Genomic DNA, 144179 nt, shown 5'->3' with positions numbered 1-144179 from the left:
ATTTGTATTTCTCCTTGAAGAGCTCCTTGACATCCCTTGTAAGTCATATACCTAGCTATTTTATTCTCTTTTTGGCAATTCTGAATGGGAGTTCACTCATGATTTGGCTCTTTGTCTATTACTGGTGTATAGGAATGCTTGGGATTTTTGCACATTGATTTTGTATCCTGAGACTTTGCTGAAGTTTCTTATCAGCTTCAGGATTTTTGGTCTGAGACAATAAGGTTTTCTAAATATTCAATCATGTTATCTGCAAACAGAGATAATTTGACTTTCTCTCTTCCTATTTGAATATCCTTTATTCTTTTCTCTTGCCTGATTGCCCTGGCCAGAACTTCCAATACTATGTTGAATAGGAGTGGGGGGAGAAGCCATCATTGCCTTGGGCTGATTTTCAAAGGGAATGCTTCCAGCTTTTGCCCGTTAAATATGATATTGGCTGTGGATTTGTCATAAATAGCTCTTATTATTTTGAGATACATTGCATCAATACCTAGTTTATTGAGTGTTTTTAGCATAAACAGGTGTTGAATTTTAGGCCTTTTCTGCATCTATTGAGTTAATTATGTGGGTTTTGCTATTGGTTCTGTTTATGTGATGGATTATGTTTATTGATTTGCATATGTTAAACCAGCCTTTCTTCACAGGGATGAAGTCTGTGATCATAGTGGAAAAGCTTTTTAATGTCTTGCTGGATTTGGTTTGACAGCATTTTATTGGGAATTTTTGCATCAATATTCATCAGGGATATTGGCCTGAAATTTTATTTTTTTGTTGCGTCTCTGCCAGGTTTTGGTATTAGAATGATGCTGGCCTCATAAAAAGAGTTACGAAGGAGTCCCTCTTTTTCTATTGCTTGAAATAGTTTTAGAAGAAATGGTACCAGCTCCTCTTTGTGCCTCTGGTAGAATTCAGTGGTGAATCCATTTGGTACTGGGCTTTTTTTGGTTGGTAGCCTATTAATTACTGCCTCAATTTCAGAAATTATTATTGGTCTATTCAGGGCTTTGACTTCTTCCTGGTTTAGTCTTGGGAGGGTGTATGTGTCCCAGAATTTATGCATTTCTTCTAGATTTTCTAGTTTATTTGCATAGAGGTGTTTATACTATTCTCTGATGGTAATTTTTATTTCTGTGGGATCAGTGGTGGTATTCCCTTTACTATTTTTTATTGTGTCTGTTTCATTATTCTCTTTCTTCTTTATTAGTCTGGCTAACAGTCTATCTATTTTGTTAATCTTTTAAAAAATACAGCTCCTGGATTCATTGATTCTCTGAAGGGTTTTTGTGTCTCTGTCTCCTTCAGTTCTGCTCTGACCTTAATTATTTCTTGTCTTCTGCTACCTTTTGAATTTGTTTGCTCTTGCTTCTCTAGTTCTTTTAGTTGTGATGTTAGGGTGTCAATTTTAGATCTTTCCTGCTTTCTCCTATGGGCATTTAATGCTATAAGTTTTCCTATAAACACTGCTTTAGTTGTGTCCCAGATTCTGGTATGTTGCATCTTTGTTCTCATTGGTTTCAGAGAACTTATTTATTTCTGTCTTAATTTTATTATTTTCCCTGTAGTCATTCAGGAGCACATTGTTCAGTTCCTATGTAGTTGAGCGGTTTTGAGTCAGTTTCTTAGTGCTAAGTTCTTTTATTAAAATATATATTTTATTGCACTTTAGGTTCTGGGGTACATGTGAAGAACATGCAGGATTGTTGCATAGGTACATACATAGCAATGTGGTTTGCTGCCTCCATCCCCATCACCTATATCTGGCATTGCTCCCCATATTGTCCCTCACCAACTTCCTACCCCATGCTGTCCCTCCCCTAGTACCCCCCAACAGACCTCAGTGTGTGATGCTTCCCTCCCTATGTCCGTGTGCTCTCATTGTTCAACACCCACCTATGAGTGAGAACATGCGGTGTTTGAGTTTCTGTTCTTGTGTCAGTTGGCTGAGAATGATAGTTTCCAGGTTCATCCATGTTCCTACAAAGGACACAGACTCACTGTTTTTACGGCTGCATAGTATTCCATGGTGTATATGTGCCATATTTTCCTTGTCCAGTCTATCATCAAAGGGCATTTGGGTTGGTTCCAAGTCTTTGCTATTGTAAACAGTGCTGCAATGAACATACATGTGCATGAGTCTTTATAATAGAATGACTTATAATCCTTTCAATTTCTAGGTCCCTGAGGAATCACCACACTGTCTTCCAAAACAGTTGAACTAATTTACACTCCCACCAACAGTGTAAAAGTGTTCCTATTTCTCCACATCCTCTCCAGCGTCTGTTGTCTCCAGATTTTTTCATGATTGCCATTCTAAATGGCGTGAGATGGTATCTCAATGTGGTTTTGATTTACATTTCTCTAATGACCAGTGATCATGAGCATTTTTTCATGTTTGTTGGCCTCATATATGTCTTCTTTTGAAAAGTGTCTGTTCATATCTGTCACCCACTTTAGAATGGGGTTGTTTGTTTTTATCTTGTAGATCTGTTTTAGTTCTTTGTAAATTCTGGATATAAGTCCTTTGTTAGATGGGTAGACTACAAAAATTTTTTCCCATTCTGTTGGTTGCTGATTCACTCTAATGATTTTTTCTTTTGCTGTACAGAAGCTCTGGAGTTTAATTAGATCCCATTTGTCTATTTTGGCTTTTCTTGACAATGCTTTTGGTGTTTTAGTCATGAAGTCCTTACCTATGCCTATGTCCTGAATTGTTTTGCCTAAGTTTTCTTCTAGGGTTTTTATGGTGTTAAGTATTATGTTTAAGTTTTTAATCCGTTTGGAGTTAATTCTAGTGTAAGGTGTAAGGAAGGGGTCCAGTTTCTTCTTTCTGTACATGGCTAGCCAGTTTTCTCAGCACAATTTATTAAACAGGGAATCATTTCCCTATTGCTTGTTTTTGTCTGGTTTGTCAAACATCAGATGGTTGTAGATGTGTGGCATTGCCTCTGAGGCCTCTGTACTATTCCATTGGTTTATATCTCTGTTTTGGTACCAGTACCATGCTGTTTTTATTACTCTAGCCTTGTAGTATAGTTTGAAGTCAGGTAGCGTGATGCCCCCAGCTGTGTTCTTTTTGCTTAGAGTTGTCTTGACTTGTGGGCTCTCTTTTGGTTCCATATGAAGTTTAAGGTGGTTTTTTCCCGTTCTGTGAAGAGGATCATAGGTAGCTTGATGGAGATAGCATTGAATCTATAAATTACATTGGGATGTATGGCCATTTTTACAATATTGATTCTTCCTAACCATGAATATGGAATGTTTCTCCATCTGTTTGTGTCTTCTCTTATTTCATTGAGCAGTGGCTTGTAGTTCTCCTTGAAGAAGTCCTTTATGTTCCTTGTTAGTTGTATTCCTAGGTATTTTATTCTCTTTGTGGCAATTGTGAATGGCAGTTTGTTCTTGATTTGGCTCTCTTTAAGTCTGTTATTGGCATATAGGAATGCTTGTGATTTCTATTATTGGTGTAGAGGAATGCTTGTGATTTTTGCACATTGATTTTGTAACCTGAGACTTTGCTGAAGTTGCTTATCAGTTTCAGGAGATTTTGGGCTGAGGTGATGGGGTCTTCTAAATATACAATCATGTCATCTGCGAATAGAGACAATTTGACTTCCTCCTTTCCTAATTGAATATGCTTTATTTCTTTTTCTTGCCTGATTGCTCTGGCTAGAACTTCCAATACTATATTGAATAAGAGTGGTGAGAGAGGGTGTCCTTGTCTATGCTCAGATTTCAAAGGGAGTGCTTCCAGTTTTTGACTTCCAGTTTTGAATGTGGGTTTGTCATAAATAGCTTTTATTATTTTGAGATACGTTACATCAATACCTAGTTTATTGAGAGTTTTTAGCATAAAGTGCTGTTGAATTTTGTCAAAGGCCTTGTCTGCATCTATTGAGATAATCATGTGGTTTTTGTCTTTGTTCTGTTTACGTGGTGAATTACATTTATGGACTTTTGTGTGTTTAACTGGCCTTGCATCCCTGGGATGAAGCCTACTTGATTGTAATAGATAAGCTTTTTGATGTGCTTTTGCAATTGATTTGCCAGCAATTTGATTGCACTGTGGTCTGAGAAACTTCTTTATGATTTACATTCTTTCTAATTTTCTGAGTATTTTTCTTCCAATTATTTGGTCAATTTCAGAATAAGTGTTAGTGGTGCTGAGAAGACTGTATATTCTGTTAATTTTGGATGGAGAGTTCTGTAGATGTCTATTAGGTCTGCTTGATCCAGAGCTGAGTTCAAATCCTGAATATCCTTGTTAATTTTCTGTCTTGTTGATCTGTCTAATATTGACAGTGGAGTGTTAAAGTCTGCCACTATTATTGTGTGGGAGTCTAAGTCTCTTTTTAGGTCTCTAAAAATGTGTTTTATGAATCTGAGTGATCCCATATTAAGTTAATACATATTTAGGATAGTTAGCTCTTCTGTTGCATTTGTCCTTTTACCATTTTGTAAGGCCTTTCTTTGTCTTTGTTGATCTTTGTTGGTTGAAAGTCTGTTTTATCAGAGACTAGAATTGCAATCCCTCGTATTTTTTTCTTTCCATTATCTTAGTAAATTTTCTTTTATCCCTTTATTTTGAGCCTATGTGTGTCTTTGCACATTCGATGGGTCTCCTGAATATAGCACACCAATGGGTCTTCACTCTTTATCCAGTGTGCCAGTCTGTTTATTTTAATGTGGGCATTTAGCTCATTTACATGTAAGGTTAATGTAGTTCTGTGTGAATTTGATCCTGTCATTATGATGCCACCTTGTTATTTTGTGCATTAGTTGATGCAGTTTCTTCATAGTGTTGATGGTCTTTATGTTTTTTCTGTTTTTGCAGTTGCTGGTACCAGTTTTTCCTTTCAATATTTAGTGCTTCCTTCAGAAGCTCTTGTAAGGCAGGCCTGGTGGTGACAAAATATCTAAGCATTTGCTTGTCTGTAGAGGATTTTATTTCTCCTTCACTTACAAAGTTTAGTTTGGCTGGATATGAAATTCTGGGTTGGAAATTTTTTTTAAAGAATATTAAATAATAGCCCCCACTCTTTTCTGGATTGCAGAATTTCTGTTGGGAGATCTGCTGTGAGTTTGATGGACTTCCCTTTGTGGGTAATCTGACCTTTCTGTCTGGATGCCCTTAATGTATTTTTTCTTCATTTCAACCTTGGTGAATCTGATTATTATGTTCCTGGGGTTGCTCTTCTTGAGTATCTTTGTGGTGCTCTCTGTATTTTGTGAATTTGAATGTTGGCCTGTCTTGCTAGGTTTGGAAGTTCTCCTAGATAATATCCTGAAGAGTGTTTTCCAGCTTGGTTCCATTCTCCCTGTCACTTTCATGTACACCAATCAAACGTAGGTTTGGTCTCTTCACATAGTCTCATATTTCTTAGAGGCTTTATTCATTACTTTTCATTCCTTTTTCTCTACTCTTGTCTTCATGCTTTATTTCATTAAGTTGATATTCAGTCTCTGATACTCTTACTTCTGCTTGAACGATTTGTTTATTGATAGTTGTGTATGCTTCATAAAGTTCCCATGCTGTGTTTTTCAGCTCCATCAGGTCATTTATGTTCTTCTTTAAATTTGCTATTCTATAGTTAGCAGTTTCTGTAACCTTTTTTTGAAGGCTCTTTTCTTCCTTGTGTTGGGTTAGAACAAGCTTCTTTTGCTTGGAGGAGTTTGTTATTACCCACCTTCTGAAACTTACTTCTGTCAGTTTGTCAAACTCATTTCTTGTCCAGTTTTATTTCCTTGTTGGAAAGTAGTGGTGATGCTTTGGAGGAGAAGAGGCATTCTAGGTTTTGGAATTTTCAGCCTTTTGTGCTGGTTTTTTCTCATCTTCATGGATTTGTCTACATTCGGTCTTTGATGTTGGTGACCTCCAGATGGGGTTTTTGAATGGTTATCTTTGTTGTTGTTGTTGATGCTACTGCTTTCTGTTTGTTTTTCTTCTAACAATAAGACCTCTCTTCTGCAGTTCTGCTAGGCATTTGTTGGTGGTGCAATCCAAGACCCTGTTTTCCTGGGTATCACCAGCAGATGCTGCAGAACAGCAAAGTTTACTGCCTGCTCCTTCTTCTGGAAGCTTTGTCCCAATGGGGCACCTGTCAGATGCCAGCTGGAGCTCTCCTGTATGATATATCTGTCGACCCTTGCTGGGAGGTGTCTCTCTGTCAGGAGGCACAGGGGTCAGGGGATTCACTTGAGGAGGCAGTCTGTCCCTTAGCAGAGATTGAGCACTGTGCTAGGAGGTCTGCTGCTCTCTTCAGAGCTAGAGGCAAGAACATTGAAGTCTGCTGAAGCTGTGCCCATAGCCACCCCTTCCCCTAGGTGCTCTGTCCCAGGAAGATGGGAATTTTATCTATAAGCCTCTGAGTGGGGCTGCTGCCTGTCTTTTAGAGATGCCCTGCCCAGAGAGGAGGAATCTAGAGAGGCAGTCTGGCTACAGCAGCTTTGTGGCACTGTGGTGGGCTCTGCCCAGCCCAAACTTCACAAAGGTTTTGTTTACTCTGTGTGGGAAAACTGCCTACTCAAGCCTCAGTAATGGCAGATGTCCCTCTCCTGACCAAGCTCGAGTGTCCCAGGTCAACTTCAGACTGCTATGCAGGCAGCAAAAGCCAGAGGATCTTAGCTTGTTCAGTTCTGAGGATGAGATGCTCTGGGCAAGATCACTCAGCTCTCTGGCCTCAGCCCCCTGTCCAAAGGAGTGAACAGTTCTGTCTTGCTGGTGTTCCAAGTGCCACTGCGGTTTAAAAATAAAATCCTACAGCTAGCTCGGTGCCTGCACAAATGGCCACCCAATTTTGTGCTTGAAACCCAGGGCCCTGGTGGTGTAGGCACCCAAAGGAATCTTCTGGTCTGTGGGTCATGATGACAGTGGGAAATGCATAGCATCTGAGGCCAGAATGCACTGTTCCTCATGACACAGTCCTCATGGCTTTCCTTGGGTAGGGGAGGGAGTTCCCTGACCCCTTGCACTTCTCAGGTGAGGTACACCCTACCCTGCTTCTACTCATCCTCTGTGGACTGCACCCACTGTCTAACCACTCTATGAGAGTCAGGTAACTCACTTGGAAATGCAGAAATCACCCACCTTCTGCATTGATCTCACTGGGAGCCTCAGACTGAAGCTCTTCCTATTTGGACATCTTGCCTGGGAATCAGTAAAATTGATTCTTAGAGCACTTAAGTACCTCCAAAGAACACTCTTTAAAGGAAGACAACAAAATTCAAATACAATATATTTGTGTTCTTCAAGGAAACAGAGCCAATTGTGTGTGTGTGTGTGTGTGTGTGTGTGTGTGTGTGTGGTACACATGGAGACAAAAGAGAGAGAGATTTATTATGTCCAGAAGTGTGAAATCTGTGGAACTCCTTGTCCAGTTTAAGTCTAAAGGCCAGTAGGCTGCTATAGAACCAGGAAGAGCTTATGCCCCAGTTCCAAGGACTATCAGGTAGGAGAATTTTCTCTTACTTGGAAAGGGTTGGGCTTCTGTTCTGCTCAGACCTTTACAAGATTGAATAAGGCCTACTCACACTATGGAGGGCAAACTGCTTTACTCAGTTTACTGATTTAAATTTTAATTTCATCCAAAAACACTCTCATAGAAACACCCAGAATAATGTTTGGCCAAATATCTGGGCACCCAGTGGTCCAGTCAAGTAGACACAAAAAATTAACAACCACATTTAACAATATAATATTTATAATTTTCACATCTAATAAAATATTGCTAGACATAGGAAGAATGAGGAAAATATGACCCACAACCAGTGAAAGAAGCCAATAGAAAAAGAAGCAGAAATAAAAATATTATTAGAAATCGAAAACAAGGACTTTAATATAGTTATTATAAATATACTGAAGGCTTCAAAGTAAGACAAAAATTTAATAAAGAGATGGATGCTATATTAAAAAAACTAAATAGAACATCTGGAGTTGAAAAATACAAGATCTGAAATTTAAAATACCATAGATAGTTTTAACAGTAGATTAAAGATGCAGAAGAATTAAGTGCACTGAAGCAAGATTAATAGAAATCATAAAAAAAGATCAGTACAAAGAGAGGGAGAAAAAAGGCTGAGAAAAAAGTCTAGAACTTCTGTGATGCATGAGATAATACAAAATGTTCTAATATAGTGAAACTGAAGCCCCAGTAAAGGAGGAACAGGACAGATATTTGAAGAATAATGCCTAAAACTCATCCAAACATGATGAATACTATAATCCACAAATTCTAGAATAAACACAGAGTAAACTGTATCAAGGTACAACATAATCAATTGCTGAAAACAATATTAATGAGAAAATCTTAAAAGCAGGAAGGCATGGAGGAAGACACATTAAATAAAAAGGGATATGGATAAGAATCACCACTGACACCTTAACAGAAACAACATAAGCCATCTTTGAAATGCCAAAGGAAAGAAAAATCCTGTTCACAAAGAACGTATATTATGTGAAAATCTCTTTCACAAATGAAGCAAAATATAGATATTTTCTGCAAAACAAAAGCAAAAAAAATATTGTTACAAGGAGACTTGCATATTACAAATGCCTCTCAAAGATAGATTAGATAAAGACAATGTGGTACATATATACCATGGTAAACCATGAAGTCATAAAAAAGTATGAGTTTATATTCTTTGCAGGGACATAGATGAAGCTGGAAACCATCATTCTCAGCAAACTGACGTAAGAATGGAAAACCAAACACTGCATGTTCTCACTCATAAGTGGGAGTTGAACAATGAGAACACATGGACACAGGGAGGGAAACATCGCACACTGGGAGAAGTTGAGGGGTAGAGGGTAAGGGGTGGGATAGCAGGAGTTGGGGGGATTGGGAGGGATAGCATTAGGAGAAATACCTAATGTAGATGATGGGGTGATGGATGCAGAAAACCACCATGGCACATGTATATCTATATAACAAACCTGCACATTCTGCACATGTACCCCAGAACTTAAAGTATAATAATAAATAAAGAAAAGAATACCAATTGCCATAAATTCACAAAAAAAGAGATTTTAAAAGAACTTCTTCATTTTAAAGGAAAATGATATCAGATGGTAATAAACCTACTTAAATAAATGAAGAGCATTGAATGTTAGATATGTAAGAAAATATATTTGTTCTCATTAAAATTTTTTACATGATAATTAAAAAATTAAGACCAATATATTATGATATCATAACAAATGTATCAGTGAAATAAATGAAAATGATAGCACAATGATGGAAGGGACAAATGGAATTTATAATGTTTAAAGTTCTCATACTGTACTTGATATGTTATTTGAAGATTGGCTGTGATTAGTTGATGCATATTTCAAGTACTAGTAAAATCACTTTAAAAAAGGAGATATGCTGGTTAATGGAGGAGACAAAATAGAACATTAACAAATATTTAATCGAAAGAAAAAGAAAAAAGGATAAAGAATGGATTAGAAAACAACAAATAGCAAGCTGCTAGATTCCAACCTAGCCATATTGATAATAAAATTAAATGTAAATTATCTAAATATTCCAGTTAAAATGCAGAGATTATCCAAATAGATGTAAGAAAAATAAGACCCAAATTTATGTTAATTAGAAGAAAATCACTATAAATATGAAAATAAATAGGTTGGAAGCAAAAGATGTACCCTGCAAACACTAAGCAAGAAACAGCTTGACCAGGTGCAGTGGCTCATGCCTGTAATCCTAGCACTTTGGTAGGCTGAGGCAGGTGGATTGCCTGAGCTCAGGAGTTTGAGGCCAGCCTAGGCAACATGGTGAAACCCGATCTTTACTAAAATACAAAAAATTAGCCGGTGTGGCAGCAGGTGCATGTAATTCCAGTTACTCAGGAGGCTGAGACAGGAGAATCACTTGAACTAGGGAGGAGGAGGTTGCAGTGAGCCGAGATCACTCCATTGCACTTCAGCATGAGCAGAGATCATGCCATTGCCCTACAGCCTGGGTGACAGAGCAATACTCTGTCTCAAAAACAAAACAAAACAAAACAAAACAAAACAAAACAAAACAGAAACAAAAAGAGACCGCTGAATTGCCTATATTAGTATTACACAAAATGGCCTTTAGGACAAGGACTATTAAAAATGATGAAGATAGTCTTCCTTAATTCTAAGAGTCAGTTCATCTAGAAGGCAGAACAAACCTAATGTGTATGCACCTAAAAACAGAGATTTAAGACATATTAAGCAAAAACTGGCAGAACTGAAAAAAATAGATGATTCAACAATTATATGTGGAGGTTTTGACACTTCTCAGTAACTGATAGAACAAGAGAGAAAATCAGAAAGGATTTAGAAGACTTGAACATCACCACAACCAATTTGACCTATTTCATTTTTATGGAAGACTATACCCAACAATGATACAACACACATTCCTTTCAAGTGCATAAAGAACTTTAATGTGGCTAGGTGTATACTGGTTCATAAAACAAGTCTTTATAAGCTTTAAAAGACTGAAATTCCATATAGTATATGAGCATAACAGAATTAAATTAGAAATCAATTAAAAATATGTGGAAAATATCCAAATATTCAGAAAGAGAACAAGGTACTTCTAAATAATCCATAGACCAAAGAAGAAATCTCAGAGGAAATCTCAAAATCAGAAAATGTTTTGAACTGAATGACAATGAAAACGTAAAATACCAAAATTTGTAAGATGCAGTTCAAACAGTGCTTACAGAGGAATTAATAACATTAAATACATTAGAAAATAACACAGTGTTTTGGTCATAACTCCTTCTATGCATATAACAAAATATTACATATAACTCATAAATATTTAAAATATTGTATATCAGTAAAAAGAAAATAATAGAGCATTAAATCAATATGTTTCACCTTAAGAAACTAGACAAAGAAGAGAAAATATGCACAACATTTTGCATGTAATTTCCTGTGATCCTGGAATCCTCTAAAACCTGTCATGAACTGCAGGTTATGAATCCCTGATCCCTGATGATTAATCCCAGATTTGTATCCCCATCCCAGATCTCTGTCTTAAGCTCCAGAATTCTAGGTTGAAATGCTTTCAGGATATCTACAGTTAAACAGTTCACAGACACCTAAACACTAAAACTTCCAAAACGTAGTGAACTAACTCCTCCTCCCATTTCCTTTCTTCCTATATCTCTTTTTCCTTGTTTCAACCTAAACCAATGAACTATGTGACCAACTACTTAGCAGCCCATGTTGAAATCCTGGGCATCTTCTCTTTCCTTTACTCACACATATACGAATCCCTAAATCCTGCTATTTTTTCCCCACCTAAAACCCCTCAAAGCCACCTGTTTTTCTTCATCCTATTGCTGTTGTCATCGACTTGGTCACCAATATTTCCTGGGTAAACCTGTTAACAGCTTCCTAACTCATCCCTCCTCTTCCTTGCCTCTGGTTGGTCTTTCTACATATCGACTTTCACAAGGCAGTCAGGATGACATTGCAAGCAGGTTAATACGATCTTGACATGTCTTCATTGATACCTTTCTCTAGCTTTGCTGTGTCCTTGGGTTGATTCCAGAGTCTCTAACATGGCTCTTATGACACTTCATGATTGGGACCCTATTCATCTCGAGCCTTTTCCTCCTTATGTTCTGCTCTTAACTTTGTGTTCACCAATAATGAATTCTTTCTGTTTCTCTCCGTTTCATGCTTTGATCTTTTTTTAGGCCTTCACAGATGCTGTTCCTTTTGTCTGGAATATTTTTCCTGACTCCTTTCCCTTTATACCTTCATACCCATCTGTCTCCCACATTTTATGGAATCATTCTTATTAAACCTGTAGACCTAGTTTAGCTGTGATTTCTCTGTCAGGACTTCCCAGATCTTCCTTCTGCTGCTTCCCTGTCTCCTCCTCCAGTGGGTTAGTGTCCCTGCTGAGAATCTCATTGCATGTTATCATTCTGAATGAGAATTTCTTAATTGTGTGTCTTCCTCCCTTGACTATAAATATGTTTATCCTTTTAGATAAAGTTGTGGTTCCTTATTTTTTGACAACTTGTGGCCACATAAGAGAAGGATTCTGGAATTACTAGTTAGCTGGGAAAATACATGAAATCTATAATGTAAATAAAGTAAAACCGGCAGACAGCTACAGTTACCTTGGGTATTTATTGAAATATGTAATTTGTATACTTGTTATTAAATAGAGCATATCACTGTCATAACTATGCTCCCATAGATTTTTCTCTCTTTTCTTGACAAGAAAGATTTAATTATTTGTTTTGTAAGTTTTGGGCCGCATTGAACAGTTATGAGAAATATTACATTTTACAGTTTTCTCTTATTTTTCCACATATTTGATTATATTTTCCTTTCCTTGAGAGGAATTCTGAGCATAAATTTATGAATATTTACTTGAGAATCTGTGATGTAGTGAGTTCAGCATCCCAACTGAATGCAAAATTGATGAGATTTTGAATATGCTGAGTCACTTTGCCTGCTTTTTATGTTTGCATTGTCAAGTTGTCATTGCCTATTCCCTTTTGCCCTTTTACTATACACATCCAAATGTTCAGTCCTAAAATTATACCATGTCATTACCAAATGTCTGGCACCAGATCCTTATTAGGAGACTAACAGATCTGCGAGAGATTAGAAGGGGTCAGTATGCCCTTTTGGCTTGACTCTCATACACTGTACTCTACTTAGGTAGAAAAACAAAATCATTAAAATAACGTCACACGTGAATACTCATTAAACCATGTTATAAATTTTCAGCTCATTTCACCAGGCCTGGGATTCAGTTTATTTGTTCATCAGGTTATGCAGATAAAAGTGGAAAAGAATTTTGGGGTGTTTAAAGAAATAATCTATAGTTATGTGCTCCTTTTAGCTTTCTTTATAGTGTAGAAGGAGAAAAATCAATAGAAAAGTAAATGTGGTCAAGCGTAACTGAACAATATTGGGGTCAGCCCTGACCACAAATATAACACATTTAGAAGTATTCTAAGCATAGCCAAGCTAATTATTGTGTCAACCCTAACTCTGGAGCTATAAGAAGAAAAAGAAGTATCACACATATGGAAAAAGAATTGGATCCAAACATATTGATGTCTTAAAGGTATTTAATGTTACACAGAAGAAATCACCTAAGAGATTATTACCAACAGATTAAAGCTTTAAATTTAATAGATCTGTTGGCTTCCCCACCCCAACCTCATTTGAGTCAATGGTTAGATTACTGATGTCATTCATTCATTTATTCACTCATCAAACTTTCATTCACCCAGTGTATGACAGGGACTGTACTGCTGGGGTTCCAGAGGTAAATTGCACACAATCCATGACATCAAGTGGGAGAACTTGAGGCAGAGGCTGTGGGTGCTCTGTGTGCATCTATGCTTCCCTCAGAGGAAACTTAGGCCATGCTCCCTGCCCTCCACTTGAAGTGAACCTCTCTCCTTCTCCCACTCCCTGGATCCCTGTGGAAATGGAAGAGGAATACCCAAGGTAACTGTAGCTGCCCCAGTTTGGATGCTTCCTGTTAAAATATTCAGAGGATCCCATGTCTGGCTCTGGGTTATATTACCCAAATAAACACTCTAAGTGAGATGTAAGTTTCCATTGATCTTTTACTTAATTTAGAAAGAAGCTTCATTGGTGCATTACATTTGTTGCTATGTAATGTCAAGGAATACTATCATTATGATTGGTGCCATCTGCAATAAATGCAGAGGAAGAAGCATACAACAGGGCTGAAGATTTAGAGCCTCTCTCCCAGTGGACATGGGCTTATGTTAGGACATGCCTCTAAATTGGTATGACTCACATGCCAACAGGATAGATTTCTCTGTGCCTTTTAAATTTTGTTTTGTTCCTTAAAAGTTTTTTTCTTTTTTTTTCCCCCTGAGGATAGAAATATGTTTTTTCCATTTTTACAGGCAAACCACTTCAATGGAACATGGCTGGCGGCCATATGGACATATATGAATCCAACAATTAATTCAGCAAAGAAAACTGCTTGTGGCAAGTTTTGAATATGCCATTCCAGGTAGTGCTTTGATGATAAATGAGGAGAAGATTGCAAAGAAAATTACAGCAATATTTATAAAAAGGTATGTTTCCTTTAGTCATTTAATGATATTCAAATTATTAGTTGTCATCTATTTAATGTGAAGTCTATGGTACTTGTAGGAGGTACTTAACACTTTTTATGTATAATTTTATGGCAAAAATATGGTGTTAATTTTCAAGGCACTTACAATCTAGTAAACTTTGGAATGAGTGCTTGTATTACCCTTATCTGAAACTCTTAAGTCTAGACTTTTGGCTGGCATGTCTTCCAGAACTGGCTTTATGATGGTATTCCAGAACCAACACTTCCAGCCAAAACCAATATAAGTGTGGAGTGGCTCAAAGACGGAAATTACCAAACCAAACCAAAACAGAAATGACTCAAAACAGAAAAACAAACTCACATTAACGAAACACATTAGAATCTCATAAAGGTTGATTAGGAGTATCTGGGAAACCACTCATTGTTTTTGCTTTATTTCACTAGGTTTTGTCTCAAGGCTGTCCTATAATGATTCCTTCAGCTCTAACATTTGCAGAATCAAAGCTTTAGCTTCCAGTCATCACTCTTCACACAAAGGGAGCACACATGGTGTGTGGTTAGGATCCTTTCCCTTTAGAATTCCTCGGCATCGAGAGTAGATAAAAGGGAAAACAAAAGTATCAGGGTATTATGTGGGCTTCATTTACATTTTACTGAAAGAACTGTTTAACCTTCATCCAGGGAAATGAAATACTCCATAGCCATCCACAGACCTGAGAAGTACACATAAACAACTCTATGGACACTGTGTCGAATATTTTGAATATTTCCTCTGAAGAAATCTATAGCAGCTTATTTTTGTCTAATTTTATCAGCTACTTCCTTTTTTATTTTTAAGCAGTTTTAATGATAGTTTATTTAGGGGTTAAGTAGATCTGAAAGTAAGTAAAAGAATTTTAAAATATTGTAAAAGTGTGTTGATGAGAAAGACTTGGGTTTGAAGTTTGAAAATGAATAGAAAATGTTTGTGTTTCTTCTTGAATATTTTGGAAATTATTTGACTTGTGAATATATTCAAGAGATGATCACAGAGATGAAAATCATACAGCTGTCATGAAAACAAAATCAATCATTGAGCATAAAATGGTAATTTTATCAGCATCACTGGGAAGAAAGGAGATGATAAAACAGGTGTTGATAAAACAAAGTACAGAAAATCATCTTTTTACAGACCAATTTGGAAAAAAGTTTGTAAGAACTACAGATCATGAAGAAAGAAATGCATAATACGTACGTATGTATGTATGTGTGTGTACACGAATATATGCATTTGTGTGCATACTCTAACCAGCTTCAAAGTATACAATAGTTCAACATAGGCTAATAAATATATTTTTTTTAAATTGCATTTTAGGTTTTGGGGTACAAGATTGTTGCATAGGTACACACATAGCAGTGTGGTTTTCTGCCTTCCATCCCCTCGCCTGTTTCTGTCATTTCTCCCCATGCTATCACTTCCAACCTCCCCACCCCACCATCCCTCCCCCATTTTCCCCCAATGGACCGCAGTGTGTAGTGCTCTCCTCCCTGTGTCCATGTGTACTCATTGTTCAACACCCGTCTATGAGTGAGAACATGCAGTGTTTGATTTTCTGCTCTTGTGTCAGTTTGCTGAGAATGATGGTTTCCAGGTTCATCCATGTCCCTACAAAGGACGTGAACTCATCGTTTTTGATGGCTGCATAATATTCCATGGTGTATATGTACCACATTTTCCCTATCCAGTCTATCATCGTTGGGCATTTGGGTTGGTTCCAGGTCTTTGCTATTGTAAACAGTGCTGCAATGAATATTCGTGTGCACGTGTCCTTATAGTAGAATGATTTATAATCCTTTGGATATATACCCAGTAATGGGATTGCTGGGTCAAATGGGATTTCTATTTTTAGGTCCTTGAGGAATCGCCACACTGTCTTCCACAATGGTTGAATTAATTTACATTCCCACCAACAGTGTAAAAGTGTTCCTATTTCTCCACATCCTCTCCAGCATCTGTTGTCTCCAGATTTTTTAATGATCGCCATTCTAACTGGTGTGAGATGGTAACTCAATGTGGTTTTGATTTGCATTTCTCTGATGACCAGTGATGATGAGCATTTTTTCATATGTTTGTTGGCCTCCTGTATGTCTTCTTTTGTAAAGTATCTGTTCATGTCCTTTGCCCATTTTTGAATGGGCTTGTTTGTTTTTTTCTTGTAGATCTGTTTTAGTTCTTCGTAAATTCTGGATATCAGCCCCTTGTCAGATGGGTAGACTGCAAAAATTTTTTCCCATTCTGTTGGTTGCCGATTCACTCTACTGTTTCTTTTGCCATGCAGAAGCTGTGGAGTTTGATTAGGTCCCATGTGTCTATTTTGGCTTTTGTTGCCATTGCTTTTGGCATTTTGGTCATGAAGTCCTTGCCTACCCTATGTCCTGAATGGTTTTGCCTAGATTTTCTTCTAGGGTTTTTATGGTGTTAGGTCTGATGTTTAAGTCTTTAATCCATCTGGAGTTAATTTTGGTGTAAGGTGTCAGGAAGGGGTCCTGTTTCTGCTTTCTGCACATGGCTAGCCAGTTTTCCCAACACCATTTATTAAACAGGGAGTCCTTTCCCCATTGCTTGTTTTTGTCAGGTTTGTCGAAGATCAGATGGTTGTGGGTGTGTTGTATTTCCTGTGAGGCCTCTGTTCTGTTCCATTGGTCTATATCTCTGTTTTGGTACCAGTACCATGCTGTTTTGATTACTGTAGCCTTGTAGTATAGTTTGAAGTCTGGTAGTGTGATGCCTCCTGCTTTGTTCTTTTTGCTTAGAATTGACTTGGCTATGTGGGCTCTCTTTTGGTTCCATATGAATTTTAAGGTGTTTTTTTCCAGTTCTGTGAAGAAGGTCATCGTTAGCTTGATGGGAATAGCTTTGAATCTGTAAATTACTTTGGGCAGTATGGCCATTTTCACGATGTTGATTTTTCCTAACCATGAACATGGAATGTTTCTCCATCTGTTTGTGTCCTCTCTTATTTCGTTGAGCAATGGCTTGTAGTTCTCCTTGAAGAGGTCCTTTACGTTCCTTGTTAGTTGTATTCCTAGGTATTTTATTCTCTTTGTAGCAATTGTGAATGGCAGTTCGTTCTTGATTTGGCTCTCTTGAAGTCTATTACTGGTGTATAGGAATGCTTGTGATTTTTGCACGTTGATTTTGTATCCTGAGACTTTGCTGAAGTTGTTTATCAGTTTCAGGAGACTTTGGGCTGAGATGATGGGATCTTTCAGATATACAATCATGTCATCTGCAAATAGAGACAATTTGATTTCCTCCTTTCCAATTTGAATACCCTTTATTTCTTTTTCTTGCCTGATTGCTCTGGCTAGAACTTCCAGTACTATATTGAATAGGAGTGGTGAGAGAGGGCATCCTTGTCTAGTGCCAGATTTCAAAGGGAATGCTTCCAGTTTTTGCCCATTCAGTATGATATTGGCTCTTGGTTTGTCATAAATAGCTTTTATTGTTTTGAGATACGTTCTGTCAATACCTAGTTTATTGAGGGTTTTTAGCATAAAGGGCTGTTGAATTTTGTCAAAGGCCTTCTCTGCATCAATTGAGATAATCATGTGGTTTTTGTCTTTGGTTCTGTTTATGTTGTGAATTACGTTTATGGACTTGCGTATGTTGAACCAGCCTTGCATCCCCAGGATCAATCCTACTTGATCATGGTGGATGAACTTTTTGATATGCTGTTGCAATCGGTTTGCCAGTATTTTATTGAAGATTTTTGCATCTATGTTCATCACGGATATTGGCCTGAAATTTTCTTTTCTTGTTGAGTCTCTGCCGGGTTTTGGTATCAGGACGATGTTTGTCTCGTAAAATGATTTCGGAAGGATTCCCTCTTTTTGGATTGTCTGGAATAGTTTCAGAAGGAATGGTATCAGCTCCTCTTTGTATGTCTGGTAGAATTCGGCTGTGAACCCATATGGACCTGGGCTTTTTTTGGGTGGTAGGCTCTTTATTGCTGCCTCGACTTCAGACCTTCTTATTGGTCTATTCAGGGTTTCGGCTTGGGAGGATGCAGGTGTGCAGGAATTTATCCATTTCTTCCAGGTTTACTAGTTTATATGCATAGAGTCGTTTGTAATAATCTCTGATGATGGTTTGGATTTCTGTGGAATTTGTGGTGATATCCCCTTTATCATTTTTTTGTTGCATCAATTTGGTTATTCTATCTTTTCTTTTTAATTAATGTGGCTAGTGGTCTGTCTATTTTGTTGATCTTTTCGAAAAACCAGCTCCTGGATTTATTGATTTTTTGAAGAGTTTTTTGTGTCTCTATTTCCTTCAGTTCTGCTCTGATCTTAGTTATTTCCTGTCTTCTGAGAGGTTTTTTTTTTTTTTTTCATCTTGCTTCTCTAGCTCTTTCAATTTTGATGATAGGGTGTCAATTTTAGATCTCTCCTTTCTTCTCATGTGGGCACTCATTCCTATACATTTTATTCTAGAGACTGCGTTAAATGTGTCCCAGAGGTTCTGGTATTTTGTGTCTTCGTTCTCATTGGTTTTGAAGAACATCTTTATTTCTGCCTTCATTTCATTGTTTATCCAGTCATAATTGAAGAGCAAGTTGTTCAGTTTCCATGAAGCTGTGCGGTTCTGAGTTAGTCTCTGCATTCTGAGTTGTAACTCGAATGCACTGTGGTCTGAGAAACTGTTTGTTATGATTTCCATTCTTTTGCATTTGCTGAGGAATGATTTATTGCCAATTATGTGGTCAATTTTAGAGTAGGTGTGATGTGGTGCTGAGAAGAATGTATATTCTGTGCATTTGGGGTGGAGAGTTCTGTAAATGTCTATTAGGTTTGCTTGTTCCAGGTCTGAGTTCAGGTCCTGGATATCCTTGTTGATTTTCTGTCTGGTTGATCTGTCTAATATTGACAATAGGGTGTTAAAGTCTCCCACTATTATTGTGTGGGAGTCTAAGTCTCTTTGTAAGTCATTAAGAACTTGCCTTATGTATCTGGGTGCTCCTGTTTTGGGTGCGTATATATTTAGGATGGTTAGCTCTTCTTATTGTAGTGATCCTTTTACCATTATGTAATGTCCTTCTTTGTCTCTTTTGATCTTTGTTGCTTTAAAGTCTATTTTATCAGAGATGAGAATTGCAACTCCTGCTTTTTTTGCTCTCCATTTGCTTGGTAAATCTTCCTCCATCCCTTTATTTTGAGCCTGTGTGTATCCTTGCATGTAAGATGGGTTTCCTGGATACAGCACACTGATGGGTTTTGGCTTTTTATCCAATTTGCCAGTCTGTGTCTTTTGATTGGGGCATTTAGTCCATTGACATTTAGGGATAGTATTGTTATGTGTGAATTTGATACTGTCATTTTGATGCTACCTGGCTGTTTTGTTGGTTAGTTGATGCAGATTCTTGATTGTGTTGATGCTCTTTTACCATTTGGTGTGTTTTTGGAGTGGCTGGTACTGGTTGTTCCTTTATATGTGTAGAGCATCTTTCAGGAGTTCTTGTAGAGCAGGTTTGGTGGTGATGAAATCTCTGAGTGCTTGCTTGTTCACAAAGGAGTTAATTTTTCCTTCACTTATGAAGCTTAGTTTGGCTGGATAGGAGATTCTGGGTTGAAAGTTCTTTTCTTTAAGGATGTTGAATATTGGCCCCCAATCTCTTCTGGCTTGTAGGGTTTCTGCTGAGAATCTGCTGTGAGTCTAATGGGCTTCCCTTTGTGGGTAACCCGACCTTTCTCTCTGGCTGCCCTTAGCATTTTCTCTTTCATTTCCACCCTGGTGATTCTGACGATTATGTGCCTTGGGGTTGCTCTTCTTGAGGAATATCTTTGTGGTGTTCTCTGTATTTCCTGGATTTGAATATTGGCCTGCCGTGCTAGGTTGGGGAAGTTTTCCTGGATAATATCCTGCAGAGTATTTTCCAGCTTGGATTCATTCTCTTCATCACATTCAGGTACACCTATCAAACGTAGATTAGGTCTTTTCACATAGTCCCACATTTCTTGAAGATTTTGTTCATTCCTTTTTGTTCTTTTTTCTCTGTTCTTGCCTTCTCTTTTTATTTCATTGAGTTGATCTTCGACCTCTGATATCCTTTCTTCTTCTTAGTCAATTTGGCTGTTGAAACTTGTGCATGCTTCACTAATTTCTCGTGTAGTGTTTTTCAGCTCCATCAATTCCCTTATATTCCTCTCTATGCTGTCCATTCTCATTAACATTTTGTCCAATCTTTTTTCAAGGTTTCTGGTTTCTTTGCGTTGGGTTAGAACATGTTCTTTTAGTTCACTGTAGTTTCTTACTACCCACCTTCTGAAGTCTGATTCTGTCATTTCATCACCCTCCTTCTCCATCTGGTCTGGTTCCCTTGCTGGTGAGTTGTGATCCCTTTTAGGAGGAGATGTGTTCTAGTTTCGGGAGTTTTCATCCTTTTTGCACTGGTTTCTTCCCATTTTTGTGGGTTTATCCACCTGTTGTCTTTGTAGTTACCGTCTTTCAGATTGGGTCTCTGAGTGAGCTTTTAGTTCATGGATGCTGAAGTTACTTCCTTTTTTTTTTTTTTTTTTTTTAAGCTTTCCTTCTAACAGTCTGGCCCCTCTGCTGTAGGACTGCTGAGGTCCTCTCCAGGCCCTGCTTGCCTGGGGATCACATGCAGCAGCTGTGGAACAGTTGCTACCAGTTCAGGGTTGCTACCAGTTTCCTCTTCTGCTATCTTTGTCCCAGAAGGATGCTCGTCTACTGTCGGTCCGTTCTCTCCTTTATGAGGTGAGTCTTTGGGTCTATGGGGGTCAGGGAGCTACTTGTGGAGACAGTCTATCTCTTATTGGTGCTTAAGTCCTGAGCTGTGAGCTCCGTTGTTAGTTCAGAGCTGCTGGGCAGGTACGTTTAGGTCTGCTGCAGCTGAACTCATAAAGTACTTTTTGTTCCCAGGTGCTCTGTCCCAGGGAGTTAGGGCTTTATGAGTTTCCATTGCACTACTGCCTTTTTTGATTTTTCTTTCACGTCTGCCCCACCCAGCTAGCAGCACGCCTAGCCACTGCCTGCCCTCAGAGGCTTTGCTGAGCTGCTGTGGGCTCCGCCCAGCTGCCCTGTGCTCTTCCCTGCAGTCCTGTTTATATGGGCATAGTTAGAACTGTCTCGGCAATGGTGGCCTCACCTCTGTTATGGTGGACTCTTTCTGTTGTGGCAGGTTGCCTCAGTGTAGCAGTGGAGAGTGTCAGTAATGGCGGACGCCCCTCCCCCACCGAGCCATACCATCCTGGGTTCAGCTGTGCTTGGTTTGAAGGGCTCAACCCATAGGGTTTCCAATTACTGTTTTTGTTTTCATTATTGTTCGGGGTGGGGGGCTGGGACCAACCGAGCCTGATCACCTGGCTCCCTGACTCAGAGTCTTTTCTTTTCTTTTTTAAGTTGAACAACCCTGCGTTCCAGTCGCTTATTGAAAAGGCGTCCGGATCTCCCGTGCTGCGACTCACTGAGTTGGCTCAAACAGCGGAGCCAGCTCCTGGTGGATTTTTTGCTTAGGAATCTCCTGGGCTGGCTCGCTATTTCAGATGAATGGGCAACTCTGCCATCTCATGGCTCCAATCGCCAGCTAAGAGGGTTCCCAGACCAGTGGCTTTTGTACGGAGAACCTCTGCAACAGGGCGTGGTCAAAGCAGCCACGTGGGCCTAATCAGCCCCGCGGGGGCCAAAACAGCCGCACCGGCTGGGACTGAGGTGCTGGCGACCCCTCTGCCTGTGTATCTCCTGGTCTGCGGGTAATAAAAATTCATCTGGAAATGCGGTATCCACTCACCCTCTGCACTTTCACTGGGAGCTGAAGTCCTGAGCTGTTCTTAGGTGGCCATCTTCCCAGCATTCCCTATCAGCTACTTTCAATACCACTTAAACACTTAGATATTTATTGCATGTATAAGAAAAATATCAATTAGTTGAGTTTCTTAACTGAAACATGTAGTCAGATACCTAAATTATAATTTAATTCAAATTAGTGAGACATTGCAAATATGGTGACAGTTGCAGAACTATCCACAATATCCCAATAGGTCTGACTTCAGGAAGGAGATATGAATTTCCTCTAAAATATTTTACTGAGGAAGTGTTTATATCTTGCTTCAGATGTTGGACCTGTTGGGATATTATTGCGTTTGTATTTTCAGTTTCAGCCATCATCATCCCAATATGCACACTGCACTTCACTTAGATGCAACATAAAGGATTTCTCTCCCATTTCTTTCACCGAATGAGAATAGAATCATTGGATATGACTTTTAAAAATTACTAAAACATATAGAACAAAAGTACTACATATTTCCATATTTAAAGTGTGACAGTGAACTGCAGCCAGTGGAGCTGTGCAACCGTGAGTATAGACAGCAAGGAACTGAAATGTTGCCTGGTGTTGTTTCTTTTGGAAAGCTTTATGTATACACCAGTAATGCAAAGAAGTACAAATCCTGGGAAAGTGTTAAATGATGGACCACCAGCTCTCCAAGGCTGTTGTCCATGAATCTCTTGCCTTTCAAACAGTTTGGTAGGGTATGGATCTTTCAATGTGTAGCAGTCATGACACAATGCAAGAAGCTTATTGAAACATTTGTACTGCTATATTTATCCTGGCATCCAGTTATCCAGTGTTCTAGGGTAGTTACAAGACAGTATAATCTCATATACAATACCAGAATGAACTAACTACACCAAAGGAAAGTAGTTTAGGAATATTTTAGAGAAGAATTAAATATTACCTTCATTCCTTTGCAAAGACCTGTTTTATACTAGTTATTTCATTTTTACTTTGAATTTGGATTCATGCTCAGGGGAAAGTAGATTTTATATTCCAAACACAGTTAATTATTATAGTTACAGTAGGATGATAATCATAATGGGAAGAATTTGCAATATGGAAGAAAATCACCCACCATTATGTAGCCTTAATCAGATCTAAAAGACACCCAAATTTAGGCTCTCTTTTTGATTTGTTGCTTAGAACAAAACCCCTTAATCCCTTTATGGCTACTGTTGGTCATGTATAAAATTGAGAAAGTAATAATCACAACCTGCTTTGGGGGCTCCCAGAAAGATGAATAAAGTGAAAAGTAGAAAAATCAATCTTAGTTATTATTATGTTTGAGAGGCTGGCAGAACAGTATGATCCCAGCGTGCTATCTAATTACAGCCAGATTCTTCAGGAGGCAGTAGCTAATTTTGCACATCTTCTGTAATTACCATGTCTTCATAAGAACTTACGTGGGAACTTACTATAAATCAAAACTTGAAAGGTATGAAGAAACATTATCTTTCACGTATCATCAGAGTGATCTGTCTAAAATGCAGTTTGCCATTTTAATTAGGTGTTAAAAATTCTTCAATGATTTCTCCATCAACGATTTCTGCAGTATTGCATAATGCAGTCTGGATAAACCTTTTTCAGTTTCAGCCACCATCCTCCCAATATGCAGACTGCACTTTACTTACATCAAACTTCTCAGAGCGCCCTGACTGCACCAAGCTCTCCTCAATTTTCTTGCCTTCACTTGTATTTTTCCCTCTGCCTGATATGCCATATCCTCATCACCTCCCCCACCAACATAGTGTGAGCTTTTCAGTTTCAAAATTACACTTATTTCACCTCCTCTATGTACCTGTTTCTGACCTTGCAGTTGCCTGAAAACAATGCTGTATTTGATTAATATGACTCTCTCTCAAATACACTGTGGTCTCTGATTAATACACTGATTAATAGGACTCTCCCAAATATACTCCTTAAGTGTGGTCTCCCTGTATTTTTTCCTACCTTTATATCCCCAGAGCCTAGCTTAGTGTTTGCTGACTGCATAAGTGAATGAAACTCTAATATGAACTGTACAATGTCTTTCTAGAAGCATCTGTAGTTTGGCACTAATAATAAATTGCTCTAATCTTCTAGAGTTTGGAACTAATTGAGACATGGGACCAAGAAACAGGCACGTGAAAATCAAAATGACAGCTTTGTTACAGTTAATGAAGGCTACGCTGGAGGACATGACTTTTGTGGTAATAAGACATTTCCTAATGGAACCCAAGAACGGGGCATAAGACCTTCTCAGTCAAGGCAGTTCTGAACAACCAGAGGCCACCTTGCTATTTAGGTACAGAGTCTTGACCACTAAATTTGTGGCATGAGCAATAGTAGAATGCAGGTGGTCAAATCCTAAAGAGGAGGAGGAAAAGAGCTGATCTAGGCCTATTTTTTGCTCCAAGTCCATCAGTTAGTTAGTTCAACCCTTTTCCCTCAGGAAAGAATTAGCATAGGGGCAGAGAAGCTGGAAGTGTTCTGTGAATGAATGTCTTACTGCAAGGGAATATTAAGTTAGGGGAATGTAAGCTCCCCTAGTTGCCTCCTGTAGCACTTCCAACTGTTCTCTTTTCACATGACCTTTCCCTGGCAATAGCACTGTGTTTTCCCCAGCTAGCCAAGCATAAATGACAGAGCCACTGTTCTAGTTGATAGCTCATCCTCTCTAGTCAGCAACTGGCAGTGATCGTCCAGCCTGTGGTCTCAGCCTTATAACGAATTGTTGTTATCTTACATTTCAGTTTTTAAATACAAAATGAATACCCCATACGTTAAAAATTACAAATGATTCAGATACATAAAAGTAAGCAACAATCTTGCATGTTCTTCACATGTACCCCAAAACCTAAAATGCAATAATAAAAAAAAAAGTAAGCTTCCCTAAAAGTTTCTCTCTTCCAACTAATGACTATTGTTTATGTATGTATCTCCAGACTTTAAGAAGAGCCACTTAAGAATGTTTGGTCATAAACATTTCTGAAATCACAAATACTTCACAATAACTGATAGTCACTTTGAATCTCAATTTATACACTTAACTAATTCATTTTGGCATTTCATAGAATGAATGTTTTACAATCTCCCCCAGCATTCTCAGGATACTCAGGTTGTTTCCAATTTTTCTTTCTTTTCTTTTTCTTTTATTGCATTTTAGGTTTTGGGGTACATATGAAGAACATGCAAGATCGTTGCATAGGTACACACGTGGCAGTGTGATTTGCTGCCTTCTTCCCCATCACCTATATCTGGCATTTCTCCCCACGCTATCTCTCCCCAACTCTCCACCCCACACTGCCCCTCCCCTATTTCCCCCCAACAGACCCCAATGTATAGTGCTCCCTTTCTTGTGTCCATGTGTTCTCATTGTTCAACAGCTGCCTATGAGTGAGAACATGTGGTGTTTGACTTTCTGCTCCTGTGTCAATTTGCTGAGAATGATGGTTTCCAGGTTCATCCATGTCCCTACAAAGGACACGAACTCATCGTTTTTGATGTCTGTGTAATATTCCATGGTGTATATGTGCCACATTTTCCCTGTCCAGTCTATCATTGATGGGCATTTGGGTTGGTTCCAGGTCTTTGCTATTGTAAATGGTGCGGAAATGAACATTCGTGTGCATATGTCCTTATAGTAGAATGATTTATAGTCCTTTGGATATATACCCAGTAATGAGATTGCTGGGTCAAATGGAATTTCTATTTCTAGGTCTTTGAGGAATCGCCACACTGTCTTCCACAATGGTTTGTCTTCCACAAAAACTAATTTACACTCCCACCAACAGTGTAAAACTGTTCCTATTTCTCCACATCCTCTCTAGCATCTGTTGTCTCCAGATTTTTTAATGATCGCCATTCTAACTGGCAATGAGATACTGTGAGATGGTATCTCAATGTAGTTTTGATTTGCATTTCTCTAACGACCAGTGATGATGAGCATTTTTTCATATGTTTGTTGGCCTCATGTATGTCTTCTTTTGTAAAGTGTCTGTTCATATACTTTGCCCACTTTTGAATGGGCTTGTTTGCTTTTTTCTTGTAAATCTGTTTTAGTTATTTGTAAATTCTGGATATCAGCCCTTTGTCAGATGGGTAAACTGCAAAATTTTTTTCTAATTCTGTTGGTTGCCAATTCACTCTAATGACTATTTCTTTTGCAGTGCAGAAGTCGGGGTGGGGAGTTGGGCAGGGGTGATGGCATGGGAAGAAATGCCAGATATAGGTGAGGGGGAGGAAGGCAGCAAATCACACTGCCACATGTGTACCTATGCAACAATCTTGCATGTTCATCATATGTACCCCAAAGCCTAAAACAAAAAAAAAAAGTGCAGGACAAAAAAAAAAAAAAAAAAAAAAAGAATGTTTGGTCATAAACATTTCTGAAATCACAAATACTTGACAATAACTGATAGTCACTTTGAATCTCAATTTATATGCTTAACTAATTCCTTTTGGCATTTCATAGAATGAATGTTTTATAATCTCCCCCAGCATTCTCAGGATACACAGGTTGTTTCCAATTTTTCACTATACAAAGAATAAAGATTCTGGACAACTATCTCTTACTTACTGTAGGAGAAATTCTTATAAGTAAAACTGATTCATACTGATTCATGTAATTCCTACATTATAATTTTGATGGATATTACTGTATTGTGCTTTCAAAGTCTATACTAAAATACATCAATTTCCAATTTCCTGAAACTTATGGATCCTGGATATTATAAAGCTTTCAAGCTTTTGCCAATAGAGTGGGTGAGACATGTCTTGTTTTAATTTCCATTTCCTTATTTACTTATGATATTAAACATGATTTTGTATTGTTACTAGTCATTGGTACTTCTTATTGTGCTAGTTCCTATATTCTGCCCAATTTACTTTGGCAATTTAAGTTGTTATATATTATAGATTTTAAATCTGTATCTGCTAAGTATGTGGCAAATAATTTTTTACAGAAGCAGCTTTCTTTTCACCTTGCTTAATAGTTCATTTTTACTCACAGATTTTAGAGCCAACACTTTCATAGCCTAAATTCATATTTAACATCACTTTACTTTGTGTAGTTTTTTTTTGTTCCGTTAGCCTATTTGGATCTTTGTATTATTTTAATTGTATCATAGCCACCTTTAATAAAATCTCTAATATTTATTGAGTCTCTAATATGTCTCAAATGCCATTTCTTTATTTTTAACAGCTACTTATGCAGTAATCACTATTATTATCACCACTTTACATATCAGGAAACTGAGACCCAAAGAGTTTAAGTAACTTGCTCAGGTTACTGGACTAACCAAGCAGCTGAGCTGGATGGAGCCCCAATGTTCTTGATCCAAAGTCAATGCCAGTAAGCACTATACCATGATCGCTTTCCACAGGTTTATAGAATGCCTTGAAATTCAAGGGGCTCTTACCTATAATCCTAGCACTTTGGGAGGCCAAGGCAGGTGGATCACCTGAAGTCAGGAGTTCGAGACCAGCCAGGCCAACATGGTGAAACCCTGTCCTTACTAAAAATACAAAAATTAGCCTGGCATGGTGGTGTGTGCCTGTGGTCCCAGCTACTCAGGGGTCTGAGGCAGAAGAATCACTTGAACCTGAGAGGTGAAGTTTGCAGTGAGCAGAGAACATGCTACTGTATTCCAAGCGAGACTCTGTCTCAAAAAAAATGCTTTGAAATTCTATAAGCAAGTTGACCCTCAGTGTTCTATCTCACAATTTTTTTAATGCATTTACTTTTGTGAAGAAATTTTATAATTATCTTAGGTTTCAAGATAGCTTTGTTAGGATTTCAGTGACAATTGCTTCAACATTTTAAATTATTTCGAGAAATAAATGTTATTGTTATGAATTGCATCATGTCCCACCACATCTCAAATTTTTATGTTGATTTCCTAACTCCCAGTACCTCAGCATGTGACTGTATTTGAAGACAGGGCCTTTAAAGGAGTAATTAAAATGAGGCAGTTAGGGTGGCTCCAAATCCAAGACCTTAGTCCTTATAAGAAGAGAATATTTAGACAAAGATAGGTGCAGAGGAAAGACCAAGTGAAGACACAGAGAGATGATTGCCATCTACAAACCAAAGGGAGAACCTCGGAGGAAAGTCACCTTGCTGATACCTTGATCTTAGACTTCTGCCTTTACAACTGTGAGAAAATATGTCTGTGTTGTTTAAGCCCCTGAGTCTGTGGTACTTTGTTATGGCAACCCTAGCAAATGAATACAGTCATTGCCATATTTAATGTTTTCTCATCTAGGAGAATGTTGTTGTTTTACTTATGGAGGCTTTTTCTAGGTTCTTGAGTTAGGTTTAAGTGTTTTCTTTAGTATATATTAGTATTACTTGTTAACCTTGTCTCTATTCATTGTTGTTCTTGTAATTTGGATATGCTTTTTCACACACACACACACACACACACACACACACACACACACGAATAAATATATATATACACACACCATATATTTTTAGAGATGGGGTCTGACTCTATCACCTAGGCTAGAGTGCAGTGGCATGATTATAGCTTACCTTATAGTAACCTTGAACTCCTGGACTCAAGTGATCCTTCTACCTCAACCTCCAGAGTAATAGTAGGAATGTGTCACTATGCCTAGCTAATTTTTGTTTTCCTTTATATTTATATTTGGTTATAGATTTTATATGTTTCTATTTTATCTGGCTACCTTACTGTACCCTCTTATTAGTTTTAGCAGTTTTTCAAGTGATTATCTTGGAGATTTTAGGCAGGCAAATACATATAATATGCAAATAAAAGCAGTTTTGTTTTGTCTTTTTCCTTCCAGTACATACATTTCACTTTTATTTTAATGCATTGACAGGAGAGCTCCAAGATTAGCCTGAGAAATTATAAAGATAGTGAGCATCTTTGCCTAGTTCCTGACTTTATTTAGTGATGATTAACTATGATATTTGTAATAGGTTTTGTTATCATTTTCAAGCTTTTAGAACTTTTCTAGGGCTCTTTATTTGCTTTTTATCAGCAAAAGAAATTGTAAGAACTGCTTTACCAGCAGTTGGCAAAATAATTCTATGGGGCTTTCTCTTTTTACATGTTAAGAGAGTGAATTACATGGCTAGATTTCTAAATTTAAGTCATCTTAGCTTCCAAAAATCAATTCATTTGTTTATTGTGTGTTCTTCTTGTAATTTTTTACTGGGTTTGAAGTACTAACATTTTATTCATGATTTTTTTTAGAAAGTGTGTGCATGTGAATTCAATTTTTGAAGTCATTTTATGACTGAAGGTGATTTTTTTTTCCTATAAATTTGAATTATAATTTAGCTGGGTATAGAATTCTAGGTTTAAAATAACTTTAAAGACATTAGTCCATTATAATATGATAATGCACTGTTGTAAATGAGAAATCAGAGGTCAATCTAATCCTTTCGGCTAAAAAATATTTAAGAAAAACCTCATTTGATACAAATCACAGAAAAAATGGATTAGATGTTTTTAAGATTCCATATGAACTATTTTGTTGTGTGTTATTTATTTATTTATTTATTGAGATGACGTTTCCCTCTCTCGCTGAGGCTGGGGTGCAGTGGGGAGATCTTGGCTCACTGCAACCTCCACCTCCCAAGTTCAAGTGATTCTCTTGCCTCAGCCTCTTGAGTAGCTGGGACTACAGACTTGTGTCACCATGCTCGGGTAATTTTTGCATTTTTAGTAGAGACAGGGTTTCACCAAGTTGCCCAGGCTGGTCTCTAACTCCTGAGCTCAACTGATTTGCCCACCTCAGCCTCAGAAAGTGCTAAGATTACAGGCATGAGACACTGCACCTGGCCTTAATTTTGCGTTTTTATGCTCTATGATTTTCATTGTAATATGTTGCTACTAGATATGGTAAAGTGAGAAAACTGAAATATTTCACATATTTCATCTTTTTATTCCATCAGTATAAGGTAATAAAAGAGCACTACATTTAGACATAAGTTATGAATAAGAAATTCTTAGTACTGAATGGGAAGCAGGTTAAGGAATAAAGCACTTTGTCAATAGCAGAAGTAAGACTGGAATCCAGGTGTGTGAATTATAAGATGTTTGGAATTCTTTTTGGAAAAGGGTTTGCTGTAACAAGAAACACTTGGACCTTTTGCTCAAATGATAAAGGGAACTTGGCAGTTGTTTAAATCTCTAGGGGCAAAGCCACCCAAAAATGCACAGTTTCAATTTATTAAGCTTGGAAATTTATCTATTAAAAATATTAAACCCTTTTTAAAATTGTTATCTACCCATGTTTGATATACATGCATACATACACACACACACCACACACCACACACACACACAGACAACTCTGGAGTCTCTATTACTTCCCAAGGATATTTAAAGAACTTATTTACACTAAAACCTCTTTTTTTCTGTTGATTTTTCATGTTTATGCTTCCAGTCTGTTTGGGACTTATCTGTTGGCTTTGAATTTACTAAATTTGAAACTGAGATTATGCCCAATAAGGACTTTCATTTATGGATTAATTGGTTCCTGTGTTTTTCAAATAAAGCATGAATCTGATGGTCATATTGCAAGTTGCCCTGCAGTTTTTCATGCAAAACAAATGTGATAATTTAAAGGGATAATGCCTGTTGGATGAAATTGGCTATTTGAAAATTCTATCCCTCATGTGCCATCTTATTTCAGTTGTTATTATATTCAAAGCCTTGCATGTCCACTTAGTAGCACTGTGCAGAGAAACAGTTCCAAGTAACTACAATAATGTTCATCATTTGTTTCTTAAGAGAAAGATGACTACTTAAAAGAGTCCAGGTGACTACTTTAAGTAATAGAAATACACAATTATAGAGGGAGAAAAGTTTTCTTTTGCTACTTTAGCATAATTAATAACAGAATGTGTAGCATCACATAAAATATTAAAGACTTAAAAATGGCACATAGGTTTTACTACCTTTTAAATGTATTTATTGAATGATCCAGACCTATTCTTCATTTAACTCACACTTACACTGAATAGGGTCATCTAGTCATAAGATCAATTGTCATCTTTTTCATTTTGTAAAACCATTTTCTGTTGGAGGAAGATTTTTTTAGAATTTATGTAAGTACATTACAGTTCTGCTATTACTGGGCCATCAGATGCAACTTGGCACAGCATGATGTTTCCACAGTTGATCCAAGTTAACAGTGATTGTAGAACCTTAGTGATTGGCTAGGGTTATTTTTAAACCTAATTCTAGATAACTCAGAGAAGTGCTGTTCTGTATTCCACATGGTAATCTCAGCAACATTTGGCATGGAGGTCTTATTGCATACCATAACTCTGGTTTCACTGTGAATCTCTTTTACTATCAAAATACTGAAAATAGAACCTCAAAGCAAAGGGAGAGCCATGCTATTTTCATTAGAAAGATCACACCTCATTCATTTGGAATTCTCTGTTGCATGATATAATTTGTCTGCTTACATGTTTATTGAGGAAAACATCATTGCATCCATGAGGCTTTGATGTAATTGACCACCTCTATCTCAGATGTTAGGTTCTGTCATCGTTGAAACCACCCTATATATAAGTTTCTGGGAAATTCCTGGGAGAATTCTGTATTCATTTAACTTGATGACAAAACAGCAACATGCTAAATAATGTGATTAAAGTTGTTAAAAGCCAAAATAAACACTTATAATTATCTCAAGCAAAACGGTGTCAGGCAAGTGCAGGCTCTATAAAGTGGGACTCCATGTACGTCTTTCAGGACCTGCTGCACAATAGATCATAGTTAAAGGTCTGTTAACAGACCTCTGACGGCTGAGCTGGGTAGCTTGTGGTTTCCTTCGAAACCTATTGGCATAATGTGAATTTATGTGTGAGGTGCAAATTGGAAGTTGCCTTCTACTGGTGCCCTTGGCAGAACAGAAATCATACTGTAGGGTTAGCAGCAGGAAGTACATGGCTTTGAAATTACCCAGCAGGGTTTCTGCTCACTGCCCTTGTTGGTTCTGAGACAGAGCTCTTATATTGTCTGGTCATGATTAAAATCAAAGTGTAGGCTTCTTTGCTGGGTGCCAGTAAACGTAGGTGAAAAGCAGAAACAATCTGGGGTTTTAATTATTTTGAAATGCAATGTAGGCAAGAAAAGAAGATGAAAGCATTTTTGACTAATCTATCCCAATTATTCCACATAAACGGATTTGCCAAAAAAGAGGCCCATAGAGAGAGACCAAGCTTGCCTTTATGAGAGACTTCGTAACATATCTCACAGCTATAAAATAGATCTATGGCACGTATGCTGTTCTTCAGAAACTCATCGAGAAAAGTGCCTGAACATTATGATACTTTTGGGTGAGTAGAGAAAGACAGATGTGTTTTTTACCTTATTCCAAATACAAGGTGCTATGTGTATATGAAATAAGCCTTTAAAGCGTGGAAGAGAATTTCCTGGTTAATTAGCAACTTAAAGTAGTCCGTCTGAAAGGCGGTATCGTAGTGCTATGCTTAAGATTTGCCTCATTCCATAGTCAGGTTGGATGGATACTTCCCATTGTGCTATAATTTCCAGAGCTCACAGAGTGGGATCTTCTCTTTTCAGCTTATTATTATTTTTTTCATGAAGAGTACAAAGAGATGAGTCATAGGCTTGGAGTGCACCATCTCTAATAATCTGGGAGTAAATCAATAATAAATAAGATACAGGGCATGCAAATTCAGTTTCATATTGTACCAACAAGCTATTAAACAAACAGTAGTCACAACCAGAAGTTAATATGTAGTTCTGTTTGTTTTTGAAAAAAAATGCCAATGTATAAGTGGTGGCAGTGCCTGCTATGTGGTAGGCACTGTGATAAAGACTGGGGATATAAAGGCAGACCAGACTTCCAAGGGAAGATAGAGAAATAAACAGTTATTTACTCTGGAGACTGACAAAAGCCAGACTAAGGAAATACATGTGCAGAGGTGGGAACCTGTGGTTATTACCTACCCTTCAGCTGGTGCTCAGCCACAGAGATGTGAATATTACATTTCCACCACAATTGGCATATACTGATTTTTTTTAAGACATAAAAAGAGGAAAAAACCTATTGCTTTGATTGAAAGGTTGGGAATGGCTTTAGAAAAACTGAGAAAGGAGGTCCATTTCTTTCTTATAAAAATTTATTTGCAGTCGATTTATTATGATACCTCAAACTGTTTAGCCACAGCAAAGATCAGGTGTGTAGAAACTCTACAAAACCTTGACAAATCCTGTGGTCCCCCGAAAAAGGCCTGAGTCTTATCTGATGGGCCCTGCTTAGGCCCAGTCTCTTGAGCCATCTTAACTGCTCAAGCAAGAGGGAAATCCAGATTTTATATCTCCTTCCACTTGAATTTCAGGATAAGAATGAGAGAAATCAGCAAAATCCAGTTGCGTTAAATAGCTTTTATGAGTATCTTTCTGGAATGCTGACAGTTGTTAACTTCGTTTGGCTTGCCAGGTATAAGCATGGAAGATTCAAGCTGCTCCTGGCTTTAAGAAGTTAATGCAGAATTTTGCTGCTTGAAATTTAAATCTGCTTACAAAAATTAGCTCCCACTGCTGGAAACATCTTTCTTTTTAGTATGATAAGTTGTTTGAAGCTTTTTTTTCTCCCTCAAGGTCTCATCTTGATCAGGCTTTCATATTACTCTCAAACCAACCTTTAATTTAATAAACGTAGTAATTTTGTTGAGGAAAATTTTCCATGACATTTGTTGAATTAAATGTACATATTCAGTATTCCATCCCAGCAGCACCACCTATTGTTGTCTTCTAGCTCTTCTACTCAACTTCACAAGAACCTACTTCACTCATTTCTCTGGGTATCCCTGTGAGGCATCCAACATATTTTACATTTTACAGGTTATAATGGTTAAGCATTCCAACTGTGGTGTCATTTCTAAGGTCATAAATCTGTAAATAAAATGAATGCAGAATGGTAGACTTTTAATTGGTGAAAGGGCATTGAATAGAGAGGCAACATGCTTATAAAATATTTGTGGATATTAAATATTTGGCAAATAAGATTCAAGTTATACCTGTATGTTTTAAAAGTTACTACTCACTATGCACTATGATTCTACAATTAATGGCAGAATTGTAATTGGAATAAGAGATCCTAAATGATATTCTTTTGTGTCTATCATTATTGTAATTAGAATATTATGTATTTATTGATTATACATAGTGGATTTTTTTTCCAGTGGGGTTTTAAAATTCACTTATAATGAAAACAAATATAATTTGCATTTACGGGTAGAAAATGAAATTTGCAAAGTGTCAAAATGGGGTCCACTGTGGAATATTTTCAGCATTATTTCCAGAAGAGAGGTAGAATTGGGAATTTTAGTCTTCATTTGATTTTTACATGTACTTATACAAATGTGAGTCGTTGCCTGTGTTTTCTGTAAGCCATCTATACTTCAACCAAAGAAAGGATTTTAGGAAGACTATAATAAACAATATATGGAGTATTTTCACATGTATTATATCATTTGATCTTCCCTGCCATTCTCTAAGATCGATAAGGTGGCTTTGCGTCCTTGGCCCTCTTCTTTTCTCACTACGCACATTCTTGAAATTTCATCGGCTTCTATAGATTAAATTACCATCTCTGCACTCATCATTTCAAAATTTCTACCTATGTTCCTTACATCTCTCCCAACCTCTAGAAAAAAAATGTATACATTTGGAATTTCCACGAGCAACTAAAACTCAGCACAAATGTGTTTCCTGCCTAGACGACCCATCTGCCTATGCTCCTTGTCTTAGCGAATGCCCTATCATCTGCCTAGTTGCCCAAGCCAGAGACTTGGAACTTGTCTTAGACTCTTCCCTTTTGCTTGTCCTCTTTGCTCACTCAATTAAGACTACTGCATTTCCTCAATATCTCTGAATTCCAGCCTATTTTGTTCAGGCCTTATCATTTCTCCCCTGGCCTTACAACTTCTAATCTGACACTCTGTGGCTAGAGAGAATGTGAAATGATAATAGCTCTTACAACTTCTAATTTGACATTCTCTGCTGCTAGAGAGAACTGTCTAAGATACTTCATGGATGGTTTTTAATTACTTTTATGATGAAATACAAATTTTTATACAGATAATATGATGCCACTTAAAATATATGACTCACGACAAATTTCCCAGTTTTCTATCTTATCTGCCCCTGATCACACTCGATGTTCTTACCAAACACATCTTTCATTCTCCCAATGTGGCAGTCTTAAGAGTGATTTTTTAATTTGAAAACCCATTAATATATGTCATCTTATTATTAAAAATAAGAAGCCAAATCCTATAATCATCTACATAGATGCTGAATGACATTTGAAAAATTAATACTCATTCATGTTAAAAACAACAAATTAGGAATTGATAGATAATTTAATATGATAGTACAAATAACCAGCCAAAATGAGCATCTGAAAAATGAGGAACATAAAGTCAAACCAAGAAAGGATAGTGGGTATCTCAATTATTATTTAACTTTGAATTGGAAGTATTAGTTAATGCCATTAGACAAGAGAAATTAGAGGCATGAGTACCAGAAATGAAGAGGTTAACTATCTCCATTGCAGAGGTTGTGATTATATATCTTGAAACTCTCCCTACCAAAGTTTGTGAAAAGTACAAATAGGAGAATTTAACAAAATATTAAGATATATAATTAACATACAAATCAGTAATTTTTGTGAGAAATCAATAGTTTTACTATTTGTGTATAATGGAGAAGCAGACTCCATACATGATAACAAATAAAATAGAATAAAAGAAAAAAAGCAAAATAAAATTCCTAGGCATAAAACTAATACAAATGTTTAAAACCTGTATGAGGCGAGCTATAAATGTGCTTAAAAGACAGAAATATAGCCTTAAATAGAAAGATATAAAATTAGTCATAGAAAGCTGACTCAACCTTATAAAGATATTAATTCTTCCTAAATTAGTTATTCATTTAATTCAATTCCAATAAAAATAGAGAAGTTTTTCCCCTCTGGAGCTATACAAGTTGGTTATAAAGTTGATATGGAAGAATATACAAGCAATACTAATCAGGAAATTTCCTAAGAAGAGAAGCAATGCACTTCTTTTTCTAAAATATATTATAAAGCCTCTATAATTAAAAGGTTGTGGTATGGGCACATGAGTAAACAGAAAGACCAATGTAACCACACAGAAAATCTGGTAAAGCAACTAAAATACAGTATTGATAAAAATAACATCTCATGATAGAAGAGAAATATGTTCTTAATCAGTAAATGGCTTTGGAACACCTGGATAACCATATGAGAAAACGATAAAATTACATCCATTTATCACACCATATGGCAGATATCCAAATGGATCAGGGATCTAAATGCACAAAATATTTCAGAAGCAATAAGAAAAAGAGTGATAAATTTGACACAGATTATATTCTAAACACATAAAATGCTTCAAAGAATTGAGAAAAAATGTCAAAACCTTATAGAAAACAGGAAAAAGACATATCTATCTGGTTCTCAGAAAAAGAAGTAAAAATGACCCTCACACGTAGGAAATTATAGTGAATATATGAGAAATGCAAATTAAAACTACACTGAGATAACATTTCTCACCCACCTAACTGTCAGAGATCCCCAAATTTGTAAACTATACTCTGTTGTAGTATAGCTATAGCATAGGTTTTGATGAAATAAGTGTGCAAAGTGGTATCGGCTTCAATGGTGCTCAGGGTGGGGGGCAGGGATTTACATTATTGAGCAAAACTGCACATACATTTATCCTTCCATCCAGCAACATGAACTCTAGGACTCTGTTTTGAAAATGCAAATTGACATATGGTCAAGACTATTCCTCATAGAATTACTTATAATGCTAAAATTATGAAACAGCTTAGATATCAAGAAGGGACTGGTTCAATAAACTAGAGTACATTCACACATGGAACATAGGGCCTTTTGTGTTTAACAAAGGTGTCTAAAATGCTTGTTATCTTCGTTATATTAAATAGGAGTCATTAGAATGGTTATCTATCAAACTAAAAGCCTCAACCAATTTCCTAAAATACAGTAAATAACTTAGATATGTAATAAATGATCATGTAAAGATGTACAATGCCTAAAATATCCACCTCCTCATAACCAGTTACTATGGTTAACAGTCACAGTAGTTGGTGACTTTTGGGGAAAGTCCCTTCTGTTATCTTCAGAGCAGCCTTCCTGAAGCATATGCCCTTTTGAAAGTCCATGTAGGCTTTACCATTTTGACCACTATGTTTGGAAAGAGATTTAAAACTTTATCTGACATAATTTTGTTTCAAAAGTTGTATTGAGGTTTGAGGACACAATTATGTATTCTATCTGTATTAATTGGCCAAAAAATAAAGTTGTATTGGAGAGGTGTCTGTGGGTTTGAATACTAAAACTTTCAGTTTGAGATACTAAAAATCGAAAGGCAGAAAATGTTAATGGAGGATGTTCTGCAGGGCATATGGTATGATTCATCATAGAATGGAATCAGAGAGATTTCTGCATGCTCCTTTTGAATTATACTGAGAATTCATCTTTAATGTGAAAAAGTAAGGTGCAGAACAGTGTGTAGAGTGAGCTACTTTTTTGTGTAACAGAGGGTCAAGGAATGCTAAAAGTGTATAGCATTTTCTTACAGTTTCAAAAGAATTAGCTATTGCATGAGGTTATGTATAAGGCAGAGATGACTTTGGAGCTGCGTAATGTTTCACATAACTGAAAATCAAAATGAAATAAGACAAAAGAGTCTAAAGTCATACAGAAGGGGTGCTGTAAAGTTGGAGACTCTTCTGAGGAGCGGGCACTGGCTGGCAGGGGCTGTACCTCTGAAAGTACAATGAAGCTGGTTTTGGGGCTCCTGAAAAATGGGCTGGAGGCTGGAATCACATTCCAGGGTGAAGGGTGGTTACTGAGGTGATGAAGGGAAGCCAGCCTGAAAACGAGAACAAGTCCTTTATCCCTCCGTCTGCCGTTCAGTCTGTCTAATGCCCCCTTTTGGCAGATTCTAAAGAATGATGGTTGCAATGCAAAAACTGGAGCTGCAGCGTCCCAAAATCAGGAAGAAAGAGTTTGGGGCTGGGGGACAATAACTTAGTAACTAATATGGTTGGTAAAAGTGACGACCAAGAGTTAACCTGTGAGAGAATATGCAAGAAGCTCTAGGAACCAAATGACACTGGGTAACACAAGGTTTTTTCAGTAATTGAAGGCTGACACATCAGGCAAAATGATTTCAAATGAGACAATGCAAGTGAAATGGCCTTAGATTCATTCAAGGGAAAATGCCACGCAAGTAGGCAATATTAGTGTTAATGATGCTTTAATTTCATTCTCAACTATGATGGGGATATTTGATAAAAGAAAATTTGTGAAGCCAAAGAGAATCATCAGATAAATTACGATGTTTATCAGTTTTAAAAAGAGAAATAATAGTTTGCTTTACTTTCTCTAATTGAGGGAATTTTATTTTAATTTGGTAGTTTTCAAAAGGACACACTTCGATTAGTTTTTCTGTAATAATTTACAGAGTTTTGTGAATCTTTGCAAAAATTTGAATTAAATTTTCTTTAATGATGTGTCTATATGTTATACATTGACTCCATAAAAGCACTGAATTTACTGTGCTGTATCATTACATTACTGATTATGTTGATGTGTGTCTCTGGAGTGTAATAATTTTTGTATTCATTCTTTAAAGATAATCATGACTAATACAATTACAATTTCATTTTAAACTGATTATTCATGGTCATTAATTTAGAGATAAGCATGAAATTATGTTGATAAGTTCATAAACTGATGGCTGGAGGTCGATCAGATTGCTTCATGCTTCTGAATTATTTTATGATTATGTTACTTTGGTTAACAAGTTGATGTGAAACAAAGACTCTGCAATTCAAGTCATGCTAAAAGAGCTGTGAGTCACTGTTCATTTTTAAATCTCTCATATAGGTAAAGAAAAGGTATATAAAAACTATTTTATGAGTTTAATTAACAAGATTATAGTTTAATTAACAAGATTATAATTGCACATGCTTGTAAATAGAGAAGAGAAATCTGCAATAAGAACAAAATTCTGATGCTTTATGAAAAAAATGACATAACTAAATTTAGCAAAAAGTAAGTGATAATTGATAAGCTAGACTATTAGAACAAGATTTTCAGAAACAGTCATTTGCTTGGGGAACCAAAATAATTGTACCTTGGCCAGATGACAAACTTACAGGTTTCCAGGGGAAATAGAAACTTATCTCAAGTAAGCTGCAAGTTGTCAATATAATTAAAAAAAAAAAAAGTAGTGAAATTATCCAAGAACAAGGTGGGGCTTGGTGTAGGAAAATAGCCTTTAATTCACATGTAAGAGTAATTTACAAAGGGAATACATCATTTTAATTGGAAACCGAAAGCATTTCAGTTGAAAATGCGTCAACTATCTGTATCATTGTTATTCCATCTGCAGAATGTAGTTATAACTCACAATGTTTTCAATTACTTTTTTCAGTAAATATTTATTATCTGTCTATCTATCTATCTATCTATCTATCTATCTATCTATCTATCTATCTGTCTATCTATCTATCTATTGAGACAAGGTATTGCCATGTTGCCTGAGTCTCAAACTCCTTGACTCAAGCGATCCTCCCATTTTGGCCTTGTAAAGTCCTGGGATTACAGGTGTGAGTCATTGTACCGAGCCTTGAGTATCTAATGTGTAAGAGTCTGTGCTAGGCACCAACAGCAGAGGTGAAGGTTAGCAAGGAATTGTCAAGGAGTTTATAATCTGACAATGTGGATAAAAGAAATGTGCATACATTCTGAAAGCAAAATATAAAGTGTCAAGTGCTATAAGAAAAATACAAACAAGACATTGTGGAAGATCAATGGAAGGAAAGAGCATATTCAGTTGGAAAGATCAGGAAAAGCTTCATGAAGGAGAGAACATGGGAGAACAGTTACTTTCACATGGTCGGTGGTAGAGAGAAATAAAAATAATAAAAGCGAGATTTATTTTGTGGTAGGCACTGTCTTAAGCATTTATGTATATGATGTTATTTACTCATCAAAACAACCACAGAAGGTAGTACTCATATTATCGCTAGTCCACAAATGAGGCTTAACGAGGTTAATTTGCTCCAGCTATTGCAGTTAGTGGTAAATCCATCATTTAGAACCATATCTTCCTAACTCCAGAGCCTTAACCTTACTTACTATATTACACTCCTTTGTAAAGAAGAATTGTTTGTGAAAATGAAAACTGAAAACCTTACATCTATATTTTGTTTATTTTTTTAAATTATTTTAAACTCTTTTAGAGATGGGGTTTCACTATGTTGCCCATGCTCACTTCAAGTTTCTGGACTCAAGCAATCCTCCTGCCTCAGTCTCCTGAATAGCTGGGACTACAGGGGTGCATCAACATACATCTATATATTATAACATTTACATCTAACATCACACTTCTATTTTCATAAAATGGTGATTTAAAAGTTAACATTGGTAGGAGTATGATAAAAATGTATATTCTCTCATTCAGTTTAAGAAGCAAATAAAAAATTGCACATGCGTTTGTCATAGCAGTATCAGCATATAGTCGACTCTAAGTAAATCTTGAACAAATGAATAAATAATATAGAAAATCTGTATGCATATGGACAGAGAGTGGGAGACTGATATGTTAAAATGATTACTTGTAAAAAGATTCTAGGGCTTTGAGACCTAGTCCTCTTTCAGTCATCTTTAATTTTGTATATGGCCAGATCATCCAGGTTTGAGTGGAAGCCAGTTGTTTATTTCCTTTTCATTAACAAAGGACTAATGAGTCCAACCTAAAAGGACAGATGAATCAGTCTGTGATATCAATAATCAATAGATAATTCTTTTGCAGATTATTCCCTAACATGCAGTTTCTGGAATAAACAAATTTATTTTATTTTCAGTAATGAGGAATATGTATCAGAGAAAATGATGCATATATATCATAACACAGGCATGCATGATTGAGACCAGATGAGGCCAACGATAGTTTACATGTTGACTTATTTCTTTAATTTCCCAAAACTGAAGTCTTATTAATCATTTGCTAGTTCTATGCAATGGTACATTCTTCAAATCATGCCTAGTGATAATAACGAAATGATAAATGAAAATTGTCAAAGTATTCAATAACATCTTACTTTTATAGTAAGATTTTGAAATAGAATTTAGCATGTTGTGGGGTTTTGCCTTTAAATATACTAAAATATATCTTATTGACTCAGGTAGAAGGAAATATTAAATATTGTATACAAATTGCTTTATACTTATTGATTAGGAAACAACATTTATATACATATATATATACCCATACATACCAGTGAAGTTGATTAACTTTTAGGTCTGGAGCACCATTTTTCTTTTCACTGAAAAAGTGGTTTCTGGTGGCAACACAAACCACATTTGCTTATGTTGGATTGATCTATTTATTGATTTACCATGAAGCTGTCAGGTTTTTTTTTTTTTTTTTTTTTTGTGACAGAATCTTGCTCTCTTCCCCAGGCTGCAGTGCAGTGGATCAATCATAACTCACTGCAGCCTCAGCCTCCCTCAAGTGATCCTCTCACTTCAGCCTCCAGAATAGCTGAGGCTACAGGCACGTGCCCCCATGTCTGGCTAATTTTTTAAGAAAACAATTTTGTAGAGGTGTGGGTCTTGCTATGTTGCCTAGGCTGTACTCACACTTCTGAGCTCAAGAAATCCTCTCACCTCAGCCTCCCAAAGTCCTGGGATTACAGGAATAATCCACCATGCCCAGGTTGAAGCTGTCAGTTTTAAATGGGACCTAGAGCAAGAGAAGGCTTTGCCTCAGGTCTAGGCTGAAGTACAAGGTACTCTGCTACTTGGGCTTTATGGCAGATCTAATGGCACTCAAAATGTCTCTGGCAAATAGAATATTGCATGTGGCCCCTGACAACCTCTAATAGAAGACCACTAGGGTTTTGGAAACAAATCATTTTTCTCTTTGAGAAACAGCTCCTGTCCCTGACTTGCTACTAGTCTGTGTTAACATTGAATGAACATTTGACCTGAACTGTCCATCTGATACAAAATATCATAGGGTTGGGTTTTTTCAGAAGCAACCCATTATTGAGTGACAGTAGTATACAAGATATAGGGCTCAAGAAGTTACTGAAGGTACAGTAGTCTGTCTGAGCAGGTGGCTCTAATTATCTTGGTGTCTACTTCTGCTGCTCCAATCTCTTAACCTCAAATCATACCTGGTCTAATGAGAAGTTTCCATTCATTAGTTGACTAAGAAGACAGAAATTCAAGTGTAGTTTATAGTTGGTTTTGTACAGCATGCTAGCATGAGCTAGAGATGGACTGAGGAGACATCACAGTGCCTCTCATGGGTGACCCAGAAGGACACTGAGAAATAGGAAAAACCCTCCTAGTAGGAAAAGTAGCAAGCAGTACATTTGAGTATTTAGCTTGCTTGGAAGGAGAGAGGACCAGAGGTAAGGATCTACAGGAATTAATGAATAGCGTCTTACTGGTTGGCCAGGGGTTCAGAAGAACTGCTGGAAGATTGATGAGATGCACATATGGGAAAAGATTTAGGAATTGGCTCCTAGAATAGTGGTGTATGTGAAGATACTCTGTTATGGAAGAGAATTTAAGTAACTTGGTGGAAAGGATGATCCAATGTGCCTCTTTCTCAGCAACTCTAGAGCTGACTCTTAGGCTCATGAACAAAGCAGTAGCAACAGAAGTCCCATGATTTCAATACAATGGGCTTCCCCTCACCAAAGGTGATCTTATTTCTGCCAGTTTGAGGTCTTCAATCTGCTTATCCTGTAAAAGTCATCCTAAGACTGATACAGCTATTGATGGAACTCTAGAAAGAGAGTGAGGCCTACACTAAGCCCTCAGCATAGCCCCATTTCCCAAGGGTGTAGCTGGCTACCCATGGGAAGATTGGTAACTGTAGACTCCTTCCATCCTGAAAAGGGCAACAATTTATTATCAATAGAATAGACTCTTCCTCTGTATGTGGGTTTGCCTTTCTTGTCCATAGTTCATTACTGTAAGCATTACCATCCATCCCTAGACTTTCTATCTCAATCACCATCAAGTATCCCATACAACATTCTTTATGATTAAGGAACTCATTTTATGACAAATGATATGTAGTAATATGCTTAGGTCATATTATTACCCTCTACTCCCTCACCTTTGACCTATTGAATGTCCCCTAAAATAAGTAAAGTGAGGATTTCCAGGGATTGTTACATTAGTAGACTTGCAGCTTTGTTACACAGAGGAGTAATGGTGTAGGTATAAAATCATTAATTTGACCTTTATTATTTAGTGGTATGACTGGTTAGTAAGCTTTTATTTCCATTTCCATTTGCATTATCATTTTTGTCTTACAGTTATGCTCTTAAAATGAGACATAAAAATCCAGTATTAACTGAATCTGTATTTACTATTAAGGATTGTTTTAATATGGTGCTCAACATGAGAATGTTTTATAAACTAGCATCAAGTGGTTTTCACTGACATTTATGAATGAGCTTAGTACTTTAATCAAATAAGGATATTAAGAGCGGGACTTAAATCCCATTTAGATTCTAATTTTGTTTTGTATAATTTTTCAGGCCAAATAACTTCATGTATTTGTAAGGATTCTAAATCAGCACCAGATATTAAAGTCGGAAACTGTTTCAAATGTCTTGTCAAAAGACTTTAAGATTATTTAGGCAAGTATTTAGTGATGTAATTTTAGGACTTTGGTAAATAGTGTATTGCTTTGATTATATTTTAAAAAGGCTGTTAGTGTCAAAACATAAGTAGCTAAAAATTTAAGCTAAAAATATTTTGAATAAGAGAGAAACATATATCATAATAACTGGAAATTGTTTTTAAGAGATATCTTCTGTAAAAAAACATTGAGGAAAATGTCAACAAGATAAAGACATACTACTAATATAAACAGTTAAATGTTCTGATCTAAATATGGCATGCTTAAGATGAAATTAGGCCAAAAATTAAACAAAATATACCAAGCAGCCTAAAAAATATGTAACCTAGAGGTTAACATAAGCTATTCTGAAATGAGCATATGAAGTTTACAGAATGTATAAAGCTAAAGGTGAGTTTTACAGGCATCTGAAAAATTTACTTTGCTTGTCTCAAAGGGGAAAAAAAATGTAGTTCAGTATAATCTTTTCCATAAAAGGAAATAAAGACTTAAGGGCAAAAGTGTAGTGGCTCTGATGCAGAAAACTTACAACTGCTGTCTCTTCATCATCTGTGCTAACAACATACAGCCCTGCCAAAATGCAGCTTCAGCTTTGTTATTGACCAAATCAGGACAGTGTTTCTTACATGAAAAGTGTTGCAATGAATTCAAAATAACCTCAGGTAGTCCCAGAACTGGGAGACAGGAAAATTTAATTCAAGTCCCAGTTCTGTCTTTGAGTAAGTAGTTCACCTTCCTGAGCCTTAGTTTCCATGTATGTGAAATGGGCATGATAACTCATACTCTCCGACACCCTGAGTTACTGTGAGAGTCAAATGAAAACTCAGACCCATATCTATGAAATGAATAAATGTATGAAGATATAGAAAGGCATATTGTAAGTTCTAAAACTGTAAATGAAAATAAATTTTTAATTATTTTATCCCAAGTTTACAGTCTGATTGGAGGAAAAAGTTGTTTTAATTTCAAGAAGTGTGTCTGGTTGAACTATTTTGCTATATTTGGATGCAGGTTGTTTTATATATAAATGAATGCAACAGCAGTGAGTTAGGCTGGCTGTGGCCTACCGGATGTCATTGGATGAGTGGATAAACCTACTGCAATATCTTTTCCCTAAAAACGTTCTGCTTTATTGACCAAAGCTTCAAGATTGGCTCAGGATTGCTGTGGGTTAAAAAGTGCCTATTTCCAATATAACTTTTGGAAAAGATGAATCTATGTCTTTGTGAATCAATAAAGAAATACTTTAGTATAGGAATTGTCTGGCTAAGATTCAAAATGTATCCATAATGACATGGACTTCATCAGGAGAGAAGCTTGTAGTTGGACTGAATCCTGGAGGGACCCTGCTGTGCCCAGCATTTACTCTTTAATTGCTGGATTATAGGGGAGTTTGGGGGTGGGGGCTTTAGTGGGAGTGGGAGGCAACCAGGATGGCATTCATAGGGCTTGGGGTCATGGCTGTTACCAATGATGTGTTAATGATCAACTCTTACCAGCCACTTTTGTCATCCTGGTATGTACTGCCTCTGTATTGGCCCTGGGAGTAACAAACTCAAAAGCTATAGGAGTGAAGACCTCAAGGTACCTGAGAAATAAACATGGTGAATTTTCTGGTAAACTGGAGACACATGAAGAGAAAACTCTCCATCTTCAGCCTGTTGTCAGGAGGAAATGCAAGCATGTGTTTCCAACATCCAATATCACAGGATACTGGAAACCTGGATTTTAATAGGAAATCTCTTGAATTTGAACTGTTGACAACACATTCCAAAGTTTTATTTTAACAATCATGCACAGGTCAAACCAGACATGAATGTGTGGTGAATTTGACCTGCTAGTCTTCATTTGTCTACTCTACTTAGTGTACTAGCTGATACGTGTTTATATTCTAGCGTAGTCCCGTATATGAAAGGCTACAAAAAGAAGCAAATGATTCTGCGAGGGAAGTGAGGTCCCAGAGACAAAATTTCCCAATTGGTAATTTTGCTCAGGCTGGCCCCTATACAAGCAGGGTAAAAGGAGAAAAGATCAGCAAGGTAATTTGAAATGGTGACGGTCACCTCCATCAATAGACTTGGGATTCAGAAGTCAAAACTGTAGTTGAGGATCATGGCATGAGAGGTGTTGAGTCACATCAAGCAGGGTGCTCTCCAGGCTTTAGCTGTGATTGTCAGGGAATTAATTTCTACAGTCATGCCTTGTAGAAGAAAGGTTTCTCTGCAAATTCTCTTAAACACTTGAGGATATTCTTTCACACATTCATCTGGTGCTATGTATCATAAAGATTTTTAAGGAAGAATGCCAGGCTGGGCACAGTGGCTCACGCCTGTAATCCCAGCACTTTGGGAGGCCAAGGTGGGTGGATCATGAGTTCAAGAGATCGAGACCATCCTGGTCAACAAGGTGAAACCCCGTCTCTACTAAAAACACAAAAAATTAGCTGGTCATGGTAGTGCGTGTCTGTAATCCCAGCTACTCAGGAGGCTGAGGCAGGAGAATTGCCTGAACCCAGGAGGTGGAGGTTGTGGTGAGCCGAGATCGAGCCATTGCACTCCAGCCTGAGTAATGAGAGTGAAACTCCATCTCAAAAAAAAAAAAAAAAAAAAAAAAAAAAGGAAGAATTCCATAAAATCATTAGAAAATCTCTATGGGGGTGAAAAACTTGTGGAATCCAAACAAACAACACAAAATGTTTTTATATGCCTTCTGCTGATTAAAGAATTTACCTTTGTCTTATTGTAGAAGATTTATATTACTTTATAGTAGTATGATTAGATACTCCTTAGAATCTGGTTGGTGCATATCTAGTGGAATTAAAAAATGACTCCGTTACAGAATATAACTAAATTCCACTACAATTTGACTTAAATACATTTAGTGGTGGACTAGTTTACTAATCCATATCAGAAAGAGGACTGAGTGCCATTCTTTGATGCAAGGATGTCCTGTAGAAATCAACGTGTCTTCAAGAACAGAAAATCAAACACTAAATGTTCTCACTCAGAGGCAGGTGTCGAACAATGAGAACACATGGACACAGGGACAGTAGCATCACACACTGAGGTCTGTGGGGCTGGGACTAGGGGAGGGACAGTGGGGGTAGGGAGTTGGGGAGGGATAACATGGTGAGAAATGCCAGATATAGGTGATGGGGATGGAGGCAGCAAACCACATTGCCATGTATGTACCTATGCAACAATCCTGCATGTTCTTCACATGTACCTCAGAACCTAAAATGCAATTTTATATATATATATATATATTTTCATATATATATATATATATATATATATATATATACACACACACACATATTAGATAAAAAAGAAATCAACGCGTGTTTGGGGGGAAAGAAGAAAATGAAGAAAAATAAACATCTCTGACACCAAGCACTGGTGCATTCAAGCATGACTGGAAAATCTGTCTGAATGGAGGAGTGGCTAGGGTTGACCCTGGAAGAACCTCTGAGAATTTGTCTGTGGTGTGCGCCATGCCAGCTCTGACTTGGTTTTCGCCAGCTCTGTGCAATCATCACTCTTTCATTCTCCCCTTGGCCCAATTTTAATGTGCACTTATTACATTAACAATGATAATAATATTGCAGGATAAAATTAGCTGGGTTTTAGAAGATAAATTATGTGGAATTCGATTACTTGTATTTATAAATGAATGTTATCCATTTTATATGCCGATACTTGTGAAAAAAATCCTTATTTTATGATATATATGTGAAAGTAATAAAACTGAATTTATTTTAAAAAGAGTCTTTGGATGTTGTAAGATCCAAACCTCATTCAGACTACAGTAGTAGAGTGATCAAGTCGGACCTGTGGATCCCAATTGCTAGGATGGCTCTTCCACTGACTAAATATGTGACCTTGGACAAGTAACTTCAGCATTCTGGATTCTTGGTAAAATTATGAGATAAGAGTAGTTGTCCTTTCTATTGAGAGGGATTTTGAAGAAAGAGGGCAACGATCACACGTGGTTTTGGAGAGCATGGAAGTTGCAGAATCTGCACTAGCTCCAGAGTCTGGCAACCCGAGGAGCTAAAGATAATTCAAGAGCAAGCCTGGTAGGGGCAAGATGATTTGGGGGTTGCCAAGGTGTAAGTTGTAATCAAGAATGGCAGTTAACAGTTGATAGGAACTCTGAGGTAGCAGATTGAAGGAAAAGGCCAAGAGCAGAACTCGGAGGACATGAGCATCTATACTTAGCTCCAATGTCCAGTGGGCAGCACAAAGGGTCCTTTTAGTTATCTCTTGCTGAATTATTATGATGAAGTAAAACAGCCTCTTCCCTGGGAAAGAAGGATTTTAGGAGGTCAGTAAAATGAGATGCAGACCAGGAAGAGTTAAAGTGTACCCTTGTGGTGTTTCTCTCCTTCCTTTCCCCCCAATCCAGAGAAATCCTTTAAATCCCAGAGGTGGGGAGAGGGAGTCAGAGTTCCTCTGGATGGGATACCCTAGGAGAAGACTGGGGGCTAGGTGATAGGGAGGGATTTCATAAGTATTTCATTTATATCCTAAGGTAGGAGGGCTTGTAGTCAATATCAGAAATGATTCCAATTATGCAAAGGTGGGTGTGTGTTTCTAATGCTTCCCCCTTAATACTGAAAGGGAAGGCGCCATAAGCCAATTATCAGACAAGATTCCTATCAGCCTGGTCAGCACATGTTTGGATTCTGGAGTTTATTAAATCAAACACAGATCATCTTTGGGTGCTAGCTGACTTTCCACCCCACACAGATCCCATGAGTATTTGGGTTTAGTTTCTGTCTTACTGGATTTCAATTCCTCAACAGACTTGGGGGCCTCTCAGTGCCACGCGGTGGCCTCTGATGTGCTATGTGAGGAGATCTAGTCACTCCGGATCCTCAGTCTCTTCATTGTTATCTTTACCAAATAGCGTTAGGTTTCTTAAATCTTTTTGTTCCCTCACCTGCCCCTTTTGGATCCCATGGCTTCTGCTTGGCTTCAGGTTTTAGTTTAGGCCAATAGAGTCTATTTGGTGTCACCACTAGAAGAGACAGGGTGAGGTAGATGACCGGCCGTCTCAGCGTGCTCAGGAATGAAGGGCTCTTGGGATGTGAGATTTTCACTTTTAAAACTGGGAAAGTCCCAGACAAACCAGGACCCACTGGTCACCCTAAGAGGAGAAGAAAGAGGAAATGTAGTATTCCAAACGCCGCGTGGAATATTTACACAAAAAACAACCTTTTATGTTAAAAAGATTAACCTTCTCTTAGCATATGTCTTATGACCTTAAAGAAACTACATTCCTTTGTTTGCCTTGAAAAATATACATCTTAAAACCCTGTAATAAATCCCTTTCTACTTAAACTAGCTAGAGCGGATTTTCTTCTCTGCAACTGAACTCTACCTGACTCAGTACCATATGTTATATTTACACTGAGAAGATTTTTCTAAAGAGCTAAAAATTATTTTGAGAGAACTTGCATCTGGGAGTTCTGTGGACTTTTCTCTGATCCCCAATTTCTCTTCTTTCTTTTGGTAACAATATCCTTTGAAGAAGCACCCCAGCCCTGGTCTTAGTCTGGGTAAGCCTGATGCCACACTCAGGACTGGACAAAAAAGCACCTTCTCTTTCTGGCCACAGCGATGGTTCACAAATTGGCACATGGCACAATAGGATGATGGTTCACAAATTGGCACTTGGAACAATAGGACGGATGAGGATTATCTTTCGGGAATTTTACTTGAGCTGCTGGGAAAGCAGTTTGTTTGTTTTTGTTATGTATCACTGCTGTGGGGAAAATATAAATGTGGACTTGCCAGTGAACAGCAAGCTTGCTTGAGAATAAAACCAGCCAAGAAGAAAGCCGAGTTGCAAGGGAGAGAAAGAGACTGCAGTCTTAGCACCTCTTTGGAACTTCTGGATCTGTGTATGCCTGAAGTGGCTTTACTGTCACAGGAGTCGGTAATACTCTCTATTTAACTTAAATAAAATTGAGTTCCATTTCTGTCACTAGAGAACCAAAGAATACTGAATAATTCAACATGATAAAACAAAATGTATATTAATAAACAGATAAATTTAGGACATTATTAGAATAAAATAAATTGCTTGCTTAAATACTTAGGTTGCACTTAATGTGCCATTCCATTTGAAATATTCAATTGGCATATACACATTCAGAAACACCCATAGTCGTTAAAGTAAGGGAAATTTGGTAGAACTGTTTCTCTTAGCTTGGTATTATTGCCCATTTGCATGATGCCTTGAACAAGTTACATACCCTCTTCTGCCTCATCTGATAAATGTAGATGATAATAGTAATTACCACATAGTTATTGGGTATAGAAGGCTGACACTTACTAGAGCAGTGTTTTGGGACATAATGAGCATTAGCTTTCAGTAATGGGTTGCTGTTAATTCATATCTTTTCAATCACATTTAAAGTTGTTTTAATGTAATAGTTTTGGGCTGGTTTAGATAAAAACATGTAGCATCACGTGTAAGCAAATACATTGAGTCCTTAAGTATAGCAAATGCTAGAAGCAGTTATGTAAATAGTAAGTACATATGAGAGAAAGGAAAATTTTCATATACAAAAGATGAAGCATTATTTTTATATGTTGTCCAGGTTATGATTCATTTTTGCTCATTAAAAATTTATTATATTATTTTTCCATATGGAAAATTAATATTAATATATTCACACATATTGACATTAGTTATGTATTAGTAATTTATTATATAAATAAAAGTTATATATTATATAATTAAATTACTAATACATAACTGATGATAACACAGAAGTATGTTTCAGAGAGTTGATTTTTTTAAAAAAACTTCTTTATTAGAGTAAATATTGTCACTTAATAATAATACACAATCTCATAAATAGCACAATACTTCTGCCTTTGCTTTTTAAAAGGAAACAAGATTAGAATTGGGTCATATATCCAATGTGAAATATAGGGTATTTCAATTAAGATTCAAGTTGACTTTTTAAAGTGTTGTTCAAGTCAAATGCTACCCTATGTCAATTGCTTCCAGCTGCTGAATGAGTTTGTAAAGTATAGGGCATTATAACAACATTGACTGCAACACTTCTTAATTTCACTTTAGAACATAGGAGATAAATCACATCGTGTGTAAAAGTGTATCAAAATAATAAGCAATAAATAAATAAAGAATAACAACAATAAATAATAAGTAATCCCCTCTCTGGCCTTGCAGAAATATGTGTGAAACCAGGCCTGAAACATGCATGTAAAATTTTAAAGGCAAATCACCAATTGCTTTCAGTGTTAATTTATCTTACATCTTTCCATTCTTCAGTAGAAAATTTTGCATTTATTTAAGTAAGTGTTGACTGATTTTTTTTCTTAATTTTACTATAGGTCATTTTCTTGGGAAAATAATGGTGACATTGTTGCATTTGAAAACCAAGAAACACTGTGACAGATTTAATTCATGTTATTGCCATTTCAGCAGAATCTAACTGAGTTTTGTATATATGGAATGATTTTTTTTTAAATGGTAGAACCTCTCCGTGATCAAGCACTACCTACGCTGCCTCACTCTGTAAACTTTTCAGGTCAAAATGAAAACTAAATGATACCTTGAAACAAGTGTACACATATAAAAATTTCTTCTAGAATCCAGTGGTCTCAGATTGGATTGAAGAGCAAAAGATTCACTGCTGACCAGGGGCTTGTTTCCCATTTTTCATTTCTGTTTGTAATTCCTGTCAACTTTGTTTCTTGTGCTTTTGCTAAAAAGGGCAACTCATATTTATTGGACCTGGGTTTCAATAAACAGTATGCATTATGGTGAACCAAGGAGTGATTTATTGATAATTTGTCACTTATATTTATGAAAATGTAGACCCCGGAGCTCCAGAGCTGGTAAATCATATTCCACAGCCTCAGTGTTTTGGTCCCGTCTCCCCACACCCCCACCCCTCTCCATAAGCCAATCCCTGGCTTCATTTACTGCCAAAAGCTCACACCATGTAAGCTGACGGCCCCATACTGCTCAGGTCCTGGTCATCACACACTTGCAAATACAAGAAAAATAGAACAACTGCTAGAGACCTATTTGTTTTTTCAATATGTTTTCAATTTATTTCTCAAGTCTAGAAAGAATAAATTAATAAAATATAATTAGATGTAAAATTACAAGTCAATGAGGCTAGAGAAGGAGCAAGAACGTAAAAGGAACAGTAGATTGTGAGTGTTTTTTTTTTTTTTTTTTAAGTTTGTTTATTACGATACAGCTGTATAGAACTTTCACACAGTTTCCAGATGCAGGCAGCTGTTAGTCCATGGCTATTAAGGAAACTAAGGTTCAGAGTTCATTTTGATCCACTTGTCCTAGTTTAAGATGGCACTTCACTCAGTCATACACAAGACTGTCAAGATGGGCACTGCGTCTTCACTTGCCTTTTGCTGCTCACTTATCTCTTCTGGCAACCTCTCCAGCAGCAAGCTGCCCCACTCTTCCTAACATGTTTATCTCCCATGGTGATGTCAGCACAACTCAGCAAATCTAATATTCATGCTCAAACAGATTTGTTGGTGCTCTTTGTTTATAAGAATCAGCCCTGTATCACTCCTGCAGCTGCTTCCTCTAGATATGCAGGCAGGGCTTTGTGCTTTGCATTCTCTTTAGACAGGACTTGGGCAATGAACAAAGCACCTACCTATCTGACTTTAACCTTCTTTTTTCTTCATTTTTTTTTTTTTTTTACAAAAATCTAATTCCAATGTTCTAATGTGTGTGCTTTTTTTCTTTTTTCTTTTTTTTTTTTTTCCTCATGGATGTAGCTATAACCTTGTACTTTTCCGTTTGATCACTTCTTTTGGACATAAAATGTTTATACCAGTAAAATAATGCATATGTTTTATTTTCTAGAGGAACAATGAAGACAGAAATAAGAGTTTAAAAAGACATGTAAAAATAGGCAGAAGACATTTCTTAAATGTAATGCTCTAGAGCTAATGATTGAAACTCATAAAAAATGTAGGCATGTTCCACATAGAAGTCTACAAAAATCATGTCATAAGTACTATTTTATAGTATCTCAAGTTTTATGGTAATTAACTATTGCTTTTCAAATTTCAGTTACTTTTTATGATTTAGAAACAAATATATGATGGAGATATGGGAAATGGACATCATTAGCTGTGGTTTCAGGTCTCTCTCTCTCTCTCTCTCTTTTTTTTTTTTTTTTTACTGTTTCTGGTGCAAATCTTTATCACTTTAATGAAAAAATACACATTGATTTTAAAATCTGCAACAACTTGAGTCAAGATAGTTGGAAGCCTATTAAGTGATGGATGTGGGACTTCTTTTTCATGATGATTTTAAGGTAGTCAGCTTCCACACTCTCTCACTTATATATGTGCATGTACCTGTCAAAATTATTTCTAAGTAAGTCTCAACTGTGTTTATTTTAAAGCACTACAGTGTTGTAGCACCCTTAGGAACCATTTTGATTAAGAACTAAGTTACAAATATCTTTATACAGCTTTCTAATTTTAAATTATGAAACACCACACATTTGTGTTACATCACAGGATTGTTGATCTTTATACCTTTTGAGGAACACAGTACTAAATGTTGACCTATAGCAAAGTGCCAATCCTGCACCCCAAAGTGTTATATAGTAAGTGCTCACTTAACATAATTGATAAGTTATCAGAAAGTGAGATTTCAAGTGAAACAACATATTAACAAAATCAAGTTTCCCCTAAGCTATTGATAGCAGTAAGAGTTCATGTCTAATGTCATATTTCTGGTCACAAAATCAACATCAAGCTTCTAAATAAAGACCAGAAAGCTTCTAATATTAAACAGTGAAATTAATGTGATAAATACATTTAAGGAAGATTAGTCAAAAACCAATAAGGTAATTATTTATTGGCTTAGGGGACTGGGTAGCCAGAGCCCATCCTGGCAACTCAGGGTGTCAGGCGGGAATCTAACATGGCCAAGACACCCTCCCATCGCAGGGCGATTCATACTCACCCTCACTCACCCACACTGGGACTGTGGAGACAGGCCGGTTCATCTCACATGCGAAACTGAGTTGTGGGAGGAAACGGGAGCACCTGGAGAAAACCCACACAGACATGAGGAGAACGTGCCAACTCTACCCAGGGTCCCTGGCAGGAAGCAATTTTTTTTCCTTATCGCTGCTATAAGGAAATGATGTGAGTCGGATGACGTTATTGGAGGGCCTGCACTCTCCTTCAAGGCATCTCAACTAGGCTTCATTTGCTGCACCTGCAGTCAAAGTACGATCTCGGATTTTCCGTCATTTTTAAAGATTTTAAAAGACGAGTCCCTTTTAGTGTATATCTAGGATTAGTTAAGATCTAGTCTAGATATTATAAGCATTTGTTTTATAGCAGTTAGTGAGAGCTTAATATTGAACTTAATATGGTAGTTAGTGAGAGCTTAATATTGAACTTACATGCGAAGATCTCAGAGTGTAAGATTTCATATAACATGACTCCGGCCCTATAAAATTCTCAATGTCTTCATTTTATAAATTTGTAAATTGGAATTTGGAGATTTAATGTAAACTGAACCCAGGTCACATTGCAAGCCACAGATGTTGGTAGTTTTATACCAATTTTTAAATATACATTTATACAGTACAAATAAAAATGCTAAATTTTAAAATGTTTTAAAAGACTATTTGTTGGGTTTTGAGTTTTGCAGTGTAAGGAAGTAGGAACAGAAATCAGCAATTAACTGGGCCAGGATGATGTGAAGAAGGGCAGGTTGGAGAATTTGTGGACACCCTCATACTTGATGTCAACTGTGTGATGCCAATATCAGTGTTGACATCTTATGCTTAGGTCACTACAGTGTTAGAATTATGTGCAAACCACAGCCGATGTGAGCATCAACTTTGGTCCATCATCAGGCAACACGTTGATGTATTAACTGATGTGTGATTTTCTGATAATTTTGTCTCCCTGTGTTTCTTCGTAAAGTATTTGATTAATGTCACCCCCTTGGACACCAAAAAAAAAAGGGTTCAAAAAAGAGAGAATGGAATGTACCCAAGAAAGCTGAGGTCATGAAGTTCCCTACCAGGACTCACTAGTATGGGGTCATAGAATAAAATCCAGTATGGATTTCAGGGCTCTGAGGGTAGAGAGGAACAGTGCTTTGTCCTGCTGGCTGTAGCAAGATAAATTTTCTGGCCAATATAGCACAGGGGCAGCAGAGCAGGCATGGCTGTATCAAGGTGTCTAGAGGAGCTGGAGTCAGACACAGGTTTTTACGTGCCCCAATGAGATGGGCACATACCCCCGAGAAGCACTTGAAACCGAACCTGGCTGATATTTGGAGCATGGTCTGTGATCTGTGTGAATCAGAAACCAGAAACCAGATGAGAGTGACATGTCAAAGCAGGGCAGATGAGGTACAAGTACGCTCTGTGACACTCTGTGTCCCCTCCTATACAAACAACATACTCTCTGACCCTGAGGCTTAGATATTGTTATAGGAATTGGGTGATAGCAAGAGACCCTAAGATAGTTATATTTTAGTTTGTATAACTGTATATTTTTCTCCACCTAGTGGGATGGGAACTCAAAACAGAAATGTTTCGTGGGACAATAAAGACAGTTATGCTTACTGAAATGCCAGGTTTAGGACCTATATATGTGCAACTGTTCAATTTCATTAATAGAAATGAATCGGTATTGGCATTGTCATATTTATCTCTATCAGCCATGCATCTTTGAAGCTGGGACTGATAAAGACTGTAACCTGTTTGAGGTTATTTAATAAGTTAGTGGCCAAAAGCTCATTAGAACTCTAGTCTTTTATTTGGTCTTTGTTTAGCTCGTGTTAGAATACACTTATCTCTAATTCCAGGAAACAAAACAAAAGACTTAGCTTTTCTTATTTTTCTTTTCTTTTTTCTCCCTCCCTCCCTCCCTCTCTCCCTCCCTTCTCTCTCTCTCTCTCTCTCTCTCTCTCTCTCTCTCTCTCTCTCTTCCTTCCTTCCTTCCTCTATTGTGAAAGATCAGAGCAGAGAGACATCAATGTAGGCTGTATGCTTATTGAAACAAGGCCTACAGAAAACTGGCCAGAACCTAATAAATGAGTTGACTCAGAAAAATAAGGAAGAGAAGAGGGAATAGCATGTATTCTGGGATGAGTGGACACATCCATCTGGGATGAGAAGTGGCATGTAGTGGGACTTTGGAAGGGTTGACATTATGGAAGAGGAGGCTTCATGTCCAGGAATGGGTTAAAGAGGTAGTCGGAAGACTGTAAGAGAGAATTAGGCAATATGAGCCATTGCAGGTCTTAAAAAAAAAAAGTGATGAGATTAGGCAGTTGTTCAGGAACTTTATAATGGCAGAGACAGAGATGAATTAGAGACATCATTAATGTAGAGAACAGAACACAAAACTCCTTGAAGTAGAGTGAGCACAAGGATAGGAAATGGCACTTAATTTACTTTCTTTCATAAAGCTGATCACAGCCTGACATTCTATTTACTTGTTTATTTTGTTTCTTTCCAACTAGAAAGTAATTTGCATGAGTCAAAGACCTTATTTGTACTAATTCACTTCTGCCTTCCCAGGACCCTGTACATGGTAGATGTTTAAAACATATTTGTTGAATGAGTAAACAAACACAAATATTTACAAATAATACATTAGCAAGATATCAAAGAAGAAATTGATTTTTATAATTCTGGTAAAAACACAAAATTTTTATCTAATCTGATAAACTTAGTAAGGTGCAAACATTTAAAAAGTTGTCTTGGTAGCCGCATTTCTGCTTGGTTGAGTCATATACATGCTTCAACTTTCAGAAATCTGTCCCTTCCTCTCCTGGAATAACTGTGTGTGGAGTTCCCTCTTCCTCTGCCTGTCTGATTTTACCCTTCTTTATGTGCAATGCTACCATCAAGGCTACCGGGACTGTCTCTTGATATAGTAAGTAGGAAAATGAAAGAATTTAGAAAATTCCTTTTTCTTGATGAGGCCTGCCTTGAATAGGCTTAAATTCACTTTAATGCAATTTTGCAGAGTGTTACCCTTGATTCACACAAGTATACCTACTTTTACTGCACTACAATATTTCACTTTACAGATACTGTATTTTTTTTTTCAGTAGGTTTTCAGGGATCAGATAATGTTTCATTACATGGATAGATTCTTTAGTGGTGATTTCCGAGATTTTGGTGTGCCCATCACCTGAACAGTGTACACTGTACCTAATGTGTAATATTTCATCCCTTACTCCCCTTCCACCCCATCCCCCTTAGTTTCCAAAGTTTATTGCATCATTCTTATGTCTTTGCATTCTCCTAACTTAGCTCCCACTTATAAGTGAGAACATAACAATGTCTTGTTTTCCATTTCTGAGTCACTTCACTTAGAATAATGGTCTCCAACTTGATTCAGGTTGCTGAGAATGCCATTATTATGTTCCTTTTTATGGCTGAGTTATATTCCAAGGTATGTACATATGACACATTTTCTTTATCCACTTGTTGATTGATGGACATTTGGACTGGTTTGATGTTTTTACAATTGCAAATCGTGCTGCTATAAGCATGCATGTGCAAGTGTCTTTTTCATATACTGACTTCTTTTCCAGTGGGATTCCTGGATCATATTGTAGATCTACTTTTAGTTCTTTAAAAAAATCTGCATACTGTTTGAACAATGAGAACACATGGACACAGGGAGGGGAACATCAAACACCTGAACCTGTTTAGGGGTGGGGGGCCTAGGGGGGATGGATGCCACAAACCTCCATGACATGTGTATACCTATGTTAACAAATCTGCGCGTTCTGCACATGTACCCCAGAACTTAAAGTATAATAAGAAAGTATGATATATGGAAGTAAACCCTGGAACAAAAATAAATAAATAAATAAATAAATAAAAGAAGTCTACATACTGTTTTCCATAGTGGTTGTACTAGTTTACATTCCCACCAACAGTGTAAAAGTGTTTCCTTTTCACAACATCCATGCCAACATCTATTACGTTTTGACTTTTAATTGTGGTCATTCTTGCAGGAGTAAGGTAGTATCACATCATGGTTTTGATTTGCATTGCACTGATAATTAGTGATGTTGAGTATTTTTTCTTGTTTGTTGGCCATGTACATCTTCTTTTGCGAATTGTCTATTCATGTCCTTAGTCAACTTTTTGATGGAATTATTTGCTTTCTTCTTGCTGATTTGTTTGAGTTTCTTGTAGTTTCTGGATATCAGTCCTTTGTCAGATACATAGTTTGTGAACATTTTCTCCCACAGTATGGGTTGTCTGTTTACTTTGCTGGTTATTTCTTTGGCTGTGCAGAAGCTTTTTAGTTTAATTAAGTCCTATCTATTTATCTTTGTTTTTGTTGTGCTTGCTTTTGGGTTCTTGGTTATGAAGTCTTTGCCTAAGCAGTGATTAGAAGGGTTTTTTTTTTTTTAATGTTATTGCCTGGAATTTTTATGGTTTCAGGTTTTATTCAAGTCTTCGATCTATCTTGGATTTATTTTTGTGTAAAGTGAGAGATGAGGATCCAGTTTTATTCTTCTACATGTGGCTTTGCCAATTATCCCAGCACCATTTATTGAACAGGTGTCCTTTCCCCACTTTACGTTTTTGTTTGCTTTGTCAAAGATCAGCTGGCTGTAAGTATTTGGCTTTTTTTCTGGATTACCTATTCTGTTCATTGGTCTATGCCCTATTTTTATACCAGTCCCATGCTGTTTTGGTGACTATAACCTTATAGTATAGTTTGAAGCCCTGTAATGTGATGTCTCCAGTTTTGTTATTTTTGCTTAGTTTTGCTTTGGCTATGCAGGCTCATTTTTTGGTTCCATATGAATTTTAGGGTTGTTTTTTCTAGTTCTGTGAAGAATGATGATGGTATTTTAATGGGAATTGCATTGAATTTGTAAATTGCTTTTGGCAGTATGTTCATTTTCACAATGTAGATTCTACTTATCCAGGAGCACGGGATGTGTTTTTAATTGTTTTTGTCATCTATGATTTCTTTCAGTACTGTTTTGTAGTTTTCCTTGTAGAGGTCTTTTACCTCCTTGGTTAGGTATATGCCTAAGTATTCTGTTTTATTTTTTTCCAGCTATTGTGAAGGGGGTTGAGTTCTTGATTTGATTCTCAGCTTGGTCATTGTTGGTATACAGCAGTGGTACTGATTTGTGTGTATTGATTTTATATTTAGAAACTTTACTGAATTCATTTATCAGATCTAGGAGCTATTTGTATGAATCTTTAGGGTTTTCTAGGTATAGGATCTTATCACTGGCAAACGGTGACAGTTTGACTTTTTCTTTACCTATTTGGATGCCCTTTATTATTTCTTTCTCTTTTCTGATTGCTCTAGCTAGGACTTCCAGTATTACATTGAAAAAAAGTGGGCATCCTTGTCTTGTTCCAGTTCTCACGGGGAATGCTTTCAACTTTTTCCCATTCAGTTTAATATTGGTTGTGGCTTTGTCATAGATGTATTTTATTACCTTAAGGTATGTCCCTTGTATGCTGATATTGCTGAGGGTTTTAATAATAAAGGGATGCTGGATTTTGTCAAATGCTTTTTCTGCATGACTTGAGATACCATGTGATTTTTTTGTTTTTAATTCTGTTTATGTGGTGTATCACATTTATTGACTTGCATATGTTAAATCATCCCTGCATTCCTGGCATGCAACCCTCTTGATCATGATGGATTATCTTTTCGATATGCTGTTGGATTTGGTTAGCTGGTGTTTTGTTGAGGATTTTTGCGTTTATGTTCATCAGGGATATCAGTCTGTAGTTTTCTGTTTTTGTTACGTCCTTTCCTGGTTTGGGTATTAGGATGATACTGAATTCCTAGAATGATTCAGCTAGGATTCATCCTTTCTCTATCTTTTGGAATGGTTTCAATAGGATTGGTACCACCTCTTCTTTGAATATCTGATAGAATTCAGCTGTAAACCTGTCTGGTCCTGGACTTTTTTTTTCTTGGCAATTTTTAAAATTACCATTTCAATCTCACTGCTTTTTAGTGGTCTGTTCAGTGTTTCAAACAATTTCTTCCTAGTTTATTCTAGAATGGTTGTATATTTTCTATTGTATAATCTGAGAGAGTTGTATATTTTCAGGAATTTATTAATCTCCTCTAGGTTTTCTAGTTTGTGTGGGCAAAAGTGTTCATAGTGTCCTTGAATGAATTTTGTACTTTTGTGGTATTGGTTGTAACATCTCCTGTTTCATTTCTAATTAAGCTTATTTGGATCTTCTCTCTTTTTTTCTTAGTAAATCTTGCTTATGGTCTATCAATTTTGTTTATTTTTTCAAAGAACCAGCTTTTTGTTTCATTTAGTGTTTGTATTTTTTGTTTGTTTCACTTTCATTTGGTTATGCTCTGATCCTTGATATTTATTTTCTCCTGCTGGGTTTGGCTTTGGTTTGTTCTTGTTTCTCTAGTACCTTGAAGTATGACCTTAGACTTTCTATTTATGCTTTTTCAGACTTCTTGATGCAGACACCTATTGCTATGAACTTTCTTCTTAGCACCACTGTTGCTATATCCCAGAGGCTTTGATAGGTTGTGTCACTATTATTGTTCGGTTCAAAGAATTTTCTAATTTCCATATTAATTTCACTGTCAACCCAACAATCATTCGTGAGAAAATTATTTAATTTCCATGTATTTGCATGATGTTCAGGGCTCCTTTTGGAGTTAATATCTAATTTTACTCCATTGTGGTCTGAGAGGGTACTTGATATAATTTCGATTTTGTTAAATTTATTGAGATTTGTGGCCTATCATATGGTCTATCTTGGAAAATTTCCCATGTGCTGATGAACAGAATGTATATTCTACATTTGTTGGGTAGAACGTTCTGTAAGTATCTGTTAAGTCCATTTGTTCTAAGGTATAGTTTAAGTTCATTGTTTCTTTATTGACTTTCTATTTTGTTGACCTGTCTATTGCTGTCAGTGGAGTAGTGAAGTCCCCCGCTATTGTTGTGTTGCTGCCTATCTCATTTGTTAGGTATATCAGTAATGGTTTTATAAAGGTGGGAGCTCCAGTGCTAGATTTATATATATTTAGGATTGTGATATTTTACTGTTGGACTAGTCATTTTATCATTATATAAGGTCTCTCTTTGTCTTTTTAAACTGTTGTTGCTTTAAAGTATGTTTTGTCTGATATAAGAATAGCTACACCTGCTTGCTTTTGGTGTCCATTTGAGTGGAATATCTTTTTCCCTCTCTTTACCTTAAGTTTATGTGAGTTTTTATGTGTTATGTGAGTCTTTTGAAGAGTCTAGATACTTGGTTGGTAATTTATTAACCGTTCTGCCATTTTGTATCTTTTAAATGTAGCATTTAGGCCAATTACATTTAATGTTAATATTGAGATGTGAGGTACTATTCTATGCATCATGCTAGTTGTTGCCTCAATGCCTTGTGTGTTATTGTTTTGTAGAACTTGTGAGATGTATGCTTTAAGGGAGTTCTATTTTGGTGTGTTTCAAGGTTTTGTTTCAAGTTTAGAACTCCACTTAGCAGTTGTTTTAGTGCTGGCTTGCTAGTGATAAATTTTCAGGAATTTTTTGTCTCAAAAAGACTTTATCTTTTCTTCATTTATGAAGCTTAGGTTAGCTGGATACAAAATTCTTGGCTGATAATTATTTTGTTTAAAGAGGCTAAAGGTAGGACCTTAATCCCTTCTAGCTTGTGGGGTTTCTACTGAGAAAAATGCTGTTAATTTGATAGGTTTTTCTTTATAGGTTACCTGATGCTTTTGCCTCACAGCTCTTAATATTCTTTCCTTTGTCTGGACTTTAGATAGCCTGATGACTATGTGCCTGAATGATGATCTTTTTGCCAAGAATTTCCTGAATGTTCTTGACCTTCTTGTATTTATCTATCTAGGTCTTTAGCAAGGTCAGGGAAGTTTTCCTCAATTTTGTCCTCAAATAAGTTTACCAAACTTTTTTTAAATTTTCCTTGGGAATATCAATTATTCTTAAGTTTAGTCATTTAACATAATCCCAAACTCCTTGGAGGCTTTGTTCATTTCCTTAATTCTTTTTTTTTTCTTTGTCTTTGTCAGATGGGATTAATTTGAAGGCTTGTCTTTGAGCTCTGAAGTTCTTTCTTCTACTTGTTCGATTCTGTTTTTGTACTTTCCAGTGCATTTTGCAAATGAAAGACACATCTAAGTATATATTTCATTTCCAGAAGTTGTAATTATTTTTTACTTATGCTCTCCATTTCTCTGGAGATTTTTTCATCCATATTCTGTATTTTACAAATAATTTCTTTAGGTTGTTTTTCATCTTTCTCTGGGGCCTTCTTACATAACTTAATAATCAATCTTCTGAATTCTTTTTCTGGCAATTCAGAGATTTCTTCTTGGTTTTCATCCATTGCTGGTGAGCTAGTGGGATCTTTTGGGAAAGTTAAAGGACCCTATTTTGTCATATTACCAGAATTGTTTCCTTCTCATTAGGGTAGACTATGTCAGAGGTGAGATCTGGGACTCCAGGGTTGCTGTTCAGCTTCTTTTGTCCCACAGGATGCTCCCTTGATATGGCACTGTCCCCCTTCCCATAGGGATGGAGCTTCCTGAGCTGAACTGCAGTGATTGTTATTCCCCTTCTCAGTCCAGCCACCCAGTGGAGGCACTGGGCTCTGGGCTGGTACTGGGGAGTGTCTGCAAAGAGTCCTGTGATGTGATTCATCGTCAGGTCTATCAGCTGTGGATACTAGCACCTGCTTCAGTGCAGGCAGCAGCGGAGTGAGGTGAACTCTGTGAGAGTCCTTGGCTATAATTTTCTTTAGTTTACTGGTTTTCTCAAATGCTAGTTGTGCTGGCAGTGAAGTTGTCACGTGGATAGCCTCAGGACCTCTGATTAGCCAGGATGTTACAGGTGGTGGGATTAGCTGTTGTGTTCTCCTTTCTTGGAGCAAGGTTGTTCTTTTATGAGTTGCTCTAATGGTTTGAGTTGGTTGGCATCCAGCCAGGATGTGGTGTTTTCAAGGGGGGCATTGACTGTGGTGGAATAAAAGTGATACAAGCTTGCCCTAGGGTTGCCTGAATAAGTACTTGGGTTTCTCAGGAAGTGGGTGTGGCCACAGAGCTCCCAGGAGATTATGTCCTTTGTCTTTGACTACCAGGGCAGGTAGAGAAAAACCAAGTGGGGGCAGGGTTAGGTGAATCTGAGCTCAGACTGCCCTTGGATGGGGCTTGCTATAGCACTGTGGGGGATGGGGTGTGGTTGTCCAGCCAATGCAGTTATGTTCCCAGGAGGATTATGGCTGCCTCTGTTGTATCATTCAGGTCATCAGAGAAGTGGAGGAAAACCAGTAGTTACAGGCCTCACCCAGCTCCCACATAGCCAGCAAGGACAATCTCACTCCTGCTGTGCTCCTCCAACACTGGGCTCTGGGCTGGTATTGGGGAGTGTCTGCAAAAAGTCAACAGTGTCTACACAGCCAACAGAGCCAAAAATTTATATCCAGGGCTCTGCTGTGCAGGGTTGAGATCCTGTTCCAGGCTATAAGCCTCCCCACTAAGAAAACAAACAGGACTCTTAGGCCTCATCCCTCCTTGCCTGCTATGGTGTTTGTGCTCATATCTGCACTTTCCATTGCCTCTCCAACACCTCCCCCCAATCCCAAATTCTGCCTAGGAAAATTCTCACTTGGTTGAAATTATTACTAAGTTCAGCTAGACATTTCTGTCTCTCTGTGGCCCTGCCCTAATCCACTAGCAACCCTCCCCAAGGACCCCTGTGAGATAAAGTCAGAAATGGCTTCCCTAGGCTGCTTTGGGGACTGGGAATGCCTACAGGGTTCTTCTCACGGCTTCTATTTTTAAAATTTGCTCAGCTCTCTAAATTTATTTTGCCTCTAGGTAAGGTTAAATCCTTCTCCCATGATCTGGATTTTCAGACTTCTCAGTGAAGATGTGTGTTTGGAGGCAGATGCTCTCCCTCTCATACTTTGGGCACTCACAGTTTTTTGGTTGTCTCACAGAGTCTGCAGTGGCAAGTCACTTCTTTCAAAGGGCCTGCAAATTCTCTCAGTTTTCCTGGTAGGTTCCTGAGGTGGTTCTTGGAGTAAAAGTTCATATTGTTAGTCTCCACATGCTGTTCTGTCCATCTAAGTGGGAGTTGCAAGTTAATCCTGCATCTTATCTGCCATTTTTCCCTCTAATCCGGATGCTAAACGTTTTTAAACAAATTAAAGATCTATGACAACCCTGCATTGAGCAAGTCATTTGGTATCATTTTTCCAACAGTATCTGCTCACTTAGTGTCTCTGTGTCATTTTGGTAATTCTTCTTGCAGTATTTAGATCTTGTCATTATTATTATATCTGCTGTGGTGATTGCTGATCAGTGTCTTTGACGTTATTATTGAAATTGTTTTGAGGCTCCATAAACCAAACCCATAGAAGACTGCAAACTTAATAAATGCATGTGTTCTGACTGTTCCATTGACTAGCAGTCCCCTTATGTCTCTCCCTCTTCTCAGGCCTCCCTATTCCCTGACATACAACACTATTAAAATTAGGCCAATTAATAACTCTACAAAGGCCTGTGAGTGTTCAAGTGGAAGGACACATTGCACATCTCTCCCTTTAAATCAAAAGCTAGAAATGATAAAGCTAAGTGAGGAAGTCATGCCAAAAGCCAAGACTGGCTAGAAGTTAGGCCTCTTGCACCAAACAACCAAGCTGTGAATGCAAAGGAAAACTTCTTAAAGGAAATTAAAAGTGCTAGTCCAGTAAACAAATGAATGATAAGAAAGTGAAACAATCTTATTGCTGATATGGAGAAAGTTTGAGTACAAAGCCTAATCCAGAGCAAAGCCGTAACTGTCTTCAATTTTATGAAGACTTCAAGATGTGAAGTAGCTGCAGAAGAAATGTTTGAAGCTACTAGGGGTTAGTTCACTAGGTTTAAGGAAAGACACCATCTCTATAACACAAAAGTACAAGGTGAAGCAGCAAATGCTGATAGGGAAGTTGTAGCAAATTATCCAAATGTAGCTAAGACTGTTCATGAAGGTGGCTAAGGTGCCACACTAAAAAAAAAAAAAAAAAAAAAGGACGTTAATAGAAACAACCTTCTGTTTAGAGAAGATGCTATTCCGGATTTCATAGCTAAAGAACAGTCAACACCTTGTGTCAAAGCGTCAAAGTACAGGCTAATTCTTTTGTGAGGAGCTAATGCAGATGGTGAATTTAAGTTGAAGCCAATGCTCATTTATTTCAAAAATCCTAGGATCCTTAAGAATTATGCTAAATCTACCCTGCCTGTGCTGTAGAAACAGAACAACAAGCCTGGATGATAGCACATCTGCTTACAGCATGACTTACTAAATGTTTTAAGCCTGCTGTAGAGAACTACTATTAGAAACAAGGATTTCTTTCCAAGTATTACTGCTTATTAACAATGCACCTGGTCACCCAGGAGCTCTAATGCAGATGTATAAGGAGATTAATGTTGTTTTTATGCCTTCTACTACAACATCCATCCTGTAGCCCATGGATCAAAGAGTAATTGTGATTTTGAAGTCTTATTATTAAAGAAATACAGTTTATATTTGCTTCATATAGTGATTCTGTCTAATGGATCTGGAAAAAATAAATTGCAAATTTTCTGGAAACGATTCATATTCTAGATGTCATTAAAATATTCCTGATTCATAGGAGGAGGTAGAAATATCAATATTAACAGGAGTTTGGAAGAAACTGATTCCAAGTGTCATGATGACTTTGAGGGGTTCAAGACTTCCGTTGAGGAATTAACTAGAGAAGTGGTGGAAATAACAAGAGACCTAGAATTAGAAGTGGAGCCTCAGGATGTGACTGAATTGCTGCAATCTCCTGACAAAACTTGAATGTATGAGTAGTTGCTTCTGATGTGTAAGGAAAGAAAATAGTTTCTTGCAATGGAATATACTCCTAGTAAAGATGCTGTGAACATTTTTGAAATAACAACAAAGGATTTAGAATATTTCATAGATTTAGTTGATAAAGCAGTGACAGAGTTTGAGGAGACTGATTTCAATTTTGAAAGAAATTCAATGGGTAAAATGCTGTCAGGCAGCATTGCTTGCTACAGAGAAATCTTTCTTCGTGAAAGAAGCATCAACTTATGTGACAAACTTTATTATCTTATCTTAAGAAATTGCCACAACCACCCCAATCTTCAGCAACCATTACCCAGAGCTGTCATCAGCCATCGACATCAAGGCAAGACCTTCAGCTAGCGAAAAGATTATGACTTGCTCAAATGATTGTTAGCTTTTTTTTTTTAAGCAATAAAGGATTTTAAAAATGTTATGCACATTTTTTGGACATAATGCTATACCAAACTTAATGGACAACAGTATGGTGTAAACCAAACTTTTATATATACTGGGAAACCAAAAAATTCCTGTGACTTGTTTTATTGCAATATGTGCTTTTTTTTTTTTTTTTTTTTTTTTTTTTTTTTTTGTAGCAGTCTGGAACCAAATGAACCCACACAATCTCCTGTACTTCTGACGCCACTTGGCCTAGGGAATGCAGCTACTCAAGAGTAATCGATGAACAGTTGGAATTGCAAAGGCTTGAACAGTAGTGTTCTGATAATTACCTCAGACCTTAATACTTATGAAAATTGGTGAACCATAAGCAGTCTGTGGAAGTGTCTTGAAGAAAGATGGTCGAAATAGGTTTAGTCAAAAATCCAATCTGCAAAAATATAATAGTCTCTGAAGCCTTAAGCAATTCATGACTGACTAGGAGCAGACGTTCCCACATACCTCTTTCAGAGCCTGGGATGTAAAAATACCATTTAGATCCTTGAAGTAAGCTGATATTTTCACCTCATAAAAATAATTCTGCATGTTCACCTAAGAAGAAAAAAGTGACATTTTCTACTGGCTTTCATGAAGCATCCCAGTACTCGCTCAAAAAGGAGAAACAGAAAACTCTTCATTTCCAGATGGTTGAAGATGGGAAGGAGGTATGACATTATTATCTATGATTTTATTGCAGTACTGTTTCAAAAAATGCTATGTGCCTACTTACATACCTATGAACAGACACATCAACATTCTTTAGCAATCTAGAGTCTTTCCCCCCACTGGACTCCTGTTCTCTCTGTAGTATATTAGTATGCAAAGATTCCAGCAAGAGTTGGATTCAATCTTGGATACCAATTAACTTCTCTGAATTTCCTGTATGTCAACTTTCTCTTGAGTTTTTAATCCTACGAGAGATGCCAGCTTTTAGGAAAAGGACATGACTATTTTGCCACTGCTGGGGCACAAAATTTCTGCCATCTAATTTAATGGTCTCTCTCCTCTGTGGAAATTAATATTTGAAACTTGAAAGCCCGACATTAGCACCGAATATTTTAAACATTTTATAGCCCTTCAGCTGTTCTGTAGTGCCAGTTAGTTTTCCATTCCCCTTGACATCTCACAATGCTAAGTACCCAGGGACAGCCTGTAGAGGTTTTCCCATAATCCACCTTTATCCATTAACAGACACTCAATCACTAAAGTGCTTACTAGACTAAACATATTTATCCAACCAAATCACACTTTACAATGCAAATCTGCCAATCAGACTCTGGATATTAACGAGGAACTGCTTTAAGGGGATTTTGGTGTTTGTGCTGTGAAGAGCCTGCTTACCTCCAACAAACCACTAAACCAAATTAACATAGCTGTATCCTCATAAAAGAAACCAGATATCCTGTTGTGAAAATAGAGAGCTTGGTGGGACAGGCCTCCTTTGATGGCTAACAGTTGGCAGACAAGGGTTCAGACTTCAAATCTGGCTACCACAAAGTCATTACGAACCTCCAGCATCAGGCTTTTGATAACTTTAAAAGCAAAATAAAAATGTAGCATTGGGGTAACTCAGTAAGTTGTCAACTCACCCAGTTACTATTATAATTGCAGTAAGTGCTGTAATTGTTGGATAAGGCTCCTTAATTCTAATTGCTCCTTCAACCAAGATCATGTTGTAAAAGTGCTTGCATTAGCCAAAAATAAAATCCGAGAGACACAAATGTGGTAGTAATAATAATTCTTTTTATTGGCCTGGAAGAGAGGAAGAGAACAAAGCTTTAAAAACTTCAAAGTTCTGACCAGAAAAAAAAAAAAAGTCAGAATTGGAGAAACTCATACATTCGTTGCCCCTTTATTAGACCAATGCTCCCTAAGTGCCATCACCATGAGTTGAGGAGTTGACAGCACTTTTTTTTTTCAGTCTGCGAGTAAGTTACACCATCTATGTTGCCGTCTTAATTTAAGATTTCTGTCACAAACTACAGAACACAGCCCTGTATGTCCTCACTCAGAACTCTTAATCACTTCAGACTTATTGTTATTATACCTCCTTTAAATACCAATATTTTAAGGCTGCTTTGACACTTGGTAGGGTTTGAGGTAATTTTTTTCCCCCACTTAGCTAGCCAGAGAAGAAAGGCAGAATTTACTCAGAGTTAGACTACAGACGTGGGGTAAATAGTAATTCGTAAAATAATAGCCCATTATGCTGCACAGAAAAAGAACGCTACTGTATCTCAACTCTACACTTCTGGTCCTAAAATGAAATATGAATTTCCAGTCTTTACTGTTTATCAAAAATAATGAGCACTTTCTTATTTTGGTAGACTTTATAGGCACTTCTGGGGAAAATATTATGTGCAGCTAGAACAAGCTTCATTTTGGAGGCCACTCTTCACTCTGGAATAATTTCCAAAGTGAATAAACCACAACATGTGCGTTTTTCCAAATAGCAGCCGAGTAGAAACTTCAAGCCAAAGTAGAAATTAAATTGTCATGCAGCAAAATGTCAGTAGTTTTCTAGAAATGTTTTAGGAACGTGCATACATGCCTGAAGTAGAAATAATAAATATAAGTTCTTGCTCATATATATGCTTAATCTTTGTCTAATATTCTCATCTTTTACAACATAGGACTGAGTTAAGAAAGAGTTGCTAGATGAAGCATGACATGTATTGGGGCCAGATTTTTGCTGTAAAATGTGTGTAAAACAATCTGAATGGCCTACTTATTTAGGAAATGAAACAAGTAGCAATGGTTTTGTAATTATAATTTTTTCAACATTTGAATTAATAATATGAACATTTCATAGATAAGTCAGTATCCTATTTATGTTAATGTGCGCCAACTAGTATTCTTTTAAAAGTACTTGCATAAAGTTTATGAAAAACGTGGGATTTATATCTGAAAGGGACAAATACTATGATTCATGGGCAACCATGGAACAGTGAAAATTTTCAGTAAAATCATAGTGAATAACAATATTGGAAAGTTTGAGCTTTTGCTTTAAAACCTTTGTTAGAATTAAGCTATCATAGTGAACAGCACTTATAAACAAAATTATAATGTTGCTATTTTTGCCTTGCACAATGGCTTTTATTTATTTATTATTTTACTTTAAGTTCTGCAATACATGTGCTGAATGTGCAGGTTTGTTACATAGGTATACATGTGCCACGGTGGTTTGCTGCACCTATCAACCCATCATCTAAGTTTTAAGCCCTGCACACATTAGGCATTTGTCCTGATGTTCTCCCTCCCCTTTCTGCCCACCCCCTAACAGGTCCCAGTGTGTGATGTTCCCCTCCCTGGGTCCATGTGTTCTCAGCACAGTGGCTTTTCAATGTCATTTTTGGATAGGAATATTAAATATTCACTATTTTAATGTTGGATTTTGAAACTGCGTTTTTCTAGCAACAATGTGTTTCTCTCTTCTAGTAAGATAATGCAGTTTGTAAATCACATTGAATGATATTGACAACTGCTTTGAGAGGTAGAAAGATCAGAAAACACTCTTCATCTTAGAGATGTTTGTGGCATAAAATTACAAAGAAATTTAAAATATTTACAAGAAATATACAAATACAGTATGTAGAGGAGTAATTTAAAGAGGCAAGAGATAAATACAGAAGGTTCCAACATTGGATTGTAAATTCTTTCTGAGAAGGATGGTAGTTTTTATTTCCTAATTTGTACAAGGAAGAGATTGATAAATGTTTGTTGAGTGATTAACTAAAATAATTCCTGGGGAAAAGTTTGACAACAGATCTTGAGGAAAGGAAATTCATGAAATAAGGAGGTAGATTTCTCCTACAGGCATCTGAAAGGTAAAGGCCACAGAAAGCTGAGTGGTGAAAGCACATGGATAAGGGGTACAATTGTAATACTAGGTGTCCCCCCAAGCCTTACTGCAAGGGAAGAAGGATAAAAAGCACATTTTTGGCAGGGCACGGTGGCTCACGCCTGTAATCCCAGCACTTTGGGAGGCTGAGGTGGATGGATCACGAGGTCAAGAGATTGAGACCATTCTGGCCAACATGGTGAAACCTCGTTTCTACTAAAAATACAAAACATTAGCTGGGCGTGGTGAGGCATGCCTGTAATCCCAGCTACTCAGGAGACTGAGGTAGGAGAATTGCCTGAACACGGGAGGCAGAAGTTGCTGTGAGCTGAGATTGCGCCATCACACTCCAGCCTGGCGACAGAGCAAGACTCCATCTCAAAAAAAAAAAAAAAAAAAAAAAGAAAAAAAAAGAAAAAAGAAAAAAAAAAAAGCACATTTTTAGAAAGTCAAATTTAGAATCAGTCAGTGCTTTGAAAATATCAAAGAAGGGAATGCTGGGAAGATGGCCACCTAAGAACAGCTCAGACTTCAGCTCCCAGTGAAGGTGCAGAGGGTGAGTGGACGCCGCATTTCCAGACGAATTTTTATTGCCCAGAGACCAGGAGATACCCAGGCAGAGGGGTCGCCAGCTCCGCAGTCCCGGCCGGTGTGGCTGTTTTGGCCCCTGAGGGGCTGATTCGGCCCGCGCGGCTGCTGTGACCACGCCCTGTTGCTGCAGTTCTCTGCACAAAAGCCACTGGTCTGGGAGCCCTCTTAGCTGGCGATCGGAGTCCTGAGATGGCAGAGTTGCCCATTCATCTGAAATAGCAAGTCAGGCCAGGAGATTCCTAGGCAAAAAATCCGCCAGGAGCCGGTGCCGCAGTTTGAGCCCACTCAGTGAGTCGCAGCACGGGAGATCCCGGCACCTTTTCAACAAGCGACTGGAATGCGGGGTCGATCAACTTAAAAGAAAAGACTCTGAGTCAGGGAGCCAGGTGATCAGGCTCCGTTGGTTCCAGCCCCCCACCCCCAACAACAACGAAAACAAAAACAGTAATTGGAAACCCTCTGGGTTGAGCCCTTCAAACCAAGCACAGCCGAACCCCGGACAGTCCAGCTTGGTGGGGGAGGGGCTTCTGCCATTACTGAGACTCTCCAGCACTACGGAGGCAGGCTGCCTTCACTGAGGCAACCCGCCATAGCCGAGGCAACCTGCCACAACAGAGAGAGTCCACCATAACAGAGAAGGGGCCACCTTTGCCGAGACAGTTCTAATTACACCCATATAAACAGGACTGCAGGGAAGAGCACAGGGCAGCTGGGCGGAGCCCACAGCAGCTCAGCAAAGCCTCTGCAGGCAGGCAGTGGCTAGGCCTGCTGCTAGCTGGGCAGGTCAGACCTGAAAGAAAAATCAAAAAAGGCAGCAGTGCAATGGAAACTCATAAAGCTCCAACTCCCTGGGACAGAGCACCTGGGAACAAAAAGTGCTTTATGAGTTCAGCTGCAGCAGACCTAAACGTACCTGCCCAGCAGCTCTGAATGAACAACAGAGCTCACAGCTCAGGACGTAAGCCCCAATAAAAGATAGACTGTCTCCACAAGTAGCTCCCTGACCTCCATAGATCCAAAGACTTGCCTCATAAAGGAGAGAACGGACTGACAGTAGGCAAGCATCCTTCTAGGCCAAAGATAGTGGAACAGGAAACTAGCAGAAACCCTTACTGTTCTGCAGCTGCTGCAGGTGATCCTCAGGCAAGCAGGGCCCGGAGAGGACCTTAGCAGTCCTACAGCAGAGGGGCCAGACTGTTCGAAGGAAAGCTTAAAAAAAAAAAAAAAAGAAGTAACATCAGCATAGACGAACTAGAAGCTCACTCAGAGACCCAATCAAAAAGACAGCAACTACAAAGACAACAGGTGGATAAACCCACAAAAATGGGAAGAAACCAGCGCAAAAAGGATGAAAACTCCAGAAACCAGAACACCTCTCCTCCTAAAAGGGATCACAACTCCTCACCAGCAAGGGAACCAGATCAGAAGGAGCAGGAGGGTGATGAAATGACAGAATCAGACTTCAGAAGGTGGGTAGTAAGAAACTACAGTGAGCTAAAAGAACATGTTCTAACCCAACGCAAAGAAACCAGGAACCTTGAAAAAAGATTGGACGAAATGCTAACGAGAATGGATAGCATAGAGAGGAATATAAGTGAATTGGAGCTGAAAAACACAACACGAGAACTTCGTGAAGCATGCACAAGCTTCAACAGCCGAATTGACCAAGCAGAAGAAAGGATATCAGAGGTCGAAGATCAACTCAATGAAATAAAAAGAGAAGGCAAGAACAGAGAAAAAAGCACAAAAAGGAAGAAACAAAATCTTCAAGAAACGTGGGACTATGTGAAAAGACCTAATCTACGTTTGATGGGTGTACCTGAATGTGATGAAGAGAATGAATCCAAGCTGGAAAATACTCTTCAGGATATTATCCAGGAAAACTTCCCCAACCTAGCAAGGCAGACCAATATTCAAATCCAGGAAATACAGAGAACACCACAAAGATATTCCTCAAGAAGAGCAACCCCAAGGCACATAATCGTCAGATTCACCAGGGTTGAAATGAAAGAAAAATGCTAAGGGCAGCCAGAGAGAAAGGTCGGGTTACCCACAAAGGGAAGCCCATTAGACTCACAGCAGATCTCTCAGCAGAAACCCTACAAGCCAGAAGAGATTGGGGACCAATATTCAACATCCTTAAAGAAAAGAACTTTCAACCCAGAATCTCCTATCCAGCCAAACTAAGCTTCATAAGTGAAGGAAAAATTAACTCCTTTGTGAACAAGCAAACACTCAGAGATTTCATCACCACCAAACCTGCTCTACAAGAACTCCTGAAAGAGGCTCTACACATATAAAGGAAAAACCAGTACCAGCCACTCCATAAACACACCAAATGGTAAAAGAACATCAACACAATCAAGAAGCTGCATCAACTAACCAACAAAACAGCCAGGTAGCATCAAAATGACAGCATCAAATTCACACATAACAATACTATCCCTAAATGTCAATGGACTAAATGCCCCAATCAAAAGACACAGACTGGCAAATTGGATAAAAAGCCAAAACCCATCAGTGTGCTGTATCCAGGAAACCCATCTTATATGCAAGGATACACAAAGGCTCAAAATAAAGGGATGGAGGAAGATCTACCAAGCAAATGGAGAGCAAAAAAAAGCAGGTGTTGCAATTCTCATCTCTGATAAAATAGACTTTAAAGCAACAAAGATCAAAAGAGACAAAGAAGGACATTACATAATGGTAAAAGGATCACTGCAACAAGAAGAGCTAACAATCCTAAATTTATATGCACCCAATACAGGAGCACCCAGATACATAAGGCAAGTTCTTAATGACTTACAAAGAGACTTAGACTCCCACACAATAATAGTGGGAGACTTTAACACCCCATTGTCAATATTAGACAGATCAACCAGACAGAAAATCAACAAGGATATACAGGACCTGAACTCAGACCTGGAACAAGCAAACCTAATAGACATTTACAGAACTCTCCACCCCAAATGCACAGAATATACATTCTTCTCAGCACCACATCACACCTACTCTAAAATTGACCACATAATTGGCAATAAATCACTCGTCAGCAGATGCAAAATAACGGAACTCATAACAAACAGTCTCTCAGTCCACAGTGCATTCGAGTTACAACTCAGAATGCAGAGACTAACTCAGAACCGCACAGCTTCATGGAAACTGAACAACTTGCTCTTCAATGTTGACTGGATAAACAATGAAATGAAGGCAGAAATAAAGATGTTCTTCGAAACCAATGAGAATGAAGACACAACATACCAGAATCTCTGGGACACATTTAAAGCAGTCTCTAGAGGAAAATATATGGCAATGAGTGTCCACATGAGAAGAAAGGAGAGATCTAAAATTGACACCCTATCATCAAAATTGAAAGAGCTAGAGGAGCAAGATCAGAAAACTCAAAACCTAGCAGAAGACAGGAAATAACTAAGATCAGAGCAGAACTGAAGGAAATAGAGACACAAAAAACTCTTCAAAAAATCAATAAATCCAGGAGCTGGTTTTTTGAAAAGATCAACAATATAGACAGAGCACTAGACAGATTAATAAAAAAGAAAAGAGAGAATAACCAAATTGAAGCAATAAAAAAAAGACAAAGGTCATAGCACCACAGATTCCACAGAAATCCAAACTATCATCAGAGATTATTGCAAACAACTCTATGCACATAAACTAGTAAACCTGGAAGAAATGGATAAACTCCTGGACACCTGCATCCTCCCAAGTCTAAAACTGGAAGAAGCTGAAACCCTGAATAGACCAGTTACAAGGTCTGAAGTCAGAGCAGCAATTAAGAGCCTACCACCCAAAAAAAGCCCAGGTCCAGATGGGTTCACAGCCTAATTCTACCAGACATACAAAGAGGAGCTGATACCATTCCTTCTGAAACTATTCCAGACAATCCAAAAGGAGGGAATCCTTCCAAAATCATTTTACGAGACAAACATCATCCTGATATCAAAACCCGACAGAGACTCAACAAGAAAAGAAAATTTCAGGCCAATATCCATGATGAACATAGATGCAAAAATCTTCAATAAAATACTGGCAAACAGATTGCAACAGCATATCAAAAAGCTCATCCACCATGATCAAGTAGGATTGATCCTGGGGATGCAAGGCTGGTTCAACATACGCAAGTCCATTAACGTAATTCACCACATAAACAGAACCAAAGACAAAAAACACATGATTATCTCAATTGATGCAGAGAAGGCTTTTGACAAAATTCAACAACCCGTTACGCTAAAAACCCTCAAAAAACTAGGTATTGACGGAACGTATCTCAAAACAATAAAAGCTGTTTACGACAAACCAACAGCCAATATCATACTGAATGGGCAAAAACGGGAAGCATTCCCTTTGAAATCTGGCACTAGACAAGGATGCCCTCTCTCACCACTCCTATTCAATATAGTACTGGAAGTTCTAGCCTAGCAATCAGGCAAGAAAAAGAAATAAAGTGTATCCAAATTGGAAAGGAGGAAATCAAATTGTCTCTATTTGCAGATGACATGATTGTATATCTGGAAGATCCCATCATCTCAGCCCCAAGTCTCCTGAAATTGATAAACAACTTCAGCAAAGTCTCAGGATACAAAATCAACATGCAAAAATCACAAGCATTCTTATACACCAGTAATAGACTTAAAGAGAGCCAAATCAAGAACGAACTGCCATTCACAATTGCTACAAAGAGAATAAAATACTTAGGAATACAACTAACAAGGAACATAAAGGACCTCTTCAAGGAGAACTACAAGCCACTGCTCAATGAAATAAGAGAGGCCACAAACAGATGGAGAAACATTCCATGTTCATGGTTAGGAAGAATCAACATCGTGAAAAGGGCCATACTGCCCAAAGTAATTTACAGATTCAACGCTATTCCCATCAAGCTACCAATGACCTTCTTCACAGAACTGGAAAGAAACACCTTAAACTTCATATGGAACCAAAAGAGAGCCCGCATAGCCAAGTCAATTCTAAGCAAAAAGAACAAAGCAGGAGGCATCACACTACCGGACTTCAAACTATACTACAAGGCTACAGTAATCAAAACAGCATGGTACTGGTACCAAAACAGAGATATAGACAAATGGAACAGAACAGAGGCCACACAGGAAATACAACATACCCACAACCATCTGATCTTTGACAAACCTGACAAAAACAAGCAATGGGGAAAGGACTCCCTGTTTAATAAATGGTGTTGGGAAAACTGGCTAGCCATGTGCAGAAAGCAGAAACAGGACCCCTTCCTGACACCTTACACCAAAATCAACTCCAGATGGATTAAAGACTTAAACATCAGACATAACACCATAAAAACCCTAGAAGAAAATCTAGGCAAAACCATTCAGGACATAGGTGTAGGCAAGGACTTCATGACCAAAACGCCAAAGGCAATGGCAACAAAAGCCAAAATAGACACATGGGACCTAATCAAACTCCACAGCTTCTGCACGGCAAAAGAAACAGTCAGTAGAGTGAATCGGCAACCAACAGAATGGGAAAAAGTTTTTGCAGTCTACCCATCTGACAAGGGGCTGATATCCAGAATTTACAAAGTACTAAAACAGATCTACAAGAAAAAAACAAACAAACCCATTCAAAAATGGGCGAAGGATATGAACAGATACTTTACAAAACAAGACATACAGGAGGCCAACAAACATATTGAAAAATGCTCATCATCACTGGTCATCAGAGAAATGCAAATCAAAACCATATTGAGATACCATCTCACACCAGTTAGGCTGGCGATCATTAAAAAATCTGGAAACAACAGATGCTGGAGAGGATGTGGAGAAATAGGAACACTTTTACACTGTTGGTGGGAATGTAAATTAATTCAATCATTGTGGAAGACAGTGTGGCGATTCCTCAAGGACCTAAAAATAGAAATCCCATTTGACCCAGCAATCTCATTACTGGGTATATATCCAAAGGATTATAAATCATTCTACTATAAGGACACGTGCACACGAATGTTCATAGCAGCACTGTTTACAATAGCAAAGACCTAGAACCAACCCAAATGCCCAACAATGATAGACTGGATAGGGAAAATGTTGTACATATACACCATGGAATATTACGCAGCCATCAAAAACGATGAGTTCATGTCCTTTGTAGGGACATGGATGAACCTGGAAACCAACATTCTCAGCAAACTGACACAAGAGCAGAAAATCAAACACCGTATATTCTCACTCATAGACAGGTGTTGAACAATGAGAACATATGGACACGGGGTGGGGAGTACTACACACTGGGGTCCATTGGGGGGAAATGGGGAAAGGAAGGGGGTTGGGGAGGTGGGAAGAGATAGCATGGGGAGAAATGACAGATACAGGTGAGGGGACAGAAGACAGCAAACCACACTGCCATGTGTGTACTTATTCAACAATCTTGCATGTTCTTCACATGTACCCCAAAACCTAAAATGCACTTAAAAAAATACAAAAATTAGCTGGATGTGGTGGCACGCAGCTGTAATCCCAGCTATTCAGAAGGCTGAGGCAGGAGAATAACTTGAACCCAGGAGGTAGAGGTTGCAGCGAGCCAAGATCATACCATTGCACTCCAGCCTGAGCAACAAAATGAGGCTCTGCCTAAAAAAAAAAAAAAGAAAGAAAAAAACATAAAACCATTGGCACATTTATCCCCACACAGAACTGTTCTTAATTATATTCCTAACTTCACATTAAATAATTTTGAATGTAAAAAAAAAAAAAAGAAAAATTCAGGCCAATATCCATGATGAACATAGATGCAAAAATCTTCAATAAAATACTGGCAAACAGATTGCAACAGCATATCAAAAAGCTCATCCACCATGATCAAGTAGGATTCATCCCAGGATGCAAGGCTGGTTCAACATACGCAAGTCCATTAACGTAATTCACCACATAAACAGAACCAAAGACAAAAACCACATGATTATCTCAATTGATGCAGAGAAGGCCTTTGACAGAATTCAACAGCCCTTTATGCTAAAAACCCTCAATAAACTAGGTATTGACAGAACATATCTCAAAACAATAAAAGCTATTTATGACAAACCAACAGCCAATATCATACTGAATGGGCAAAAACGGGAAGCATTCCCTTTGAAATCTGGCACTAGACAAGGATGCCCTCTCTCACCACTCCTATTCAATATAGTACTGGAAGTTCTAGCCAGAGCAATCAGGCAAGAAAAAGAAATAAAGGGTATTCAAATTGGAAAGGAGGAAATCAAATTGTCTCTATTTGCAGATGACATGATTGTATATCTAGAAGACCCCATCATCTCAGCCCAAAATCTCCTGAAACTGATAAACAACTTCAGCAAAGTCTCAGGATACAAAATCAACATGCAAAAATCACAAGCATTCCTATACACCAGTAACAGACTTCAAGAGAGCCAAATCAAGAACGAACTGCCAATCACAATTGCTACAAAGAGAATAAAGTACCTAGGAATACAACTAACAAGGAACGTAAAGGACCTCTTCAAGGAGAACTACAAGCCATTGCTCAATGAAATAAGAGAGGACACAAACAGATGGAGAAACCTTCCATGTTCATGGTTAGGAAGAATCAACATCGTGAAAATGGCCATACCACCCAAAGTAATTTACAAATTCAATGCCATTCCCATCAAGCTACCAATGACCTTCACAGAACTTGGAAAAAACACCTTAAACTTCATATGGAACCAAAAGAGAGCCCGCATAGCCAAGTCAATTCTAAGCAAAAAGAACAAAGCAGGAGGCATCACACTACCGGACTTCAAACTATACTACAAGGCTACAGTAATCAAAACAGCATGGTACTGGTACCAAAACAGAGATATAGACCAATGGAACAGAACAGAGGCCTCAGAGGACATACAACATACCCACAACCATCTGATCTTCGACAAACCTGACAGAAACAAGCAATGGGGATAGGATTCCCTGTTTAATAAATGGTGTTGGGAAAACTGGCTAGCCATGTGCAGAAAGCAGAAACAGGACCCCTTCCTGACACCTTACACCGAAATTAACTCCAGATGGATTAAAGACTTAAACATCAGACTTAACACCATAAAAACCCTAGAAGAAAATCTAGGCAAAACCATTCAGGACATAGGTGTAGGCAAGGACTTCATGACCAAAATGCCAAAAGCAATGGCAACAAAAGCCAAAATAGACAAATGGGACCTAATCAAACTCCACAGCTTCCGCACAGTAAAAGAAACAGTCAGTAGACTGAATCGGCAACCAACAGAATGGGAAAAAGTTTTTGCAGTCTACCCATCTGACAAGGGGCTGATATCCAGAATTTACAAAGAACTAAAACAGATCTACAAGAAAAAAACAAACAAGCCCATTCAGAAATGGGCGAAGGATATGAACAGATACTTTACAAAAGAAGACATACAGGAGGCCAACAAACATATGAAAAAATGCTCATCATCACTGGTCATCAGAGAAATGCCAATCAAAACCACATTGAGATACCATCTCACACCAGTTAGAATGGTGATCATTAAAAAATCTGGAAACAACAGATGCTGGAGAGGATGTGGAGAAATAGGAACACTTTTACACTGTTGGTGGGAATGTAAATTAATTCAACCATTATGGAAGACAGTGTGGCGATTCCTCAAGGACCTAAAAATAGAAATCCCATTTGACCCAGCAATCCCATTACTGGATATATTTCCAAAGGATTATAAATCATTCTACTATAAGGACACATGCACACGAATGTTCATTACAGCACTGTTCACGATAGCAAAGACCTAGAACCAACCCAAATGCCCATCAATGATAGACTGGATAGGGAAACTGTTGTACATATACACCATGGAATATTACGCAGCCATCAAAAACGATGAGTTCACGTCCTTTGTAGGGACATGGATGAACCTGGAAACCATCATTCTCAGCAAACTGACACAAGAGCAGAAAATCAAACACCATATATTCTCACTCATAGGCAGGTGTTGAACAATGAGAACACATGGACACAGGGAGGGGAGCACTACACACTGGGGTCCATTGGGGGGAAATGGGGGAGGGATGGAGGGGTGGGGAGGTGGGAAGAGATAACATGGGGAGAAATGACAGATACAGGCAAGGGGACGGAAGGCAGAAAACCACACTGCCATGTGCGTACCTATGCAACAATCTTGCATGTTCTTCACTTGTACCCCAAAACCTAAAATGCAATAAAAAAAAAAGAAAGAAAATATCAAAGACTAGTTTTTCTTTGTACGTTTGAAGGCGGGACTACTACAGTCAGCCTTGAAAGTGACATAGCTCTCATTTAGTTCACTCCCCAGCTGGTTGGTGTCGAGTTTCTTTTGCGGCACCCCTACCACAGGTCTTAACAGAGAATTTTTAGTTATCTTAGAAGAATGTTCAAATGTAAGGCCTTGTTTTATTATCCCACAATGTAGGAATATGGGTACCTAGGAAGATGCTTGGGTTACATGATGGAAATCTACTGGAGAAATCATCACCACCGTGACCATTTTTATTTGATCACTGTATTCGGCTTTATCAGTTGTAGGTGTCTAAGTATATTATCAATTGTCATTGTCTTCTTTCTCCTGCAGATGGAATAATCTGTAGTAGAATTTTAAAACATTATTACTTTAACCATTTTGTTTTTGTTCTGTCTCCTGCTAGTAGCTTCTTTCCATTTATCTGGAAAAAATCAGACCCAAATATGAATAGTTAGATCATTTATTTAGTGCTCATGGTTTCAGGGATGTGACAGAGCAAAGATCTCCTCAGACTTTAGTTTCTTAAAGCCTAAGCCATAGGGGAACAGAGAAGATTTGAGGGATAGTCAAAAACTTGAAAGTCTTGAGGAATGAGGGGTTTTGCTGTCAAACCAGATAGCATTTCTCTGGACTGGAGAATGGAAGGGGAGAAGCAAGGGATGTATTTTGAAAAGAGACTTTGGTGGGTTTTGGGGAGAGGAGCTCTGTTCCTCAAATCGAGTTAGATCCATGAGATTTGAAAAAACCTCATATAGATTCGTGGGCTTTGAAGGCAGAGGGAACTCATAGATCCTCAGGAAGTGGTAGGACCCTGGAGGACACAAGCAGAAGAGCGGGTTCAGTAGAGGCATACAGGATCTCAGATAGCCTTGCAGAATTCCCTAGGGACAGGCCAGCCAGCATGGCAGCATATGGCCAAGGGATCCTGGGGCTAGAGAGGACACGTGACAGTGTCTGAGTGGAGTGATGGATGAGGACCACCTGGAACAGTGGACATTACAGAACATGTCTCAGTGGATAACTGACATCAAAGACCAGATGGCATCCACTTCCCAGGCCTTGGTGCTGTGCACCCACTTACGCCTTACAGTTCTGGAAAATGGTGGGTTGTTACCTCAATTGAATGAGATTTGGCTTATGCCACCCAGATAGAGTGGGGAAGAAAAATAGAAACTGTTCTAAATAAGAATGTGTAAAATATTTAGAATATTATACTATTTGTCAACTTGTGAATTTGTGGACCATAATCGATACCATCTATATATCATTAGTATTTCTGAAACTATGAAACTAGTATATGCATCTGGCACAGCAAAGAAAACATAGCATGCTCACCTCTGCTCCTCCCAAAACCCCAAATAAACAAACCTAGAAATGTAAAAGTGTATCATACATAAAGTGAATGTTCTCAGTCCCATCTTTGCTCATAACTTATATGTGAATATTGGTTCTGCTCCATAGACTTAAGACCTGTGGATGAATATTTTGACCCTTCTAGGAGCCATTAGATAATAATAGCATCCTCAATTGAGGTTGGAAAACAGAAAAAAATAAAATTCTACTTGGACCAGTTTAATTTTCATATTAAGATTTTATAGTTATTTTAAACAAACCATGAAACTTACCAAGTTCCTCCATCATGACCTGCCTCAGCAATATGAAAATATTTTTGCAGAACCCTGACCAGGAGTGATATGGAATTTTTGTTTTAACATCACTGACACAGTTTCAATGATGCATGAAGTTATGAAAATCTCAGAGGAGAGGGAGAAACTTTCTAATGCACAGGTGATGTTAATTCAACAAGGGGCCATTTAATGTTGCTTAATGACTGGAAATTATGTTAAGGTCAAATAAACCGGGGCCCTTGTTCAAAAGACAGTCGCAAGCAAACTGGGATTACAATGAGCAAGATAATTCCTCTCAGCTGCTTAGATTTTTTCTTTTCCTGGAAGAACTTAATATACCTTTAATTCCTGAATTGTGGTGAAGTTTAAAAATGAGGAAAGAATAATAGGAGACTATAAATTGATTTGATTTATAGTAATGGCAAGTAAAAGACCTTTTATTTCATTTTCCCTTAGAGAAATAATACTTCTATCAGTATAGACATCTATTTTGAAGCAATTCTGCAGCTACGTGGCCCTTTAATTGCTCATAATATATTTTATAATTATTAATAACTTTATGAAATGGAATTTTTGGAAATGGTTGGATCACTGACAGTGAGAGATTTCTGCCTTCATTATGAGCTTTATATTCTGTTATCAATCAAGGCATTACAGTAAAATAACATTAAAAATTCAGTTTCTTAGTTGCACTAGCCACATTTCAAGAGCTCAGTAGCCACACATGGCCAGAGGTTTTTGTCTTGATAATGCAGATATACAACATTTCTGTCATCAAAGGAAGTCCCAGTGGATAGTCCCACTCTACATCTATGGCGATGTATCAGGACAGGTGAAAATCTGAAATGTTACTGCCACAATTCTATCCTTTACCGACCATGTAAAACAAAACTTTATGGTTAAGAGCATGTTTATAGTGACACCACAACTAACATGCTACTGATTTTCTAGTTCTATCTGACTGGCCTACAGAATGAGTTTTTACTGATCTTAATGTAGTATGAAAGGAAGAATTAAAACAAAATAATTGCTTATTCTGTTTATTTGAAGTTAATGAGTGTTGTTTATATAAAAATTTAAGTTCCGATTACATGATTATTCTTGTCTTAGCATGCAGATACAAACCACAATTATAAAGAAGGGAACACAGTTCTTCAAAATTTTAGTTTCTTTTCTCTCTCTCTCTCTCTCTCTCTCTCTTTTTAAATCATTTATTCTCTCTGCACTTAAAAAGGTTTGTGAAGATGCCATCACAAACATTTACATATGTTCAGTGCATTTAAAGTGTCTTCTTATACATTTTATAATTTAAAAATGCTAAATGTCCTAGTGTACTCCCATAAGGAATTTTGGGGTCAAACATATTTGAAGTTTTCATATTGGGGCAGTTGAGAGGCCAGGTCATTTTAAAGACTAACCTCTATGTCTGTAATCTCTACTTTTTCCTGTGTTTATAGTTGAAATTCAGTTTTACTGAAAGTTTGTGGAATGACTTACACTAAGGAAGTGAGTCAGTGTCTCCCAGAAATAAAAGAATTAAATGCCCATTGGGTTCTAAGTGTAGAACTGTGTGGTGAAGGCGAGAAACTAAGAAAGTTGTTATGGAGGAAAATGTTTAAATCCTGGAAATCCAAATACACTCCTAAATGTATGATGACTTTCTGAAGATGGGTTAAAAAATAAGATGTACTTTTTTAGTGACATAAGAATCCATACTTAGAATGGTAATAATGTAGATTCTCTAATTACGTAAGTAGAGGTATTCTTATTTATAAGGAAGATTTAAGATTTGTTAGTATCTAAGTCAGATATTTTTAAAAGGAACTCTGTGTTCCTTTGAGCAGTGAATGCTACTTTCTCTTTATTTTTTAAATTAAATGCATTTTCATTGCTTTGAGTTTAAAAAAATGTCCAAAATATAGTTAGCAGCATATAAATTGGTACCACTGTTCTAACAATTGCTCTACCCATATGAAAAAGTCTAGCCACATTTTCCTATGGTACACATTTTGTTTCAAAACATTTTTTTAGTGCCTGCCATTCTCTTTTTTCCAGGGCCAATGGGGTAAAATGAGGATTTGGCAAAAGTGAAATATGGCCAAAGTTTCCTCTCAAACATAGAATTTTATGGCAGTAAAATAAAAGCAGGAGTCACTACATTTATGCATTTAGCTTGCTAGTTTTAAGAGTGAGATGATGCTTCTTAGCCTTCAGTAACAATTTTCTTTTGTATTCCAGTTGTAATATATATTGCAGTTGGTGATTGTTGCATTCAAATTCATTTTTAAAAAAATGTTCTAGATTGACTATTCAAAAGCACGATGAGAAAATTACTCACCTTCTGTTTTCTTTTGAAACATTCTTTAAAATCTAGATTAAATATATAAACCTCTTAAGAAGAATGAACACTCGGTTATGTAGGATACTCCCTGGCAATTCTTAATGGCCTTTACTAACAAAAAGTATGTCATCTTTGTGTGTGTGTGTGTGTGAGAGAGAGACACAGTCTGGCTTGTATCTTCCCAGCTGAAGTACAGTGTGGCGATCTCAGTTCACTACAGCCTCTGCCTCCCAGGCTCAGATGATCTTCCCACCTCAGCCTCCAAAGTAGCTGGGACTGTAGGCACCTGCCACCATGCTAAACTAATTTTTGTAATTTTTGTAGAGGAGGGGGTTTTGCCATGTTGCGAATTTGTGAGCTCAAATAATCCACCCACCTGGGCCTCTCAAAGTGCTGGGATTATAGACATGAGCCACTGTACTCAGCCAGTAATCTTAATAAACAGATCTTTTATAAATAACTTTTTTCTAAAACAATGATTTTTATGTGTATTTATTTTAAAGATTAAAATGCTATGCCTTAAGCAATACATTTACAGAAGATATAGCAGTAAAATTACCCATTGGAATACTGATCTTAGAAATTGGTATATTGTTTGAATTACTTTGATTTATTAATCTCTATTTCTGTGCCTGATACTTGAGAATGAAAGGAAGTATATATGGTACACTTCCTTTCCGTAGAAACGTACACAGTACATATTCTATGTACCAGATACTCTTCCAAGTCACTTTATGTATGTTATTGTATTTATTTCTCACATAAACTTTACAATTGTTAATCCACTTTACAATAAAAGAAACCAAGAGTTGAAGAGGTTATAGTTTGCTCAAGGGTATTCAGTTAAAACATACAAATGGTAAGAGACAAACACTGAGTGTGTGATTCTAGAGCCTTCAATCCTAACTGCTGTATTACTGAGGTCAGTAGTGTCTCCATTATATAAGGAAGAAAAAAGAGACTCAGAAAAAACAAATAACAAATTGCTCTTGCATAAGGCTTATATTTTCATTTCAGTAGGAAAACAGTGAGGCCCAGAAAATTGTTTGTGGGCCAATAATTGTTGCTTGTGTTGTTATCTTGTGCTGAATATGGGGCCTGGTCTTCTATTTGCACATACAGGAGTTTTTGGCACCTGTCTTCACTTGGTGGTGTCTTTTGGAACTTTGAGATGTCACTCAGGATGCCAGGTACCATTATGAGGGCAGAAGTCTGGATCTGCTGCAAGAAATACAGCTTTAAAAAACTGTGTGACAATAAGAGACAAATAAACTTGAAAAGAAGCCTATTCTTTTCGTTGAAAAATTTGTACCTGAGATTCTCTGATCTGATGGACATTGACAGAATGCTACTTTAACTCCAGGCTAATTGTTCAATAGTTAAAGATGAAAAGTGAGGAGTAACACAGGCAGACTTTTACAACACATCATGATGAAACATACTTTGCTGTTGATCTCTGATTGGTAGGTTTTATGACAATTTGGATAGATGTCCTCTTATTTTTAATTCTTCAGTAGGTGGGAAGAGCAAAGGAATACAGAGGAGAGGCAGGGAAGTTCCTGGGAAGGGTAAAAGTGTGAACTAATTGTAGAAAGAGAAAAAGACCTAGTTTTACAAGGAATAAGAGATATTGACTTAATTCCAGAAAACATGAAAAGAAAGTTTGGATATCCCAGATGGAATATGCATCTGCTGGCTTTGCTAATTTTTGTTATCCTTCAATAATAGAAACTGAGACACAAGACAACAGTTTTGGAACACATCATGTGGAGCTATTTCTATTTAAAAATAAATGTAATACAGTAGTTTCCCCTTTTCCTCAGGGCATACATTCGAAGACCCTCAGTGTATGCCTGAAACTGTGGATAGATTAGAACTCTATAGATACTGTGATTTTTCCCAATACAATTATATCATATAAGGCAGGCAGTATATGTAGCATAGATATGCTGGACAAACAGTTGATTCAGATCATGCCAGGAGGGATGGTGTGGGACAATGTGAGATTTCACCATGTTGCTCAGGACAATATGCAACTTAAGAATTTGAATGGAGGTTTCCAACCAAATTTTTATTTCTGGAATTCTCCATTTAATATTTTGGACCATTGTGAATGCAGGTTAACTTAACTGTGGAAAGGGAAACTTACTATTGTATTTTATGAATTTGTTAAAGATCAATCTAAACACGCTTCTTTTTAATTTTTATGGATGCATAATAGTTATAAATATTTATGGAGTACATGTGACATTTTGATTCAAGCATACAATGTGCAGTGATCACATCTGGGTAATGAGAATAGCCATTACCTCAAACATTTATCATTTCTTTGTGTTTGAAATTGGAATTTTCCTAACACAAAGAAATGATAAATGTTTGAGGTGATGAATATTCTCTGTTGCTATTTTGAGGTATACAGTAAGTTATTGTTAAGTATAGTCTCCCTATTGTGTTACCAGATATTAGATATAATTCCTTCTATATGACTGTAATTTTCTACCCATTAACCAACCCATCTTTTTCCTTTCATCATCCCTTTCCTTCTCAGCTTCTGGTATCTGTCATTCTACTCTCTTCCTCCATGGGATCAACTTTTTAAACTGTCATATGCAAGTGAGAACATGTAATATTTGTCATTCTATGACTGGCTTATTTCACTTAACATAATGCCCTCTACATCCATCCATGTTGTTGCCAATTTTATTATTTTTTATTGCTGAATAATATTCCATCGTGTATATGTGCCATATCTTCTTTCTCCATTTATTTTTTTATTTAGAGATGGAGTCTTGCTCTGTTGCCCAGGTGGGTGTTCACTGGTCCTATCTCGGCTCACTGCAACCTCCGCCTCCCAGGGTCAAGTGATTCTCCTGCCTCAGCCTCCCAAGTAGCTGGAATTACAGGTGCATTCCTGTAATCCCCCACCCAGCTATTATTATTATTATTATTTTTTGTGTTTTTAGTAGAGACAGGGTTTCACCACATTGGCCAGGCTGATCATGAACTCCTGACCTCAGGTGATCCACCTGTTTCAGCCTCCCAAAGTTCCATTTATTTACTGATGGAGGCTTATGGTAATTCCATATCTTGGCTATTGTGAATTACATTGCAACAAATATGGGAGGGCAGATATTTCTTCAATATACTGATTTCCTTTCTTTTGAGTATTTACGTAGCAGTGGAAGTGCTGAATCACATGGTAGTTCCATTTTTAGTTTTTTGGGGAAACTTCATACTTTTTTCCATAGTGGCTGTACTAATTTACATTCCCACCAACAGTGTATGAAAGTTTCCCTTTTTCTTCATCCTTGCTAGTTTCTGTTTTTTGGTTTGTTTGTTTGTTTGTTTTAATCTTGATATGGAGTCCCTTTCTGTCACCCAGGCTGGAGTGCAGTGGCACGATGTTGGCTCACTGCAATCTCCACCTCTTGGGTTCAAGCTATTCTCCTGCCTCAGCTTCCTAAGTAGCTAGGATTACAGGTGTGCACCACCACGCCTGGCTAATCATTGTATTTTTGTAGAGACGGGTTTCACCATGTTGGTTAGGCTGATCTCAAACTCCTGACTTTGTGATCCACCAGACTCAGCCTCCCAAAGTGCTGGGATTACAGGCGTGAGCCACCATGCCCAGCCAGCATCTGCTTTTTAAAATCTTTTTGCTAAAAGTCATTTTAACCGCTGTGAGATGTTAAGATTTTAATGGAAACTTTGATCATGAGCATTTTCTCAAATATCTATTAGCCATTTTTATATCTTCTTTTGAGAAATGTCTTTACAAATCTTTTGTCCATTTTAAAATTGGATTTTTTTTCCTGTTGCGTTATTTGAGTTCCATATATATTCTGTTTACTAATCCGTTGCCAGTTTACTAGTTTACAAATATTTTCTTCCATTCTATAGGTTGTCTCTTTACCTTGTTGATTGTTTATTTTACTGTGCAGAATTTTTTTTTAGTATGATGTGATCTCACTTGTCCATTTGTGCCTTGGTTGCCTGTGTTTTTTTGAAGACTTACTCAAAAAACCTTTGCCCAGAATAATGTCTTGAGGCTTTTTTTCTGCAATGTTTTCTTTTAGTAGTTCCATAGTAGCAGGTCTTACAGTTATGCCTTTAATCCATTTTGATTTCATTTTTGTATACAATGAAAGATAGGGGTCCACTTTTGTTCTTCTGCATATGGATATCCAGGGTTCCCAGTATCATTTATTAAAGAGGGTACCCTATTCCCAAGGTATGTTCTTGGTGCCTTTGTCAAAAATAAGTTGACTGGAAATGCATAGATTTATTTTTGAATGTTCTTTATCCAAATCTTTATTTCTGGAATTTTCCATTTAATATTTTTAGACTGAGGTTGACCAAGCATAACTGAAGACATGGAAAGAGAAACAGTGGATAAGAGGAGCACTATTATGTTTTATAACTGCTTAAAATTTTTTCAATGTTTGGAAGCTTTCTTAGGACATTCTCACTGCAGAGATCAGAAAATATTTATTAACCACCCACTTTGTGAAGAGCAATGTATTGGTTATGATATGATTTGGTTCTGTGTCCCCACCCAAATCTCATCTCAAATTGTAATCCCACATGTCGAGAGAGAGGAGCCTATAAAACCCATGTGTTGAGCAAGGGAGGTAATTGGGGAATGGGGGTGGTTTATTCCATGCTGTTCTTGTGATAGTGAGTGAGTTCTCACGACATCTGATCATTTTATGAATGTTTAACAGTTCCTCCTTTGCACACATTTCTCTTTCCCGCCACCTTGTGAAGAAAGTGCCTGCTTCCCCTTCACCTTTCACTATGATTGTAAGTTCCTGAGGCCTCCCCAGCCATGTGGAACTGTGAGTCAATTAAACCTCTTTCCTTCATAAATTATCCAGTCTTGAGTAGTATCTTTTTAGCAATGTGAAAATGGACTAATACAGGTTCTTTAAAGGCATATTGAAAAAACAGGACATAAGAGGGTTTGCAAATCAATAGTGAGGTAAAAATAATCAAATACGAAGCAAATGGAGGCATGAATATTCAAGATAGCATGTTTTAATGATATATACATTAAATATTACAAAGTTCAGAGGATAAGGGGAGCTTCCTTGAGGAAATGGAATTGAAGGTAGATCTTGATGGGTAGATACGGTTTGGGGAGAAAGATTCACATCAGGTTTGAATGCTGGTGTTTGGCAAAGAAGAGGTTGCTTTTAGGCAGAAGAATGATAGTGGGGTCCCAAGGAACTGAACATATCTGAGATGTTCATAGGGCAGTAGGTGGCTGGTTCTCAGTGCATTTTGGGGAATTGTGGAGAGAGGAGGCCTAAGATTTTATAGTCAGAGTGAGGCCCACCTGGCGATTCCTATTATGGTCAAGGATTATGATCCTCGAGGAACCATAGAAGCTACCAGTTAGGGCCAGATACGGTGGCTCATGCCTGTAATCCAGCACTTTGGGAGGTCGAGACAGGTGGATCACCTGAGGTCAGGAGTTCAAGACCAGCCTGGTCAACATGATGAAACCCTGTCTTTACTAAAAATACAAAAAAAAAATAGCCAGGTGTGGTGGCAGTTGCCTGTAATCCCAGCTACTCGGGAGCCTGAGGCAGGAGCAGGAGAATCACTTGAACCCAAGAGGCAAAGGTTGCAGTGAGCTGAGATTCCTCCACTGCACTCCAGCCTGGACGAGAGTGAAAAAAAAAAAAAAAAGGAGAATTTCTTTTCACTTGGGGCACTCATCTAAATTAATTGTTTATTGATAAAGAGATGAAATCCTTTCATGCTTCCTTTACTAAAAAGTGACTGAATCTTCATTAGTTCATAATCCATGTTTAAGGGAAACATATTATCTTAAAATGTTTACTTATAGTTAAAACGTTTCTCAGTGGGTTTGAACTTCAGGCTAGACCTAGATTTCTTTCAGGTTGTCTTTTCTTCTTGTAGTTTCTGTAAATATTGATTCACTCTAGAAATGACTTATGGGTGGGAGGGACCTTTTTAAAAAATTTTTTTACTATGGAACATAGCATTCCAGAAAAAAACTCATTTCTATTGATGAATGGCTATTGGCATACAGAAATCTGGCATGTGGTTGAGGGGAAGGGATGCAACTGACATGAGAAAAGCTTGAGAAGGAAACCATAATCCCCCTTCAAATTCACTGCTCATTAGAGGAGCTAAAATGATTAAGCAGCTGGAGGTTTTGATGGATGAGGAAAGATTAAAAGAATTACATGTGTGTAGGTTGGCTGAAGAGCTAAGGAGTGTGTGTGCCTGTGTGTGGGGCAGGGGCCTGATAGCCATTTGCAGATAATTGAAGGCATAAGCCCCCCCAAAAGGAGAGGGATTGTGAAGGTGGTCCTTAGGGGGTTATCTAAGGGTAATGAATGAACGGAAGAAAAGAAAAAAAAAATGGTTTCATCAGGAAGACTTTCATAATGGGTGAGATTTAAGAGGCCATAAAATAATCTCCCACAAGAGGTGGTGAAATTCCCATCTCTTGAGTCATTTGGAGAAGGCCTATAAAGTTTTGAAAATGTATAATGCTCCCCTGGTTGGGGAACAGATTTGGTAACCAAGACCATCCTGAGTCCTGATGTTTTACAGCTCCATTTCTAAGATGAATCAATTGATAAACAATAAATTTGGAAGCTCACCAGGAACTGAGTCTGTCTCATCTCACTCATAATTTTCTTCAAGCAATAAAGATTCCACACCTCTTCCTTGCTTGATTTCTACCCATTGTCCTAGATGTTGTATCATTTCTTAAGGGACATAAGGCCCAATGATGGAGGAATTGCAGGATTGAAAGGATTAGCAGCATGTCAGTCAGCAAATGGCTATATTAATATACAATCCCTTCACTGCAATCTCCTTTCCAAATAGAACTGCTCTCAAATACATTGTCAGAACTCCTTGCAACGTGTTCTTTAGTGTTAATCAGCATCTGGACTGTGCAACTCTTGCAAATGAAATTGGTCAAGAACAGACTTTCCCCAGTATCATGACTAAGCAGAAATTCTTTCTGGTGACTTTTATACGGAGAGTGACAGTAGTCTGTCTTTATATTAACAATTTGCAGTAACCAAAAGAGGTGAGTTCTCAGAAGACTTCATATTATGCCATGGAATTATAAAGGAAAGCTTATGACCTTGTAGGATCCTTTTCTTTGATTTCACAGTTTCCTTAGTTTTCCCTCTGTGTGAGTAGTAATAAAGGATTCTTACACAAAGATTTATGTACACATTTTTCTTCACAGTGTTGCTTACACAATTAATGATAAGAAACACCCTAAATATTCAATATTTGGTTAAAAAAAAGTTTTTTTTTATGTACTTATGGTAGATTGTTAGAGCTGTGAAATTCAAGATTTGGAAGAATATGCAATGACATTTAAAAGTGCACATGATAATGTTGGAAGAACCAAGCAGAACCTACATATACAATATAATTCTAAATGCACTTAGATAAAAAGGTAGATAAATAAACATTTATCTTGCCTTTCTATCATTAATGATGAAATTAAGAGTAATGTTTTCTCTTCATACTGTTTTACATGTTCTGCAATTAATATGTATTACTTACCAAATCTGTTAAACAGATTTTTCTTTTAAAAAAAATGAGTGGATATGAGTGTTTTGCATGAAGCAATAGACAACATACACAGAGCTCAAAGTGAACTTTTCCACCTTAAAAAAAATAAATTAGATAAAAACACATGTGGAGCATCTGTACAATTGAAAAAGTGAGAAATCAATTTTTTGATTTTTTCATCCAAAATATGTTTATGAACTGAAACTAGAAGAAAGATAAAGATGAATTTGAGTCAGCATTTCACAAGCTTCTCCAAAGTACTCTGGTGTATCAAAATATTTTATAATATTTAAACATTAGACATTTTAAGCATTAACAAAGATTGATTTCTATTTTTCTTGATGATTAGAGACTTTAACATGACGATGAGTGTTTCTTTATTTTTCTTTTTTCAATTTTCTTTTAAGTTCCAGAATACATGTGCAGGATGTGCACGTTTAATACATAGGTAAATGTGTGTCACAGTGGTTTACTGCACCTATCAATCCATCCATCACCAAGGTTTTAAGTCCAGCATGCATTAGCTATTTATCCTGATGCTCTCCTTCCCCCCTGCCTGACCCTGCCACCAATAGGCCCCAGTGTGTGTTGTTCCCATGCCTGGGTCCATGTGTTCTCATTGTTCAGCTCCCATTTATAAGGAAGAACATGCGGTATTTGGTTTTCAGCTCCTATGTTAGTTTACTGTGCGGCTTCTAGCTCCACTCATGTTACAGCAAAATACATGATCGCATTTCTTTTTATGGTTGCATAGTATTCTGTGGTGTACATGTACCATATTTTCTATATCCAGTCTATAATTGATGAGACTTTGGGTTGATTCCATGTGCTTGCTGTTGTAAATAATGTTGCAATGAACATAAGCTTGCATGTATCTTTATAATATTATAGAATGATTTATGTTTCCTTGGGTATGTACCCAGTAATGGGATTGCTGGGTCAAATGGTATTTCTGGTCTTTGAGGAATGGACTCATTGTCTTCCACAGTTGTTGAGCTAATTCGCAATCCCATCAATAGTGTGAAAGCATTCGTATCTCTCAGCATCTTCTCCAGCATCTGCTGTTTCTTGGCTTTTTAATAATTGCCATTCTGACTGGCATGAGATGATATCTCATTGTGGTTTTGATTTGTATTTCTCTAATGACCAGTGATGCTGAGTTTTTTTTTTTTTTTTCTTGTTGTTGGCTGAATGAATGTCTTCTTTTCCTTTATTTTTTTATTGCATTTTAGGTTTGGGGATACATGTGAAGAACATGCAAGATTGTTGCATATACACACATGGCAGTGTGATTTGCTGCACATGGACACAGGGAGGTGAATGTCTTCTTTCGAGAAGTGTGTATTCATGTCCTTTGCCTGCTTTTTAATGCTTTTTTTCTTTTCTTTTCTTTGTAAATTTAAGTTCTTCGTAGATTCTGGTTATTAGATCTTTGTTTAGTGGATAGATTGCAATTTTTTTCCCCATTCTTTAGGTTGTCGGTTCCCTCTGATGATTGTTTCTTTTGCTGTGCAGAAGCTCTTTAGTTTAATTGGATCCTATTTATCAATTTTTGCTTTTGAAGCAGTTGCTTTTGACATTTTCATCATGAAATCGTCACCCATGCCTATGTCCTGAATGGTAGACAATGAGTATTTCTAACTCTTCAAAAGAAGGATATTGCATCAAGTTTAACAGTAAATCAACAGAGGGATTACTGTGAAAATCAGAAAAAAAAACCCAAATTTTCTATTATTACCTTTGTTATTGTTTCTTCTTATATTTGTTATTTAGCATTATTGTAGAAAGTCAGAATTATCAAAAAGTAGAAATTATAACAACCAGAAAGAAAAATTATCAAATGAAAAACAATTATGAAATAAACTCTTGAGACAAGCACAAATTTTAAAATGTAAAACTTTATTCATTTATTACATAAATATTTATTGTGTGTTGTTGGTGGCCCTGGTACTCTTTCAGTGAGTGGGGCTTCATCAATAAACAAAAAAGATGAAAATCCCTGTCACTGAGGACTTTTAAAAACTTTAAATCTTCTTCCACATATGTTTCTGTATGTGCATACCAGATAAGAAAAAGTAATCTTTACTTAGAGTTTTGTATTTATTTGTTTTTTACTCGAATAGAAACAATGATCTACAGAAAGACAAAAACTTTAAAGATTTCTTATACATATTGTTAAAATAATTTAAGTTGATTTGATATTTTTCTCTAATAATATATATAAATCATTGTCTTAGCATATGTTATTAATATTTCTTTCATTTCTCTGTCAGTCTGAGATGCTTCATTTAATGCATAGAAAAATATATTAGATATACACATATGCATACATATTCTATTTTATTAATCTGCATATTTTACTTTACTTATGCAGAAGAAAAGGGACAGATCATTTCCAACTCATTTTCATTACCAAATAAATAAATTAATAAACTGGATAGCCATGCTGAAGACCAAGTGATCTCATTTTTGAGCACCCCCCTCTAACCCAGTATGCTGTGTTAAATGTCAGCACCTGGGTTATCACTACCTCTCTGACTCAAGAATGTATATATAGCAGATATTTCTCAAGGTTTCACACCATTGAAGGTAACAATGACATCCGAGAGCAGCACAGCCAATCACTTACAGTTGAAGAGCCCTGCTCTTAAAAGTTCTTTAGCCATTAAGGAACTTCATGTCTTTCTTCCTAGGGATCTAGCACACCATCTTTCTTGTCTCATTGTCTCATTCTTTTTTTTTTTTTTTTTTTTTCTCCTTTGACCTGGCTGCAGACTGTGAAAATTTTTCCCTCTGTAGTGAGGACATTGAACTGGTGTTCGGTTCTTTTGTTCTCAGTCCAACCCACACTGGCTATGCATGCACTGAGGACTCTCATCCCACAGCCAGAAAGGCTGAGCAAGGTGCTTGTTCCAGCAAAGGGCATTTTCTTTCCTAAAAGGGGTTTTGATATCAGCTTTTGTATTACCCTGTCTTTTTCTTCTCCTCATGGCATGCTTTCTGCTCTATAGTTGAAATTTTGATGGATCACTGTCAATTGTCAGATAACTTTATTTTCTCTTTTGTTTTTCAGTTGACACCTGTTAAAGGATCTTACCTTTATTTAAAATGTGATACTGTGTCCATCATAGATGTTTCCATTCACTTTGATTTTTTAAAAAGTTCATTGCATCAAAAGATGATTTATCTTATTTCCTGAGTCTTTTGGCACTCCCTTGAATTTTGCGGCCAAGGCAAGTTCTTCACTTGCCTAATCCTAGTCCCAGCCTGGCTCATCTAATGGAACTAGTTCACCAGGCAACCTTGAAAGAAGCAAAATCATAGCACGGGGTTTAGCAAGACTTTTCTAGTAACTATAACTTAAACAAAGTTTTTCTTTTTCCTATTTTCCTCTAATGGAGGTAAAATAGCTTGAAAGTAATTTATTTCCTTCAGATCATTTTTAAATGATCTTAGCTGGATAGCAATTGGAATGTAGTCTATTTCTTGGTTTATTTGGCTATTTGTTAAGAAATCTCATAACACTTGTTAACCCACAAAATGAGTTTCTGCTCCTTTTTTTGTCTTCATCTGTTGCAGTATATTCAAGAACATTTCTGGAATTTGGAAAGATCACATAGTTCTAAAAAAAAATCTAAATAATTTAGTGTAGAATCTATTTGTAAATCTCCCACATAACAAAAAACATAACTCTTAGACATTTTTATGTTTTCAGAAATTATCCTTCCCAGAGAAATGTTCTCTTATTTTATGGAAATGTGGAAATAATAGCTCTTGAGGGATGATTACAGAAGATGTTTGGTGTCTGCAGACATTGGGTTATTTAGTGCAGAGGGAGGCAACGGAGGACAACAATTGTAAATGGCTTTGTTCGGGGAGGGAAATCCATTGCATCTGCCATTTAAAAATGACAAATATTTACATATATTATTTTGGATTCAATGGAGAATTTTTATGAAACTATTGTAGTTAATCTTTTGGAGGCATCAGGCCACCAGATTAAGTAAAATGAAAACAGAATAAGAAAAATCTAGGCAAATTTCAAGGCCAAAGATGGGACATTTGGAGTCTGTATCATCTCTATTGGAGTCATGTCTTTAGAAGAAGGAAAAGGAGGCTTTTTGTACAAACAAGTTGAGACAAAATATTTTTGTTGACTTTCTACGCCCAGTAATTGTGGTTTATGAAATGACCAGTATGGCAGACAGCCCAACTTCTCTCCCAAAGTCCTTGGTTCAACTCCAAGTGACCATTGGTGAACAGGGTCTTATCACTGTGTTATTAATTAACCCTGGCAGACCTGCAATGCTTTCATTCCATCAGCAGAAAGTGGGCTTTTCCCTTTGTTTTCCATGCTAGTCTTGGAGACTGGGCATAGTTCCACATCAACACTTCACTGAAGCCATTAAAATCATTGCATTGGACCCTGCTGCTAAGTGCTGATGTTGTAACAGTCTTGGAAACAGTGAAGTTTCATCCAGGTGGCATTTGTTTCCTTAAAAAAAGTCACAGAAGGCCCAATGTCCCCTTTTCTGTTCTAAAATAATGATTAGAGTTTCTTGTTTTGGTTTATTAAATTTATTTGGGAATAGAAAAATTAGAGAATAATGTACCATGATATCTACCTTGTTAGTCACCAGAAGAAATTAGATTTGTGGCCTATAATTAACACAGGCCAAAATGTTAGAATAACAATGCTTTGGAATTTTATGTTTTAATCTCCATATATACACATAATTTTCTTTATATTATTCCCAGACACTCCACTTGAATCATTTTATTAACAAAGCTCTTAACTATTCTCTGATACAGCCAATTTACATTTAGGGAAGCAGTGTGTTCAAAGACAAAACAGAACCTTTTGAGTCAATAACAACCTAAAACCTGGAGTTGGTATTCAAATGCCATATTGCATTTGGACAAGAAATGTAGTTAAACCTCAGTTTCCCATCTATAAAACAAAATTTAAATATGTACTTCAAAGTGTTGGCAAATAGTTTATGTTATATGTAACTCCAGTTTAGCAGAAGTTACTAAACTGAGGTCACATTTCTGTTTTTTGTACAAATTGCAATAGTTCAAGTTATGCCTTCTATTTGTCAATAGTTGTTTGGTCTTTAACCATGTTATCCCGTGTTTTTACTATGAAGAGTTTGGACAATTCAGTAGGTCTGATGCTCCACAGACCCGTTCTAAGTGTCATTTTCTGAGTTTCTGTCATTGTGCCCCTGCCTTGAGCCATTACTGCCATTCAAAGGAGTCCCACTGACTTGTCTCTGGTGGCTGTTGCCTTCCCAAGTATCATGTCACTACAAGCATAGTGCACAGAGCTGGCTCCATGGTCCTTCACAACAAAAGCAAAATGCAGCTTACAAGTTTTAATGAGACATTACAGGAGACTTGGGGAAATGAATGCAAATCCCAGCAATAAAAGAGTTTGAAACTACCATCTAAAAATGGTTGTTTTCAAATACACGAGACTGAGTCGCATGACAGAGCCCTCCTATTGAAGGCCTTTTTCCCACCATTCTGGCTTGCCTCACAAAGGCAGACCCCAAACTCCCACCTTTGCTCTTGGCCTGCTGTCACATCTCAGGGCCACCCTACGACTTCCAGGAGGGCAGACCTTAAGTAATATCACCTATTTCCAATTCAATGCTTTAACTGCTTGTGGCTTTGAGGTCAGAAGATGTTTTCTTTCTTCTGAGTCTTGAAGTTCTCAATTCGGCTCTGGAATTTAACTGTACTGAGGATGATGAGCTGTGGAAACTTCTATGCTATCTGGGGAAATTTAACATTCCTCTGTAGTATCAATAATATGGACTGTAGATTTCTAACATAATGTAATAACCTCATGCTAATACTTTTTCTGAAGTCATATCAAGGTGAACTCCAGGTCTACTTTTTTTGGCTGCTAATTTTATTTTACACATATACCCACACCCACCTCCTTCACATCTATGTGAGTGTAGAAAATTCAAAACTGATACTTATGAAATAAACATTTCCTTAAGATAATGACAATGATCTCCACTTCAAGGTGAAGAATTTTCCAGAGACACAACAAAAAAAGAAAACTTCAGGCCAATATCCATGATAAACATAGATGCAAAAATCTTCAATAAAATACTGGCAAACCAATTGCAATAGCAATCAAAAAGCTTATCCATCACAATCAAGTAGGTTTCATCCCGGGGATGCAAGGCTGGTTCAACATATGCAAGTCTATAAATGTAATTCACCACATTAACAGAACCAAACACAAAACCCACATGATTATCTCAATAGATGCAGAGAAGGCCTTGACAAAATTCAACAGCACTTTATGCTAAAAACTCTCAGTAAACTAGGTATTGACAGAACATATCTCAAAATAATAAAAGCGATTTGCAACAAACCTACAGCCAATATCATACTGAATGGACAAAAACTGGAAGCATTCTCTTCCAGACAAGGATACCCTCTCTCACCACTCATATTTAATATAGTATTGGAAGTTCTAGCCAGAGCAATCAGGCAAGAAAAAGAAATAAAGCGTATTCAATTAGGAAAGGAGGAAGTCAAATAGTCTCTATTTGCAGATGACATGATTGTATATTTAAAAGACCCCATCATCTCAGCCCCAAATCTTCTGAAACTGATAAGCAACTTCAGCAAAGTCTCAGGATACAAAATCAATGTGCAAAAATCACAAGCATTCCTATACACCAATAACAGACTTATAGAAAGCCAAATTAAGAATGAACTGCCATTCACAATTGCTACAAAAATAACAAAATACCTGGGAATACAACTAACAAAGGATGTAGAGGACCTCTTCAAGGAGAGCTACAAGCCACTGCTCAACGAAATAAGAGAGGACACAGATGGAGAAACATTCCATGCCTATGATTAGGAAGAATCAATATTGTAAAAATGGTCATATTGCCCAAAGTAATTAATAGATTCAATGTTATCCTCATCAAGCTACCAATGACCTTCTTCACATAACTGGAAAAAACCACCTTAAACTTCATATGGAACCAAAAGAGAGCCCACATAGCCAAGTCAATTTTAAGCAAAAAGAACAAAGCTGGACGCATCACACTGCTTGACTTCAAACTATACTACAAGGCTATAGTAATAAAAACAGCATGGTCCCAGTATCAAAACAGAGATACAGACCAATGGAACAAAACAGAGGCCTCAGAGTTAACACCACACAACTACAACCATCTGATCTTTGACAAACTGGACAAAAACAAGCAATGGGGAAAGGATTCCCTGTTTAAGTGGTGTTGGGAAAACTGGTTAGCCATATGCAGAAAGCAGAAACTGGATCTCTTCCTGACAACTTACACTAAAATTAACTCCAGATGAATTAAAAATTTAAACATAAGACCTAACACCATAAAACCCTGGAAGAAAACCTAGGCAAAACCATTCAGGACATAGGCATAGGCAAGGACTTCATGACTAAAATACCAAAAGCATTGGCAGCAAAAGCCAAGATAGATGAATGGAATCTAATTAAACTCCAGAGCTTCTGCGCAGCGAAAGAAACTATCATTAGAGTGAACCGGCAATCAACAGAATGGGAAAAAATTTTTGCAATCTACCCATCTGACAAAGGGCTAATATCCAGAATCTACATAGAACTAAAACAGATTTACAAGAAAAAAAACCAAAGAAACCCATTCAAAAGAGGGCAAAGGATATGAACAGACACTTTTCAAAAGAAGACATATATGGGGCCAACAAACATAAGAAAAAATGCTCATCATCACTGGCCATTAGAGAAATGCTAATCAAAACCACATTGAGATACCATCTCATGCCAGTTAGAATGGCAATCATTAAAAAATCTGGAGACAACAGATGCTGGATAGGATGTGGAGAAACAGGAACACTTTTACACTGTTGGTGGGAGTGTAAATTAGTTCAACCATTGTGGAGATAATGTGGTGATTCCTCAAGGACCTAGAAATAGAAATCCCATTTGACCCAGCAATCCCATTACTGGATATATATCCAAAGTGTTATGAATTACTATTATAGGACACATGCACACGAATGTTCACTGCAACACTGTTTACAATAGCAAAGACTTGGAACAAACCCAAATGCCCATTGATAATAGACAGGACAGGGAAAATGTGGCACATATACACCATGGAATACTATGCAGCCATAAAAAACAATGAGTTCATGTCCTTTGTAGGGACATGGATGAACCTGGAAACCATCATTCTCAGCAAACTAACACAGAACAGAACATCAAACACCACATGTTCTCACTCATAGATGGGTGTTGAACAATGAGAACACATGGTCACAGGGAGGGGAGCATCACACATGGGGGTCTGTGGGGGGGAACTAAGGGAGGGACGGTGGGGGGTGGAGAGTTGGGGAGGGATAACATCAGGGGAAATGCCAGATATAGGTGATGAGGAGGAAGGCAGCAAACCACATTGCCATGTATGTGCCTATGTAACCATTCTGCATGTTCTTCACATGTACCCCCAAATCTAAAACGGAATTTTATATATATATATGTATAGATATGTGTATATATATATATAGACATACAACTTACCCACTCTACTGCATGTAAGTTTTGAGAAGATGAAAAGAACTTTAAACAGAATGCCTGTGGAGCTTTACTTTAGAAATGAAATACCCAAGGTGTTTTAACTACAACTATCTGCATGTAATATTGTGCCTGCATAATGATTTGTAAATATTAATTGCAATTCTGTATTTGCTTTTTACATTTAAATTAAAAAAAAAAAGAGAAAAAAAAATGGCCAATTTTCCTGCATTACACAGAGCGGTTTAACTGCCTAAGTAACATTGTCACAGTTTTTTTCTAGAGATAATTTTTACTTAGTTTTTAGCATATATAAAATGTATTAGGGTTGTTTAAAAAATGAGTAATTTTATCTTGATATTTAAATTAAGTCTGTTTCTCACAACAAAGAATGCTGCTGGAAATGTGTAAGTCTTTCTATTCACTTTTCACCATCAATTTAGTAACAGAAGAATCTCTTGGTTCTATATTTAAACTTATTGGCACAGACTAGGTGTTTGATAATTTCTATTTTCATTTCAAATATTTAAAACCTCTTTCTTCAATTGTGTCAAACTTGTTTTTTTAAAATATTCATCCACGGATCCTATTTCTGTGCTTTGGGAAGGTTTGCTATTTCACAACTTTTAAATTGCAGCTTTGCTCAGATGTTGGGTTTTTGTAGCTGGAAAAGGGTAGCAGAGATTTAACCTTAAGCCTTAGTGAGTTCTGAGGCTCAAAAGGTGCCAGAGGAATACAGACACACCCCCCAAATCTATGTTCTGGGCATGAAATAAGGAGCTGGGCTTTTCATAGTCCTATTTTTTTTGGATGGGAGGGAGAAAAAAGAAATTTTGTGAGTAAAGTCTTGTTGACTACTTTGGAAAAGGAGATCTGTAGTTCTTGGTCAAAAACTTTATTCAGTTCATGAAGTGTTACACATTTTATCATCCAGAAATTTGGACCAATGTGAGGTAAAATGATTTGCACAATTTATCTGACTTTTCTCTTTGTAGTTTCTTTTTCCACTGATATTTGCCAGAGAAAAGAGGGCCTCACACACAGTGTCTTCCTCAGATGTCACGTTTATACTGATGCTGGCCTACTGTCTTTGCATCTCATCACTTTTACTTAACAAAATATCACTCCCTCAAAGTCCTATTAGCCATCTGTCTCTCATCCATCCATCCATCTATCCATTCATCCATCCATCCATTGATTATTCATAATCTGGTCAACTCTTTGAACGTTTTGGTAATTTACACTATTACTCTTCTTAAAAATGATCATGTTTTATAGATTTGGAATTTATCTCTACAAGGATTGTCTTTTATTTTATTCTATTATATAGCTGCCCTATTCACTTTCAATCATTTATTTGAATATAGACACAGATGGTCCACTGTTAAATTGTAGAATAACTATAAGCTAAGAGGGATAGCAAATACAGTCGGTGTTATTTTCATTATTTAAAATAATTTCCACAAGTCGAATTTAGTAGATCAACAGGAACAAATGTAAAATTTAATAGATGTTTACATGAAAAAATATAGACCTATATTTTTGCTTAAACGATTGATTATAGCTACATGTTAGGATAATATAACTAAGCAGCAGAACCTATAAAAGATATTTTAGAATTTTTGTTGACTATATTTAATTCTATAATGAGACTTTAAAAATTATGTCTGCATTATAAGAGGCAATAATATCTTGAGAAAAGGAGGTTTTTATATGAATCTCTGTTTGTCTAGGATAGACTTGGAACATTGCACTCACTTCTGGGTAGTTTGCCGTATGGAGATATTGACAAACAAATGTGTGTAGACCAGAGTGGATAAAATTGTACAATTATGGAAGGACTAACATAGAAGACGTAATGGAAGAAACTGAGTGCAGTTTGTGGGTAAAAGAGTGGACTTATAGAGATACGATCCCTACTTTTAAATATGTAAAAGGCTCATATTTGATATAGTAATATGACAAAAACCTTGGCATTTTCAAATCTGGGTTTGAAAGACAGCTTTGGTGTTCACATGCTTTCAGGCAAGTTATTTAATCTCTATCAGCCTTTTTCATCATCAAGAAAACATGGGGATAACAGAAGTTAACAATGCCTCAGGTTAGTCATGAAGATTAAGTGAAGAAATGAAGGTGAAATGCCTTTTGTCATGCCTGGCTCATATGGAGCCCTCAGCTAGTGGTAGTGAGTTCCTGTGGTTGTTTTTGTTAATATTCTAGATGGCAGAAGCAATATCAAAGGGAGTAAATTACAAAGAGATTGACCTTAATACATACAAGAGTACAATAATAAATTTATTAATAAGAAATAAAGAAAAATGTTTCTAAAATTTTGAGCTGATAATAAAGAGTAAGCTCTCCATCACCACAAGTGTGGAAGCCAAGATTGGCTAGCTGCTTATCCAGTATTAAGTGATAACTTGATTGTATCAACTCTCTAGTGCTTTCAACTTGAGTTTCTACAAGCTTCTTGGAACAGGATGTTTAGAAGCAAAAGAAATTATGATTTGTGCACAATTATAAGAATTAACTTTCTGGATGATATTATTTGGCAAAGTTATCACTTAAAATTGTTTCTTCTGCTATAAGTCCAATTTGGCTTGGACATTTTTAAAGCACATTTGCTATTTATTAACATGCTATCACAGAAGTTACTATCAGACTTCAGCAAAGTCTTACTTAATTGAGTATGCTATTTTGTTCATTGCAGTAATATTCAGAAAATATTTAGGATGCTTCAAATTAAGGCTTTAGGTTGAAGAAAATCTAAATTTGGAAAAGTTAGACACTTTAAAAATAAGCCTTATTAATATTAATATTAAATATTTTAATAGAAATGAAATAAAGTCTGACCAAGCTTATGCCAGCATAAACATTAACCCAGTAAAACATAAAGATATTGGCAATAAAAGCCAGTGCTTATTATTATTATTAATGAATTTATTACTCTTCTCTGGTATTTTCTAATCATATAAACAAATGCCATCGCTGATAATTACAAAGAAGGTTATAATAAAATATATGGCAACAACAATGATACAATGATGATGTATCATCATTGGTATACATTGATGTCTCATCATTTTATACAAGCATACAATGACGTCTCATCATTTTATACTTGGTTTGATGAAACATTATTGGATATAAGAATCAATATTTTAACAAAATGTATCTATGTAATACAATTAATAAAAAAAAGTGTATCTCAAAGTCGATTCATTTACTCTTCTTTTTTTTTTTTACTGCATTTTAGGTTTGGGGGTACATGTGCGGAACATGCAAGATTGTTGCATAGATACACTCCTGGCAGTGTGATTTGCCACCTTCTTCCCCATCACCTATATCTGACATTTCTCTCCATGCAATCTCTCCCCAACTCCCCACCACTCTGCTGTCCCTGCCCTATTTCCCCCCAACAGACCCCAGTGTGTAGTGCTCCCCTCCCTGTGTCCATGTGTTCTCATTGTTCAACACCGGTCTATGAGTGAGAACATGCGGTGTTTGATTTGCTGCTCTTGTGTCAGTTTGCTGAGAATGATGGTTTCCAGGTTCATCCATGTCCCTACAAAGGACACGAACTCATCATTTTTGATGGCTGCATAGTATTCCACGGTGTATATGTGCCACGTTTTCTCTGTCCAGTCTATCATCGATGGGCATTTGGGATGGTTCCAGGTCTTGGCTATTGTAAACAGTGCTGCAATGAACATTCGTGTGCATGTGTCCTATAATAGTAATTCATAACACTTTGGATATATACCCAATAATGGGATTGCTGGGTCAAATGGAATTTCTATTTCTAGGTCCTTGAGGAATCGCCACCATGTCTTCCTCATCAAGCTACCAATGACCTTCTTCACAAAACTGGAAAAAGAACACCTTAAACTTCATATGGAACCAAAAGAGAGCCCGCATAGCCAAGTCAATTCTAAGCAAAAAGAACAAAGCGAGAAGCATCACACTACCAGACTCCAAACTATACTACAAGTCTACAGTAATCAAAACAGCATGGTACTGGTACCAAAACAGAGATAGAGACCAATGGAACAGAACAGAGGCCTCGGAGGCAACACAACATATCTACAACCATCCGATCTTTAACAAACGTGACAAAAACAAGCAATGGGGAAAGGATTCCCTGTTTAATAAATGGTGTTGGGAAAACTGGTTAGCCATGTGCAGAAAGCAGAAACTGGACTCCTTCCTGACACCTTACACTAAAATTAACTCCAGATGGATTAAAGACTTAAACATAAGCTCTAACACCATAAAAACCCTAGAAGAAAACCTAGGCAAAACCATTCAGGACATAGGCCTAGGCAAGGACTTCATGACCAAAAGGCTAAAAGCATTGGCAACAAAAGCCAAAATAGACAAATGGGACCTAATCAAACTCCACAGCTTCTGCATGGCAAAAGAAACAGTTATTAGAGTGAATCGGCAACCAACAGAATGGGAAAAAATTTTTGCAGTTTACCCATCTGACAAAAGGCTGATATCCAGAATTTACAAAGAACTAAAACAGATTTGCAAGAAAAAAGCAAACAAGCCCATTCAAAAGTGGGCAAAGGATATAAACAGAAACTTTACAAAAGAAGACATACACGAGGCCAACAAACATATGAAAAAATGCTCATCATCTCTGGTCATCAGAGAAATGCAAATCAAAACTTCATTGAGATACCATCTCATGCCAGTCAGAATGGCGATCATTAAAAAATCCGGAGACAACGGATGCTGGAGAGGATGTGGAGAAATAGGAACACTTTTACACTGTTGGTGGGAGTGTAAATTAGTTCAACCATTTACTCTTCTTAAGAACAGAAGAACTAGTAGTAAACTTGTTGATCATGAACTGCATTTTTGTGTCATGTCCTCACAGAGACTGTGTGATGGCTGAGAAAAGCAGGTTTTAGAAAGCTACTTTTGTTGGTGTGCTTTTAGGTAAATTTAAAATTTCTGTCGTCCCTGACTGGCTTTCTCTTTTCATTTATTCTATATTTTTTTCAGAAAATACATTTATAGTAGAAAACCCAATGAAATTAGCAAAGACTGGAATACAATCTATTCAGTAGTAATTACCAAATAATGAACTTCAATCAAGAACAAATTTCAAAAGTCTTTTAAGGGAAACGCTAAAATTATTAACAAATGCAAAGCAAAACATTAAATATGTTATGTTTTAATGAATAAGTGAGACATGTCTTCAAAATAATCCTAAAGGAAACAAGAGAGCATAAGAATATGAAGACTTATTTTTCTCTACTAAATTATCTGCTGCCTAGGAAAACTTTGGTTATTTTCCCACACACACTCCTGGTCACAAACAAAAGAACACAAGAAAAAGAGGCCATTTGGATTTTGTGATTAGATGGAGACTTTTCCCAAAGGGTTGCTTCTGATAAAAAAAAAAGTTACAATCATTAAGATAACTTGGCGGTAGCCTTAATTGCATGCTTCCTTCCATCAGCTCTCATCTCTAGAGATCTGCTTACTTTGTCGTGGAACCTAAATAAACTTTCAGATACACTGAAACTTGAAACTTTCACTCACATTAATATTATTTTCAACAAGAAAACATAAGAAACTAGAATATGTCTTGCTTCCAACTCATTACATTTAAAGTGCACCTTGGTATTCAGGGCAAAGTAAGTGTTAAATTCATATTTTCACATATATGCATTCTGTATGTTTAAAGATACATCTTTGATATATCACCGATGCTTTGTGTAAATATAAGATCCAATTACCTTATATATCAAACTTGTTATGTTTATGGACTTTGCACTCTTGTTCTAATAATTTTTACTGCTCTGAATACTTATCCCGTAAGTCTATTAATATTTTATCATGTCAGATGGACAATGATTAAAAATAAAACTAGCATTTATCTGTTAACCCAAGCTCCTTTTTTTTTGCTTTCTTTCAATCTAGCATCAAACTTAAAAGCACATAGTGCACACATTTTAGTTTATAAAATTTACTTGATTATTTAAAATAGTTGAACATATGAACAAATGAATACTCTAAAAATAAAGACCCACCCAAACTCACAAAACAGACCAATTGCACATATATATAAAGACTTAATTGCATTACACTCTCAAAATATTAAACAAGTAAAGTAGAAGGGTTTAGGTAAAACCTTTCAACTAATTTATGTACATCAACTCATATGACTTCTTATTTTACTTATAATTCAATCTATTGAATTCCAGAATAGGAATCATAGACCGATGGCCTTGTATTAGAACTAAGCTTGAGTATTGTCACTCCAAAAAATCCAAGACAAATGAGTTTGTTTATCCATAAAACACAAGCAATTTTACTTAAAAGAGAGAAAAATTGAAAAAGAAAAACCCAATCCTGTCAGCGGTAGAATGGATAATAATTGCAATGTGCTCATTAAACAATATGAAATATCAGTAAAAATAATGAACTGTTGTTATAAGCAGCAACCTACATAAATCTCACCAGACAGTGTTGAACAAAGCAAACAGAAGCAAAAGAATGTACATTAAAGAAGAAATCATAAGAGAAATTAGCAAATTAAAAACAATTCATTTGAGATACATGAAAACCAAAAACACAATACAGTTAATCTTTAAACAATACAGGTTTGAACTATGTGGGTCCAATGATACACACAGCTTCTTCTTCCTCTGTCACCCCTGAGACAGCAAGACCAATGTCTTCTCTTCCTCATCCTCTTCAGCCTACATAATGTGCAGGCAACAAGGAGGAAGACCTTTCGGACGATCCACAGACACTTAATCAATAGTAAATATATTTTTTCTTTCTTATAATTTCTTAATAATATTTTCTTTTCTCTAGCTTACTTTATTGTAAGAATATGGTACATAATACACATTACATAAAATATGTGTTAATGAATGGTTTATTCATTATCAGTAAGGCTTTTGGTCAACAGTAGGACATAAGCAGTTAGGTTTTTGGGTAGTCAAACTTACACATGAATTTTTACTGTGCAGAGTGTTGGCACCTCTAACACTTGCATTGTTTCAGGGTTCACTGTATACTAAACTTTATGGAATGCAGCTGAATGAGTGCTTACAGGAAAACTTACAGCTGTAAACATCCATATTAAAAAAGAAAGATCTTAAATCAATAAACTAAACTTTCATTTTAAGAAAGTAAAAAAAAAGAAGAGAGAACTAAATTCAAAGCAAGCAAAAGAGAGGATATGTTAGAGTCGAAACAGATGAAACGGAGAATAAAAAAAAATAGAGAAAATAAATAAAACCAATTACTGGTACTCAAAGTTCTCAATAAAATAAGAGCAAACTGAGTCCAGAAACACTGAAAAAGGAATACATATAATGAGCAGGTGAGACTTATTTCAACAATGTAAAGTTAGTTCAACATATGAAAATCAATTAATGTAATAACACTATATTGATAGCATAAGTAACACAAACAGATACTTTTAAAATGTAAAAAGACTATTTCACAAAATCTGGCATCATTGCATGATTAAAAAAGACACTTAAAAAACTCAGAGTAGTAGTAGAGGGGAACTCGACTTGATGAAAATCAGGTACAAAATCCCTCAGCTAAAACTATATTTAGTGGTTAAAGACTAGTTGCTTTCCCCCTGAAAGCAGAACCCTAACAAGAATGTCTACTATTATCCCTTCTATTCTATATTTTACTGGCAATCCTAGCCTGGAAATTTTTAGGCAAGGAAAATAAATAAATTTTATCAGGTGCAAATAAAAATGTAAATGACTCTCTCTTTGTAGATGACATGATCTGTACATCAAAAATCTTAAGAAATTGACTAAAAAAACTATTAAAATCAACAAACCAGTTTAGCAAAGTTGCAAGATATAATATCAATATCAAAAATCAATAAAATTTTTATATACCAGCAATAAACAATCCAAAAATAAAATGAGAAAACTATTTATAACATAAAACAGAATAAAATTTTTAGAAATAACTAACAAAATAAATGAAAGACTTGCATGCTGAAGCATAAACCATTATTAAAAGAAATTAAAGTAGAAATAAATAAATAGAAAGGATCTGCATTCAAGGACTAGAAGATAATATTGTTAAGATGGTAGTGCTCCCCAAATTAAGCTACAGATTCAACCACAACTCCACCAAAATATTGATTGACAATTTTATACAGAAATGCAAGATATTGGCAAAAACAATCTTGTAAAAGAGGAACAAATTTGGGGAATTTACACTTCCTGATTTCAAAATTTTCTAAAGTTACGTTGATTAAGAGTATGATGTTAACATAAGAATGGACATATAGATCAACAAAGGGGAGGGAAGAATAAAAAAATAACAAATGATTGTGGAACAACTAAATCCATGTACATAAAAGAATAAAATTGGACCCCTGCCTTGCACTATATGTAAGAATTCACTCAAAATAAATCATAGATAAAAATATAAGTGCTAAAAACTATGACACTTTCAGAGGAAAACACAGGAGTAACTCTTGATAACCTTGGGTTAGACAAATAAAAATGGAAATGAATTTGAATAGATGTATCTCTGAAGAAAATATACAAATGGCTAATAGGCACATTAAAATGGTGCTCAAAATTATTGGTTATTAGGGAAATAAAAACCATGATGATGTACCACTTCACACTCAATGGCAGTAATAATAATAATAATAATAATAATAATAATAATAATAAAACAATAACAAGGGTTGATGAGAATGGGAAGAAATTGAAACCCTCTATTATTGCTGCTGGGAATATAAAATGGAAGAGTCATTTCAGGAAACAATTTGGCATTCCTCAAAAAGTAAACAGAGACTTACCATAAGGCTCAACAATTCTACTCCTAGCAGAATTCTAAGAAAAAATTGAAAACATATGCCTTCATAAAACTTGTAGGCAAATATTCATAGCAGTATTATTTATAAGAGTCAAAAAATGTAAACAACCCAAATGCCTATCAACAAAGAAATGGATAAACAAAACGTGTTTTCTTCATGTAATGAAATACCATTCAGTCATAAAAAGGAATGAAATACTGATACATGCTACAGCATGGATAAATCTTGAATACATTATGCAAAATTAAAGAAGCCAGACACAGAAGGCTACATATTCTATGATAACAATTACAGGAAGTGTCTAGAATGAGCAAATCTATAGGGACAAAATAGATTAAGGATTGTTAGGTGCTGAGGGAAGGAGATAATGGGAATTAACTGCTTAAAGTTCCAGGGCTCTTTTTGGATGATAAAAGATATTCTGATATGAGATACTGGTTCATTACTGCACACGTTTATGAATATATTAAAAACTACTAAATTGTGGTTATATAGTTTTTAAAAACAAATAAACTAAAATCAAAAGAATACATACTATATGATTCCTTTTATACAGACTATGATAGTAAGTAAAAAACAATTGGTTATGATGGTAGAAATCAGAATAATAGCTCCCTCTGGGTTACTGACCTTGAGGAGCATGAGGTACCTTTTGTGGTGTTGAAAATAATCTCTTCCTTTTTCTGAATAGTGGCAAAGATATACCTGCATATGTCACTATTTATTTCTGAGATATACATGTAAAACTCTTTTGTATATGTCACTGTGTTACACACTTAAGATGTGCATACTTTACTATAGTATAGCAAAATATTTTAAACAATTTAAAGGCTTCCTGTTAACAGATAAATACTATGTTTATTTGTAAGGGTCACATTTGTAGGTCTTAGAAAAAGCAAAAGTACAAGTGGATACAAAAGTCAAATATTATAATGTGATTCATTATTCTGCAAACAGAACATTTTTGTCTCTGGCACACAATGGATGCTTAATTCAAGGCAACCTCCTTCTCCCCTTCTTTTCTTTTCTCCTTTTATGTTTATTTATTCTTAGACTGAAAATAATTTGATAATGCAGTCCTGTTTGCATTACAAATAATTTCCCTTTGCATCTCTAAATTCTCATTACAAATCACACACACACACAAAAAAAATCTAAGTGATAATATCACTACTGAATTCTTTAAAGAAATGGAAAGTGAATGGAAAGGACAGTATTTGTAACGGTACAAAAAATAACCTTATAAATAATGAAATGTGCCAGTCTCTGCATATTAAAATCTGGAGAGTACAAACTGTTTCTGCTTATCACAGTAATTACTTATTAAATATTATATTTACAAAAAGGCCATTACACTTGCCAATTGCTGCAAATATAACTAATCTTTGTGGGATTAAAATAGCTTTTGTTTATAAAGAAAAAATTTCTATGTTTAATTAGGTTTTAATTATCATTAAACATTCTTTTAATTTAACATTTGGCTTCAGTTTCTCAATGACTCAGCTCTGAAACTATTAATATTGATTAATTTTGATTGAAATGTTCCAAGAAACCTCTTCTTAATAGCAAACTGACACAAGAACAGAAAACCACACAGCATGTTATCACTCATAGGTGGGTGTTGAACGATTAGAACAAGTGGACACAGGGAGGGGAGCATCACACACTGCAGTCAGTTGAGAGGGTTAGGGGAGGGACAGCATGGGGTGGGGAGGGATAATGAGGGGAGAAATACCAGATATAGGTGATGGGGGGATGAAGGCCGCAAACCACCTTGCCATGTATGTACCTATGCAACAATTCAGCATGATCTGCACATGTACCCCAGGACCTAAACTACAATTAAATAATAATAATAATAATAATAAAAATAATAGCCATGGTCATAGAAAGAAGCTTTTTTGTTTGTTTGTTTTGTTTTTGTTTTTGGCTTGACTCAAAATATGTCCATATTTTGCTTAAGGATAATTTCAACATATATTATAAAGGAAAATAAAAATCAACCCCCAAAATATATCAAATTTCCATATAGTCTTCATAATTTAAAACAATATGATTCTAGAAATTATGTTCTACTGTAATTTATTTGTAAACATAATTATTCTTCTGACAAAAAATTGTCATACTATGATATTGCATATACAGATATGTACTAATTTAATCCACACTCAGTGGTAGTTTTAATGTGTCCCTTTGGCTGGGCTGGACCGTACTCAGAGAGCTGACAATACATTATTTCTGGGCATGTCTATGAGACTGCTTCCAGCAGAGTTTAGCATTTGAATTGATGAACTGAGTAAAGTAGGTGGCTTTTCCCAATGTGACTGGGCAACACCTAATTCACTGAGGACCCAAACAGAACAAAGGGCAGAGGAAGGGCCAGTTCTTCATTATAGCTGGACCATCCACCTTCTCCTGACATCAAACACAGATGCTCTTGGTCCATAGACTTTTGGGCTTAGATTGGAACTGGGCCTCCAGTTTTCAGATCACAGATCATGGGACTTCTTAGAATCTATAATTTCATAAGTCAAGTTCTTGTAATAAATCTCTTTCTATATATCTGTACACAGTCCACCTCCCATTCATGGTTTCTGCATCTGCAGCTTCAACCAACTGAGGATCAAAGATTTTCAAAAAAATAAAAAATAGGGAGAGGATACAAGATGGCCAAATAGGAACAGCTCTGGAGTGCAGTTCCCAGCAAGAACAATGCTGAGAAGCACCTGGGAAAAGAGATGGTTATGAGTTCCACTGCAGCAGACTTAAACATACCTGCCCAGTAGCTCTGCATGGAACAATGGAGCTCTCAGCACAGCACTTGAGCTCCTATAAAGGACAGACCAGCTCCTCAAACAGCTCCCCAATCCCCGTATACCCAAAGAGACACCTCATAAAGGAGAGCTGATGCTGACATCTGGTGGGTATCCCTTTGGGATGAAGATAACAGAAGAAGAAACTGGCAGCAACCCTTACTGTTCTGCAGCCCCTGCAGGTGATGCTCAAGAAAGCAGGGTCTGAAGTGGACCTCAGCAGTCCAGCAGCAGAGGAGCCTGACTGTTAGAAGGAAAACTAAGAAACAGAAAGAAATACCTTCAACATCAACAAAAAGGATGTCAACTCAGAGACCCAATCTGAAAGTCACCAACTACAAAGACTACAGATAGACAAAGCCAAGAAGATGGGAAGAAACCAGCGTAAAAAGGATGAAAACACCAAAAACCAGAATGCCTCTCCTCCTCCAAGTGATCACAACTCCTCACCAGTTAGGGAACAAAGATGGATGGAGAACGAATCTGATGAACTGACAGAAACAGGCTTCAGAAAGTGGGTAATAACAAACTTCTCAGAGCTAAAAGAACATGTGCTAACCCAGTGCAAAGAAATTAAGAACCTTGAAAAAAGGTAAGATGAAATGCTAACTCGAATAACCAGCTAAGAGAAAAATATAAATGATTTGAGTGAGCTGAAAAACACAGCACAAGAACTTCATGAAGCATACACAAGTTTCAATAGCCAAATCGAAGAAGCAGGAAAAAGGATATCAGAGATTGAAGATCAATTCAATGAAATAAAACAAGAAGGTAAGATTAGAGAAAAAAAAGTTGAAAGAAATGAGCAAAGCCTCCAAGAAATATGATTATGTGAAAAGATCTAATCTACATTTGATAGGTAAACTGAATGTGATGGAGAGAATGAATCCAAGCTGGAAAACACTCTTCAGAATATTATCCAGGAGAACCTCCCCAACCTAGCAAAGCAAGCCACCATTCAAGTACAGGAAATGCAGAGAACATCACAAAGATATTCCTCGAGAAGAGCAACCACAAGGCACATAATTGTCAGATTGACCAGGGTTGAAATGAAGGAAAAAATGCTAAGGACAGCCAGAGAAATGTCAGGTCACCTATAAAGGGAAACCCATTGGACTCACAGCAGATCTCTCAGCAGGAACCCTACAAGCCAGAAGAGAGTGGGGGCTAAAATTCAACATCCTTAAAGAAAAAAATTTGTAACCTAGAATTTCTTATGTATCCAAACAAAACTTCACAAGCAAAGGAGAAATAAAACCCTTTATGAACAAGCAATTGCTGAGAGATTTTGTCACCACCAGGCCTGACTTACAAGAGCTCCTGAAAGAAGCACTAAACACAGAAAGGAGCAAATAGTACCAGCCACTCTAAAAGCATAACAAATGGTAAAGACTATCCACACAATGAAGAAAACGCATCAACTAATGGGCAAAACAGCCAGCTAGCATCAAAATGGCAGTACCAAATTCACACATAACAATATTAACCCTAAATGTAAATGGGCTAAATGCCCCAATCAAAAGACAGACTGGCAAATTGGATAAAGTCAAGACTCATTGGTGCGCTGTATTCAGGAAAGCCATCTCACATGCAGGGATACACATAGGCTAAAAATAAAGGGATGGAAGATTTATCAAGAAAATGGAGAGCAAAACAAAGCATGAGTTGCAATCCTAGTCTCTGATAAAATGGACTTTAAACCAACAAAGTTTAATGGTAAAAGGATCAATGCAACAAGAAGAGCTAATGATCCTAAATGTATATGCACCCAATACAGGAGCACCCAGTTACATAAAGCAAGTTCTTAATTATCTTCCAAGAGACTTAGACCCTCACACAATATTAGTGGGAGACTTTAACACTCCACTGTCAATATTAGACAGATCCACAAGACAGAATATCAACAAGGATATCCAGAACTTGAACTCAGAAATGGAATGTGTAGACCTAAGTGACATTTACAGAAATCTCCACCCAAAATCCACAGAATACACATTCTTCTCAGCACCACATTGCACCTACTCCAAAACTGACCACATAATTGGAAATAAATCACTCCTCAGCAAATGCAAAAGAATGGGAATTATAACAAACAGTCCCTCAGACCACAGGAAATCAAATTAGAACTCAGGATTAAGAAACTAACTCAGAAGAGTACAGCTTCATGGGAACTGAACAACTGGTTCCTGAACATCAACTGGATAAACCATGAAATGAAGGCAGAAATAAAGATGTTCTTTGAAACCAATGCAAATGACACAACCAACCAGAATCTGGGACACATTTAAAGCATTGTCTAGAGGGAAATTTATAGCAATAAATGCCCACATGAGAAGCAAGGAAAAATCTAAAATCAACACCATATCATCTAAATTGAAAGAGCTAGTGAAGCAAGATAAAAAAAACTCAAAAGCTAGCAGAAGACAAGAAACAACTAAGATCAGAGCAGAACTGAAGGAAATAGAGACACACACACAAAAAAAGACTTCAAAAAATCAATAAATCCAGGAGGTGTTTTTTTGAAAAGATCAACAAAATAGACAGACCACTAGCCAGATTAATAAAAAAAGAAAAGGGAGAATTCAATAGATGCAATAAAAAAACGATAAAGGGGACATCACCACTAAGTCCACAGAAATACAAACTACCATCAGAGATTACTACAAACAACTTTATGCACATAAACCAGTAAACCTGCAAGAAATGAATAAATTCCTAGACATTTGCACCCTCCCAAGCCTAAACCAGGAAGAAGTTGAAACCTTGAACAGACCAATAACAAGGGATAAAGTGGAGGCAGCAATTAATAGCTTGCCAACCAAAAAAAGTCCAGGTCCTGATGGGTTCACAGATGAATTCTAGCAGATGTACAAATAGGAACTGGTACCATTCCTTCTTAAACTATACCAAACAATACAAAAAGAGGGAATCCTTCCCAAATCATTTTATGAGACACATATCATCCTGATACCAAAACCCAGCAGAGACTCAACAAGAAAATAAAACTTCAGACCAATATCCATGATGAACATAGATGCAAAAATCTTCGATAAAATACTGGCAAACCAATTGCAACAGCAAATCAAAAAGCTTATCTATCACAATCAAGTAGGCTTCATCCTGGGGATGCAAAGCTAATTCAAAATACGTAAGTCTATATATGTAATCCACCACATAAACAGAACCAAAGACAAAAACCACATGATTATTTCAATAGATGCAGAAAGTTCTTCAACAAAATTCAACAGCCCTTTATGCTAAAAACTCAATAAACTAGGTATCAAAGGAATATATCTCAAAATAATAAAAGCTATTTATGACAAACCTGTAGGCAATATCATACTGAATGGGCAAAAGCTGGAAGCATTCCCTTTGAAATCTGGCACTAGAAAAGGATGTCTTCTCTCACCACTCCTATTCAATATAGTATTGAAAGTTCTAGTTAGAGCAATTAGGCAAGAAAAAAAAAGGTGTTCAATTAGGAAAGAAGGAAGTCAAATTGTTTATATTTGCAGATGGCATGTTTGTATATTTAGAATACCCCATTGTCTCAGCCCAAAATCTCCTGAAACTGATAAGCAACTTCAGCAAAGTCTCAGAATACAAAATCAATGTGCAGAAATTACAAGCATTCCTATACACCAATAAAAGACTAACAGAGAACCAAATAATGAGCAAACTCGCATTCAAAATTGCTACAAAGAATAAAATACCTAGGAATACAACTAACAAAGGATGTAAAGGACCTCTTCAAGGAGAACTACAAACCACTGCTTAAGAAAATCAGAGAGGACACAAACAGATGGAGAAACATTCCATGCTCATGGTTAGGAAGAATCAATATCAAGAAAATGGCTATACCACCCAATGTAATTTATAGATTCAGTGCTATCCCCATCAAGCTATCATTGACCTTCACAGAACTAAAAAAAAAACAAAAAACAAAAAACAAAAAACAAAAAACAAAAAAAACCTTAAACTTCATATGAAACCAAAAGAGCACACATAGCCAAGCCAATCCTAAACAACAAGAACAAAGCTGGAGGCATCACACTACCTGACTTCCAACTATACTACAAGGCTATAGTAATCAAAACAGCATGGTACTGGTACCAAAACAGAGATATAGACCAATAGAACAGGACAGAGGCCTTGGAGGCAATGCCACACATCTACAACCATATGATCTTTGACAAACTGGACAAAAACAAGCAATGGGGAAAGGATTCCCTGTTTAATAAATGGTGATGGGAAAGCTGACTAGCTATGTGCAGAAAGCAGAAACTGGACCCCTTCCTGACACTTTACACTAAAATTAACTCCAGATGGATTAAAAATTTAAGCATAAGACCTAATACCATGAAAACCCTGGAAGAAAACCTAGGTAAAACCATTCAGGACATAGGCATAGGCAAGGACTTCATGACTAAAATATCAAAAGCAATGGCAACAAAAGCCAAAATAGGCAAATGGGATCTAATTAAACTCCAGAGCTTCTGCAGAGCAAAAGAAACAATCATTAGAGTGAACCAGCAACCAAGAGAATAGGAAAAAATTTTTGCAATCTACACATCTGACAAAGGGTTAATATCCAGAACCTACAAAGAACTAAAACAGATTTACAAATAAAAAGCAAACAAACCCATCCAAAAGTGAGTGCAGGATATGAACAGACACTTTTCAAAAGAAGACATACATGAGACCAACAAACATATGAAAAAATGTTCATCATCACTGGTTATTAGAAAAACGCAAATCAAAACCACATTGAGAGAGCATCTCATGCCAGATAGAATGGCTATCATTAAAAAATCAGGAGACAACAAATGCTGTTGAGGATGTGGAGAAATAGCAACACTTTTACACTGTTGGTGGGAGTGTAAATTAGTTCAACCATTATGGAAGACAGTGTGGCGATTCCTAGAGGACCTAGAAATAGAAATTCCATTTGACCCAGCAATCCCATTACTGGATATATATCCAAAGGATTATAAATCATTCTATTATAAAGACATATGCAGGTATGTTCATTGTTGCAAGGACCTGGAGCCAACCCAAATGCTCATTGATGATAGACTGGGTAAGGAAAATGTGACATATATATACCATGGAAAACTATGCAGCCATAAAAATTGATGTGTTTGTGTCCTTTTTAGGTACATGGATAAATCTGGAAACCATCACTCTCAGCAAACAGACACAAGAACAGAAAATCAAACACTGCATATTCTCACTCATAGGTGAGTGTTGAACAATGACAACACATGGACACAGGGAGGGGACTATCACACACTGGGGTCTGTAGTGGGGGCCAGGGGAGGTACAGTGTGGGGATGGGGAGGTTGGGGAGGGATAACATGGGGAGAAATGCCAAATAAAGGTGATGGGAGGGTGGAGGCAACAAATCACATTGCCATGCATCTACCTATGCAACAATCCTGCATGATCTGCACAAGTACCCCAGAACGTAATTGCAATAATAAAAAAAAAAGTAATAACAATATATCGGTAAAAAATAACACAAATAAAAACAATACAGTATAATAACATTGTTATGCAGTATTTACATTGAATTTGGTATTATAAGTAATCTAGAGATGATTTAAGGTATGTAGGAGGATGTGTGTAGGTTATATGCAAATGCCACATCATTATCTAAAGGACTTAAGCATCCTAGGATTTGGGGATACACAGGGAAGTCCTGGAACCAATTCCTTGCAGATACCAAGAAACAACTATATATACTACTGGTTCTGTTTCTCTGAGAAATCCTAATACACACTTTTTGTTTCAATGTATCAAACATTAGAATTTTTAGTAGCAAAAAGCATTTTCTTTTTCTTTATTTCTTCTAAAACAACAACAACAACAGGATCCAGTGCAGAATGTGCAGGTTTGTTACAGAGGTATATGTGTGCCGTGGTGATTTGCTGCACCTATAGACTCGTCCTCTAAGTTCCCTCCCCTCTACCCCATCCCCCAACAGGCCCTGGTTGGTGGTGTTGCCCTCTCTGTGTTCATGTGTTCTCAGTGTTCAACTCCCACTTATGAGTGAGAACATGTTGTGTTTGGTTTTCTGTCCCTGTGTTAGTTTGCTGAGGATGATGGCTTCCAGCTTCATCCTCAGTAAAAAGCATTTTCTAGTGAAATATTTAACAAGACTTCAGAAATCTCTTATGTTTATAAAATTGAATAGCCAAACATAGAGTTGACTCATAGCAATTTAAAAAATAGAATTTATACTATTATGGTTTAAAATGGAAAATGTCCAAAATACAAAAAAATTGTTTTGAATTTCACTTTAAGGAATTTTGGATTTTATGTACTATTATCTTTCCCTTGCTCATCTGAGTAAATGTTAATGGAAAGAAAGGATGCTGAATGTATATGTGCATATTAGTGTAATGATCTCATTACAGACTGTATAAAGTATATTTTTAGTGTATAATAAAATAATATGCAATTGTGGGAAATTGTAATCATATGTAAATATAGGAAGCTATAAGCTTCTTGCCTTTCTGAGACAATGTCTACCGAGAACCTGTAATTTCAGAATCAATTCCCTCCCTTCCTCCCTCATCCCTCCCTCCCTCCCTCCTTTCCTCCCTCTCTCCCTACTCTTCCTTCCATCTTGCCTTTTGTCCATTCTTTTCTTTTTTCTTGATTTCTTTTCTTTCCCTCATCACCTTCACCCACTCCATTACATTTTGTCGTTGTTGATATGTTTGGTCACGCGCTGGATCTAAGTTATCGGTTTAGATAATCCCGAACACTCATTAAATTATTCCCAAGTTGATTCTTTTTCATAGATGGAGACAAAGTCATTTTCCTATGCATAAAACAGGCATTAAACCTGCAAATATTTCTTGAGTACTCATTCTGAAAAAGTGAAATATTCTGAAAAACTTGTCTAGCATTTAAAGCACGGACAGTTTTAGCTGTGTATTTTCAAAAAGTTGTCTCTAAGTACCATAGCTCATGAAGTCAAAACGAGTGATCTGTGTCATTCTATTTTCTTATTCCAGGGGCTGGTAGAAAAATCAGTTAATGTTAGTGAAAGCCTTTGAGATCCATGTGTGAAATATGTAATCTGAAATTGTTGGCCCTTTGCCAATTATGAAAATATCCTGACCTGTAGTCTTTTTGTTTTTTGAGTGAAAATACAAAGTTAAAAAGAGATTTGTTGGTTAGATTTCGGTAATATTATCAGTGTAGACCAACGAACTAAATTCTACAGGAAAAGAAAAAAAAAAAAAAAAAAAAAAAAGAGCTCATTTGGCTACTGTATGATTACCAGGAGCCATGTCCCATGCTGCTCCCAACCTGGGGCACATAGATTTAAACAAATTTCTACTTTCCTCAGGAATTATAGCATTTAAAAACCGCTAATGTATTTACTTATTTAAGAACATATCTGAGTCAGGACTTAAGTCACATTACTAAAAATAATTAACTTTTTCCCCCAATTATTGAAATAATTTTAAATAGAAATAATCTGTGTTAAAAGTAGGGAGCTTTTTCTGCATGAAGAAATAACAAGACCTTGTAGCTCTTATTAAGCCTGTATTAAACCACTGTAAGGGTTTTCCTTGGCTTTGCATGTAAAAAGCTATGTGGTCTACAAAAAAAGTAGCAAGGGATTCCTTAAGTTTTCTACTTGTTAAGTGGTCCAGTTGGTAGTTACTATGGGTCCACGTCAAAGCAGTATTCTGAATACTATATAATAAAACTAGTTTTCCTGAAGTATTTTTCTAATTGAGGCTAAAATTAAAAACAAGAGCCATATTCAGTATTAACTTTTCTCTTTGACAGAACAACATATTTATGCTGGAGTATTTTTCTTGTTTCTACAACTTCAGGGAAATGACAAGCTGGGATTTCAGAAGTTCTGAGGATATATTTTGATATTTTAATAGGCCTATTGCCAGCCATGATTAGACACTCAATAAATAATTGAATTGTTTGGGTAATTTCATCGAAGAGAACATAATGTAGATTTCTTTTTGTTTCTACTTTAGAAAATTCCTGGAAAGTCTTCATTAAGTAGAAAACAAAACAAACCGTAAGACCCACAAGGAATAAATAACAAAATCGACTTTGGGGCCATGGAGTTCGACTTAACAGCTTGTACCCGATCCTTTATAACAAAACCTCTCTGCTAATGTGAAGCAGCTGTGGCAATTTCACAAAATGGCCTAAACTGTTGAAAAGCCATTAAGGGTCTGATGTATGTAGAATAAAAAGGTTCATTCAGCTTTTTAAAAGGTTTCCCAATATGGAGTGTTATTTTATTTTATAACCAAGTCTTAGTCATATTAAGTTTAAATGCCACAGAAAATTTTAATGACCATGTGGCTGGCTTTTTTGGTGAAATAGCAAGAATTCTTCAACATACCTAAAATTCTTTTGGAAAAAAATTGGTACAAATCCATAAGGCACACAGTGCAAGTTCCCACTATTAAATCCAGAGTTAGAAAATTTAGCAACACATACAGGTTGACTTACCATTTATACTTGTAGGGGCACATAACTGAATTGGAATCAATTTCTTTAATCCTAAAGCACACAGAGTCTCCTGGAAATAATGAAAGCCACTTGCTTTCCCAGGTTTTTCATAGGTCTGAGCCTCAATTATTAACTGTAGATTTTTGAAATCAGTTTTTATGGATTGTATAATTTTAAAAAACCATGCCTGTGTCTTTTCTTAAGGATGTATGGAGGATTATATCTCCAATTCTCATTCCTTTTTTTCCTCTGAAGGTGGTAGCTATATGATGCTTTTTAGGCATTTACCTGCTTTACCTGTTATTTTGAATTTTAGAAGGTTTATTGCTGTGCCCTTCAAATTATTTCTAAGACAGAGGAAGTGTTAGCTTATTAATGTAGTCTGTGTTCTACCTGCAATGAGGTAGATATGATATGATTTCCAATAGACTTCTAATTGTACAGCTGCAAGAGCTGTAAATATGTTTCTTAAAAATGCCTTGTAGATTTTCTTGTTTTTCTGATATGTGCATCTATCTACATGCCATTCAAATGTATTCAGCTAGACTGGAGGGATCATGTCCAGAGGACTTCTATGAGTGCTAAGGCCCACACACCAGCGACAAGCCAGTTCCAATCTGCTGAACATCCTCACTCTGCCGTGTTAACCTTAAGAGCAGTGTGATACTGTGATTTGTCATACGAAATATATACTTGGTCTTCATCACCATTCGCAGCACAGAGTTCTTAGAGCTCTTATAATTTCATGAGTAACCAGAGTGGTGGGATCATTTTTTGTTATAATATTTGGACTTCTGTCTTCAACTCTTGTAAAGCCCTAGAGCAATAAAAGTGAAAGGAGTATGTTTAGTTATTCATAACAAGCCCATTTCCACCACAGCTGAGACATTGTGAATAAGGTGATTTTTGGGAAAGCCCCTAGATAATCACTTGATGGGGAGGATGGTTGTCAAGGGAACCAATCCTGTGATTAGAACCTGGGGAAGAAAGAGGGGCTGTAGACTGAGCGAGTTACTACTGGCCAGTAATTTCATCAGCTGTGCCTAGATAATGAAGCCTATGTCAAACCCCCTGGAAATGGGATTTGGAGAGTTTCTGGGTTGCTACACATGCAGAGGCTCTGGGAGGAGAGCACATCTGGAGAGATCATGGAAGCTCCACACCCTCTCCAACATACCTTACCCTACATATCTTTCCATCTGGCTGTTCCCGACTTATATCCTTTATTAACAAACCAATAATTTAGTAAACAAACTCTTTTCCTGGGTTCTGTGGACCATTCACACAAATGATCAAACCCTAAGAAGAGGCCATGGGAGCCTCTGATGTATCGCCACTCAGGTAGAAGCACAGGTGATAATCTGCACTTAGAATTGGCATCTGAAATAGGAGCAGTCTTGTGGGGCTAACCCATAATCTATAGGATGAGATGCTAACCTTAAGTAGATAGGGTCAGAATTGAATTTAATTATGGGATAGCCAGTTAGTGTCTGTCAGAGAACGGAGTTGAATTATTGTGGAAAACCTCCCCGTACATCTAGAGGTCTGAAGTGTTGTGTGAGAGTAGAGTGAGTAAAGAAAAACACTGTGTTTCCTAATCAACAGGTCACAATAGAAACTTTGATGCATAGGAATTGGAACTGGCCATCTTCCATGAAAATAAGTAAGTCCAAGGACTGGGAGCCTAGGATTTGCTCAAGTAGGAAGGAACATCTGGAGATGCTTTCTCTGAGGACTCAATCACCGTGTATTTGCGCAAGGTATTTGCTAAATGTTTTGAGACGGACAACTGATACAAGATGGTCCTTGACTCCACGTGGCTTAGGTCCTGTTGGAAAGATCAGATGTATGTATTTTTAATGTTAATGCTAAGGCAGTGCTGCCCTATGCAGAGTGGTGCTCTCCTGGCACATGGCACTAGTGTGAGTGCTGTGAGATCATGGAAAGCAACTATGGACAGCAGTGGCTCTCAGCACACCTTGCTGAGTAGACTGGGTTTGCATTAGGCTTTGAGCAAAAGACTGGGACAGGATAAGAGGCTCAAACAGGTGCCCCCATCCCGCACCTGGTGCACCACACTTTCCCCCAGTACATAACAGCACCTCACTGAAAGAGGACAGAACAGCAGGATGGATATCAACCTCACACAGTTTGGAAAGCCAAGGATTGGGATATAAGGCACAGAGAGGTCTCAACGTCTTACTGGTGCTTCAATGCCAAGTCCTGTGGAAGAGACGGCACAGTGAGGGGGAATGGATGGGAAACATTTTGAGACTGAATAGTGGATGAGGATGACAAGGGATAGGAAGTTCCAGAGAGGGAACAGTGAATGGAAGACTTGGAGAAGTCAGTGGAAGTCTGATTATACTTGTCACATTCCAACCTCTTAATAAATAGCTATTGACTAACACTAAGAATAATCTAGATATGTTATATATCTAGATTACGTGAAATGTAATCTACATATATAACAAAACCATAGTTTTGTTGAAAAACAAAACCATAGTTTTTCAAAACTTACCAGAGAGCTGAAGAAAAACAAACAGAAATAAGCTAAATTCTAGAGAGTCACAGACCTTTCTAAGAGATAAAAGGCTCAGGTTGTTTTATCTCTGGAGGCATTATGAATAAGGAGCAGATATGTCATAGACTGGGGTAAATGGAAACCAGCTCTACTTTTAATGAACTCTCAATAGCCACCAGTGGGCTGGTATTGTGGATTAGATGGCCAAGGAACATCCTCCTACAGTGAGTCTACACCACTGGCCATTTCTTTCCCACAGGACTTTTACTGAGAGCACACAGCTAATAAGCCAAAGATTGGGACAGGGTAAAAGGCTCAAACAGGTGCTGCCAGCCCATACCTGGTGCACCATAGTTTTCCTGAGTACATCATCGCATCCCACTGAAAGAGGACAGGGCAGCAGGATACAACCTCCTGCAGTTTGGAAAGCGAAGTATTGGGCTATAAAACAGAAAGGTCTTAATGTCTCACTGGTGCTTAAATCTCGAGTCCTATAGAAAAGATGAAACCAGTGGTAAACTGGATCTAACTAAAGCTGCAACAAAGCCCAGAACCATCTCAACTATGGATTGGATTGACTGTCACTTCCCATCCTCCACCCAGCACCATCCCATAGTAAAGGCCTAATGGGCCGGGCATAGTGGCTCATGCCTGTAATCCCAGCCATTTGGGAGACCGAGGCAGGTGGATCATGAGGTCAAGAGATCGAGACCATCCTGGTCAACATGGTGAAACCACATCTCTACTAAAAACATAAAAAATTATCTGGGCATGGTGGCTCATGTCTGTAATCCCAGCTACTCAGGAGGCTGAGGCAGGAGAATTGCGTGAACCCAGGAGGTGGAGGTTGCAGCGAGCGGAGATTGCGCCATTGCACTCCAGCCCAGATAGCAAGAGTGAAACTCCATCTCAAAAAAAAAAAAAAAAAAAAAAAAAAAAAAAAAAAAAAAAAAAAAAAAGGCCTAATGGAGAAAGGGATGCACTTTCCTGGAGGCAAAGATCATTTATTTACTTGTCTCACTTTTTTTCTTAAATGCATAATGTCTAGCATATAATAAAATATTACAAGACAACTGAAGTCAGGAAAATATGATCTGTAATCAAAAGAATAAAATAGCCAACAAAACTAATCCATAGATAGCCCAGATGTTGGTGTCAACAGACAAGGACTTTAAAACAGTTGTAATAAGTATATGAAACAAGATGGTGAAAAAGGTATACAATATGACACAGTAGAATGATCTACTGTTAGTAACACAGAGAAGCAGAAAAGATCCATCTCTCCCTCTCCAGTGATTTACTTTGAATCTGTTATTTATTAGCTAGGAAATCAGAAATAATTAAAATTACTTTGGTGAAAAAATTAAGACTTGGAGAATTTGAAATAAACTTGCATATGGCTGTTATGTTGAGACAAGATGCTGGCACTGTTAAATTCTAATGTCTGACCTTGCCATATTTTAACTATTTTGAAAATTTTCATTCTGTCATATTCTTCTCCTTCATGTATTTTATTATTATTATTTTAAAGTCAAACAATATTAAAAAGAAATTCAAATTAGACTTAAAAAATGAAGTAGATGCCATTCACAAGTTTTGTAATCCTGTGATCTGAGAAGATTAGCATTATCATTGGTATCTATTAATTATAATTTTATACATAATTTTAATTATTTGAGTTGATGTAATACTTTCAAATTCATCCACAATTCATGTTGTTTTCTACAAAAATTTCTTTAACATTCTTTTTTCATTTTTATTTTATTATTATTTTATTTATTTTTTTCATTGCATTTCAGGTTTTGGGGTACATGTGAAGAACATGCAAGATTGTTGCATAGGTACACACATGGCAGTGTGGTTTTCTGCCTTCCGTCCCCTCACCTGTATTGGTCCTTTCTCCCCATGCTATCTCTTCCCACCTCCCCACCCCCCCAACCCTCCCCCATTTCCCCCAACGGACCCCTGTGTGTAGTGCTGCCCTCCCTGTGTCCATGTGTTCTCATTGTTCAATGCCCGCCTATGAGTGAGAACATTCGGTGTTTGATTTTCTGCTCTTGTGTCAGTTTGCTGAGAATGATGGTTTCCAGGTTCATCCATGTCCCTACAAAGGACGTGAACTCATCGTTTTTGATGGCTGCGTAATATTCCATGGTGTGTATGTACCACATTTTCCCTATCCAGTCTATCATCGTTGGGCATTTGGGTTGGTTCCAGGTCTTTGTTATTGTAAACAGTGCTGCAATGAACATTCGTGTGCACGTGTCCTTATAGTAGAATGATTTATAATCCTTTGGATATATATCCAGTAATGGGATTGCTGGGTCAAATGGGATTTCTATTTTTAGGTCCTTGAGGAATGGCCACACTGTCTTCCACAATGGCTGAATTAATTTACATTCCCACCAACAGTGTAAAAGTGTTCCTATTTCTCCACATCCTCTCCAGCATCTGTTGTTTCCAGATTTTTTAATAATTGCCATTCTAACTGGTGTAAGATGGTATCTCAATGTGGTTTTGATTTGCATTTCTCTGATGACCAGTGATGATGAGCATTTTTTCATGTTTGTTGGCCTCCTGTATGTCTTCTTTTGTAAAGTATCTGTTCATATCCTTTGCCCGCTTTTTTTTTTTTTTTTTTTTTTTTTTATGATACCGCTTTTGAATGGGCTTGTTTGTTTTTTTTTCTTGTAGATCTGTTTTAGTTCTTTGTAAATTCTGGATATCAGCCCCTTGTCAGATGGGTAGACTGCAAAAATTTTTTCCCATTCCGTTGGTTGCCCATTCACTCTACTGACTGTTTCTTTTGCCATGCAGAAGCCGTGGAGTTTGATTAGGTCCCATTTGTCTATTTTGGCTTTTGTTGCCATTGCTTTTGGCGTTTTGGTCATGAAGTCCTTGCCTACACCTATGTCCTGAATGGTTTTGCCTAGATTTTCTTCTAGGGTTTTTATGGTGTTAGGTCTGATGTTTAAGTCTTTAATCCATTTGGAGTTAATTTTGGTGTAAGTTGTCAGGAAGGGGTCCTGTTTCTGCTTTCTGCACATGGCTAGCCAGTTTTCCCAACACCATTTATTAAACAGGAAATCCTTTCCCCATTGCTTGTTTTTGTCAGGTTTGTCAAAGATCAGATGGTTGTGTGTATGTTGTATTTCCTGTGAGGCCTCTGTTCTGTTCCATTGGTCTATATCTCTGTTTTGGTACCAGTACCATGCTGTTTTGATTACTGTAGCCTTGTAGTATAGTTTGAAGTCTGGTAGTGTGATGCCTCCTGCTTTGTTCTTTTTGCTTAGAATTGACTTGGCTATGCGGGCTCTCTTTTGGTTCCATATGAAGTTTAAGGTGTTTTTTTCCAGTTCTGTGAAGAAGGTCATTGGTAGCTTGATGGGAATAGCATTGAATCTGTAAATTACTTTGGGTAGTATGGCCATTTTCACGATGTTGATTCTTCCTAACCATGAACATGGAAGGTTTCTCCATCTGTTTGTGTCCTCTCTTATTTCGTTAAGCAGTGGCTTGTAGTTCTCCTTGAAGAGGTCCTTTATGTTCCTTGTTAGTTGTATTCCTAGGTATTTTATTCTCTTTGTAGCAATTGTGAATGGCAGTTCGTTCTTGATTTGGCTCTCTTGAAGTCTGTTACTGGTGTATAGGACTGCTTGTGATTTTTGCATGTTGATTTTGTATCCTGAGACTTTGCTGAAGTTGTTTATCAGTTTCAGGAGATTTTGGGCTGAGATGATGGGGTCTTCCAGATATACAATCATGTCATCTGCAAATAGAGACAATTTGATTTCCTCCTTTCCAATTTGAATACCCTTTATTTCCTTCTCTTGCCTGATTGCTCTGGCTAGAACTTCCAGTACTATATTGAATGGGAGTGGTGAGAGAGGGCATCTTTGTCTAGTGCCAGATTTCAAAGGGAATGCTTCCAGTTTTTGCCCATTCAGTATGATATTGGCTGTTGGTTTGTCGTAAATAGGTTTTATTGTTTTGAGATACGTTCTGTCAATACCTAGTTTATTGAGGGTTTTTAGCATAAAGGGCTGTTGAATTTTGTCAAAGGCCTTCTCTGCATCAATTGAGATAATCATGTGGTTTTTGTCTTTGGTTCTGTTTATGTGGTGAATTACGTTTATGGACTTGCATATGTTGAACCAGCCTTGCATCCCCGGGATCAATCCTACTTGATCATGGTGGATGAGCTTTTTGATATGCTGTTGCAATCGGTTTGCCAGTATTTTATTGAAGATTTTTGCATCTATATTCATCATGGATACTGGCCTGAAATTTTCTTTTCTTATTGAGTCACTGCCGGGTTTTGGTATCAGGATGATGTTTGTCTCATAAAATGATTTGGGAAGGATTCCCTCTTTTTGGATTGTCTGGAATAGTTTCAGAAGGAATGGTATCAGCTCCTCTTTGTATGTCTGGTAGAATTAGGCTGTGAACCCATCTGGACCTGGGCTTTTTTTGGGTGGTAGGCTATTTATTGCTGCTGTGACTTCAGACCTTGTTATTGGTCTATTCAGGGTTTCGGCTTCTTACAGTTTTAGGCTTGGGAGGATGCAGGTGTCCAGGAATTTATCCATTTCTTCCAGGTTTACTAGTTTATGTGCATACAGTTGTTTGTAATAATCTCTGATGATGGTTTGGATTTCTGTGGAATCAGTGGTGATATCCCCTTTATCGTTTTTTATTGCTTCAATTTGGTTATTCTCTCTTTTCTTTTTAATTAGTCTGGCTAGTGGTCTGTCTATTTTGTTGATCTTTTCAAAAAACCAGCTCCTGGAGTTATTGATTTTTTGAAGAGTTTTTTGTGTCTCTATTTCCTTCAGTTCTGCTTTGATCTTAGTTATTTCCTGTCTTCTGCTAGGTTTTGAGCTTTTTTATCTTGCTCCTCTAGCTCTTTCAATTTTGATGATAGGGTGTCAATTTTAGATCTCTCCTTTCTTCTCATGTGGGCACACATTGATATATATTATCCTCTAGAGACTGCTTTAAATGTGTCCCAGAGATTCTTGTATGTTGTGTCTTCATTCTCATTGGTTTAGAAGAACATCTTTATTTCTGCCTTCATTTCGTTGTTTAACCAGTCAACATTCAAGAGCAAGTTGTTCAGTTTCCATGAAGCTGTGCAGTTCTGAGTTAGTCTCTGCATTCTGAGTTGTAACTCGAATGCACTGTGGTCTGATAGACTGTTTGTTATGATTTCCATTCTTTTGCATTTGCTGAGGAGTGATTTATTGCCAATTATGTGGTCAATTTTAGAGTAGGTGTGATGTGGTGCTGAGAAGAATGTATATTCTGTGCATTTGGGGTGTAGAGTTCTCTAAAAGTCTATTAGGTTTGCTTGTTCCAGGTCTGAGTTCAGGTCCTGGATATCCTTGTTGATTTTCTGTCTGGTTGATCTGTCTAATATTGACAATGGGGTGTTAAAGTCTCCCACTATTATTGTGTGGGAGTCTAAGTCTCTTTGTAAGTCATTAAGAACTTGCCTTATGTATCTGGGTGCTCCTTCATTGGGTGCATATTTATTTAGGATGGTTAGCTCTTCTTGTTGAAGTGATCCTTTTACCATTATGTAATGTCCTTCTTTGTCTCTTTTGATCTTTGTTGCTTTAAAGCCTATTTTGTCAGAGATGAGAATTGCAACTCCTGCTTTTTTTTTTTGCTCTCCATTTGCTTGGTAGATATTCCTCCGTCCCTTTATTTTGAGCCTTTGTGTATCCTTGCATGTAACATGGGTTTCCTGGATACAGCACACTGATGGGTTTTGGCTTTTTATCCAATTTGCCAGTCTGTGTCTTTTGATTGGGGCATTTAGTCCATTGACATTTAGGGATAGTATTGTTATGTGTGAATTTGATACTGTCATTTTGATGCTACCTGGCTGTTTTGTTGGTTAGTTGATGCAGCTTCTTGATTGTGTTGATGTTCTTTTACCATTTGGTGTGTTTTTGGAGTGGCTGGTACTGGTTGTTCCTTTATATGTGTAGAGCCTCTTTCAGGAGTTCTTGTAGAGCAGGTTTGGTGGTGATGAAATCTCTGAGTACTTGCTTGTTCGCAAAGGATTTTACTTTTCCTTCACTTATGAAGCTTAGTTTGGCTGGATAGGAGATTCTGGGTTGAAAGTTCTTTTCTTTAAGGATGTTAAATATTGGCCCCCAGTCTCTTCTGGCTTGTAGGGTTTCTGCTGAGTGATCTGCTGTGAGTCTAATGGACTTCCCTTTGTGTGTAACCCGACCTTTCTCTCTGGCTGCCCTTAGCATTTTCTCTTTCATTTCAACCCTGGTGAATCTGACGATTATGTGCCTTGGGGTTGCTCTTCTTGAGGAATATCTGTGTGGTGTTCTCTGTATTTCCTGGATTTGAATATTGGCCTGCCGTGCTAGGTTGGGGAAGTTTTCCTGGATAATATCCTGAAGAGTATTTTCAAGCTTGGATTTGTTCTCTTCGTCACATTCAGGTACACCTATCAAACGTAGATTAGGTCTTTTCACATAGTCCCACATTTCTTGAAGATTTTGTTCATTCCTTTTTGTGCTTTTTTCTCTGTTCTTGCCTTCTCTTTTTATTTCATTGAGTTGATCTTCGACCTCTGATATCCTTTCTTCTGCTTGGTCAATTCGGCTGTTGAAGCTTGTGCATGCTTCACGAACTTCTTGTGTTGTGCTTTTCAGCTCCATCAATTCACTTATATTCCTCTCTATGCTGTCCATTCTCGTTAGCATTTTGTCCAATCTTTTTTCAAGGTTCCTGGTTTCTTTGCGTTGAGTTAGAACGTGTTCTTTTAGCTCACTGTAGTTTCTTACTACCCACCTTCTGAAGTCTGATTCTGTCATTTCATCACCCTCCTGCTCCTTCCGGTCTGGTTCCCTTGCCGGTGAGGAGTTGTGATCCCTTTTAGGAGGAGAGGTGTTCTGGTTTTAGGAGTTTTCATCCTTTTTGCCTGGGGATCACCTGCAGCAGCTGCAGAACAGTAAGGGTTGCTACCAGTTTCCTCTTCCTCTATCTTTGTCCCAGAAGGATGCTCTCCAACTGTCAGTCCGTTCTCTCCTTTGTGAGGTGAGTCTTTGGATCTATGGGGGTCAGGGAGTTACTTGAGGCTTAAATCCTGAGCTGTGAGCTCCGTTGTTCATTCAGAGCTGCTGGGCAGGTATGTTTAGGTCTACTGCAGCTGAACTCATAAAGCACTTTTTGTTCCCAGGTGCTCTGTCCCAGGGAGTTGGGGTTTTATGAGTTTCCGTTGCCCTACTGCCTTTTTTGATTTTTCTTTCAAGTCTGCCCCACCCAGATAGCAGCACGCCTAGCCACTGTCTGCCTGCAGAGGCTTTGCTGAGCTGCTGTGGGCTCCGCCCAGCTTCCCTGTGCTCTTCCCTGCAGTCCTGTTTATATGGGCGTAGTTAGAACTGTCTTGACAGTGGTGGCCCCGCCTCTGTTATGGGGGACTCTCTCTGTTGTTGCAGGTTGCCTTGGCAACGGCGAGTTGCCTTGGCGACAGTGGCCTTCCTCCATAGTGGTGGAGTCTCCGTAATGGCAGACACCCCTCCCCCACTGAGCGGGACCGTCCTGGGTTCAGCTGTCCTTGCTTTGAAACACTCAACCTAGAGGGTTTCCAATTACTATTTTTGTTTTCCTTGTGGTGGGGGTGGGGGGTGGGACCAACCGAGCCTGATCACCTGGCTCCCTGACTCAGAGTCTTTTCTTTTCTTTTTTAAGTTGAAGGACCCCGCATTCCAGTGGCTTGTTGAAAAGGCGCCGGGATCTCCTGTGCTGCGACTCACTGAGTCGGCTCAAACAGCGGACTTTTTTGCCTAGGAATCTCCTGGCCTGGCTCGCTATTTCAGATGCATGGGCAACTCTGCCATCTCAGGGCTCCAATCGCCAGCTAAGAGTGCTCCAGACCAGTGGCTTTTGTAGGGAGAACCGCAGCAACCAGGCATGGTCAAAGCAGCCGTGGGAGCCGAATCAGCCCCGCGGGGGCCAAAACAGCCGCACCGGCCGGGACTGAGGCACTGGTGACCCCTCTGCCTGGGTATCTCCTGGTCTGTGGGCAATAAAAATTCATCTGGAAATGCGACGTCCACTCACCCTCTGCACTTTCACTGGGAGCTGAAGTCCTGAGCTGTTCTTAGGTGGCCATCTTCCCAGCATTCCCCCATTCCCCCCAAAAATTTCTATTCAGTAATTACTTGGTTCTATCTTTGCTTACTGATATAGTATTAAACATTCTATTTTATCATAATTAAAAATTAGATTTTTAAAAATAAAGATCACTGAATAAAGAGAGTTTGTATCATGATGTTTTTCACTTACTACAGTGCTATAAGTTTTATTTATTCCAGATCTTTTTACACTCAATCACACACTAAAAAAGAAATATTTTATAATCCTATGTATTCCACAGTATCCAGTATTAACTTGGGTAGAGGATACACAGTACAACCACATTAATTAAGGCAACCATTCAGTTATTCACATTCTTATTTCTTGCTGCTACTGAAAATTACAAATAAGAATAAGACACCACACTGTCCTTAAGTTGTTCATGGTCTTCTAATTGATTAATTGACATCAGTGACAGGTGGAAAATAAAGACACAATCATTTTTGATAGTGTTGTGGCATTTGTCTTCTTAAGGTAAGTATAACTTTAGAAAAATAGATTGAATAAAGTAATACATGCAAAGTTGTTTCAAACAGTCATGTAGGAAGCCTGCAATAATTGTTAGATACCTTATTGTTTTTATTAAAATCATTATTATAAAAACAAAGTAAGTTAAAGTATAACTTTTTAAAATTAGATTGAATAAAGCAATATATGTGAAGCAGTTTAGCATAGCAATTGGCATGTAGTAATCCCACAATAATTGTTATCTTATTTTTATTAATATCATTATTATAAAAAAGTATAGAGATGATCTGAAGTTTTTTCTCTTGTATGTATGTATTGGTACACTACCATTTGCATCACTCTCTAAAATGTTACATTTAAAAAGTATAGGGAAAACATTTGAAGTAATTTGAAATGGTTTTTTCAAAATTAACTTGCAGATCCCGAAACAACTAACATGGATAAGTTAAGTGATAGCTTCACAGCAGGAAATTTTCTTTTGATAGCCACAAACTAGTTTTCACAGTATTTCAAAAGCACTACAATTTGCTTTGCATGTTTGTACTTTGAGTGTTCAAATCTAGTTTGGTCAGCTTTGCCTTCTCCATCATCAGTTACACATGTACATATACATATGCATGCCTGGATACTAGAGCTTACACAATTTTGAGGTCTTTCCTTAATAAAAGGGCTTGGAAAGAACCTTTTCAAGTGAGGGGCTCTGAAGCGTAAGCTTCATTAGGTTCATGATAAACTGTGTTCTGCTTTGTCAGTCTTTAAAAATGTTTTCCAAGATCAGATGAATTAAAATTTGTTTTGCTCTACAAGAATTTACCCTCTTTTCTGTGCCACTCTCTTGCTTTCTTTTTAATTACTGCATCTTATTAGGCATTAGAAATACAGCTACTATTGATATGTTAAGTCCTTTGGGAACAAAAGTACAATGAGGGAAATGAAAATAACATATATTAAATTTCTTTGGGGATAGTTGTAATTTCTATGGGTCTACCTTTAGGTCTACTAGATCTCCTTTCGGTTTACTTTTAAATAATTCTGCTGATAGAGTCGTGTGCCTATTTTCTTAGCTGTCTCTTAAGAAAGGCTTAAGAAAATTTCATGGATCCCACAAAAATACATTGAACAACTACTATATGCCATGCATCATGTCTTCCCAAATCAGTAATTTGTCGATTACTCCCTTCTGCTCTGCCCTCATAGTACTTCATATTATCTTTCCCATGTTTCATTCTCTTTCCCGCCCTCTTCTCTTTGTCTTTAATATCGTTCTCTATGGACTCCTGGTAGTGTCAACTTTTCTACTATGATACACTAATTTCTAGGTGATAATTTGACCACTGTATTCTTAAACATCAAAGGATAGCTTTAAGTAATTTAACCACTTGACTTTAAGCTGCAGTTCAATGTTCAACTGATATGACAGCACCATTCACAAGGGAAGAACATATGAGACACATAAGTCAAATGGGAGACAGGATAAGTGCTCCTATCTGACATCTTGATTAATATGAATTATGTCAAGCTTATTTAGTAGTTCATAAGTTCATGTCAGCAATGATAATAGTAGCCATTAGCGATGACCCTGAAAATGTTGAGGCTTTAAGAGCTAGGATTTTCTTTGAAGTTCAGGGCATCTAGACATCAAAGTTCAACTCTAAGATAGGATGCAAAGTAGAAAGTGGAAAATGTTAAAAACATCAATGGATCTAATTTCTTTTTTCACCATCGTGCTTTGTAACATTCTCAGGTCACTTTCATTAGTTATGGAATTATGATACATTGTGAACATTAAATAAAAGTTGCTAATTTTATTTTTAAAGAAGAGATCATAGTCCATCTTGAGAAGATAGATCTCTATAGGGCAGAGGGGAAGAGGATCATTCATTTGTCCTAGAGCAGAGTGTACAACAATCTCCATACAGTTGCCTTGTTCAGTTTTCCATGATCATGGAAGGATCCTATAGAGGAATAGTAGAGTATAGACATCAGGTTGTAATGTGTCCAAGACATAGATTTGTTTGTTTGTTTGTTTGTTTGTTTGTTTGAGATAGAGTTTCGCTCTTGTTACCCAGGCTGGAGTGCAATGGCGCGATCTCTGCTCACCGCAACCTCCGCCTCCTGGGTTCAAGCAATTCTCCTGCCTCAGCCTCCTGAGTAGCTGGGATTACAGGCACGCGCCACCATGCCCAGCTAATTTTTTGTATTTTTAGTAGAGACGGGGTTTCACCATGTTGACGAGGATGGTCTCGATCTCTCGACCTCGTAATCCACCCGCCTCAGCCTCCCAAAGTGCTGGGATTACAGGTTTGAGCCACCGCACCCGGCCCGACATAGCTGTTTTATCATTAGCCGCAAGTGTTTCTCATGGAGCACTCTTGGATCATCTGTATCAGGATCACCAAGGCAACAGTAATCAAAACAGCATGGTACTGGCACCAAAACAGAGACATAGACCAATGGAATAGAACAGAGGCCTCTGGAGCAACACCACACATCTACAACCATCTAATCTTTGACAAACCTCACAAAAACAAGCAACAGAGAAAGGATTCCCTGTTTAATAAATGGTTTTGAGAAAATTGGATAGCAATGTGCAAAAAGCAGAAACTGGATCCCTTCCTGACACCTTACACTAAAATTGACTCCAGTTGGATTAAGGACTTAAACATAAGACCTAACACCATAAAAACCCTAGAAGAAAACCTAGGCAAAACCATTCAGGATATAGGCATAGGCAATGACTTCATGACTAAAACACCAAAAGCAATGGCAACAAAAGCCAAAATGGACAAATGGGATCGGATTAAACTCCAGAGCTTCTGTATAACAAAAGAAACAATCATTAGACTGAACTGGCAACCAACAGAATGGGATAAAATTTTTGCAATCTACCCATCTGACAAAGGGCTAATATCCAGAATCTACAAATAACTAAAAGAGATTTACAAGAAAAAAACAAACCCACCCAAAAGTGGGTGAAGAATATGAACAGACACTTTTCAAAAGAAGACATATATGAAGTCAATAGACATGAAAAAATGCTCATCATGACTGATCATTAGAGAAATACAAATCAAAACTACATTGAAATACTATCTCACACCAGATAGAATGGTGATCATTAAAAAATCTGAAGACAACAGATGCTGGAGAGGATGTGGATAAATAGGAACACTTTTACACTGTTGGTGGGAGTGTAAATTAGTTCAACCATTGTGGACGACAGTGTGGCGAATCCTAAGGGATTTAGAAATAGAAATTCCATTTGACCCAGCAATCCCATTACTAGGCATATACCCAAAGGATTATAAATCGTTCTATTATAAAGGCATATGCACATATATGTTCATTGCAACACTGTTTACAATAGCAAAGACCTGGAACCAACCAAATGTCCATCAATGATAGAGTGTACATATATACCATGGAATACTATGCAGCTATAAAAACAAAAACAAAAACAAAAACAAAAAAAAAAAAAACAATGAGTTCGTGGTCTGTTTCCTCTCTCTCCCCACCCATCTCCTTGCCTCCTCCAACCAGCATTTAGAAGTTTCTCCTTTCCTCAGGTGGTCTGAAGTTTCACATATCTTAGCCTAGATCTTTCTTTATACAGTGTGCTAGGTAATTATTGAGCTCTTTTAATTTCAAAACTAGTACCCTTCAGTGCTGGAACATTCTTAAAACTATTTCTTGAATAATTTTCTCCGTTCTTTATTCTGTTCTGTCTTTCTAGAATTTCTTTTGTCCAAATTTTGCACTATCTGGAAAAAAGATTCTTGGTTCTTCTTGGTTCTCTACCTTTCTATTCTTCCTATATTTTATTTCCTCATCTTTCTATAAAAATATCTGGAATCAACTGTACATTCTTATCTTTTTATTAAATTTTATTTTATTTATCATAATTTTTAATTTCAAGAGCTCTTTTCCTGTTATATAAATGTATCTTTTTCTTGTTATGATTTCATAAATGTGTTTTCTCTTATCATTTTAAAATCCTAACAATAGTGTATCAGTCTGTTCTCATGTTGCTATAAAGAAATACTAGAGACTGAGTAATGTATAAAGAAAAGAGATTTAATTGCCTCGAAGTTCTGCATGGATATGGGGGCCTCAGGAAACTTATAATCGTGGCAGAAGGCATCTCTTCAATGGCAGCAGGAGAGAAAATGAGTGCTGGCAGTGGAAATACCAGACACTTATAAAATCATCAGATCTCAGGAGAACTAACTATCATAAGAACAGCATGGGGGAAACTGCCTCCAGGATTCAATTTCCTGCACCTGGTTTCACCCTTGACGTGGGGATTATTACAATTCAAGGTGAGATTTGGGTGGGGACACAGAATTAAACCATATCAGATAGGGTTTTCTTTGTTTCTATTTGAGATTTTCTTCTTTTTGTATTAACATTGCTTTTTAAGTTCTTTGTAAAACACTTTCCAGATTTCAATATGAATCTCCACCATCTCCAATGTTTCTAGAGATAAAGAGACAGGAGTAACACCTAATCTGAGCCTCAGGCCTCAACAAAGGAAAGACCCCAAACCAGACAACAGGTTCTGGGACAGGAACAGGAATCACACATGATTTAAACACCACACTGTGAGTATCTCTGCTGCTTCTGCAGGAACATTGCTACAAGATCTGTAAGAAAGCAACTGGATTAATAAACAGTCTGAGCCTCGAATCAAACTCTAGTCCCTGAGGTGAGAGGAGCACAAAAGAGAATGAGAAGGTTATGAGACAAAAATAGATCTGCAAACGTATGAAATACCTAAGCACAATCATGAGGAGCTTCAATGGAGATTACAAGAATGGGACATCCCCTCAGGCTGAAATTACCTAACTCCATACTCAGCCACTTTGCAACTCTGTCAGTAGAGCATCTCTTGACTAAGTTATGCTCAGGTGTATTAGTCTGTTCTCACACTGCTAATAAAGACATACCTGAGGCTGAGTAATTTATAAAGGAAAGAGGTTTCATTGACTCATAGTTCCACATGGCTCAGGAGGCCTCGCAATCATGGCAGGAGATGAAAGAAATGAAAAGGGACATCTTACATGGCAGCTGGCAAAGAGAGAGCATGTGCAGGGGAAGTCCTCTTTATAAAACCATCAGATCTTGTGAGACTTATTGACTACAATGAGAGCAGTATGGGAACCACCCTCATGACTCAGTTATCTCCCACTTGGTCCCTCCCACAACACATGGGAATTATGGGAGCTACAATTCAAAAGGATATTTGGGTGGGGACACAGCCAAACCATATTACCAGGCATCCAGTTACACTTCTGTTTGGACACATTTTACATTGGAATGGCATAGTCAAATAATTAGTACACCCAGGCACATGACACTACCACCATCTATCCAAGAAGTTTATGATATTCCAAATTGACTTCTGGTGTGCAATTTGCCACTTAATCTGCTCTTGGTGACCATTGTGGAGTATCAGAGTGGAGAATGCCATTTCGAATGACCTCAATTATGTTATGCTACAAGCAATCCTCAAGATCTCATAACTAACTGAGTTTTTCGGGGGTAATGGAGTAATTATATATTTTCTTGTGATTTAATGTTACCATGATCATGCTAAGTATTTCATTGGAAGAGATGGATCCACCAAGGTTTACCTTCATTAATATCTCCTTTGTTCAAAAATAAAAATTTTATTTTTTCCCTAAGTACACATGAATAAGAAAGTAAATTTTATAAATCCTTCAGGATTTAAAAACTGCACTCAGAAGGCACTGGTTATCAGACTTTAGTGTATATAACAAGTAGCTGGAGAGACAGTGTTAAATGCAGAATTCCAAACCCCATCTCTAGAGATTCTAATACAGTGTATCTGGGGTAGGGTTCAGAAATGCCTTTTTTTTTTTTTTTTTTTTTTTTTTTGAGACTTAGTCTTATAATCTTACTCTGCTGCCAGGCTGGAGTGCAGTGATGCAATCTTGGCTCACTGCAACATCCCTCTCCCGAATAACAGACTACAAGCTATTCCCCTGCATCAGCCTCCCAAGTAACCAGGACTACAAGTGTGCGCCACCACACCCAGCTAATTATTTTGCATTTTAGTAGAAACAGAGTTTCACCATGCTGGCCAGGATGATATAGATCTCCTGACCTCATAATCTGCCCACCTCAGCCTCCCAAAGTGCTGGGACTACAGGCATGAGCTACAATGACAGGAATGTCCTTTTTTTTTTTTTTAATTGTACTTTAGATTCTGGGTCCATGTGCAGATCATGCAAGATTGTTGCATAGGTATATTCATGGCAAGGTGGTTTGCTGCCTCCATCCCCCTTTCACCTATATCTGACATTTCTCCCCATGTTATTCCTCCTCACCCTCCCTCCCACTATCTCTCCCCTATCCCCTCCCATGAAAGGAACCCAGGTGTGATGCTCCCCTCTCTGTGTCCACATGTTCTCATTGTTCAACACCAGCTTATGAGTGAGAAAATGCAGTGTTTGATTTTCTGTTCTTGTGTCAGTTTGCTGAGAATGATGGTTTCCAGATTCATCCATGTTCCTATTAAGGACACAAACTCATCATTTTTTATGGCTGCGTAGTATTCCATGGTATATACATGTGCTACATTTTCTTTGCCCAGTCTATCATTAGTGAGCATTTGCGTTGGTTGCAGGTATTTGCTATTGTAAACAGTGCTGCAATGAACATACGTGTGCATGTGTCTTTATAATAGAACGATTTATAATCCGTTGGGTATATGCCCAGTAATGAGATTGCTGGGTCAAATGGAATTTCCATTTCTAGATCCTCGAGGAATCACCACACTGTTGTCCACAATGGTTGAATTAATTTACACTCCCACCAACAGTGTAAAAGTGTTCCTGTTTCTCCACATCCTCTCCAGCATCTATTGTCTCCAGATTTTTTCATGATTGTCATTCTAACTGGCGTGACATGATATCTCAATGTGGTTTTGATTTGCATTCCTCTAATGATCAGTGATCATGAGCATTTTTTCATATGTTTGTTGGCCTCATATATGTCTTCTTTTGAAAAGTGTCTGTTCATATCCTTCACCCACTTTCAGATGGGAGAGCTTGCTTTTTTTTTTTTTTTTTTTTTTTTTTCCCTGTAAATCTGTTTTAGTTCTGTGTAGGTTCTGGATATTAGCCCTTTGTCAGATGGGTAGATTGCAAAAATTTTTTCCCATTCTGTTCGTTGCCAGTTCACTCTAATGCTTGTTTCTTTTGCTGTACAGAGCTCTGGAGTTTAATTAGATCCCATTTGTCTATTTTGGCTTTAGGTGCCATTGCTTTTGGTTTTTTAGTTGTGAAGTCCTTGCCTATGCCTATGTCCTGAATGGTTTTGCCTGTTTTCTTCTAGGGTATTTATGGTCTTGGGTCTTATGTTTAAATTTTTAATCCATTTGGAATTAATTTTGGTGTAAGGTGTCAGGAAGGGGTCCAGTTTCTGCTTTCTGCACATTGCTAGCCAGTTTTCCCAACAACATTTATTAAACAGGGAATGCTTTCCCCATTGCTTGTTTTGGTGAGGTTTGTCAAAGATTAGATTGTTGTAGATGTGGGCATTGCTTCTGAGGCCTCTGTTCTATTCCATTGGTCTATGTCTCTGTTTTGGTACCAGTACCAGCTCTTTTGATTACTGTAGCCTTGTAGTATAGTTTGAAGTCAGGTAGCATGATGCCTCTAGCTTTGTTTTTTTTTGCTTAGAATTGACTTGGCTGTGTGGGCTCTCTTTTGGTTCCAAAAGAAGTTTAACGTGTTTTTTTTTCCAGTTCTGTGAAGAAGGTCATTGGTAACTTGATGGGAATAGTGATGAATCTATAAATTACTTTAGGCAATATGGCCATTCTCACAATGTTGATTCTTCCTAACCATGAGCATGGAATGTTTTTTCCATCTGTTTGTGTTTGTGTCCTCTCTTATTTCCTTGAGCAGTGGTTTGTAGTTCAGGGAGGCTACTTTTAACTGAACCCAAAGGAAAAGGTAGAGGCAGTCAGCTGAGATTTAGAGAAAGAAGTTCCAGACAGAGGGATCTATGAATGCAAAGATCCTACAGGAGGAAGAAGCTTGTCTCCAGTCTGGACACAGCAGGTGGTAGGTGCAATTGGAGTAATGCCAACAAGGAAAATGAGGCATGAGATAAAGTAAGTGGTGTAGGTAAGAGCCAGATCATGAGGTGCTAGGTAAATCATCTGCATTTGTTTTCTAAAGAGAATTGGAAAGCCATTGTAAAATTTAAGAATGTAGGTGATGCAGTTGGGCAGGAGTACCTTATACCTTGTTATAATAAGTTTTTTTTTTCTTCCCTTCTCATTTTCTTTTCTCTAACTTTTTCTATGTTAATGATGTAGAAGTCTTATAAAGTCAACATACAAGTAATTTGACCACTGTCTACTTTAATGACAACTCTTTCTTGTCATCACCCTTTAAACTATTCTTGGTTTTACTCCCCAGGAACCCTCTTATCTATTAAGTAAATTCCTTTTCATCCTTGGAAACTCATCTTGGTGTCACTTTGGTTAAACTTCCCTTGGTCTTCTTAAACATAATTAAAATATTTTATACATGGATTTACTGTAGCAGTTATGATATTGTATTATTAATGTGGTTCTATTCACATTTTCTTAACTGATCATGAAATCCTCCTCCCCTAAATAACATGAGTTTTTTGACTTGATAAGGATATATACTCTTTCCTTAGGTCTCATGAATATAACGTGATGACCAGCACATAGAAAGCATATAATAAGTGTTTGCTGGATGAAAGTGAACAGTTCAGTCGACCAGCAAGTGAGTAACAACATGTGGAGTAGAATCGAAGTCTGGGTAGAGTAGACTAGAAGTACTGGGTCCCCTTGGTTATTGAAAAACTGTCATCTCTATCTATGGACATTGCACATGAGGATCAATATCATAGAATAAAATTATATGAGGATCCATATCATAGCTTCATAACTCATGAAGTACAAATGGATTACAGGTGGGGTGAGGAAGAAATCTCTGCTAGCCCCTAGGTTGTCCCTGGTAGCCTGAGGTAGCCTGGTCTTTACCCCAATGTGTCATACATATATTGTCATTTTCCATGTGAGCCATAGGATAGAAAATAATTGACAACACTACATATAACCTGAATGGTGATCAAAAGAGTTAGTGGGTTGAATGAAAGATTGAATTGACAAAATTTTGTAATCTCCACTTAGCTAAAAAAAATAGTGCATGTACAAGTAATAGATATTTCTGCTTATTAGGGCCTATAAACAGGATCACAATTTTTCCTTGGGAAAATTGCTAAAACAGCTTTTCCTTCAAGTAAAAATTGATTTAGAGACATTGAAAATTATTCAAAATGTTAATTACAGGTTTTTTTTTAAGTTACAGTTATCTCTGATTTATTATGAACAGGCTAAAGAAATCTGTTAAACTTTAGGAATTTTGCTCTGATTACATGAAAGCAGGAAAAACATAGCAAAATTAACTTTTCCTTGCTCAGGAGTGAGTTCATTTTGTCAAAGTTAATATTCATGATGGTTCAGATTGGCCTCAACTCGAGCAGGGCCAGCAGGGTTATTTTGCATTTTGCAGACTCATCTGTAAATGGGCAAGTTTCACATGTAGACAATTATTTCTGGAAATACAAGTGTGTGTGTGTGTGTGTGTGTGTGTGTGTGTGTGTGTATGTGTGTGTGTGTGCACATGTGTGTACTTATTGAGAATTCTCATTAATTCATGCTAATTCTGTGCAAAGGAGTCTGCGTTGAGTTTTAAAAAAATCACAAAGTACTTTATTACTAAAGGAACTTGGAATAATTACTTTAATGACTACACATTACTGTAGTATAATCCTTTTTTGTAAAGTTTCTTCCTGAGACTTTTTTTCCCTAATCAAGTGACAAAATCTATGAAGGTCTCCCTTGGTAGACCTTTCCTTTGGTAAAATAAGAATAAGTTTTACCAAAGTGCCCATCGAAATTTTTCTGCAAATATTGATATTGATATGATAAAAATATATTTTTAGGTGAAGTATTTTTTTTTCTAGAGTCAATTCTGGAATATACCAGAATTTAGTCAATTAGCTCAGAGATACAAAACTACTGCAACATGATAGGAACATTGTTTTTAATTTCAAGAACATAATTTTATAAGTGAAAAACTGAAAACATTTAACAAGTTTTTTTAATCCAAAGATGTCTTTCTCAGTCACTCAATACTTGTGATATGATGTTAATCTTGCTTTTCTTAAATTACATTTTCAGAATCACATTTTCTTTTAATATGATTCAAAATATTTAATATTGTTATGAATGTAGTTTCTCTATCACTCCTAATTCAAAATGAGAAAATAAAATAAATTTCTGAGTTTATGATCTTGATATATTTTATTTTTTTTAGAAAGACAACTCAATTAAATGAATAAGGTTTATTATGTTTCTATTTGATGATTTTTATTCTTAAAAGAAGAGTTCTAAAGAATGATGATAACATGATTCTTTTCATGAAGAGTGTTTTTTTAAAGGAGACTTTTGTAGGGAAAAATCACACACTTCCTTTTGTTACACAGCAAGCATCCTGTGTGTTATTTAGAGATCCTTTATCATGGAGGGTGGTCCAGTGGTAATTTACCAGGGAAAAAAAGGAGTGTACAAAAATTTAATTATTATTTGACCTCAAATAATTATATGCCACTAAACTAATTAAAGAGCAAATTAACAATGTGCCACTAACGGGCAGTCTGCTGTTCGCATGACTCACTCATCTTTCACAAAGAATAAGTGATTTGTATCAGAAATGAGTTGTTAAGGATGTTTTGGGGGATAACTATTGCTGTCATTTCTATGTTAAATCACAGGCCCAACCTCTGGATAAAAAGAGACAGGCTTATCATGAGCCAGGGAAACGGCAGCCCTAGCCTGATAGCTCTGACTCGAGGCCTTGTTTAAAAGCTATGACTCAATGCAGGGCAGCCAGGGAGCTCTGGTCTTCTCAGTGCCTTCCAAACCAGCCATTCAGCCTCTAATGTTCAGGTTGCGTGCCTCATGCTGATTATTTCTGTGAAGTCCATCACAGTCAGCCTTATTCTCGCAAGCATTCATCTTCATTTCCAAGTGAATGAAGGAGGATTTCAGTGGTACTACTGTTCACAGAGCAGAGCTAATAGTTCAATCAAAAAAACAAAACACAAACAAAAAAATCAGCTAAAGAAACTTGTAGAAGAATGTTAGTTCTAACGTAGAGGCTTTATATACATCCATGTGGAGTGAGTCACCCAGGGTCGTTTGTGCTTGGGGCTAGGACGCTGGGCAGTGTGAGACAAAGGATATCCACGTGGTGAGGTTAGGTATTTTCCACGTGGCCGGGGCCTGGGTGGGAGCAAGAGGGGATCCAAGGGTCCTCTACCAGACAGTTTGGTTATTACATCAATATTTTATCTAGGTGAAATTGTTTAGGCTCATATCCACCTTTGTTTAAATAGCCTCCTGTAATTACCATCTGTCACTCACTATATTTGCAAAAATAAAACTCTCTATAACTCAAAAAAAAAAAAAAAAAGAATCTTAGTTCTAACATAGAGGCTTTATATACATCCATGTGGAGTGTATGGGTGTTTGTAGTGAGTGTGCCCTGTAGCTTGTGCAGTTTATTCTTATGATGAGGATCAAAATATCCATAAGTATGAACAGTGATCCCCTATTTACATGTATTATTATTAAGTGGATGTTTTTATTTGCATTTTCTTTTTATAACTTCATACTATTTCTTTTATTCATTTCATCCCTCCCTGTAACTAAACTACAAAGACTTATTTTTTTTTATTACTTCTTTATTCAACAACTTGTAGTATAAGATAATTGGTTAAGCAAGAGGCAACAACCTAGAGCCCCAGTATAAGTCACATTATATTTCCGTCAACAACAGCACAAACGTGATAATAAATTGCTGTTGCTGGTGCACAGACACAACAGGGATTGTGGCTTACTGGAAAAACTATATCCCTTTTGGCAACCGTGGGATGTAAACCCAGGGACAGTCTATTACTGCCGTGCTTAGAGAGAAGCTAAGTTGGAAATCCAGATTTTTATGTGAATTCAATTGACTTTTAAAGGTTGGCAACTAATTTAAAATTTTAAACACTGTGCAGACCAACAACCAATTTGCAAGCTATTTCTGGCCTACGGGCTGCCAAAATGTGAACCCTCTGATTTAAACTCTAAAGTTTTAATGGCATCCTTTTTTCACTTTAATTTACTGAGAAATGACCCTCATTTGTATTACTTCTCCTCAATAGAAATGTTGCAATAAACAATATAAATGTTGGGCCAAATATAACCACAGGTTTTTACAAATAATTTGACAAAAATTAATTATAGTTACCATTTTATAAATGAGAAAAGAGATGCTTAGAGTAATTACATGATTTGCCCATTAGCACAAAGCTGGTAGAGCTCATCCCCTGTAAATATTAATACCAATCTTGTTTTCTTTTCAGTCAGCCTGCTTTGTGGACTGAGTTCTGTCTCCCCATCTCCAAATTCACATGTTGAAGCCCTAACTCTCAATGTGATTATCTTTAAGACCCGACCTTTAAGGTGAAATGAAGTCATAAGTGTGAGGCTCTAATCCGTAGGACTGGTGACTTTATAAGATGGAAAAAAGACACCAGGGGCCTTTGCACATAGAAGAGGCCACAGAGAGAAGGTGGCCATTTGCAAATCAAGGAACTGGGCCTCAGGAGTTATCAGCCCTGTTGACAATTTGATCTTGGACTTTCAGCTTCCTCAACTGTGAGAAAACAAACTTCTGTTGTTTAAACCAAAGAGGGACAAACAACCACAGCCTCCTCCATTCAAAAGATCAGATACTGACTGATTGCTTAGTATTTTCTGTTAGCCAATAACTGCCAGTCATCCATAATATCAAGTTCAAAATATTTCGATGTAAAGAAACCAATTCTATGGACATTTAAATGTCTGATCTTGTACAGTATATACTAGGGATGTAAATATATTTGTTGAATGAATGGTTGGTACTAAATAGTGGAATGTTTGAAAATCTCAGTGTGATTAAAATATTTCC

At 37.2% G+C, this 144179-nt stretch overlaps 1 long non-coding RNA gene across 1 annotated transcript; it reads left to right on the top strand.

The window, feature by feature from the left end:
• Positions 1 to 31654: 31654 nt before the first annotated feature.
• Positions 31655 to 121764, top strand: LOC141583941 (uncharacterized). Its single transcript, XR_012516770.1, has 3 exons — positions 31655 to 32219; positions 116603 to 116686; positions 121557 to 121764. It is a non-coding gene; the product is annotated as an uncharacterized LOC141583941 (long non-coding RNA).
• The last annotated feature ends 22415 nt before the right edge of the window (positions 121765 to 144179 follow it).

Source organism: Saimiri boliviensis, chromosome 3 (assembly GCF_048565385.1).
Source record: "Saimiri boliviensis isolate mSaiBol1 chromosome 3, mSaiBol1.pri, whole genome shotgun sequence".
Taxonomy (NCBI): Eukaryota; Metazoa; Chordata; class Mammalia; order Primates; family Cebidae; genus Saimiri; species Saimiri boliviensis.
The sequence above is the reverse complement of the archived record's forward strand: the minus strand, read 5'-3'. Positions and strand labels throughout refer to the sequence as shown.